This window comes from Salmo trutta, chromosome 14 (genome assembly GCF_901001165.1).
Source record: "Salmo trutta chromosome 14, fSalTru1.1, whole genome shotgun sequence".
Classification (NCBI taxonomy): domain Eukaryota; kingdom Metazoa; phylum Chordata; class Actinopteri; order Salmoniformes; family Salmonidae; genus Salmo; species Salmo trutta.
In genome coordinates, this window is record NC_042970.1 from 68,185,065 (window position 1) to 68,304,634 (window position 119,570).

The 119,570-nt window shown below is 43.8% G+C and overlaps 1 protein-coding gene across 11 annotated transcripts; it reads left to right on the top strand.

Annotated features, from left to right (window-relative positions):
• Window positions 1-12,554: 12,554 nt before the first annotated feature.
• LOC115147207 (myosin-10) lies at window positions 12,555-118,739 on the top strand. 11 transcript variants are annotated; one of them, XM_029689293.1, is made up of 43 exons: window positions 12,555-12,728; window positions 14,559-14,935; window positions 32,600-32,756; window positions 70,315-70,342; window positions 72,409-72,517; window positions 75,466-75,495; window positions 75,736-75,753; window positions 76,885-76,902; window positions 80,897-80,989; window positions 82,872-82,935; window positions 83,110-83,208; window positions 83,487-83,630; window positions 83,914-84,009; window positions 85,327-85,445; window positions 85,759-85,911; window positions 86,901-87,089; window positions 87,276-87,449; window positions 88,334-88,448; window positions 94,341-94,534; window positions 94,782-94,903; window positions 95,044-95,113; window positions 95,295-95,455; window positions 95,809-95,917; window positions 96,077-96,208; window positions 96,730-96,936; window positions 97,149-97,286; window positions 97,664-97,787; window positions 98,280-98,451; window positions 101,184-101,396; window positions 101,659-101,803; window positions 103,664-103,870; window positions 104,007-104,111; window positions 104,380-104,532; window positions 105,699-105,947; window positions 106,189-106,401; window positions 108,267-108,479; window positions 108,762-108,923; window positions 109,649-109,866; window positions 110,368-110,491; window positions 110,957-111,165; window positions 113,674-113,782; window positions 114,379-114,551; window positions 116,412-118,739. In XM_029689293.1, the coding sequence occupies exons 2-43, from the start codon at window positions 14,591-14,593 to the stop codon at window positions 116,560-116,562; spliced, it is 6,024 nt and encodes a 2,007-aa protein (XP_029545153.1). In that variant the 5' UTR covers window positions 12,555-12,728; window positions 14,559-14,590; the 3' UTR covers window positions 116,563-118,739. The 11 variants fall into 11 exon arrangements, with proteins under 11 accessions (XP_029545153.1, XP_029545154.1, XP_029545155.1 ...); XM_029689294.1 differs by having other exon boundaries at window positions 72,409-72,511; XM_029689295.1 differs by having other exon boundaries at window positions 86,901-87,074; window positions 116,412-116,562.
• Window positions 118,740-119,570: the final 831 nt, after the last annotated feature.

Below are 119,570 nucleotides of genomic sequence, written 5' to 3' on the forward strand. Positions count from 1 at the left end.
GCCATGCATCCATCTGAAACATGACCCCCGAAACCACCCGCTCGCTTAACCCGGAAGCCAGCTGCACCAATATGTCGGAGGAAACACTGCGCGCAATGAGCCAAGTAAAGCCCCCCAGCCAAACCCTCCCCTAACCCGGATGATGCTTGGTCAATTGTGACACAGCCTGGGATTGAATCCAGGTCTGTAGTGACGTCTCAAGCACTGCAATGCAGTGCCTTAGACCGCTGCGCCACTCTGGAGGCCGAAATGATCGTTTTTTATGTTATGGTTAATGCCTTTTGCTTTTTCAATTTGTTTCAAAGGTCACACATACTTGTGGAAACTAAAAGGCACTCATACTTGAACCTTTCCACACTAAGGTTGAGATTATCATCAAGATCCTAAAAATATATTCTCTCAGAGGGGTTGGGTTAAATGAACAAGACACATTTCAGTTGAATGCATTCAGTTGTACAACTGACTATGTATCCCCCTTTCCCTTTCCTTTCATCTATTTTACAGGGGAATTTTTTAAAGTTTTTTAAAGTCCTAATGCACAAAAGAGGATTTGGATGCAAGGTGGCGTTGTTCTGTCGTGGCTCCTGTCGTGCCTCGTTGTGGTTTAGTAATTCGACTGATTCAGTTTCATGAATTCTGGTGGCAAAAAAGGAAACTAAGTTGTAGCTGTGGCTCAGGGGAAATTGAACATGAACTGATACTAATCTGATGGAGAAATCTGAAATTGTGTTGCTCTTCCAGGATAGGGTCAGACTGTTGAATGTGATTATCTGCATTTTCTCTGCCTTGGTCTATCGTTTAAAATTTCGGAGGAGATCAACGTTTATGAATGATACATGTACTTGATAAAACCAGGAGTATAAAAAATGGTAATACATTTAGCTTCTCGCAAACTTGATCTCTTTATAGGCTCCCTGCGTTTTTAGTACAGTACTACAATACACATCAAAACAGCAATGTTCTAGTAGTATAATTCCATCTCACAGTGATAGCACAATAGTAAAGGGTAGAAGCCATATTTACGAGCTGGCAGTTACAGCTCACAATTCATAGACACAAATAAAGAACATCCCATTTTCTCTCCCATCACAGTGAGTGTGATGACGCAGGTAATGCAGGGACTTTGACATTCACACTGACTGGCTTCTTCATGTTTATCCCACATCTCACCTATGTCGTTGTCACATGCTTTGTTTTGCACTGAATGTGGAGGAAGACATGTGGAGAGAGACACAGTAAAACAAAAATCGTATACACTTCATCAGAACGTTCATTAACAAGGCCTATATGGTTTTGAGTCTATAGCAGCCCAGCCAGGGACAAACTATCTTCAAGTGGGGTCTGGTGGAGTCAAGTCAGAGGAGTTTTTGACTGAACAGGAACGCGCATCAGAGAGTTCTTGCAAAATGGCGTGCTATTAGGAAATCCCTTGAACACTAGTTCTGGCACACCACTTGTTTGGTTTCTCTAGCCAGAGAACGCTTCTTTTGGCCGAAGATGAGAGAAGAAATGGAACACCGTGTGACAAGAGTCCGCCGCTGTCTGAAGCAAACCAAACAGAACGACGAGAACACCATTGCAAAGCATCGAAACCTCTGCTCCATTTGAGATCGTCTCAATCGACTACCTTCATCTTAAATAAGAATTTGTTCTTAACTGACTTGCCTAGTTAAATAAAGGTTAAATAAAATATAAAAACATCTGGAGAAAAGCAATTGTAGTATTGAATAAATTCTGGTTTTGGTAGACCACTTCACAAAGTTTGCCCAGACTTACACTACACCGAACAAGTCCAGGAGGACTGCAGCACGTAAGATCTTCAACGACATCATTTTGTGATTCGGCTACCCATCAGGGGAGGGAGTTCGAGAATGAACTGTTCAGAAAGTTGCAAAGCTACAGTGGGATACAACGCTCAGTAACGACCCAATACCGTCCACAATCAAATCCAGCAGAATGCTTCAACAGAACCTTGTTAGGTATGCTGAGTAAACTGGAAGAAATTACCTCAACAAAGTTGTTCATGCCTCTAACTCAACTGAACATGAGTCAACCCTTTATCTATCTCTTTGGACTAGAACCAATACTGCTAATCGACCTGATATTCCTGAGAAGAAGAAGAAGGAAGAACACAGTCTCGTTCAGGATGTGCAGAGAAAAGGAAGACTTCGATGCGGGAAGTTTACTACAATCAAAGTGCATGGAGTTCAGTACTGGAACCTGTAGATTATGTCCTGATAAGAAACCTGTCACAGAGAGGAGGACCTGGTCAAATCTGTGCTTACTGGGAAAACAATATCCATGTGGTTAAAGAAAGAAGAGGAGTGAACTGTCTAGTCTCTGTGGTTCAACCATTGGATGGAATCAGACAACAAAGAATCTTATACAGAAATCTTCTGTTACCCTGTCCTTACCTCATCGATGGACGAAACACACAGCAAAACACAGCAAACCAGAAAGAGAAAAACACAAAACATTGTTCTTAGCACAGTAGGGAGGTAGTACTTCAGTTGGTACTTTAGTCTTTAGTTCAGTACTTTTCAGTTGGACCATGTTTCAGACTTGGAGAACTGAACACTAATGGCAAAGGAATGGTAATGGTTCCTTGGGTTATTGAGCGATAGGAGCGAGAGAGAGTGAGAGAGGAGGACAGGGATTTGGTGACCTTAACGGATGGCATTTGTCAATGAGTGCTGGGGCTTGAGCGTAATGACTGCACATCATGTGAGACCAGTGACGGAGGGAGGAGGATGGCAGAACAAACGGAGAGAAAATATCTGGTCCTGGGAGACCATGGTGAGTCATCCACCCATCTGCGTCATCTGAATGGTAGAGAGAGAGAGAGAGAGAGAGAGAGAGAGAGAGAGGGGGGGGGGGGACGGGACAGAGAGACAGAGGGACAGAGAGACAGAGAGACAGAGACTTAAACAACAGTAGGCAGGTAAGTACACAGTTGATAGCCTACAATGTATGAAATGACCTATGAACAAAGGGACGCCTGCGTTTAATACATGTGTTGCTTGCCGGCTCCTGTGAACTAGTACAACAGGATCTGTCCTGAACACCTGCCAATTAGTATTCATTAAACAGTTGAAAATGGAGACGATGCAGACACCCGTGCTTAGGGAGGTGTGTAAGTAACTGAGCAACTGTGACACCTGCTCGTGCAACAGCTTCAGGTATCATTCAGGTTTCGGCCAAACTCCGGTAAATCTGAATATGTTGCCAAACAGTAATGACACTGTAGACCTGTGTATCACTTATTATAGGAAGTAATAGTAGCCTACCTAGTCTAGCAACCATCCCATACCTTACATGCAAACGTCATCCCAGAACTTCATCTCGCTGTATCAGATTCGCTGTCTCAAGCTGTTTCTCTCTCCATGTCTAAAGTTCCTCTGACCTCTACTGACAGTAAAGTGCAAAGTCATGTCAGTTCTCAGTTCATTTCCAACATTTACAGAACGCTGTATGTTTCAGCTTTTTTCCACTAGAGGGTGGCAAACATTCATTCATTCACTGCATGCCTTGAGCTGGTAATATATACTCAATATAAATATAAACACAACATGTAGTGTTGGCCCCATGTTTTATGAGCTGAAATAAAAGATCCCAGAAATGTTCCTTACTCACAAAAAGCTTATTTCTCTCAAATTCTGTGCATAAATCTGTTTACATCCCTGTTAGTGAGTATTTCTCCTTTGACAAGATAATCCATCCACCTGACAGGTGTGGCATATCAAGAAGCTGATTAAACAGCATGATCATCACACAGGTGCACCTTGTGCTGGGGACAATAAAAGGCCACGCTAAAATATGCAGTTTTGTCACACAACACAATGCCACAGACGTCTCATGTTTTGAGGGAGTGTTCAATTGGCATGCTGACTGCAGTAATGTCCACCAGAGCTGTTGCCAGGGAATTGAAATTGAATTGTTCTACCATAAACTGCCTCCAACGTCATTTTAGAGAATTTGGCCATACGTCCAACTGGCCTTACAACCGCAGATTACGAGTAACCACGCCAGTCAAGGACCTTCACATCTGGCTTCTTCACCTGCGGGATCATTTGAGGAGTATTTCTGATTTCTGTAATCTGATTACATTCAGTTACTTTTAGATTACTTTCCCCTTAAGAGGCATTAGAAGAAGACACAAATGTATGTTACCAATTGAACAACGTCTATTGCAGGAAAAATCTATGTTAAGGTTTATATAGCTTACCATAAATGGATGTTAAATTTTACTTTATAGGTTGGTTATGTAGGCTTCTTCTATCCCATCGCTTTCGACTACATATAATAATATGATTAAATGATATCTTTACATTAAAAACCAAAGTCAATCAGAATTCCAGTGATTCCAATAAATGTTATGCTCCTTGATCTTCAAGAATAGGACTTGGAAATATGGAAGTATAGATTAGCCAAATTGTTTTACCTGAGCATGATCCTATAACTAAGGATTTATTAGCCAGCCCTACTCTGTTGTTTATGATTTTGTTGTCATGGAGGACTGATTGGGCTCATTGATTCCAGTTGAAAAATAAATGCTGCGCTCATCGAATGGCATGCTTTGAGCACTACTGAAAAGTGCTATTTACATGTAAAAAATGAATGCCAAATGCTGCATTTGCTATAGGCCTATTGTTTACCTTTTTGTTGGTGACACTTTGATATCTTGATAATGTGCCTCACCCTCCGATCCAACAGGTCCCAGACGTGCTCAATGGGATTGAGATCCAGGCTCTTCGCTGGCCATGGCAGAACACTGACATTCCTGTCATGCAGGAAATCACGCACAGAACGAGCAATATGGCTGGTGGCATTGTCATGCTGGAGGGTCATGTCAGGATGAGCCTGCAGGAAGGGTACCACATGAGGGAGGAGGATGTCTTCCCTGTAACGCACAGCATTGAGATTGCCTGCAATGACAACCAGCTCAGTCTGATGATGCTGTGACCCTCCACGTCCAAATCGATCCCGCTCCAGAGTACAGGCCTCGGTATAACGCTCATTCCTTCGACGATAAACGTGAATCCGACCATCACCCCTGGTGTGACAAAACCTCGACTCGTCAGTGAAGAGCACTTTTTGTCAGTCCTGTCTGGTCTAGCAACGGTGGGTTTGTGCCCATAGGCGGCGTTGTTGCCGGTGACGTCTGGTGAGGACCTGCCTTACAACAGGCCTACAAGCCCTCAGTCCAGCCTCTCTCAGCCTATTGCGGACAGTCTGAGCACTGATGGAAGGATTGTGCGTTCCTGGTGTAACTCAGGCAGTTGTTGTTTCCATCCTGTACCTGTGCCGCAGGTGTGATGTTCGGATGTACCGATCCTGTGCAGGTGTTGTTACACGTGGTCTGCCACTGCGAGGACAATCAGCTGTCCGTCCTGTCTCCCTGTAGCTCTGTCTTAGGCGTCTCACAGTACGGATATTGCAATTTATTGCCCTGGTCATCTGCAGTCCTCATGCCTCCTTGCAGCATGCCTAAGGCACGTTCACGCAGATGAGCAGGGACCCTGGGCATCTTTCTTTTGGTGTTTTTGGATAAACCTACAGTGGCAAGAAAAACCCTTTGGAAATACCTTGATTTCGGTATAAATTGGTCATAACATTTGGTCTGATCTGGTCACAACAATAGACAAACACAGTCTGCTTAAACTAATAACACAAAAACAATTCTACATTTTCATGTCTTTATTGAACACACCGTGTAAATATTTGCAGTGCAGGGTGGAAAAGGTATGTGAACCCTTGGATTTAATAACTGGTTGACCCTCCTTTGGCAGCAATAACCTCAACCAAATGCCAGGAGGAATTTTGGACCATTCCTCTTTATAAAACTGTTTCAGTTCAACAATATTCTTGGGATGTCTGGTGTGAACTGCTCTCTTTTTTATTTTGTAATTTTTTTAGCCCGTTTTCTCCCCAATTTCATGGTATTCAATTGGTAGTTACAGTCTTGTCTCACTGCTGCAACTCCTGTATGGACTCGGGAGAGTTGAAGGTCGAGAGCCGTGCGTCCTCCGAAACACAACCCAACCAAGCCGTACTGCTTCTTGACACAATGCCCACTTAACCTGGAAGCCAGCTGCACCAATGTGTCGGAGAAAACACTGTGCACCTGGCGACTGTGTCAGCGTGCACTGCGCCCGGCACGCCACAGGAGTCGCTAGTGCACGATGGGACAAGGACATCCCTGCCAGCCAAACCCTCCCCTAACCCGGACGACGCTGGGCCAATTGTGCGCCGCCCCATGGGTTTCCCGGTCGAGGCCGACTGCGACAGAGCCTGGACTCGAACCCAGAATCTCTAGTAGCACAGCTAGCACTATGATGCAGTCCGTTAGACCACTGCGCAACTCGGGAGAACATGTGAACTGCTCTCTTGAGGTCATGCCACAGCATCTCAATCGGGTTGAGGTCAGGACTCTGACTGGGCCACTCTAGAAGGTGTATTATCTTCTGTTGAAGCAATTCAGTTGTTGATTTACATTGCCTTGGAAAAGTATTCACCCCCTTGGCGTTTTTCCTATTTTGTTGCGTTACAACTGATCATTTAAATTGATTTTTATTTATTCATGTAATGGACATACACAAAATAGTCCAAATTGGTGAAGTGAAATGAAAAAAATGACTTGTTTAAAATAATTCAACAAAAAAAAAAAATTGAAAAGTGGTGCGTGCATATGTCTTCACCCCCTTTGCTATGAAGCACCTAAATAAGATCTGGTGCAACCAGTTACCTTCAGAAGTCACATAATTAATTAATTAATTAAAGTCCACCTGTGTGCAATCTAAGTGTCACATGATCTGTCACATGATCTCAGTATATATACACATGTTCTGAATTGCCCCAGAGTCTGCAACACCACTAAGCAAGGGGCACCACCAAACAAGCGGCACCATGAAGACCAAGGAGCTCTCCAAACAGGTCAGGGACAAAGTTGTAGAGAAGTACAGATCAGGGTTGGGTTATAAAAAAAATATCAGAAACTTTGAGCATCCCATGGAGCACCATTAAATCCATTGTTAAAAAATGTAAAGAATATGGCACCCACCAAAACTCACAGACCAGGCAAGGAGGGCATTAATCAGAAAGGCAACAAAGAGACCAAAGATGACCCTGAAGGAGCTGCAAAGCTCTACAGCGGAGATTGGAGTATCTGTCCATAGGATCACTTTAAGCCGTACACTCCACAGAGCTGGGCTTTACTAAAGAGTGGCCAGAAAAAAGCCATTGCTTAAAGAAAAAAATAAGCAAACACATTTGGTGTTCACCAAAAGGCATGTGGGAGACTCCCCAAACATATGGAAGAAGGTACTCTGGTCAGATGAGACACAAATGTTGCTTTTTGACCATCAAGGAAAACACTGTCTGGCACAAACCCAACACCGCTCATCACCCCGAGAACACCATCCCCACATTGAAGCATGGTGGTGGCAGCATCATGCTGTGGGGATGTTTCTCATTGGCAGGGACTGGGAAACTGGTCAGAATTGAAAGAATGATAGATGGAGCTAAATACAGGGAAATTCTTGAGGGAAACCTGTTTCAGTCTTCCAGAGATTTGAGACTGGGACAGAGGTTCACCTTCCAGCAGGACAATGACCCTAAGCATACTGCTAAAGCAACCCTTGAGTGGTTTAAGGGAAAACATTTAAATGTCTTGGAATGGCCTAGTCAAAGCCCAGACCTCAATCCAATTGAGAATCTGTGGTATGACTTAAAGATTGCTGTACACCAGCAGGAACCCATCAAACTTGAAGGAGCTGGAGCAGTTTTGCCTTAAAGAAAGAGCAAAATTCCCAGTGGCTAGATGTGCCGAGCTTATAGAGACATATCCCAAGAGACTTGCAGCGGTAATTGCTGCAAAAGGTGGCTCTACAAAGTATTGACTTTGGGGGGTGAATAGTTATGCACGCTCAAGTTTTCAGTTTTTTTGTCTTATTTCTTGTTTGTTTCACCCAAAAATATTTTGCATCTTCAAGTGGTAGGCATGTTGTGTAAATCGAATGATACAAACCCCCCCAAAAATCTATTTTAATTCCAGGTTGTAAGGCAATCAAATAGGAAAAATGCCAAGGAGAGTGAATACTTTCGCAAGGCAATGTACTTCTGTGTTTTGGGTCGTTGTCCTGTTGCATCACCCAACTGCTGTTGAGCTTCAGTTGGAGGACAGATAGCTTAACATTCTCCTGCAAAATGTCTTGATAAACTTGGGAATTAATTTTTCCGTTGATGATAGCAGCAAAGCAGCCCCAAACCATGATGCTCCCTCCACCATACTTTACAGTTTGGATGAGGTTTTGATGTTGGTGTCCTGTGCCTTTTTTTCTCCACACACAGTGTTGTGTGTTCCTTCCAAACAACTCAACTTTAGTTTAATCTGTCCACAGACTATTTTGTCAGTATTGCTGTGGAACATCCAGGTGCACTTTTGCAAACTTCAGACTTGCAGCAATGTTTTTTTTGGACAGCAGTGGCTTCTTCCGCGGTGTCCTCCCGTGAACACTATTCTTGTTTAGTGTTTTACGTATCGTAGACTCGTCAACAGAGATGTTAGCATGTTCCGGAGATTTCTGTAAGTCTTTAGTTGACACTCTAGGATTCTTCTTAACCTCATTGAGCATTCTGCGCTGTGCTCTTGCAGTCATCTTTGCAGGACAGCCACTCCTAGGGAGAGTAGCAACAGTGCTGAACTTTCTCCATTTATAGACAATTTGTCTTACCGTGGACTGATGAACATCAAGGCTTTTAGAGATACTTTTGTAACCCTTTCCAGCTTTATCCAAGTCAAGAAGTCTTCTGAGATCTCTTTTGTTCGAGGCATGGTTCACATCAGGCAATGCTTCTTGTGAATAGCAAACTCTAATTTTGTGAGTGTTTTTATAGGGCCAGGCAGCTCTAACCAATGTCTCCAATCTCTTCTCATTGATTGGACTCCAGGTTAGCTGACTCCTGACCCCAATTCGCTTTTGGAGAAGTCATTAGCCTAGGGGTTCACATACTTTTTCCAACCTACACTGTGAATGTTTAAATTATGTATTCAATATAGACAAGAAAAATACAATAATTTGTGTGTTATTAGTTCAAGCACACTATGTTTGTCTATTGATGAATATCAGATCAAATTTGATGACCAATTTATACAGAAATCCAATTAACTCCAAAGGGTTCACATACTTTTTCTTGCCACAGTACTAATTCAAGGGTTTTTCTTTATTTTTAGAATTTTCTACAGTGTAGAATAATAGTGAAGACATCAGAACTATGAAATAACACATATGGAATCACGTAGTAACCAAAAACGGGTTAAACAAATCAAAATATATTTTATATTTGAGATTCTTCAAAGTAGCCACCCTTTGCCTTGATGACAGCTTTACACACTCTGGCATTCTCTCAACCAGCGTCATGAGACATGCATTTCCAACAGTCTTGATGGAGTTCCCACGTATGCTAAACACTTGTTGGCTGCTTTTCCTTCACTCTGCAGTCCAACTGATCTCAAATCATCTCAATTGGGTTGAGGTCGGGTGATTGTGGAGGGCAGGTCATCTAATGCAGCACTCCATCACTCCTTCTTGGTCAAATAGCCCTTACACAGCCTGGAGGTGTGTTGGGTAATTGTCCTGTTGAAAAACAAATGATAGTCCCACTAAGTGCAAACCAGATGGGATGGCATTTCACTGCAGAATGCTGTGGTAGCCATGCTGGTTAAGTGTGACTTGAATTCTAAATAAATCACAGACAGTGTCACCAGCAAAGCACCCCCACACCTTCACACCTCCTCCTCCATAATTCACGGTGGGACCCACACATCCGTTCACCTACATCCGTTCACCTTATCCTGTCACGTCCTGACCAGTAATAGGGGTTATTTGTTATTGTAGTTTGGTCAGGACGTGGCAGAGGGTATTTGTTTTATGTGGTTCGGGGTGGTTGTGTGTTTAGTGGTGTGTTTGATGTATTATTCCGGGTTTTGGGCACTGGTCTATGTTAATGTATTTCTATGTTTAGTCTAGTTCTTTGTATTTCTATGTTTAGTTAATTGGGGATTGGACTCTCAATTGGAGACAGGTGTTTTCTAGTTGCCTCTGATTGAGGGTCCTATATATAGGTATGTGTTTGTTTTAGTGTTTTGTGGGAGATTGTGCTATGTATAGCTCTGTGCCTTACCGGCCTGTTATTTGTCGTTGTGTTTTTTTGTGTACGTATTTATTTTGGTTTACCTTCTTTGTCCGTTTAAATAAAAGAAGATGAGTGCACATTTCCCCGCTGCGTCTTGGTCCACTTTACCCTACAACAACCGTGACATATCCGTTCATCTCAAATTTGGACTCATCAGACCAAAGGACAGATTTCCACCGGTCTAATGTCCATTGCTTGTGTTTCTTGGCCCAATTGCTTGTGTTTCTTCTTATTGGTGTCCTTTAGTAGTGGTTTATTTTCAACAATTCGACCATGAAGGCCTGATTCACGTAGTCTCCTCTGAACTGTTGATGTTGAGATGTGTCTGTAACTTGATCTCTGTGAAGCATTTATTTGGGATAAAATTTGGGCTGGTAACTCTAATGAACTTATCCTCATCAGCAGAGGTAACTCTGGGTCTTCCTTTCCTGTGGCGGTCCTCATGAGAGCCAGTTTCATCATAGCGCTTGATGGTTTTTGCGACTGCACTTGAAGAAACTTTCAATGTTCTTTAAATGTTCTGTATTGACTGACCTTCATGTCTTAAAATAATGATGGACTGTCGTTTCTCTTTGCTTATTTGAGCTGTTCTTGCCATAATATGGACTTGTTCTTTTACCAAAAAGGACTATCTTCTGTATACCACCCCTACCTTGTCACAACACAACTGATGGGCTCAAACGCATTAACAAGGTTCACCTGTTAATTTAAATGCATTCCAGGTGACTACCTCATGAAGCTGGTTGAGAGAATGCCAAGAGTGTGCAAAGCTGTCATCAAGGCAAAGGGTGGCTACTTTGAAGAATCTCAAATATAAAATATATTTTTTTAAACACTTTTTTGGTTACTACATGATCCATGTGTTATTTCCTATTTTTGATGTCTTCACTATTATTCTAAAATGTAGAAAATAGAAAAAAATAAAGGAAAACCCTTGAATGAGTAGGTGTGTCCAAACTTTTACTGGTATCTTATATATTTTTGTATAATTTACAAGTCCAAAAATGGATGTAGCAACTACAGATTGGCCATTTAAGTCTATCAAAATTGTGTAAGTTTGAGCATGTGTCCATTAGGACTATGGATTTAAAAAGAATCCCAGCATGAATTAGATTGAGTAATAAAAGCCCCACTTTGATTCCATAGGGTTGGATCCGCACTATGCAGCTGTTGCAAGAGCGTATTTTTCACTGGCTGTCCACTGGTTTCAAAAAGTTTAGTGAACAGCCATCCACAACAACCACAAATTGGATAATCTTTGGATGCCGACAGCAGTCGCACAATTGGAAGACATAGTTTGTAGCCTACGAAATCCTATTCCTGCTCGTTTCCCGCGATCCATCAAACACATTTGGTGTGTCATCATAGTGGTCTCTGGTTTGTGGCCAGACTCACTCAGGTGGAACAAACTTAAACTTGCGCCTTTTTTCAAAACTGATTTGAATGTCATTGAGAAAACAGAGAAGTGTCAAATATTTTTTTCCGCAAACATACTTTCTGAATTTAAAAGTAATCCTCGAAGTAATCATCAAGTTAGTTTTTTTAAAGAAATTTGTAATCTGATTACAGTATTGTTGCTGGTAACATAACGGTTTACTGTTACCGTTTTCTGTAATCATTTACATGTAATCTGTTACTCCCCAACCCTGCTGATTTCATAATATGAATTGTAACCTTAAAATTGAAACATTTGTTACATGTTTCGTTAATATTTTTGTTCAGTATAGTAGTCAAGGAGTGGACAAAAGACTTCTGATTTGTGATGATGGGATGTTGTTTTCTCATCGTTTTATACAAATGTATAGTCTAATAACCCAATAGTCTAATATAGTGGGTTATAAAGTATACATAATAAATGGGGACATAGTTATGAGTCCATATCACATTAGTTGATAGGCTACAAATCAAACAAATACATGTACCTTGCTGTTCAAGGAAGAATATCGTAATTTGCGTGTAATAATCAATTGAAAGGCATTTTGTTGTGGGAGATGCTTTACCACTTCATCACAATAATTTGAGCGGAAAGGTGCAAACAAAATTATGGGATGGAGAATTCATATTCAGAGGATGTGGTGTGTGATGGACATGTCAAAGACCAGTGAATGGGCCTTTTTCGTTTGATATTATCCAATTATTATCAAATGTATTCACTGCATGTTTCTCATGGCAGCATCCACCCGTCTGCAGGTGAAACGTCATGGCTCGGGCGGATAATCATGTATATCAAGGTTTTCAAATGGGAAGAATTTCAACCAATCGCCTGTAGACTTCAGGCGGTGGAATCCAATCATATTTGATCTTTGAATAGTGGGTGTGCCACACGGCTGGTCCTAGAGGCGGGAATAGAAAAGTGCTGCATGGCGAGTTTGGTTGAGAAGAAGTTGGATGGTTGGGGTGTACCACTGATGAGAAGCGGCCGAAAAAAGGGAATATTTGCAGAAATTTCAAAGAATACTGAGGAAAATTACTTTGTTCTGCTTACAATCAGTATATTCATAAAAGTGTCTGACTTTCATTATCATCTGCACCAGGTGAGTTTATTAGAGTCGTTTTCCTGAGGGATGCCGGGGTGGCTAGCTGGCTAACGGATTATTTTGCCATGACTTTTCAACGATGGAGGACCTCAACCTTGCTGGCTAGTTGACACTAAACTAGCTAGCTAGCTAACATGCTCAATTGTTTCAATGACATTTTCTAGATAAAAAAAATAAAATCAATTGGATTAAGTTATCGTTTTCATAATAGCAAACTAATTGATATGCTCATTATAGGAACATTCTAAAATGTCTTTCCAGCTATACATTTCAGTGATGGTGCATGCAGCGCGAGGACCCTAAACTGTATCAGAACTCCTGAGTCCTTTTGATGTTCATTGCTTTAGCTTGTGCTAAACATATGGTATTTTAACACATTCATGTACTGCTCGGTTATGATAATAGAAGTTTAACTTTTATTTAGAAATGCAATATTGTATAAACTATGCTCATCAATGCAGCTAAATACAGAGCTTGCCCGACAATGTTAGCTAACGTTACCTAGCTAACATTACAGCAAGAATCAGTTTGACGTGGGCAATGCATATTATTCTAACCACGTTTACTCGGCAAGTTTATCAGCGAAGGGCTTGGTAATTTCAACAAGGGCTGGCAATGCCTTGGCTGGATGACTTGTTTTGGCGTGCGGTCAGATATCATAGCGGTTTTCTGAGACGTAGAGAGGGGATGCAGTGGCACGACAGTACGCTTAGCAGCACCCTGATCCCTCTATCCAGTGATCTGGCCCAGTTTCGGGTTGAAGCAACACGGTGTAAACACCTTGCTAGCCGTCATCAGCTGAAGCTGGCTTGCCCAGTTGTGTGACCGGCGTCAACATATCTCTTGATTTTCTGTCAATATTCTCAAGTATAGCCTAATCTACTCGAGCCATATGCTTTATCAAAAGTTCATATAGTTTTCAGAAAATGGTCCCACTATCGGTCTAGAAATGCTGAATAGCTCATGTCAGCGGTAATATACTATTACAATAAGATAGTGTTATCGGAGTTGATGACATCATATCCCAATCATTCTTATCACAGTAAGAAATTACATGGCACACTTGGCTACTACCTGGATCAGGAAGTGTGCTTGGTTGCTTCTTCCTATTTTGTCTGGTCTAGTCAGCTTAATCAGACTCTGTAAACACTAGATACTGATACAAAATCTGGCGGTGGTGGTCTGTGAAGCCTTTCAGCAGGGCTGGGCTACATGGAAGACTGCAATTCCTCCACTCCTCCCTGGATGCTTCAGGCGAGGATATATTATGTTGTTTTTCTGCAGTCATGGTGCGAAGGAGGCTGAAGTGTTCTCCAAACACTGATCTAGGGTCAGCTTTCCCTCTTGGCTCCCTTCCAATCCCTAGCCTAGCTGAACTGGAAGAAGTCATGCATATGCAGTGTATGACAGACAGACCGTGAATCTATCTCTGTAGAGGGAGAGCCTCTAGTCTACCCACACATAGCTTGGCTCAGACATCAGGGTGATAATTGTCATGTGTGCTGTCTGAGGAAAGTCTCTTTTTGAGGGAGTTGGTGAGAGGGACACACGGAGGGTACTGTACTTGGACTGGGAGTGTGTTACTGTAGGAGAGAGTCTGATTTACAAGGAGACTAACCTCAGAACTCAGCTCAGCTGTCTGTTGTTCTGGTATTTATGCTCCAGATTTTGAGGATTACTGATACTCTGTATCCCAAACTACCCCTGGGCATCACATTCATCATTAGATCTACAGGAGAGGTTTGGTAGGGGCTAGGGGTCGACCTGAGTTTTTAAATAATGGGTATAACTCAACCAATGTGTTAATTGTTTGTGTCTCCCGTCCAGGTGTCCTAGTGTGTTCTGGTTGTACCCCAGAGATGGCACAGCGGAGCGGGCAGGAGGACCCGGAGCGGTACCTGTTCGTGGACCGCGCCGTGGTCTGCAACCCGGCCACGCAGGCTGACTGGACGGCCAAGAAGCTCGTATGGATCCCCTCGGAGCGCCACGGCTTCGAGGCGGCCAGCATCCGCGAGGAGCGTGGCGACGAGGTGGTGGTGGAGCTGGCTGAGAACAGCAAGAAGGCCATGGTGAACAAGGACGATATCCAGAAGATGAACCCTCCCAAGTTCAGTAAGGTGGAGGACATGGCTGAGCTCACGTGTTTGAACGAGGCTTCAGTGCTGCACAACCTCAAGGACCGCTACTACTCTGGCCTCATCTATGTAAGTAGGATAGAAGTCCTGCTTTTGACTTCTGACTTGAGAAAGCCAGGTGTAGGCTTCTTTACCTTACATTGATATCTTATTGAAGTGGACCAGTAGCCTTTCCCTTCCCTTTTTGGTATATTGTACCCAACTACCCATCACATCAATCAGCATTGTCCAATACCAAACCCACAGAGACCCCCAAAACCATTTGTCCTTAGATACACCACCATATCCCAGGGTTCTAATAAGTTGGCAATGACATTAGCAATGTCCCAGATATCCAGCGTTTCCCTTGTGATTACGGTCCACTTAGTGACATGACATGCATTCCTGGAATAGATGGAATGTCAGTTAGCCGTCTGAGACCCAGAGAGAAGGGAGGACAACTGTGATTGCCTCCACAGTTCCACAGCACCAGCTATTCCTGTGGTACTCTCCCCAGGTGGCTGTGATAAGAGGCAGAGGGACAGCTCGGGGGATGAGGTCATTTTGGGATGTTATTGAAGCAGAGGTTTTATGAGGGAATCTGTGAGGGATTTCATGTTTTTTTTTAAAGGTTTTTATGGCTTATGGAGTGGTCCTAGTTAATAGCTTGTTGGCTGATGTGGGAATATGTAATTAGTTCCCATGGGTTGCATTTTCAGCTCTCTAACCCTGACCCCTCTCAATAACATGCTGACCAGACCGGACACGTCGCGTGAGCGAGCGTCGCAAAATAAATGTTGAAATCCATGTTATTCAATTATTGCACCCACACTGCTCGCGCACGCCAACGAGCGTCTGCGATGCCAATTGCTAAAATAGAACTCCTTTCAGATCGCGCTGAAAGTCCTGCCTCTCCCATCTCCTCATTGGTTTATAGAAGCAGGTACCCACGTGCCATCTCCTCATTGGTTATACCCACGTGGGTGATTGAAAGATGAAATGTTTTGCCGGTTGTCGTGGTAAAAGTGTAGATGTCAATCACCATATAAGTTCAAAGATGAAAAAGCCTGGAAGGAGGAGAGATGACTAGAAATGATTCGGTTGGCCGTTTTATGTGTGGATTAATTGTCGGAGTAGAGGACCTTGTGCATTTCAGGTAAAATAACAACTCAATGTTTATATCCCAGGACATATTAGCTAGCAACAGCAAGCTAGCTAAATAGGACAAATTAGCTGGCAAGTGCAAGTTAACTAGCTAAATTGCCATACATGTTTAATGCTTTTCGACCTGTCCCCAAATGAATGTAATTGGTTCAGAGTTTGTTTTGATATTTTAACCTGCGTGTCGTGATCGTGTTTGGTGTAGGGGGACAAAATACATTTATGCACCATAGCGGATGATGGTGCAAGCGCGCAGCCGGTTTGGGTTCCGTGTTACAAACATTAACACGCTCCAATGCTTTAGGGCAGGGTTCACCAACTGGTGGCCCACGACCCGATTAAATGTTTTTGGGGGTTATTTTATTTGTTATCTTGTTTTATTGTTGGACATAGCTAAAATACTGTTAAAACACCAGGAAATCAACTCCAAGTGATTTTAATTTTGGAAATATGTTCAAGTATTCCCACACATAATAGAGAGAAACATGGGATCGTGTAGAAATGGTTTGAAATTATTTAGTTTTAGTCAAATATTATATCTGTTTGAGCTTCTTGCTACAAATGATTTGTAATTATGTACCAGCCCCCCGACCATCTGGTCAATCATCTTTTGGGGATGATCCCTACTAGTAACAAAGTGGGCCATTTTGTCATAGTAACTGACCTGTTAGAAATGACAAGAAGACCTCTCGACCCAAACCCTGTGCCCCGTCCAACACAATCCCCGGCAGGGGCTGGATTGCTAGGTGAGCACCAGGCTTTAGTGAGGCCCTGTCGGTGCTCCATCCATCCATGTGGCTAGTAGTGCTAATGTAATGGCTCCCTGCCAATGGGCCTGATCTGCAGTAATCAGCCAGCCAGGGAGGGAGGCTCGTGCTGAGTCATTCACACAGACTAACTGTACCGCCTTCACAGGGCTCTTTGTCTGCCTGCAGATAAGCAACAGCTGGCCCTGAATAACTGGCATATTTTCAACCTTCAGTAGTACTGTACCTAACCCACTACTTGATTAAAAAATAACTCCCTGTCAAGTAGGGCTGACCACATTTAGTCAACTGGTCGATTGTTTGGTCGTAAATAGATTTAGTTTTTCATGATGCACAAGACACCTGCCTATTTTGCGCCTGTCCACAGAGATGGCACAGTCCATCCCTCTTATGACATGTGCTACTGATATAGTAAATGGTTATATAATGTAAGAATAATGGTGCAACACTAATAAATATATTATTTTATAACAAATGCACTTTCTCCCGTGAGGGATAGCGGTCGCTGTCCGTGGTTCTGAAACATAATCTTCAGGGCGCTGTTGAATTGGCGCCTTTCTCTATATGTTGCTTAGTGCATAATGGCGTAGTTAACCAGCATGTTGGTGTTGAGAACAATGCGGCGGAGGCAGCAGCGGAGTGAGGAAACGAGGAAGCAGCCCTTGCCTTAATTGTCTAAGAAAATTGAGGAGAGAGGAAACCCCAACTTTATTAGGTCTATAATCAGTAGTCTAACTGTTAAACGTGCCTGACTTTATAAATCATCCATATATATCTACATTATATAACCAATAAGACAGATCCTGCTTCTGTTGCCAGAATGAGTGTTTGTTTAGTAGCCTATTGATTCTGTGAGCATCAAGCCTCATGCAACCTTAAAATGTAGAATAAAGCAATTTCACAAATTCGGCTGTTTTTAATCTTTGCTGTGCTGTAATAAAGTCTTTACAATTTTTTTTTCGTTAGAACAGAGTCTGGTATTACATTTAATTTATTTACTGTTTACACTGTTCCAAACGGGCAGAAAAATTATATGGTAATCTAACAGCTCCTGTTTGTCACACATAATGTGCACGCAGCGCTCGCTCCTATAGCCTCCTTTTTCTTGATCATCTTGTTCTTATTTTTATTGTTACAATTATTATTATGATCACCTTTACAATAAGTAATGTCATTATCATCTGAAACCCTACCTCTTCAAACAGTATCTTAAATAATCCTCCTCAACTCAACCCCCCCACCAAAAAAAATATAAACCGAACCCCTCTGACTGCTCTGACTACTGCTACATTATTGAGGAAAAATGTACTTTCTATGCCTGTGAAAAATGATATGGTAATCTAGCAGTTCCTGTTTGTCACACATAATCTGCACGCAGCTCTCGCTCCTAAACAATGATAATATTGTGATCTAAAAGCATCTGTTTGGGACACAATACTCACACAGCGCTTGTTCCTATATCCCCTTCTTTTTCTTCTTTTCCAATAGTTTCCACAACTAAGTCAAATGTCTTCCACACATCTGACTTCCCCTTTCCCTCCTGAGCAATTCCCCTGTTTTCTTTTTCCTGTCCTCCGCATCCATTTTGCTGTCACATGTGTTATGATGTTCTGAGTTTGTTATAACAAATGTATTGAAGTGATTATGATAGGCTATAGGTCAGGACCTATTGGTCACGTGCATGCAATGTATACATGTTTCACGTGCGGACAGCGCGATAAACACTTGCAGTGGTGCCTGTTCACAGAGGCACTCGCTGTAATTTCTTTTTAATCTATGCCAGGAACAGTTGTTTTTTTGGTAGTTACCTGACTTGCTCAAGGGAAGAACGGCAGATTTTTTCACCTTGCCGGCTCATGCATTCGAACCAGCGACCTTTCAGTTACTGGACCAATGCTCTTAACCACTAGGCTGCCCCTAGGCTACGCAACTGAGCCTCTTTAATCCGCAGGTTAGCAATGCTAACAGGTACATGTAAAATCCCATAGAGAATACTAACTAAATGCTAACGAGAGCATTTACGAACATTTTATACATTTTATCCTAAACTATTGGCAGGACAGCCATCCCAGCTATTAAAGTTATACAAGTAACAAAAGAATGCTACTCACAGTTTGCTGCATGAACAAAACAAAATATTAGACAGCAAGGCTCTTGATCAGGGTCTCCGTTAGCACTTAATAGCTGCCTTTTGGCCAATAAAAATGTTTTAACGCAGAGAAATAAAATCGGCACCAGCCTGTCCTTGGCATTGAGAAGAAAAAAATTCCCATAGAAAAATAATGCTTTTTAGCCTATTCATTGATGGAAATACTAGTCGATGTAAATACATTTGACTAGTCATGCTTATTGGTCTATAGGTTTATTTGCATAATTTAGTGCAATGAAATTGGCGCTTGTGTATATTTGTTATGTATCTTATTTAGCACACACGCATAGCATACAGATACAGAGCTTTTAAACGGTAAATCTGTCAGACAGCGCTTTTATAAGCCCAATCATTGCACATTAATTCTAAATGCAATGGCGTGTTAAAAATAGTTTTGATGGCCACAATTTAAAAAGAGCTACTCTTTTTATTTCTCAACGGAAGGCAGGCTTCATCATCGCCAGTATGCATTTGGAAAACATATACTTAATTGTTTGAAACCTGAACATTTTACTACATATTATGAGGAATGTTTTGCCTTGCTTCAAAGTCGCCGAGGCAAATTTGACCATATTCGTGGAGGCAATTACTTTCATAAAGACTTCCATATGCCATTGAAACCAGTAGCCTATTGTTTCATAAAGACTTCCATATGCCATTGAAACCAGTAGCCTATTGTTTTATAAAGACTTCCATATGCCATTGAAACCAGTAGCCTATTGTTTCATAAAGACTTCCTTCCATATGCCATTGAAACCAGTAGCCTATTGTTTTATAAAGACTTCCTTCCATATGCCATTGAAACCAGTAGCCTATAGTTTCATAAAGACTTCCATATGCCATTGAAACCAGTAGCCTATAGTTTCATAAAGACTTCCTTCCATATGCCATTGAAACCAGTAGGCTATTGTTTTATAAAGACTTCCATATGCCATTGAAACCAGTAGCCTATAGTTTCATAAAGACTTCCATATGCCATTGAAACCAGTAGCCTATAGTTTCATAAAGACTTCCATATGCCATTGAAACCAGTAGCCTATTGTTTCATAAAGACTTCCTTCCATATGACATTGAAACCAGTAGCCTATTGTTTTATAAAGACTTCCATATGCCATTGAAACCAGTAGCCTATAGTTTCATAAAGACTTCCATATGCCATTGAAACCAGTAGCCTATTGTTTTATAAAGACTTCCATATGCCATTGAAACCAGTAGCCTATTGTTTTATAAAGACTTCCATATGCCATTGAAACCAGTAGCCTATTGTTTTATAAAGACTTCCATATGCCATTGAAACCAGTAGCCTATAGTTTCATAAAGACTTCCATATGCCATTGAAACCAGTAGCCTATTGTTTCATAAAGACTTCCTTCCATATGACATTGAAACCAGTAGCCTATTGTTTTATAAAGACTTCCATATGACATTGAAACCAGTAGGCTATTGTTTTATAAAGACTTCCATATGCCATTGAAACCAGTAGCCTATTGTTTTATAAAGACTTCCATATGCCATTGAAACCAGTAGCCTATTGTTTTATAAAGACTTCCATATGCCATTGAAACCAGTAGCCTATTGTTTTATAAAGACTTCCATATGCCATTGAAACCAGTAGCCTATTTCTCTCATGTTCTATTGGTTTTCAACGTTCTTTCATTGTCCAGTAGCCAAAGGGACGATCCTAGTCATTTTAGCAACCCATGCTAGTTGTTGCATATTAGAATTCCCCAATTTCTAAATTTCATTATGAAACAAATTTTCACACGTAGCCTACTGCCTTGTGCGCATTGCTGTGGTTATAATGTGAAGAAATAATTGTTTATCAACATTTTAAGCTAAATGTTCTGATCTGTTGCATCAGACTCATTGCTTTCAAATTTTTTCTAGGCCTAGGCCTCCTGCTGGTTGTATGGATTTGGGATCTATTGTCTCACAACTGTCATAGTCTGTTTGGGCTATTTCTTTCTCGACAAGCTGACCAATAGAATAGGTCAACTTTTCTAGTATGAGGAGTACCGTAATTTCCGGACTATTAAGCGCACCTGAATATAAGCCGCACCCACTGAATTTAAAAAATATATATTATTTTGAACATAAATAAGCCGCACATGTCTATAAGCCGCAGGTGCCTACCGGTACATTGAAACCAATTAACTTTACACAGGCTTTAACGAAACACGGCTTGTAACAAAAATAAATAGGCTTTAACGAAACACGGCTTGTAACAAAAAATAAACAATTAGCAGTAAGCTTTAGTTGTCTTTTTGCACTGAGTCAATTCCTCACGCTGCTGTTTCCAACGTCTTATCATCGACTCATTAAGACCAAGCTCCCGTGCAGCAGCTCTATTTCCTTTTCCAACAGCCAGATCAATCGCCTTCAACTTGAAAGCTGCATCATATGCATTTCTCCGTGTCTTTGCCATGATGAGGGTGACAAAATGACTACCGTAATCAGAATGATGGGAAGTTTGAGAGTGCTCGATTTATTCTAAACAGTAAACAAAAAAGTTGTTTGACCTTAACCCGTTCGGCAATTTCATTGGTCTAATGAAAGCTTCATGCCGCCAAAAAACTGAGCACGTCACAGAATGTGTTTTAAAAAAAATAAATAAATTGAAAGCGGGAAAAATCCATATATTAGCCACGTCACTGTTTAAGCCGCGAGGTTCAAAGCCTGGGAAAAAATATAGTCCGGAATTTACGGTAGTAGATTGACGGGCTTTTGATTTTGCTGTTCGTTACGCATCTTGTTAGCTGAGGAAAAGTAAATGTAACATCTTCAAAGTGTGCAGTGGAATTCAGTAAGAAGGATGCACGTCGTTGCATCCTCAACTTGCATGTTCTGTTAAGATAAATTACCATCATCTAAATGGGATTTCTGTCATTCTGAGCAACGTGGGTGGACGCCCTAATCAGGTTACGCACCCAATTGATATGGGTCCGGGTAAATTAAAATGGTGCCAGTCAAATGATCAGGGTCACATTTTCCTAATGGAAACCCTGCTCTTGATCCAGGATTCTCTGCTGTTACCAAACGAAGAAGCTAACCACTAAATTAGCAAACAAAATTCACAACTGCAGAGCATTTAGCAACTTTTAGACAGTTAACTTAGTTATAAGTAATCTAGCTGGCAAACATTTAGTTGTGAATGTAACTACATTACCTGGCGCGTGCTGCACAACAGCGTGTGACTCACAAGGCTCCGGTCTGTCGTTGTTGTGTGCTTGTAAACAAACACCACGTGACTGGGGACTACCGGTAAGCTTCATTATGAAAAATGTGACAAGTGAAATGAAGAACGCAATCTTCTTGATCTCCTAACTTATTGCACAAGTTGAGTGCAGGTATTTACTTAAAGTAGCTACAAATATTAAAACGTGTTAAACTTCAAAGAAATAGTTTCAATGGTAATGACGGTATTGAAAAAACATCCTGTGAACTATTTCCATATACCCCAGTATACGTATATACGGTATACTGCCCAAACCTAATCTGGATGCCTTTGTCGCTCTTCCATTTCCCTGTCTCTTGCTCTCTCCCTCCTTGTCTCTCCCTCCATCTCTTTCTCTCTCTCCATCTCTTTTAAAACATTTAATCTAACCTCCTTAGGCGTCATAGTTTGTTATGTTTTCACATTTCCTCAGATCAAGTAAAGCAATGCATGAGTTACCAGGGGAGAAGTAGACTACTGCAATTAGTAGTTAGCATGTCATGACAGCCTAGAAGCAGGATATGCTGCCTGCAGAGAAGTTTATTTCTATTCTAGACAATTACACCCTGACACAGTTTGGAGGGGGAGAACTTAATTTTATTCCGAGAGCTTTATATTATATATAGTGCATTTGGAAAGTATTCAGACCCCTTGACTTTTTCCACATTTTGTTACGTTACAGCCTGATTCAAAAATTGATAAAATAGTTTTTTCCCCTCATCTATCTACACACAATACTCCATAATGACTAAACAAAAAACGTGTTTGTAGAAATTTGTGCGAATGTATTAAAAATAAAAATGGCATATTTACATAATTATTCAGACCCTTTACGCAGTACTTTGTTGAAACACCGTTGACAGTGATTACAGCCTCGATTCTTCTTGGGTATGATGCTACAAGCTTGGCACCTGTATTTGCGGAGTTTCTCCCATTTTTCTGTGCAGATCTTCTCAAGCTCTGTCAAGTTGGATGGGGAGCGTCGCTGCACAGCTATTTTCAGGTCTCTAGAGATGTTAGATTGGGTTCAAGTCTGGGCTCTGGCTGGGCCACTCAAGGACATTCAGAGACTTGTCCTGAAGCCACTCCTGCGTTGTTTTGGCTGTATGCTTAGGGTCGTTGTCCCGTTGGAAGGTGAACCTTCGCCCCCCCAGTCTAAGGTCCTGAGCACTCTGGAGCTGGTTTTCATCAAGGATCTCTCTGTACTTTGCTCCGTTCATTTTTCCCTCAATCCAGAGGGAAAAATGTCTCCCAGTCCCTGCCGCTGAAAAACATCCCCAAAGCATGATGCTGCCACCACCATGCTTCACCGTAGGGATGGTGCCAGGTTTTCTCCAGACGTGATGCTTGGTATTCAGGCCAAATAGTTCAATCTTGGTTTCATCAGACCAGAGAATCTTGTTTCTCATGGTCTGAGAGTCCTTTAGGTACCTTTTGGCAAACTCCAAGCGGGCTGATGTGTGCCTTTTACTGAGGAGTTACTTCTGTCTGGCCACTCTACTATAAAGGCCTGATTGGAGTGCTGTAGAGATCGTTGTCCTTCTGGAAGGTTCTCCCTTCTCCATACAGGAAATCTAGAGCTCTGTCAGAGTGACCATCGGGTTCTTGGTCACCTACCTGACCAAGGCCCTTCTCCCTTGTTTGCTCAGTTTGGCTGGGCGGCCAGCTCTAGGAAGAGTCTTAGGTGGTTCCAAACTTCTTCTATTTAAGAATGATGTAAGCCACTGTGCTCTTGGGGACCTTCAACGCTGCAGACATTTTGTGGTACCGTTCCCCAGATCTGTGCCTCGACACAATCCTGTTTCGGAGCTCTACAGACAATTCCTTCGACCTCATGGCTTGGTTTTTGCTCTGACATGCACTGTCAAAACCTGTTCTGTCAAAACCTGTTCTCTTGTTCATTGTGGGGTATTGTGGGTAGATTGATGAGGGGGAAAAAGATTTCATATATTTTAGAATAAGGCTGTAATGTAACAAAATGTGGAAAAAGGGAAGGGGTCTGAATAATTTCTGAATGCGCTGTATATCTAGATATTATATAGAGGATATTATGTAGAGGACATGATATACAGCTCTGGAAAAAATTAAGAGACAGCTGCAAAATTATCAGATTCTCAGGTTTTACTATTTATAGGTATGTGTTTGGGTAAAATGAACATTTTTGTTTTATTATATAAACTACTGACAACATTTCTCCCAAAATACAAACATTGTCATTTATTTGCAGAACATGGTCAAAATAACAAAAACGTTGCAGTGTTGTCAGACCTCGAATAAATAAAATAAGTTCATAATCATTTTTAAACAACACAATACGAATGTTTTAACTTTGGAATAGTTCAGAAATCAGTATTTGGTGGAATAACCCTGATTTTCAATCACAGCTTTCATGCATCTTGGCATGCCCTCCACCAGTCTTTCACGTTGATGTTGGGTGACTTTATGCCATTTCTGGCGCAAAACTTCAAGCAGCTCAGCTTTGTTTGATGGCTTGTGACCATCCATCTTCTTGATCACATTTCAAGGGTTTTCAATGGGGTTCAGGTCTGGAGATTGGGTTGGCCATGACAGGGTCTTGATCTGGTGGTCCTCCATCCACATCTTGATTGACCTGGCTGCGTGTCATGGAGTATTGTCCTGCTGGAAAAAAAACAATCCTCAGAGTTGGGGAACATTGTCAGAGCAGATGGAAGCAAGTTTTCTTCCAGGTCAACCTTGTACGTGGTTTGATTCATGCGTCCTTCACAAAGACAAATCTGTCCGATTCCAGCGTTGCTGAAGCACCTCCAGATCATCACTGATCCTCCACCAAATTTCACAATGAGTGCGAGACCTGGAGAGGCCTACAAGCCAGTGTCTCAGCAAGGTCTTTCCCAGGCCGAAATTTCAAGGCAAACAGGGGTTTCCAGATGTGCTGTCAAAGCTCTTTTGAAGAAGCACAAAGAAGCACAAACGGGCAACGTTGAGGACTGTAGACGCAGTGGTTGGCCAAGGAAACTTACTGCAGCAGATGAAAGACACATCATGCTTACTTCTCTTCACAATCAGAAGATGTCCAGCAGTGCCATCAGCTCAGAATTGGCAGAAAACAGTGGGACCCTGGTACACCCATCTAGTGTCCAGAGAAGTCTGGTCAGAAGTGGCCTTCATGGAAGACTTGTGGCCAAAAAGCCATACCTCCAACGTGGAAACAAGGCCAAGCAACTCAACTATGCACGAAAACACAGGAACTGGATGCATAAAAATGGCAGCAGGTGCTCTGGACTGATGAGTCAAAATTTGAAATATTTGTTTAGCAGAAGGCAGTTTGTTCGCCGAAGGGCTGGAGAGCGGTACATGAATGAGTGTCTGCAGGCAACAGTGAAGCATGGTGGAGGTTCCTTGCAAGTTTAGGGCTGCATTTCTGCAAATGGAGTTGGGGGTTTGGTCAGAATGAATGGTCTCCTCAATGCTGAAAAGTACAGGCAACTTATCCATCATGCAATACCATCAGGGAGGCATCAGATTGGCTAAAATTTATTCTGCAGCAAGACAACGACCCCAAACATACAGCAAAAGTCATTAAGAACTATCTTCAGCGTAAAGAATAACAAGGAGTCCTGGAAGTGATGGTATGGCCCCCACAGAGCCCTGATCTCAACATCATCAAGTCTGTCTGGGTTTACATGAAGAGAGAGTACTTGAGGCTGCCTAAATCCACAGAAGAACTGTGGTTAGTTTTCCAAGATGTTTGGGCCAACCTACCTGCTGAGTTTCTTCAAAAACTGTGTGCAAGTGTACCTAGAAGAATTGATGCGGTTTTGAAGGCAAAGCTTGGTCACACCAAATATTGATTTGATGAAGATTTTTCTTCTGTTCATTCACTTTGCATTTTGTTAATTGATAAATATAAACTATTAACATGTCTATTTTTGAAAGCATTCTTACGTTAGTTTTTTCCACACCTGCCTAAAACTTTTGCCCAGTACTGTATGTTTTGGTTGATGTTTGATCCTGTGACTGTTAATGACTCTCAGGTCACAGTGTAAAAGAAAATGTCTCCTCTGTCTCTCTGGTGGTGCTGAAGGATATTGGTTTGTTTTTGCGAGGCTGTGCATTGCAGTTTCTTTCTTGTAAAATAGGTTTTATATGCACTCCGTTCATAAAAGAACAACACCGAGGTTTACAGGGAGCTCTGCCTATCCTTAACTCTCTTGGTGGCACATGTTCTTGACCCCTGGCTACCCTATGCTAATGAGATAGAATGTTATAGGCTGAGAACTGTAGGACTCTCAGAGCCAAAGATGGTTAATAAGCATGATGTGTGCCGACCAGGTCAAGATCCCCTCCTTGCAATCCAATACAGTAGAGGCCAGGGACATTTCATAGGGAACAGTCCCACTTTGAAACTGCCACTGACTCAATCCTCAACAACGCTGATGTGCCTCAGGTGCGTATTGAACAGAGGCTGTTGAGGGGTAAGGAAGGACACTTGCCTCCAGATGTCTGTTTTTGGTAGTACTGACATTTTTTTCCTGTGAGATCAATGCGCACGTTGCACAGTTTTTCTAGAAATTAATCAGATACAGCCTGAACTGTGCAATGTAGTAAGGAGTTGTAGTTTCCAACAGGGCTAATATTCCACATAGTTTAGCGCATAAGATGCAGTAATTAACTACAATGGCCATAATCCATTGCGCATCTACTTATCCGGTCTGTGTTTGTTTTACGCCTGCTGCAGAAGAGATAAAATAATGCGTGATTGTGAGTGGATATAGAGAGCAGCTGTTGCTCCTCAAGGTATCTCGAACTGAAAGTGCATGATCTAAATGATTGATAGTTGGTATTCAGCAGTCATGCCTTATTTACTTTGAAGAACTACTAAAATAGTGATTTTGTCAGACAGTATAGACAGCAGCTCTATAGAGATGAGATAATGACTTGGAATGAAATTATAGTCATCAAATAAAACACATTTAATATACACAACAAGTGAGATATTTCTGATGTAATGTGAATGAAGGTTAATAGTTAATAGGTGATAAGCAGTAATGGACACTCACTACCATCATGGGACTTTTATTTAGTGTTTTATTGTGTGTTACTGCATTTAACCCACATAATGCATAGTGCATTTAATGTTTTAATAATTGAAACCGAAATCGAAACAGTGAAATATTTTTTGTAATCGAACCGAAACCGAACCGACCTCAGAAAGCACTAATTGCTCAGCACTCGTTTTTGGTCAGCTGCATAGCATTCTCGTTTCCCCTTGTGGTCTGTGGCCAACCTCAATGCCCCCAGGAAAGGGCTAGCTTTTGGGTTGAATGTGTGATGTGTTATTAAATGCATGTGTTTCTGTAACCTTTTAAGGAACAGTATCGGCTGTATCCTTTGTAGTGCAACAGTGCAGACTGGGAAGACGGCCCAAGGCCTGGAGCTTTGAGTTGATGTTTGGTTACCTTCATCTGCAGACATCCCCTCTTCAGTCTCCCCTAAGCCTGGCTTTCACTGGAGCATGGGTCTCTGTTCTCAATTGAAACTAGTGCGTCAGTTATGTTTTTCCCATAAAAAATATCAAGAGAGTATTTTCTTTAAGTCCCCATAAGCAGACAGACGGGACCCAAACCACTCCTTTCCTGCCTGATGCCTCAGACTCGCAGCCTGGTCACAGGCCCGCTGGGATGAGTATGAGGCAGAGATCAGTATGCAAACGCAGCACACAAACACACACACTGTGTAGATGGAGCAAAACTGCTTGCTCTGCACTAGTGTGCCGTTGGTCTCCTCCCACACTCAGACCCCAATGCTATTGGAGCACTGGAAATGAAGCACTGCTCATAGTGAACAATATTAGACCATTCTCTCTCTAAACCCTTTGAAAATTCTATTCTCCATAATCATCGCCTCTTTTCAATATGCTATGACAATTAAAACGGAGTGGCACTGAGCTAAGCTTCGCAGACGGAAACAATGTTGAGAATGAGAATGAAAACATCCACTCTCCATGGAGAGGCCCTCAACTCTTGCCGTTGCTCAGCTACGCTCAGCTTGGGCTTGGCACGGGGGACCACTTGGACATTTCCGGAGAACTGGGAACCTAGTCAACTGTGTCAGAGTTCTCCGTTGTTAACCACAGCCTGGCTATCTGGGTACACTACTTTGTTGTACTGAGAGACAGGATCTTGGCTCACGCCTCCCTCCATCTAAGGCACAGTGCTGTGTGAGACGTATATGCTCTTGGCCGGCGTCTCACCCCGGTCTCTACTGTATTGAGAGAGAGAGGGACAGGTTCTTCGCCAAGGCCTCCTTCCCTTCATATACCTCCTACAGGTCTCACCCCCGCCTGCAGACCCAGAGCCCCACTAATCCCCCAAGTACTCCCCAGGGGCTGCCATCCAGGCTGGGCAACTGAGTCATATCTCTCCCCGACCCCACTGCTGCCTCTGGGTCTGGGCTACGCCAGCCGGAGCGCTGATCCGTCTGCCTGGCGCTGCGCCCACTGTGGGGGGCAAGGGGAAGCGGTGACAGGTGGTGTGGTGTGTCCGCTGGCCCTACTCTGCTGCCAGCTAAAGGTGAGGCTTGCGACTATGTGGGGATCTGTGGATTCCGCAGGAATCTCTTCCATAACTCCATACATACTCATCGACCAGTGCACCAAGATGAATCGCACTAGAATGTTAGTTACCCCTGTGTAGCCACATACCCCTTGCTAGTGAACCCTGCATCCATCATTTTTCTCCCCAAAAAGCGACCTAGTCCCCCAATGTCTCATGAACATTCGTCCCGCCGTTCTTGATTTCTTCCTTTTGTGGTGTATTTTTCTTGACATTTTAATTTGGACATTTTACTGCATTGTTAGGAAATAGTAACATAAGCGTTTCGCTGCACCGCTATAACACCTGCTAAACTGTGTACGCAACCAATAAACTTTGATTTGATTTTGATTTGAACAACAAATCTCTGCTTCCTCCCAAGCTTGTTGTTGCTGTGGCTGGCCCATGACCAGGCTAGAGCATATCTCTGCCCTTCCGAGGGATCTGTCTGTGTACATATGAAAGACTGGCCGTCTGGTGACCCACTCACCCCTCCCCTAATGCACACCATGATATCCCCCAAAATCACTGCACCACGTGTCGTCTCAAAGTGACCATTCATCACATTCTGCATGGTGATAGTGATTGGCTCATTTCCTATTCATTATGACCTTCAATATATTGGCATTATTTTTATACCACATAACACAATGCCACAAACCCCAGTCATGCTGCAGCCAAATAGAGTACAGTAAAAGTCCCCTGTTGCCCAAAGACTGAGATAAGAGGTGTAGCAGCTAGCTTGTGTGTGAGCGGACACGTTTGTTTTGTCTCCCAGAGGAGAAGGAGTGTGTGTGACTCACAATCGCATTTCCCGCTGCAGCCAGGCGACAGCTGTGGCGGTGAGCTTTGCTCCGCAAGTCTTTAGATTAGGACCCTGCCGCTACCCCCACCCCCCACCAGCATGCCGCGGCCACAACGCCATTGTTCCAGCTCAGCAACTTGGTTAGCCGACCTTGGGCCCCTCTGCAGCCCCCTGTCTTTTGCCTCCCCTGCCCCAACACACTAGACAACATAGTTACAGGAATGTGTCTCTGCCGCCCAGCCAAGCTTGGAATGACCAAGAGAGAGGGACTGAGAGATGGAGAGAAAGGGTGCATGGACACAGAGAGAGGCAGAATGGGAAATGGACCCTTCTGCATAATCACCCGCCCCCCCCTCTCTTACTTGGTTAATGGAATATCCCGGCCGGCAGACTGTAGACAGGGATTAACCCTCTCCTGGCCGACCCCCCCACGTCTGACACTGCAGGGATGATATGGCAGTTTTGTACGCAACTGCAACGACCCCCATTTAGAGATCTGCATTAGTGTTAAAGAGATCAGATTTGTTGCTCTCCGTTTCGGGTTATTACAATGCATCACACACAGCGGAACTCATTCCCTGGCTTGAGTGCGTTGGACTGCACTGAATAAAGAGCCGTCCTCTCAGACGGATGCAATGAGTTGGCGGCGGAGGAGGAGAAAGCTGTGAGTGCCATGTGGGAGGAATCTCAAATGGTGCAGCACTTTGGCAGCCATTCACCTAGCAGCATCTATATCACAGGGACTGTTTCTGTATGATCAGTTTTTGGAGGTCGGGGAGAGTGAGAGATAAGGGAAAATAAATCTCGGCCAGTGAGCGCGGTGGCTCTGAACCAGAGGCAACCGGTCTTTTTATGATGCCTAATCATTATGATGGTAATGTTTTAATCTCAGTGCCTGTAGCAGCAAACTGATGGTCAACCTTATCATTAGGCTACTTTGATACGGACCTGCAACGATCTTCGTTCTCTCATTCCCTCTACGCCACCTGTATGTATCCTTTCACATCTTCACTGTCCTTCCACCACCATACAAGCCAAGGTCAGGATATTACTCTGTGCTTAGTCACTGTCCACTAAGCAGTTCACACTCCTTTTCGTCCCCACAGTGACTGTACGTACATACCCCAACCAGAAGCCATGGATTACAGGCAACATTCACACTGAGTTAAAGGGTAGAGCTGCCGCTTTCAAGGTGCGGGACTCTAACCCGGAAGCTTACAAGAAATCCAGCTATGCCTTGCGACGAACCATCAAACAGGCAAAGCGTCAATACAGGGCTAAGATTGAATCATACTACACTGGCTCCGACACTCGTCTTATGTGGCAGGGCTTGCAAACTATTACAGACTACAAAGGGAAGCACAGCCGCGAGCTGCCCAGTGACACGAGCCTACCTAAATCACTTCTATGCTCGCTTCGAGGCAAGCAACACTGAGGCATCCATGAGAGCATCAGCTGTTCCGGACGACTGTGTGATCACGCTCTCCGTAGCCGACGTGAGTAAGACCTTTAAACAGGTCAACATACACAAGGTTTCGGGGCCTGACGGATTACCAGGACGTGTGCTCCGAGCATGTGCTGACCAACTGGCAGGTGTCTGACTACAGACCTGTAGCACTCACGTCCGTAGCCATGAAGTGCTTTGAAAGGTTGGTAATGGCTCACATCAACACCATTATCCCAGAATCCCTAGACCCACTCCAATTTGCATTCCGCCCAAACAGATCCACAGATGATGCAATCTCTTGCACTCCACACTGCCCTTTCCCACCTGGACAAAAGGAACACTTATGTGAGAATGCTATTCAGTGACTACGGCTCAGCGTTCAACACCATAGTACCCCCAAAGCTCATCACTAAGCTAAGGATCCTGGACTGAACACCTCCCATTGCAACTGGATCCTGGACTTCCTGATGGGCCGCCCCCAGGTGGTGAGGGTAGGTAGCAACACATCTGCCACGCTGTTTCTCAACACTGGAGCTCCCCAGGGGTGCGTGCTCAGTCCCCTCCGGTACTCCCTGTTCACCCACGGCTGCATGGCCAGGCACGACTCCAACACCATCATTAAGTTTGCAAACGACACGAGTGGTAGGCCTGATCACCGACAACGACAGACAGCCTATAGGGAGGAGGTCAGAGACCTGGCCGGGTGGTGCCAGAATAACAACCTATCCCTCAATGTAACCAAGACTAAGGAGATGATTGTGGACTACAGGAAAAGGAGGACCAAGCACGCCCCCATTCTCATCGAAGGGGCTGTAGTGGAACAGGTTGAGAGCTTCAAGTTCCCTGGTGTCCACATCAACAACAAACTAGAATGGTCCAAAGACAGTCGTGAAGAGGGCACGACAAAGCCTATTCCTCCTCAGGAAACTAAAACGATTTGGCATGGGTCCTGAGATCCTCAAAAGGTTCTGCAGCTGCAACATCGAGAGCATAGTCACATACGAGAGCATAGTCACATACATTCTGGGTCGACGAACCAGTGCTCCTGCACATTGGCTAACCAGGCTATCTGCATTGTGTCCCGCCACCCACCACCCGCAAACCCCTCTTTTACGCTACTGCTACTCTCTGTTCATCATATATGCATAGTCACTTTAACCATATCTACATGTACATACTACCACAATCAACCTGACTAACCGGTGTGTCTGTAGCCTCGTTACTTTTATAGCCTCGCTACTGTATATAGCCTGTCTTTTTACTGTTGTTTTATTTCTTTACCTACCTATTGTTCACCTAATACCTTTTTTGCACTATTGGTTAGAGCCTGTAAGTAAGCATTTCACTCTAAGGTCTACACCTGTTGTATTCAGCGCACGTGACAAATAAACTTTGATTTGATTTGCTTCATCATCATTAGTGAATGGTGATAGTAGTGATTCCCTGTGGGGCACTGAAAGGATTTGTTAGCTCTTTCTCATTACATGACGGCTGACTGTTCCACAATTGTTTCAGATGGTTTCTCTTTACCTGGCAAACCTGTATTATTAAATGTTTAAAAAAAGTGATATCAAATCATGGTGTCTTCAGATTCACGTTTTTCACACTGAATGACATTATCTTCTTTCTCCTGCAGACGTACTCTGGCCTCTTCTGTGTGGTGATAAACCCCTACAAGTACCTGCCCATCTACTCCGAGAACATCATAGAGATGTACAGGGGGAAGAAGAGACACGAGATGCCCCCTCACATCTACGCCATCTCAGAGTCCGCGTACAGATGCATGCTCCAAGGTAAGTCTCAATTGGTTAAGGTTATCCCTCCCTTTACCACAACCATTAATGTCATTGCACAAAATATGCGCATATGTTTGCTACACAGGGAAATTGTATGAATGATCTGATTCAGTCTACTGGAACCAGAAAGTCAAAGCCAACTTAACCGGTTGTTTTGGGATTAAGGCTGTTGTTAAGAGGCAGTCAACCAGTAGGAATGGTACATACTGATATTAGGACAGCCTTGTCTCCACTGTGGCAGGTGCACTTATCTCCCAGGTCTGTGATGTTAAGTGGAGCCTGATTGGATCATTTGTCATGTTAATTGTACATGGTCAGTTCCCCAAGGCCAGATGTTGTTGTTGTGTTTCAATTTAAACTGTTGAATGCACCAAATTGTAAGTCGCTCTGGATAAGAGCGTCTGCTAAATGACGTAAATGTAAATGTAAATGTTGCAAGGGGATGAACAGGCCATTATGTCATCATTTTAGTTTTGTCGATTCTTTTTATGGGGGGGGGCTTCTGTAAATTGTCGAAAGGTTACTTCTCCTGTTGCATTTGGCAGGGCATCTCCTTTAGCTCTACTGTTACAATACTCAAGGCTTTCATTCTCAAGTTACTGAACCAAAACAAGCCACGTGTCGCCATTGCCAACACTCATAAAAGTTGTTTAACAGTTGCCCTGTGATTTACGGGATTACTACTCAATTTCAACAGCTTTAGGGCCATTCATTTCACTAGAAGGCTTAATTGAAACCATCAGCTGAACCATGGTTTGTTGCATACTAAAGTCGCCCCCAATTATTTTGATTTAGTGCACTGGCCAACTCTGTATTATGTAGTAGTTGCCCTAAATTCATGCAAGCTTCTCAAGCATTATGGTATCAAATGGCACGCATTGAGGAAAAAGGGCTCTGTGGAAACAGTCCAAAGGAGCTGATCTTATTTCTCTGTTCATATTTCCACCTCCAGAGAGAAATTAATTTTGCCAGCAATCGCTGGAATGTGGGGAGCACAGTGGAAAGGGGAAGTGAAGGATGACTGTTTTTTTTCCATGAAGTGCTGATACCTCAGAACTATGCACTTCTCAGCACCACTATGGGCTATAAGTACCAATGGGTCTAAATCTCAGTTTGAGAACCCAAAGCCTTTAGTCACTGCAGAGAGAATCCACTTCAGACCTCTTCAGATTGCCAGAGGCTTTGACTTTGTCTCTGGCATGGTCAAAATATGTTGACGCACTGCAAGTGTTGGGTGAAGAAAAACATACACCAAAAGCTTTATTAGAATTGCATCTGATTCCATAACACAAGAAGGGTGAATCTATGTGACTCAAGTAGATTCACAATCCTATATGTGATGTTAAATCCAGCTAATAGACTTCATCCCATTTGAGTTGGTTTTTATCAACCGTAAATCTTCCAGGGGTTCGTGATGAGCGAGAACTTATCTCCTGCAGCGTCTACTAGCCTATAGGTTCTGCCCAGCAGGAGAAGCCTGCATAACCTCCTATTTGGTTTATTTCATATCTTATACTCCAAGTAGAAATAGCCACATTATCTGTCACAGAAACCCATTATTTTTAACCTTTATTTAACTAGGCAAGTCAGTCAAGAACAAATTCTTATTTTCAGGAACAGTGGGTTAACTGCCTTGTTCAGGGGCAGAACAACAGATTTGTACCTTGTCAGCTCAGGGATTCGATCTTGTAACTTATCGGTTACTAGTCCAACACTCTAACCACTAGTCTACCTGCCGATCTGTCCTGTCCCAGACACCTGACTAAACCAACATATCATTCCAGGCAGCAATCAGTCAATCCTTCCCAGTCCCCCTTTCTCTCCCACTCTAATTTATCCAGAGTTTTTACACCAGCGTGTGTTTGTTTTTGCACAGCTCCTCTTGACCTCTTAACTCTTTTTCTGGATCTTGGGGCGAGGGGCAGCTCCCCAGCAATACTATCTAGGCACAGACTCTGGATGTCCATAGGGCTGTGCTATTGGTGTGGATGCACATCACGGAGCACCATCCCATGACTGTCACAACAGACATCATAGAGAGATGTCTGAGAGATGTCTCTCTTTCCCTCTGCCTGATATAGCTGGGAGGCACCCCAGGCTGGGAGCTGTGACTGGGACCAGACCAGTGAGAGCAGAGAGGATGACCTGCATTTGGCAGCACAATGGGACCTTTTGTCTCTGTGGTGAGGGCTTGTCCGTCCAGTGGGGGTTGGTTGTGACGGGTTGGGCAGTCCCGTCATCCAGGCCCTGCCTGGTGTCAGTTTAGACAAGGAGGAAGTTCTCTCTGTGTGGAGAATGTGTGCATTGACACTTCAAGTAGTGTCCTCTGTGAAGAATCTTCCCAAAGACACTGGTTGGATGTACTGGTAATGTAGTGGTAAAGCCACTATTGGACATTGCATGTGCAGGTAAATACATAGTGCTTCCCCAATCATACTTTTGTTATGAGCCCTACTTGTCCCATGACCCAGTGAGTTTTTCCCATTACCCCCTTCACATCCTCCAGCTTTCTCACACCCTGAGCATCTGCATGGATGTAGGGGTGGGGTGCAGGGACTGGAGACTTGGACTCGGAATAAGTGCCATTCCAAATCCAAATCACTTCTTTGTTTTCGCTGAATTTCACCCATTTAAATGATTCATCAGTTTCTACCAATAACCAATTTAGAAATGAAAGGATACCTCTCAGGACCTGCAGTTCCTATGGACTTTTATGCAGGCTTGTCACAGTGGTAGTCATCGCCAGTATAGTCATCATGGCTAACCAGCCAACCAGCGGTTTGGCTCAAAAGGACGTTTGTAGGTTGGAGATTAGCAGATGCCAGCTGCTGCTCTGCTCCTGAGCAGGTCTATAACCTGATTCAGTTCAGTGATTAGGCGCTGGTACCCTGTACTGGTTGTATGAAAATGTTGCTGGATCACTGCATTGTGTCATGGATATCATCACGGCATTATCTCAGTGCCATGATTTCATCCCTAAATGCTGTGATCATGATGACAGTATCACATCCCTTTGGACATTGAAGTTCAAATTTAGCCACAAGGAACAGGCATTTGCTTCATGTCATTTATTAGGCTAAGTTTACTTAATATGAACATTGCACATTGGTCAACATTTCTGCAACTGTGCCAGATTTAGCCAGCCGGATAATTTTCATCTGTAGTCCGTTAAGGGTGTCTAAACCTTTCCAGGGGCCAGTCATTATCCCAGCATTTCTGAGATGCCAGCCAATTGCCAGATGGAGGGTTAAATGAGGTGTAACGTTACAAAGCCCTGGTTGTTTAACTAGGCCTCCCCCCACCACAACTAGACCCACACATCTGCCATTAATTACTTCTCCAGATACTTTCCATAATCTCCCTCGTTGCTTTGGACTGATGGCGTCCAGCTAGTTACAAGGGGCTAATTTGAACATTTCTGGAACGTGTCGTTAAGAAATGCAAAGCGCTGATGTTCTCTTGAATGAAATCATGTGTTGGTTGAGAGAAGAAACGCCCATGTCAGCATGGGGATTTCAAGAGTGGACTGAACTCGCATCAACGGCAACACTGTCCCTCAGCAACATAGTTGTTCAACAGCAAGGCTTTGTGAGATTGAAGGGAAGAATGGCCTCTGTAAGGACTCTCCCTTGTGTTTGGATAGGCCATTAGGTCCACTCAAGGCAGATCTATATTGGCCTGATAATCTTTGAGCAATAAGCCTACATTTGTCTCATGGGAACCCTCTCCGTCACTAAATGAATCAATCAAATAAAATGTGTGCAAAGGACAGTAACTTATGTCTTTTGATAATAGTCTCAAAGATAACGAAATGTTAAGTAAATGGTGTGAAGGAAAATTTCCGTGGATGGAGACCTCATATACAATGTACAATGTCATAGACTCAAAGCGATTGTGGGTGTGTTATTACGATGTAGGCCTAGTGTGTACACTGGGACCCGCTCTGCATCCCTTGACCCACCTGGTACCAATAAGACCTGTAATGGTTTTCATGGCCAAAGTTCTTTTGAAAAGAATCCAAGGCTTTGTGCCTAGCCCGCCTCGTTCATCCTGTGAGTACTAGAACACACTGAGTACACACAGAGATTATTGAAAAAGAGACCCGCTACATTTTTAAGGAATTCCAAGTGGAGCCAAGAAAATCCAGGCTTGATCTAATTTTCTGAATCAAATCAAATCAAATTTTATTTGTCACATGCGCCGAATACAACAAGTGTAGACCTTACCGTGAAATGCTTACTTACAAGCCCTTAACCAACAATGCAGTTCAAGAAATAGAGTTAAGAAAATATTTACTAAATAAACTAAAGTAAAAAAATATATATCAAAATGTAATACAAGAAAATTACATAACAATCTGTTGTTTTGGTGAGTGTTCTCTTGCTGGTTCTGGTTCAGAAGAACATTGACCAGATGCAGTTATGGATGCTGAAAGTACTTGATGAATTACGGTACTGATTAATGTATTTAATCAAATTCAATCCCTCATTTCCTTTACATTCCTAGAAAAAAGGTTTCCAAAAGGGTTCTTCGGCTGTCCCCATAGGAGAAACCTTTTTGGTTCCAGGTAGAACCATTTATGGTTCCATGTAGAATCGTCTGTGGAACCCAAAGCTGTTCTAGTTGGAACCAAAAGGGTTCTACCTGGAACCAACAAGGGTTATTCAAAGGGTTCTCCTATGGGGACAGCTAAGGAACCCTTTTAGGTTCTAGATAGTGTACCATGGTACCATGGGATTTTTATTAGCCTAATAGTTTGAACAGCTTGTGTGTACCATGTGATTTTTATTAGCCTAATTGGAGCAGCTTTGATTGAGTTAGCCTGCTCTGTTGCTTTTGTCATATGTTATGGAATTGAGATAACATTTGTCCCATTCCCCCCCAATTTCCATGTCTTTCTGGCCCTGAACTCATTCAACCTGCAGGGAATTTTTACCCTGAATATCAGCTGATTCAGCACTCCTCTAATGTTTCCAGCTGCCAAACATGGGAAGGATGTCCCTGGAGACACTCTGCAGTCTGAGCACCTAAACGACCGTGCACTCCTGACAGAGCAGAGGTCTAGCTGTTTCTTTAGCCTCCCCTGAGATCCACGGCAGGCCCGGCAATACTGCAGCACATAGCCATTTTCCCTAGAGATATAATACGAGTGTGGTTGACGTCATAAACCTATAAAGTTCTGGAATATGCTGACAATGATCCATTTCTATGGCCTTTTCCCTCTAGGGTTTTTAAAACAGCTGGCATTAAGCCAGTGGAGCCAAATGCTCCACCATCACTATGCCAACGCTCCACCATCATTATACCAACGCTACTTTGTACCACATTGAGGAAGCTAGAGAATATCCATTACCCTTGAACATTTGAGTGTTTCTTGCAGTGACCAAACCTCTCTGCTGGCCCTGACAGTTCAATGGCAAGTAATGCAGGGGTGGCCATTGGGCTGCTGTATATCCTCTGGGTGAATAAAGAATAAATCATTGTCTACAGAGGCGGGAGGAGGCTAAGAGGACTCCTAATGACCCTGGGCGTGGGAGGAACGAAGCCACACAGAACACTGAGAGGGCAAGGCCTGCTGATTACCCATGTCCTTTTCTGTCCGGGGTTAGGGTGAGACTGACTGCAGCTATAGCCAAGTCATCCCTTTTCTGTTGCGTAAGGATTTTGGTTCTGTAGTGACAGTTTGAGGATAGAGAGAGAGGAATGACGTTAGAACATTGAAGAATGCGTTTGATCTCACCCGTGGAATTCCGCCTCGGTCAGGCCTGGATTGAACGATACAAGGAATGGGAAATGTCATCTCTGTCTTAGTGACATCCACAAGAACCCTCTCAACATTCCATGGTGTCCAAAGTGTTCAGTATGCTACATGTGCTTCTCCCTTTGAAACACCTTTCATGTTTCGTCTTGAATTTAATTTATTAGAACATCTTGGCTCAGGAATACAATGGCTTCAGATCAGGAACCCCAGGTCTACGTTCTCCCCTTTGTTTTGGCCTTGGTTTGGACTGAGCCCTGGTCGTTAGAGGAATGCGGTCTCCCGTGCTCTAAGGGGGCCTTTCTGACGGTCCGGCAGGTGGTCTTGTGGCTGGCCTCTCTCGCTGGCCTCTCTCCGGGAAGCTGTAGATGAGGTCACAATCAGTCCCTCCAGTTTGTGTGACTAATGAAAAATTACTTCAAACCACTACCCGCCAAATTCCTGCGCCCGTCGGTCGCCTGTCTTGGGACAGCTGGTTCTGTTTCTCAGCCAGGCCTGAGCCACATTGGCTGTCCACTCATCCGTGCTCACAGTGAGAATTCCTCTCTGTTGTCACCCAGCGTGGATTGGCTTTTGGCAGAGCTAGCATACAGTAAATGAGCCCTGTTCAATGTTCTCAGGGCCTTGGTAAGCTCTTAATAATGGGCTACTTTTTTGTCATCAGACTTTCAACTTCTGGGTTTTTCCCTCAGGTCAGTCTCACGATATGGGGAAAAGATATTGAACATCTCTGTTACTTTACCAGAATGGTAGGTGTGTGTTACCTTGCATTATACCCCATGGTCTAAGTATTCTAAATATTGAAGTAGGACAAGGCCTCAGGCTCTGGTTTAAAACCTGTTACGGCTAGACGTTCCACTAGCGGAACCCCTCGACAACATCCGGTGAAATGGCAGAGCGCCAAATTCAAATTAAATGACTCTAAATATTAAACTTTCATGAAATCACAAGTGCAATACATCAAATTAAAGCTTAACTTGTTGTTAATCCAGCCGCCGTGTCGGATTTCAAAAAGGCTTTACGGCAAAAGCAAACCATGCGATTATCTGAGGACAGCACCCCGTCATACAAATGCATAACTAATCATTTTCAACCAGGGAGGTGCGACACGAAAGTCAGAAATAGCGATATAAAAAATGCCTTACCTTTGATGATCTTCTTCTGTTGGCACTCCAAAATGCCCACAAATGATCCTCACAAATGATCCTTTTGTTCGATAATGTCCGTCTTTATATCCATAAAAACTCAGTTTAGCTTGCGCGCTTCAGTCAAAAATCCACTCAGTTTCCCTCCGTCAAGATGCATACAAACGTTACTAATTAACTTTTCCAAACAAGTCAAACAACGTTTATAATCAAACCTTAGGTATCCTATTACGCAAATAAACGATACAATTTAAGACGGAGAATCATTATTGTCTTTACCGGAGATAAACAAAAAGAACGCACACTCGTCCATGAGCAAGGAAACACTACAAGCCAAAATGGGAGCCACCTAGAAAAACTACAATTTCTGGGGCATTTTTCCAAAAACCAGCATGAAACTCTTTCTAAAGACTGTTGACATATAGTGGAAGCCCTAGGAACTGCAACTATAATTATAGTACTAGCCATTGAAAATAGAGGTAAGCTGAATTTCTTTGGGGGGGGGGAGGGTTTCCTCTGGGTTTAGCCTGCCATATCAGTTCTGTTATACTCACAAAACTTTAGAGTGTTTTCTATCCAAATCTACCAATTATATGCATATCCTAGCTTCTGGGCCTGAGTAACAGGCAGTTTACTTTGGGCACGCTTTTCATCCGAACGTGAAAATAGTGCCACCTAGCCAGAAGAGGTTAATTGAGATTCCCTTCCCTTACTTTCTGTCACTCCCCGTCACTCCCTCTGTCCTTGCTGTGGCAGCTGTAGTCCAGCAGTACACAACCTGTCTCCTGTAATTTATCTCACTCCTGAGGTAAATATTAAACACAGATTTCCTAAACGTGTACTGTACCAGGTGCCTTGGTCTGGGTCACGTAAACAACGCACACTGAATAAATGTTCAGATGTCCGGGGCTGTCTAACTTCTCAAAATGATGAATTCGCCAGCTAGCCTAGCCTATCACGTTTCTCTTCTAAGGACCCATTTATCAGGAAAGATCCACATTGGAAATGGAAACTAGATTTGCTGGGTCTGTCTATTTTTTTATTTGTCATCTGTAAGTCGATGTTGGTGTCTGAGGACGATCTCCTGGTTCTGCCCGTATCAGAAGCCCTGCCACTGCTGTTTAATGGCCACATAGCAGAAGCCCTGCCACTGCTGTTTAATGGCCCCATAGCAGAAGCCCTGCCACTGCTGTTTAATGGCCCCATAGCAGAAGCTTCAAACCACTGCTGTTGCCACTGCCACTGCTGTTGAATGGCCTCATATCAGAAGCCCTGCCACTGCTGTTTAATGGCCCCATAGCAGAAGCCCTGCCACTGCTGTTGAATGGCCCCATAGCAGAAGCCCTGCCACTGCTGTTGAATGGCCCCATAGCAGAAGCCCTGCCACTGCTGTTGAATGGCCCCATAGCAGAAGCCCTGCCACTGCGGTTTAATGGCCGTTTCAGGGGCCAGGGGTTTTGCCTCTTAGACCCCATTCACAAGCAGGCACTCCAGTGTTTGTTTTTGTGAGTGTTATATTGATTGCTTTAACCTCTCTGGGCTATGTGGGACGCAAGCGTCCCACCCCTGGTACACCCTATCAACAACAGGTGAAATATCAAGAGCGCCAAATTTGAAAACAATTAAATGTCATAATTCAAATTTCTCAAACATACAACTATCTTACACCCTTTGAAAGATAAACATCTCCTTAATCTAACCATGTTGTCCGATTTCAAAAAGGCTTTACGGCGAAAGCATAAAGTTAGATTATGTTAGGACAGTACATTGAAAATAGCTGTGTGTAATGTTTTGTCAATGCAAAGACACGCGTCACCAAAAGCAGAAAACCAGCTAAAATTATGCACTAACCTTTGACAATCTCCATCAGATGACACTCCTAGGACATTATGTTAGACAATACATGCATTTTTAGTTCTATCAAGTTCATATTTATATCCAAAAACAGCGTTTTAGTATGGCGTTGATGTTGAGGAAATCTTTTCCCTCCAATACCGCCAGTCAAATCAGCACAACAAATTAAATAATTACTATTCGAAAACATTGGTAAAATATTATATTGTCATTCAAAGAATTATAGATTTACATCTCTTGAACGCAACCGGATTGCCAGATTTAAAAATAACCTTACTGGGAAATCACACTTTGCAATAATCTGAGCACTGCGCCCAGAAAAATACACTTTGCGATACAGACTAACCGCCATGTTGGAGAGATCTAAAATCGAAAATACTATGTAAATAATCCATTACCTTTGATTCTCTTCATCAGATGTCACTTCCAGGAATCCCAGGTCCATAACGAATGTAGTTTTGTTCGAAAAAGCTCATAATTTATGTCCAAAAAGCTCCGTGTTGTTAGCACATGATCTAAGCCCGCCGGACTTCTCTTCATGAAAGAGGGGAGAAAAAATATTTACGTTCGTTCAAACATGTCAAACGTTGTATAGCATAAATCATTAGTGCCTTTTTCAACCAGAACATGAATAATATTCAAAGCGGACGATTGCATTCTCTTTTAAAACGTATTGGAACGAGAGTACCCAACATGAACTCACGCGCCAGAGTCTTGTCGGCCACCACCGTTCCAAGGCTCTTGTTCGTTCAGTTCTCACAGTAGAAGACTCAAACAACTTTGTAAAGACTGGTGACATCTAGTGGAAGCCATAGGAAGTGCTCAACGATTAATAAGCCCCTGTGTGTTTCAATGGCATAGGCTTAAAGGTAATTCAACACATCAGGTATCCACTTCCTGTCAGAATTTGTCTCAGGGTTTTGACTGCCATATGAGTTCTGTTATACTTACAGACACCATTCAAACAGTTTTAGAAAATTCAGAGTGTTTTCTATCCAAACCTGAACAATAATATGCATATTCTAGCTTCTGAGTTGGTGTAGGAGGCAGTTAAAAATGGGCACATATTTTTTTCAAAATTCTCAATACTGCCCCCTATCCCCAACAGGTTTTAAGCACAGATGACGGCTAACAGGGACCAGGCACAGAGGAACAGTCCAAAACCCCCTATTGACCTCCTGCCAGCTGTTTGCCGTCAAAGACAGCTTTGCAGGCTGTGAATGCCTCTCGACCAATCATAATGCCTTGCTGGAATTAACTGTTTTATAATGAGACGGTAACAGAAAGGGGGAGAGGATTGGTTCATTTTGAGACATTTCCTCTCTCTTTTTTCTTAAACTGATGAAAACTAGACTATCCTCAATTAAAGCTACAGACCACCAGTTTGTCTTCATTATCCACCACGGCCCAGTGGATGTGTTGTACCTCTATTTATATCAAACTGGTTTCTGAGGTCTTCCTCCTTCAAAGCCACTTTGTTAACAGCAAAAGTGACCTCTGGAGCTGGGTTTTCAGAGCCGAGTGTTTCCACTCCCTTGCCTTTCCTTAATGCATTAGCCTTCAATAGCGGAGGCTGGACTAGGCCCAGCGGGCCACAGGCTCACAATGAGCTCACTGTCTATGGGCTGAGACCAGCTCCCTCTGCCCCCTCTGCTCTTCTCTCCCTCGTCCTATCTTCCCTTATCTCCTCTCCGTCACAAACGCCACACGCAGAGCCACTGTGCCCAAGATGTCCTCCAAGTTTTCACTTTGTCACAGGTTTGAAAGATGGTGACGTGTTTGGTTTTTGTTGTGCATGGTCTGTGGAGGAGCTCAAGTGGAGCCATCCATCCAAGCCTGGTGGTTAACTTGTTAATTAGGCTATAAATTATTAAGTTATTATTCTATTATTTTGAGCATTAATAACAGAACTTTGGTACTGCCTTTTTCCCTCCCATGAGGCAGTCCATTACTAAAGAATTGGCCAAACACCGTACAACTGAATAGGTTTTTAAATCATTTGTATTCTTTCTTCAGATATTTTAACAACCAATCCTATCCTATTCCGTGGAGCAGCCTCTTGAGGCCATCCAAAAATAATCAAGTCATGTGAAGCTGGAAAGAACACTACCAATCATGTGAATCCCACATAACGGTTCTCATGACTAGGCTATAAAACACTGTTAGAGAAATAACAGCTCTGCTTGGTTCCCCATCTATGCCCACCATGGCTTCTACCCCTCAAATAGTTATCAGAGTTTTACGATCTTGGAGAGGTTGTTGAAGTTGATACATTGGCATGAATGAATGGAATTCAAGAACGTCCTCTTGACTCGATTATATCCTTCCCGCATCTGCAGCTGGCCAGATAAAGTGAGAGATGTTTCCACAGCAGCCTTGCTGTCTGGGCTGTGTTTGCGTCTGAAAGAGATTTTGGATGTAAAGGGAGACACAGGAAGGATGAGACAATGGTGTGTGTGCGTGCTTCTCAGTACGGCCATGCGTAGAGCAGCGGATGATGACATCATACCATGAAATGCCTGTAAATCCTTGTGCATCAGTGAGAATGTGTCAAGCCAGCCCCCACCGCCCGTCATCAAAGCCAGGAAGAACCTGCTCAAATCAAGGAAGCTGCACTGTCCCTGATGAGCCATCCAGCTGTGCCTGAGTCCCCCACCCCACCCTGTTTTCCTCAGGCATCCCTATCTACAGAACAACCCATCCAGCTCTGGCCTCTCTCCTCTCTCCAGTTCACTCTTTCACACCAGCTCTCTCCCTCCATCAGAAGACCGGGCCAGGACTGCCTCTCTCTCTGTGACAATACTGTGCCAAATTAGAATAGTTACGGCTACTGTAGCGAAGGACATTAGCATTTCATAAGAGTTTGTGCGTGCAGCGTCTCATGGTTGAATGATCGCCCTCCTTCCACCACAAGTGTTATTTTATTGATGTATATCGTGTTAGCTGTGCTGGGCTGGAATCGCAAATGAGCTCATCCAGGACAGAAATTGAATCCGAACATTCCCTCCAGGAGGCCAGGTCAAGACAAAGCCTCACCTTCAGGGAAATTGAGCAACTATTCAGGTACCATCCCTTCCTCTGATGCCTTTTAAAAGTTCTTAGTCTATTGCACAGGCTTGTGTCTTTACCGTGTCCAGGGGTGTGAAAGACCTTAATATCCGAGAGAGAGAGTGTCACTTCCAGTGGCTCAGGAAGAGGTCATGGAAATGTCAGTGGCCAGCCGCCATCTGTAGAATCTGTAGCGGAAACGGTGAAGACTGTTGGCCTCAGCTCAGACAGAAGAGGGGGAAAACCCATCTGTAGAATCTGTAGCGGAGACGGTGAAAGACTGTTGGCCTCAGCTCAGATAGAAGAGGGGGAAAACCCATCTGTAGAATCTATAGCGGAAACGGTGAAGACTGTTGGCCTCAGCTCAGACAGAAGAGGGGGAAAACCCATCTGTAGAATCTGTAGCGGAGACGGTGAAAGACTTTTGGCCTCAGCTCAGACAGAAGAGGGGGGAAAACCCATCTGTAGAATCTGTAGCGGAGACGGTGAAAGACTGTTGGCCTCAGCTCAGACAGAAGAGGGGGGAAAACCCATCTGTAGAATCTGTAGCGGAGACGGTGAAAGACTGTTGGTCTCAGCTCAGACAGAAGAGGGGGGAAAACCCATCTGTAGAATCTGTAGCGGAGACGGTGAAAGACTGTTGGCCTCAGCTCAGACAGAAGAGGGGGAAAACCCATCTGTAGAATCTGTAGCGGAGACGGTGAAAGACTGTTGGCCTCAGCTCAGACAGAAGAGGGGGGAAAACCCATCTGTAGAATCTGTAGCGGAGACGGTGAAAGACTGTTGGCCTCAGCTCAGACAGAAGAGGGGGGAAAACCCATCTGTAGAATCTGTAGCGGAGACGGTGAAAGACTGTTGGCCTCAGCTCAGACAGAAGAGGGGGGAAACCCATCTGTAGAATCTGTAGCGGAGACGGTGAAAGACTGTTGGCCTCAGCTCAGACAGAAGAGGGGGGAAAACCCATCTGTAGAATCTGTAGCGGAGACGGTGAAAGACTGTTGGCCTCAGCTCAGACAGAAGAGGGGGAAAACCCATCTGTAGAATCTGTAGCGGAGACGGTGAAAGACTGTTGGCCTCAGCTCAGACAGAAGAGGGGGGAAAACCCATCTGTAGAATCTGTAGCGGAGACGGTGAAAGACTGTTGGTCTCAGCTCAGACAGAAGAGGGGGAAAACCCATCTGTAGAATCTGTAGCGGAGACGGTCAAAGACTGTTGGCCTCAGCTCAGACAGAAGAGGGTGGAAAACCCGTCTGTAGAATCTGTAGCGGAGACGGTGAAAGACTGTTGGCCTCAGCTCAGACAGAAGAGGGGGGAAACCCATCTGTAGAATCTGTAGCGGAGACGGTGAAAGACTGTTGGCCTCAGCTCAGACAGAAGAGGGGGGAAAACCCATCTGTAGAATCTGTAGCGGAGACGGTGAAAGACTGTTGGCCTCAGCTCAGACAGAAGAGGGTGGAAAACCCATCTGTAGAATCTGTAGCCGAGACGGTGAAAGACTGTTGGCCTCAGCTCAGACAGAAGAGGGGGAAAACCCATCTGTAGAATCTGTAGCGGAGACGGTGAAAGACTGTTGGCCTCAGCTCAGACAGAAGAGGGGGGAAAACCCATCTGTAGAATCTGTAGCGGAGACGGTGAAAGACTGTTGGCCTCAGCTCAGACAGAAGAGGGGGAAAACCCATCTGTAGAATCTGTAGCGGAGACGGTGAAAGACTGTTGGCCTCAGCTCAGACAGAAGAGGGGGGAAAACCCATCTGTAGAATCTGTAGCGGAGACGGTGAAAGACTGTTGGCCTCAGCTCAGACAGAAGAGGGTGGAAAACCCATTTGGAGACGGGAGAAGCAAATGAAACATGTCCCGCTTCTGAGTCTGGTTTAATATCAAATGGTTTCCAATGTAGTTCTTCAGATGTAGTCAAAAACATGATTATTACGTCAAATAATTCATATTTGTGACGCAAAGCAAACATTAATATGACCGACTGCCCACAACAAATGGCAACATCATGCTAACAGATTCCTGTTTTGTTACATTGGTTGTAGGACTACTTTTATTACACATCTAGACTTTTCTCCACAACCCTTTTTTTATTTTATTTTATTTATTTCACCTTTATTTAACCAGGTAGGCAAGTTGAGAACAAGTTCTCTTACAATTGCGACCTGGCCAAGATAAAGCAAAGCAGTTTGACACATACAACAACACAGAGTTACACATGGAGTAAAACAAACATACAGTCAATAATACAGTAGAAAAATAAGTCTATATACAATGTGAGCAAATGAGGTGAGATAAGGGAGGTAAAGGCAAAAAAAGGCCATGGTGGCGAAGTACATACAATATAGCAAGTAAAACACTGGAATGGTAGATTTGCAGTGGAAGAAAGTGCAAAGTAGAAATAGAAATAATGGGGTGCAAAGGAGCAAAATAAATAAATACAGTAGGGGAAGGGGTAGTTGTTTGGGCTAAATTATAGATGGGCTATGTACAGGTGCAGTAATCTGTGAGCTGCTCTGACAGCTGGTGCTTAAAGCTAGTGAGGGAGATAAGTGTTTCCAGTTTCAGAGATTTTTGTAGTTCGTTCCAGTCATTGGCAGCAGAGAACTGGAAGGAGAGGTGGCCGAAGGAGGAATTGGCTTTGGGGGTGACCAGTGAGTTATACCTGCTGGAGCGCGTGCTACAGGTGGGTGCTGCTATGGTGACCAGCGAGCTGAGATAAGGGGGGACTTTACCTAGCAGGGTCTTGTAGATGACCTGAAGCCAGTGGGCTTGGCGACGAGTATGAAGCGAGGGCCAGCCAACGAGAGCGTACAGGTCGCAGTGGTGGGTAGTATATGGGGCTTTGGTGACAAAACGGATGGCACTGTGATAGACTGCATCCAATTTATTGAGTAGGGTATTGGAGGCTATTTTGTAAATGACAATGTCGAAGTCGAGGATCGGTAGGATGGTCAGTTTTACGAGGGTATGTTTGGCAGCATGATTGAAGGATGCTTTGTTGCGAAATAGGAAGCCAATTCTAGATTTAAATTTGGATTGGAGATGCTTAATGTGAGTCTGGAAGGAGAGGATACAGTCTAACCAGATGCCTAGGTATTTATAGTTGTCGACATATTCTAAGTCAGAACCGTCCAGAGTAGTGATGCTGGACGGGCGGGCAGATGCAGGCAGCGATCGGTTGAAGAGCATGCATTTAGTGTTACTTGTATTTAAGAGCAGTTGGAGGCCACGGAAGGAGAGTTGTATGGCATTGAAGCTCGTCTGGAGGTTAGTTAACACAGTGTCCAAAGAAGGGCCAGAAGTATACAGAATGGTGTCGTCTGCGTAGAGGTGGATCAGAGACTCACCAGCAGCAAGAGCGACATCATTGATGTGTACAGAGAAGAGAGTCGGCCCAAGAATTGAACCCTGTGGTACCCCCATAGAGACTGCCAGAGGTCCGGACAACAGGCCCTCCGATTTGACACACTGAACTCTATCCGAGACGTAGTTGGTGAACCAGGCGAGGCAATCATTTGAGAAACCAAGACTATTGAGTCTGCCGATGAGAATGTGGTGATTGACAGAGTCGAAAGCCTTGGCCAGGTCAATGAATACGGCTGCACAGTATTGTTTCTTATCGATGGCAGTTAAGATATCGTTTAGGACCTTGAGCGTGGCTGAGGTGCACCCATGACCAGCTCTGAAACCACATTGCATAGCGGAGAAGGTGCGGTGGGATTCGAAATGGTCGGTGATCTGTTTGTTGACTTGGCTTCCGAAGACCTTAGAAAGGCAGGGTAGGATAGATATAGATCTGTAGCAGTTTGGGTCAAGAGTGTGTCCCCCTTTGAAGAGGGGGATGACCGCAGCTGCTTTCCAATCTTTGGGAATCTCAGACGACACGAAAGAGAGGTCGAACAGGCTAGTAATAGGGGTTGCAACAATTTCGGCAGATAATTTTAGAAAGAAAGGGTCCAGATTGTCTAGCACGGCTGATTTGTAGGGGTCCAGATTTTGCAGCTCTTTCAGAACATCAGCTGACTGGATTTTGGAGAAGGAGAAATGGGGAAGGCTTGGGCGAGTTGCTGTGGGGGGTGCAGTGCTGTTGACCGGGGTAGGGGTAGCCAGGTGGAAAGCATGGCCAGCCGTAGGAAAATGCGTATTGAAATTCTCAATTATAGTGGATTTATCGGTGGTGACAGAGTTTCCTATCATCAGTGCAGTGGGCAGCTGGGAGGAGGTGCTCTTATTCTCCATGGACTTTACAGTGTCCCAGAACTTTTTTGAGTTTGTGTTGCAGGAAGCAAATTTCTGCTTGAAAAAGCTAGCCTTGGCTTTTCTAACTGCCTGTGTATATTGGTTTCTAACTTCCCTGAAAAGTTGCATATCACTGGGGCTGTTCGATGCTAATGCAGAATGCCACAGGATGTTTTTGTGTTGGTTAAAGGCAGTCAGGTCTAGAGAGAACCAAGGGCTATATCTGTTCCTGGTTCTAAATTTCTTGAATGGGGCATGCTTATTTAAGATGGTGAGGAAAGCATTTAAAAAAAATAACCAGGCACCATCTACTGACGGGATGAGGTCAATATCCTTCCAGGATACCCGGTCCAGGTCGATTAGAAAGGCCTGCTCGCTGAAGTGTTTCAGGGAGCGTTTGACCGCTGACCCATTACGGATGCAGGCAATGAGGCAGTGATCGCTGAGATCTTTGTTGAAAACAGCAGAGGTGTATTTAGAGGGCAAGTTGGTTAGGATGATATCTATGAGGGTGCCCATGTTTACGGCTTTGGGGTGGTACCTGGTAGGTTCATTGATAATTTGTGTGAGATTGAGGGCATCAAGCTTAGATTGTAGGATTGCTGGGGTGTTAAGCATGTCCCAGTTTAGGTCACCTAGCAGCACGAGCTCTGAAGATAGATGGGGGGGCAATCAGTTCACATATGGTGTCCAGAGCACAGCTGGGGGCAGAGGGTGGTCTATAGCAGGCGCCAACGATGAAAGACTTGTTTTTAGAGAGGTGGATTTTTAAAAGTAGAAGTTCAAATTGTTTGGGTACAGACCTGGATAGTAGGACAGAACTCTACAGGCTATCTCTGCAGTAGATTGCAACACCGCCCCCTTTGGCAGTTGCTCTGGTCTGAGTCGTGTTGTACAAGAACTGGCGATAGCTTTTCGAGCTAAAGGATAGCTGGTGACCGCCAACCGTGGTTAGCTGAATACTAACGTTAGCCAGTGAACTGGCTAACTTCTGGCTAGCTTCTGTTGTGGATTTCAGATTTGAGGTGAATAATACTTTTTTTTAAAACAATTGGTGAGGCGGGTTTTTAGAAAAAAAAATATATAAAAAGATATGCGAAGAAAATATGTAAATATATATATATATATATATATATATATATATATATATATATATATATATATATATATACAAGACAAGACGAGGACAAAGGACATCTGACTGCTATGCCATCTTGGATTTTTAATCCACCAAGTGAGGATGAATGGAGAGGAGATTTATAGTACCTACTTGAATGCCCAGCATCAACCTAAACGCAGTGTCAGACAAAGATGGAAACCAGTAGCACCTCTCTCTGTTCCTAAGAGATGGTGAAGACCTGCTAGATTTGAACACGACACGTTAAATTCATCACTTGTTATGTCACAGCGACAATTGCAAATTTCACATGAATTCATCGGAATGCTTTGTAGTGCACCCTTCTAGTCGTCTCGTAGGTCGGGGTGAAATTCCTGAGATAATTAGGAAATCTAATCAAATCGATGTTTATTGGTCCTGTACAGTTGATGTTATAGCAGGTGCAGCTAAATACTTTGTTTACTAGCTCAAATCAAATGTTATTGGTCACATACACATGTTTAGCAGATGTTAATGTGAGTGTAGCGAAATGCTTGTGCTTCTAGTTCTGACAGTAATATTTAACAAGTAAACTAACAATTCCCCACCAATACCTAATACACACAAATCTAAAGGGATGGAATAAGAATATGAACATATAAATATATGGATGAGCGATGGCCGAGCGTCATAGGCAAGGTGCAATAGATGGTATAAGGTACAGTATATACATATGAGATGAGTAATGTAAGATATGTTAACATTGTTAAAGTGGCATTGTTTAAAGTGATTAGTAATCCATTTAGTGGCCAGTGATTTGAGTCTCTATGTAGGCAGTAGCTTCTCTGAGTTAGTGATGGCTGTTTAGCAGTCTTATGGCCTTGAGATAGCTGTTTTTCAGTCTCTCGGTCCCAGCTTTGATGCACCTGTACAGACCTCGCTTTCTGGATGGTAGTGGGGTGAACAGGCAGTGGCTCGGGTGATTGTTGTCCTTGATGATCTTTTTGGCCTTCCTGTGACATCGGGTGCTGTAGGTGTCTTGGAGGGCAGGTAGTGTGCCCCTGGTGATGCGTTGTGCAGACTGCACCACCATCTGGAGAGCCTTGCAGTTGAGGGTGGTGCAGTTGCCGTACCAGGCGGTGATACAGCCTGACAGGATGCGCTCGATTGTGCGCCTGTAAAAGTTTGTGAGTGTTTTAGGTGACATGCCAAATTTCTTCAGCCTCCTGAGGTTGAAGATCCACTGTTGTGCCTTCTTCACCACACTGTCTGTGTGGGTGGACCATTTCAGTTTGTCTGTGATGTGTACTTGTCTGTGATGTGTACTTGTCTGTGATGTGTACTTTCCACCTTCTCCACTACTGTCCCTTCGATGTGGATAGGGGGGTGCTCCCTCTGCTGTTTTTTGAAGTCCACGATCATCTCCTTTGTTTTGTTGACGTTGAGCAGCTCCTAACAATGCAGTAAACAAATACACAAATGATGAACAAAACATTACATTGCACAATGTATGTGAATAATCATCAAATCAAAAATGTGGAAATTAAATAATTTGGGTCATTGACATCCATGAAAAGCTGAAAACGTTTAGCCTAGAGACAAGTGTTACTCCTTTGGTGAATACAGGAAAATACACACCCCCTATGAAGGAAAAGATGCACCCCTGTCTTGAATGATTGACTACGGTACCTCACAGGAGACAATCTAATAATGCATCACAATCCTTTCCATCCACCTTTCCACTGCTCATCATGACTCTCCCAGATTGGATGGAAACTCTTTAAACCTAATAAGGCATGTATTCCCAGACATAATCAGGTTATTGATGTCTTCAGGGGTAAAGCCTATCTAACATAGAAGTGCTCCTTCGTGGTAGAGATACAGATTGGACAGAAGGCTGTCTTCAGGGCTACGATGCTGTTCTGCTCCTGATGAGTCATTGCTGGTGTGAGCAGCTCTCTCTCTCTTATGCTATATTGGTCATGGTCTTTTATAGTCCAATCTGAGAACTCGGCACATGGCACTTAGGCTATGAAACTTGATATGGGATATCTGGTCAGTTATGTTCCCACCTTTCCCTCTATAAACTCACTGCTAGTAGATACGATGGGTTATGTACAGTCCCAAACTGTGCTTCTGGGCCCTTACTTTGGGCCAGCCCCATGCTCTGCCTCTTACTGTGGGTCAGCCCCATGCTCTGCCTCTTACTGTGGGTCAGCCCCATGCTCTGCCTCTTACTGTGGATCAGCCCCTTGCTCTGCCTCGGTGACAAGAGCCCAGCCCTCGTCAGACTCACGGCCAGAACTGACCACAAAGGTCTATCTGGCGTCAGTGGTCTACCTCCGGAGCCCGGAGGAAGGGACTCACAGCAGAAAGGAAGGGAGCTGATGGCCTTTGTCTTATCTGTGGTACTCCAGCTCTGCCAGGCATGTGACACAGCTGAGAGGCCTGAGGAGGCGCTGATGCTGGCAGCCGAACCACAGTTAGTTCCCATGACCTCACACCTCACCACCCCCCTTACACTCCTCTCTACTGCCACTCTCTGGTGCTAACCTGGCCGGCAGCCACAAACTTGGGTTCATTTGGAGCCCACTGCTTCCGTGGACTGATCGGATGCCTCCCATTGTGTCAGTTTGGTCTGGTGGCAGACAGTTTGGTCTGGTGGCAGACAGTTTGGTCTGGTGGCAGACAGTTTGGTCTGGTGGCAGACAGTTTGGTCTGGTGGCAGACAGTTTGGTCTGGTGGCAGACAGTTTGGTCTGGTGGCAGACAGTGCTTTATGTGGTGTTTACGAGTGCGAGGAATGAAGTCTTAGAAACATTATCTGGTGGCAATTACTTGGACTACTAGCAATCATTCTTTACACGCTAAATGTATTATAACTTTGTAACTCTGTAATATGATCATAACGATCAATACTTTGTATTTATGTACCATTTTTCTAAATGTTTTTTTATTTTCTTTTTTGAGTGGCAGCCCACAGGTAAATACGATATGAACTGAAATTATACGAATTTGTATATTGTACTTGTACCCCCCCATGAAAAACGTACAAAATAAATAAAAATGTGGTTACAAAAAATCACAAATATTTCCATCCCAGTGCCTATTAACTGGAGTACAAGGCAACGTTGACAGATGTTAAGTTATGTACAGTAGCATCAACCACCACTGTGTTGTGTCTTTGGCTATGCCGGATTAAGTGATATGACATGCTAACTTATAAAATTATTTCTCTGTAATTAATATTACCTGATTAAGCTAATCATGTAAAGGTAATTAACTAGAAAGTCGGGGCACCACAGAAGAACGTTTATAGAGCTGTTATCCTCTGAATAAACTCTTAAAATACTTAGTAATATTTTACATCGATAGCAGTCAATCTTAACCCGTATGTTGTTTCAGTCTCATCATGAAAGTTGTAATTCTTGGTTATCTGCACGAACCCAGTCTTTACTAAAATCATCCATACATCAATTGTCTTAAAATCATTTATTTACTACACTAAGTAATTAACAGAAAACATACAAACAGTAATTATCGTCACCAAGGATTGGCATAGTAATGTGCCCTACTGGCTAACAAGCATGGCTGGTCTGTTAGACAATGGGTCATAAAACGGTAAGCTGAGAAGTTACACAGAGTTCATTAATATTAACAATTGACAATTGAAGGCTCACTCATTCGGGAACAATTGCAATATCAATATATATTTACGCTCATGTGTCGTCGGGATTCGTGTTGGAGAGTTTTGTTCTGATGGAGAGTTTGTCAGCGTTCTCTCTCTCTCTCTCGGTTAGAATGGATCGTTCAGAGCGACATTCATGAATGTTGTCATAGAATGGATGTGGTTGGTCTTCGCGTTCGATGATATAATTTACTTAGCTGCAGACTAATAATTAATATCAAAGACTTGTTCTTATTCTGTCGATATCGATAGTAAAAGTTAACCACGTGGTATAGTTCACTTTCAGTAGAGTACTTGGATGGTCAAACCTATGAGCCAACTCGCAATGGAGTGTAGGCCTGGTCTGTAGAAATGTAAATCAGGGGGTCTTTTATAGTACCCAGAGAACAGGCTTGTCAAATGACGCCTGGTCCTGTATGTGTCCCTGGGGGCGTGCCTATGACTGAGCTAGACTTGGTTACAGAAATATAATTCTATCACATTAACATCAGTACATAGCATCTCAATGTATTACAAATAGCTTTATCCTTAATAATACATTGTATACACCCATGTGGATTCAGTCTCATCGCTGAGGCTATCATGTAGACTGTTTTAGGGTAATATGGCTATGTTGTCTCTTCTGAGTATCACAAAATTGTACCAAGCGGATCAGTTCGTAGCTGGAGTCTTCATCAATCTTCCATATCTTCTCCAGAACACACATGTCGCTAGGTTCTCCAATTCTATGAGTTGGAAGAATTTCCTTTGTCTCTCTATGAAACATGTTGTAGTAGATTCTCCTCTTGGAATTTTTACAACCCTGGGTTGGGGGGGAAGGTAGGTTGGGTGATGGTACAAAGGGGAGGGGGTCAACTGTCCTTCCTGTACCCAAAGAGGCCAACGTCATGACATACCCCCCCTGGTGGTTTGGATCTTGTTTATCCTGCAAGTTACAAATCAACATAAAATCATGACCACGTGATGTCCCATTGGTAGATCATCGTTGCAGTCCTCTCTGGTGGTTGAACTTGGTAGGCTCTCTGAAAGCGGAGCCGTCCACCACAAGGATGGGCAGTTGAGGTCCGGTTGGTGATCGCCGATGCGGTCTCCTCTAGTGGCGTACCTTGGTAGGTTCCCTGGAAGCTGTAAAGTACCCCAGGGAGGGCCAGGGGATGTCCTGGTTGTTGATCGCCGTTGCGGTCCCCCCCTCTGGTGGTTTACCTTGGTAGTCTCTCTGACAGCGGGCATGCCGCCACAAGGATAGGTTGTGGGTGTCCGGATTTGGGGTCGCCGTTCCGGACCCGTCGTCCAGACTGGAAGATCTGGGCAGTAACTTAGGCAGATGTTAACAACGCACACACACTCATGAAATATATATGATTACATTCATTCCCCAATGAGCGGCGTTGTGGCACTAAGTGATGGTTGTATGGGGACTTTGTTTATGGCTCTATCACTTCCTATGCGTCAAAGGAACTGAACCGAAAAGGAATGAAAGCATAAACAAAACAAAAAATAAATAAAATATAGTTCTCACACAAAAACAAATCATCTAATTGGACTGTATTCTATATACGTCCAATGTTCTGGCAAAATGATTATCATGGCATTGTCTCTAATGCCATATCTAGGGTTTTTCCTACTTGGTGTGTTGCTTAGGCGCTATCCTAAGTTGATAGCTATATGATAAGTCTACAGCTGTAATGCACTAGTTTTGGGCAGTCTACAGGGATGACCTATGGACTTCTGGGAAGAAAACTGGTGAGTGCTGTAGAGTCAAAGGCCTAGAAGTAAATGTTCAACTTTACTAAGGCTGGTATATTGCTTGGGCCCTTAAGTGGTCCTAGCATAAATCCTAATTGGATGTTCCGTTGTGCATGTGCGCTTATGCTTACACAAGCGCGCATGTCAAGGGAAGAAAACCAAGTATCCGGGCAGATTACAACTTGTTCAGAATGAGTCTGACGTAGTCAGGTAATTTTCAGGTCAATGCCTGGAGGTCAGTCAGAATTGGTGTCAAGGGAGTCTGTAGTAGTTTTCTACAAGTCACGGTGTCTTCCACTATTGTAGTGGCGTTAGGTATGAAGTCTATTTCATAGCTATGTTATCCACGGAGGAGCTAACCTCACGACGGAAGTACTCTTTAAGTATTGGACCAGTCATACGTGGTGTGATCATGGTTCATGACTTCTAATAATTTTCCTCCTGAATGGAGGGTCCTATTTATTAGTGACATGTGTGTTAACCATTGGAAGAGTGCACTGGAGATTCCCCTCCACGTGTTGCACTCTGAGTGACTCCTATGTCGCTGTTGTCAATGGTAATTTGATTGGTTAAATCTCTAACCTTCTTACTGATTGTAGCTGGACTGACTGTTGCTAGTATTGGTACTGGTACTCAAGGGGACCAGTTATCCTACCGATTTATTCTGAAATATTATCTACCGGAACACATGATTGGAGCATTTTACTAGTTGTATTGTAGTTGAACCTACACATGGCAAAGAATGATTATTGATGCCATTTGTTTTGGAGGTGGACAAGTCCACTGGACTTCCTTTACGACCAGTGTGGTACACCTCATTACTATCTTAGATGTGTTCTAAGATAATCCCCGTCTAGGGGCCTGTCTGCTCCTCACTGTTCTCATAGGAGAGTTTACAACTAGATTTGATTTATGCTCTGGCGGCCTCGTACGGTGTTGTCCGTAGTCTTGACCCCCCCACCGGCCTCGATGAGGCTCATCATGGGTCTGGGCTACTATTCCCCCCCTTTGTGCCTCGGGACCCCCCCACCAGCGGGTGGTGTTGGTGCCCGATGCGCAAACAAGAAGATCGGACCCTACGTACGAGCTTTCAGCGGCCGCGTTGTTATGAGAATGGCTGTAACCTTTCAACCAGATCTCCTGGTGTTTGTGCTTCAAAACGCTCAGTGGCTGTCGAGGCATGTCAGTCCCCACTGCGTCCGCGTGTGGCAACCTCTTCATTACCTGCGAACTGAGACGAGGATATCGGTCTGTGATATTGCAAAGTGTTTCACCAGTGGGAGTCATCGGGTCAGTTGCTGGACTGACGCCATTAGTGTCATTGTAAGGGGTGACAGTCCCCAACAAAGCGGAAGGTGTATCATCGGAAGCAGAGTATACTCTGCGCATCGATGTTTTTCTTGCTGGGACGGCCGCAGTGCTTGCGGAAGTGTCCAAAGGGCAAGAGAAGTTCATCTCAACTACCGTATTGCACGACTGCAAGGAGGAGGGAAGTTGCTCATTCACAGAGACAGCTGGCTCGAAATCATGAAAAGAATGGTCAATCAGGTTGGCTGATGGAATGTGTCGAGATATCGTAATATCTCCATGGATCGGATTTTGTACCAAGAGGTTTCTAAACGTCTTTTTCCCAAGGGGTGCTTTCGACAGATACCCCTCGTGAAGGACTGCGTTGCAGCTAGCGTTAGGGGAAGACAGTGTGGTCAGTGGAGAAGGCACTGTGGCCTGTGACCATACCTGGTTGGTTTTCCAATCCATCAATGGGAGTAACCGATCCATCAAGTCTGCTCCAAGTAGGAGGGTTACAGTTTAGAGGCTGGTAACATACACAGGGTGAACGAGCGATACGTCCTGGAAGTGTAGTTTCAGCATGACTCTCAATGTGAGAGGCGAGGTAGTCTGAGTGACCCCTCGAAGTTTAGTGTCGCATCGTTCCACTTTTAACCAACCTTTAGTTGGCTTCAAAGCCCTTTTTAGATCATCAAACAATGTTTGAGAGATGAGTGATATTGTCGCACCCGAATCAATTAGTGCATGATAAGCTAAGCAGTCCTCCAGGACTGTTTCCAGGTATGGCCGTTTAGATTCGTGGTTAGTGGACATATTCCCCACAAAGTGGAGTGGTCGTTCGCAACGACGTGATGTGCCATGTCTGTTCAAGGTGGAAGCAGATTGACTTTTCCGATTTTGAGTGGGCTTGGCTTTAACGAAGCGTTTGACCTTTTTCTTCGCAACTTTTGTATCAGAGTCTATAGACAAAGCCCGGGGGCTTGTTTCTTGATCAAGCGGGCCCTGGATAGGGTCTTGAATGAGAGCGGGAGAAATTTGAACTTTAACGTCCTTGCTATGGGTGTTAATTCCTGCGGACCTAGTGTCCGGTAATTCCCCGTCTAGTCCTTGTGACTTATCTTTTACCCTTTTCTCAAATTGTTCTCGCTTAAGTTCTTCCCGTAGTGGGACTTCTGGAGAACATTGGTCTACGTTTTGATCGTCCTTCAACCCTTTGTTACTCTTGTGCTCTGACACTTTTTGTGGGTTGGGTGCAGGAACGCAGCGAACGGGTCGATTGTAGCGGTAGTCATGTTGATGGCTACGTACTTTACAGTTATTTCGACCGCGGAGGTTATTGGAATCATGGTTTCGTGGTAGAAACTGTTGTTGTGCGTCATCTCTCGACGCTCCAATACCTGATAATGCACCCTCTAACTGGAGTGAGTGCTCCTGGTTAAACTTCAAAACCGAGTGGTCAGGGCTCTTAGCGTTGTGAACTTTTGATGCCTCAAAAGCTGTGCTTGCAAGCTCTCTGAGTTGTAAGATAGGCAAGCCAACGTGGGCGGCAGGGCCCAAGTAGGTAATGAAGGTGGGATACATGTTCGACAGAAACATTTGTTTGAATGGTAAAAGCTCTTCCATTCCTGTTTCTGTGAGTAGGCCAAAGTAAGCTGAACGAAGCCTATGATAGTAAGCTTGTGGGTGTTCGTTCCGAGCTTGTTTGACGGTGTTAGCCAGTGAGCTATCGTGTTTGCGAGTCGCAGAACCACTGAATTCTAATTTCAAAGCTGTGGCAAGTTTAGTGTAGTCATTTAGCACGTGTTGCTGTTGTAGACGAATGAACCTTGTCACGTGTCTATTTGACATTCGCTTCAACAGGTAAACCCTGTCAGAACCCGTAGCGTTTGGGTAGCCATCCAACGCGTCCTCTATGTCAGCTAGGAACGTCTCAGTATCGTTTGGCTGACCTGGAACGGGGTCAAAGGTGGGGAATTTCTTGACGAGTTTGTCAAGGTATTCCGCGCCAAGCGGGCGGAGAGGGTTGGCTTCATCCTGTGGAGAGATTGGGGCCGAAAGGCCAAGAGAGGAAGCCAAGCCTTGTTGTTGGCCAAGAGGCGCCATATAACTCAGTGCCGAAGGGCAAAGAGGAGAAGACTGAGGGACACATGAGGGAGGCAATGTCTGAAACCTATTGTCTTCACTCCTGTGAGTACAGGGCTCCGGTTGCTTGGATGGGAAGTCGCGCTGTAGAGCGTGACCATTCTGGATTTCCTCCAGATGGTACCTAAGGGTGGAATTCTGCTGCATTGCAGAGTCCACTTGAGCGCTTAGAGTACTGATTTTGGACACGTGAGTGTCACACCTGCTCCTTTCGGTCTCAAACTTATCTGTCATGGTTTGCAGATAGAGGTCTTGAGTACGGAGCGAGAGATTCAGTGATGAGATTTCCTCTGCTTGCTTAGAAATCAATATTTCCAACCTCATCACCTGAGTTCTCTCATCATTCATTTGGTCAGCGACTTCAATAAGTTCTGCTGATTTATCATCCAACTTTGTCATTGTGTTCATTAACTGATCGTCTTTGGTCTGCAGCGCTTTGAGGAGCACCGTGTTATTTTGAGTAACATTCAACAAAACAGCATGCATGTTGTCAAGTTGAGCGCTCCTGTTTGCAGATAACTCTTCAGATTTATCTAGTTTGTCGTGGACATCATCGTATTTAGTTTTGGCTAAATCGAGTTGTTCCTGTAGCCTATGATTTTGTTCCTGTAGAAAACGATTTTGTTGAAGAGCTTGTGCTTGTTCATCGTCATACGTTTTTGCAATTACATTTAATTGTTCAGTTTTCGAACGCAGTTCCATAGCTAGCAGAATTTTTCCCTTGTCTGCCTTGGTCATTGGTTTCCCGGTTCTCTCCACCTGTCCCTTTATGTCTACCATTACCTGCTCGTGCTTCAGCTGTGCACTGCGGTATTGGACAGATGGCAATCTCGGATGGCAAGACATCAGAGCTAGACTGGAGAGAACCTTTACGAGGCCTGCACCCGATGGTTGATTTTGGAAAACATTGTTGTCTGCTTTTCCACTAATGGCATAATTAGGGTTGTTATCGCTGCTGAGGTCAGAGATCAATCCATTTACGGGTGGAGGTTCACTAATTAGCGGGCGAGTGGGGACCACCCCCTCTGATAGCTTGCACATTAGAACATTTGAAAGGAAAAATGCTTTTCCTAATTTTCCAAAATTTGGTTTTGGAACGTGGGGAGCTGCAAAGACGATTTTAATCTATTTATAGACGTTAATGAACCATCAGTACTGTACAGTACTGTGGAAGTTGGGCGTGAATGAATTTGCAAAAGCAAATTGAATTAATCAATGCCAATGATTAGTCCTACCTGGGTAGGCTGTCTGGGTATTAAACTTGAATTACCTGAGAGTTTGCTTCATCCAGGTTAATATGCAAAGTTTAAGTTGTCTCATTTAATTGGAAGAACCTAGAAAGGTATGTTCGACAATTTAACTTATTAAATTGAATGAGACGATTGGTTCCTACAATCTCCATTGATTGGATATCATAAGTGTAAACCGTAGGTCAAATGTTGGGACCCTTCACCACTAGGGTACGCTCCTACCTGGGCTGAGCGTCAGTAAAGGGGTTTTACTGACTGTGCCTTGCTAAAGCAGATTTTACTGATTAATCTATTTAGGATATATCAAACCTGTATAGGCTATCTGGGAATTAACTTTGAATTACCTGAGAGGTTGCTTCATCAAGGTTAATATGCAAAGTTTAAGTTGTCTCATTTAGTTGGAAGAACCTAGAAAGGTATGTTCGACAATTTAACTAAATAAATTGAATGAGGCAATGATACCCAAGCAATTCAGATTGCGGAGTTATCCTAACAGTAATGTAGTTTAAATGTTTAGGGTACATTCACCACTATACTTTCCCTTAAGGCCGAAGCCACATGGGATTCACTCCCGTTAGTAATGGGTTTTACTGAAGGTGCCTTGCTAAAGCAGATTTTACTGATTAATCTATTTATGATATATCAAACCTGTATAGGCTATCTGGGAATTAACTTTGAATTACCTGAGAGGTTGCTTCATCAAGGTTAATATGCAAAGTTTAAGTTGTCTCATTCAGTTGGAAGAACCTAGAAAGGTATGTTCGACAATTTAACTAAATAAATTGAATGAGGCAATGATACCCAAGCAATTCAGATTGCGGAGTTATCCTAACAGTAATGTAGTTTAAATGTTTAGGGTACATTCACCACTATACTTTCCCTTAAGGCCGAAGCCACATGGGATTCACTCCCGTCAGTAATGGGTTTTACTGAAGGTGCCTTGCTAAAGCAGATTTTACTGATTAATCTATTTATGATATATCAAACCTGTATAGGCTATCTGGGAATTAACTTTCAATTAACCTGAGAGCCTTGCTTCATCTAAGTTAAGTTTGGAAAAAGTTAATCATGTCTCATTATGGACACCCAATCAATTTTGGATATTTTTTAAAAAGATCCACTTGAAAAGGTAAATCTGGCAATTTCACTTGTTAGTTAAATTGAATGAGACGTCATATCCCGTGCTCCACGTTTGAATTTCCCCTAGAGATGTGCTGGCAATTCTTCACCACCAGGGTGCAGAATGATGAAATTTAAATGGAAGTACAAAGGTCGGACTTCCGTCGCGCTACGGAGGAATTTTAAACGTGGTACGGAGAGAGGAAATGTTCCCTCTCTGTTAGCTTGCCCGTAATGCTAAGCTATTGCTACTTGGTTCAGAAGTATCCTTCCAAGCACCAAAATAGGATCCTTTCACTTATGGAAAGGGTGGGTTTTCTAGTGACGTCTCACCTTAACCCCATTCAGCATATTCTGCTAGCGTTTCTGCTGACCGGAGCGACACGGTACTAAAATACAGATACGCATACGGTCTGCCCACACTGTCCTAGTGCGGTAGGCAAATTATTCGGCTCGGTTACCGGACAGTTAACTTCTAAATTCTAACCTTACTCTAGAAGTTAATATTTACCGACAGAAATAGTACCGTTTGGCCTAACGGACTAAAACTGGAATTTATTCCTCACTGCTATCGATATAAGACCGGGGCTATTTTAAATAGCTTCTCTCAATGGAAAATGCACAATCACTTTGTTTAGATAGCAGGCTGTTTGTACAATTCTGTTTGCACAATTGATATATAGAATTTCACAGCAAAGTCCAATTCTATCTTAGATTCCTCGCACGGGGGCACCATATATGTATTATCAAAATGAGCCAACGTGCATTTTAGTTTGAGGCCTCACACGGGGCACCATATATGTTGTGTCTTTGGCTATGCCGGATTAAGTGATATGACATGCTAACTTATAAAATTATTTCTCTGTAATTAATATTACCTGATTAAGCTAATCATGTAAAGGTAATTAACTAGAAAGTCGGGGCACCACAGAAGAACGTTTATAGAGCTGTTATCCTCTGAATAAACTCTTAAAATACTTAGTAATATTTTACATCGATAGCAGTCAATCTTAACCCGTATGTTGTTTCAGTCTCATCATGAAAGTTGTAATTCTTGGTTATCTGCACGAACCCAGTCTTTACTAAAATCATCCATACATCAATTGTCTTAAAATCATTTATTTACTACACTAAGTAATTAACAGAAAACATACAAACAGTAATTATCGTCACCAAGGATTGGCATAGTAATGTGCCCTACTGGCTAACAAGCATGGCTGGTCTGTTAGACAATGGGTCATAAAACGGTAAGCTGAGAAGTTACACAGAGTTCATTAATATTAACAATTGACAATTGAAGGCTCACTCATTCGGGAACAATTGCAATATCAATATATATTTACGCTCATGTGTCGTCGGGATTCGTGTTGGAGAGTTTTGTTCTGATGGAGAGTTTGTCAGCGTTCTCTCTCTCTCTCTCGGTTAGAATGGATCGTTCAGAGCGACATTCATGAATGTTGTCATAGAATGGATGTGGTTGGTCTTCGCGTTCGATGATATAATTTACTTAGCTGCAGACTAATAATTAATATCAAAGACTTGTTCTTATTCTGTCGATATCGATAGTAAAAGTTAACCACGTGGTATAGTTCACTTTCAGTAGAGTACTTGGATGGTCAAACCTATGAGCCAACTCGCAATGGAGTGTAGGCCTGGTATGTAGAAATGTAAATCAGGGGGTCTTTTATAGTACCCAGAGAACAGGCTTGTCAAATGACGCCTGGTCCTGTATGTGTCCCTGGGAGCGTGCCTATGACTGAGCTAGACTTGGTTACAGAAATATAATTCTATCACATTAACATCAGTACATAGCATCTCAATGTATTACAAATAGCTTTATCCTTAACCTCTCTCGGGTATGTGGGACGATTTCGTCCCACCTACGTAACAGCTACTGAAATTCCAGTGGCGCGATTTTTGAATCGTTAGAAATACTATTACTTCAATTTCTCAAACATATGACTATTTTACAGCTATTTAAAGACAAGAATCTTGTTAATCTAACCCCACTGTCCGATTTCAAAAAGGCTTTACAACGAAAGCAAAACATTAGATTATGTCAGCAGAGTACCCAGCCAGAAATAATCAGACACCCATTTTTCAAGCTAGCATATCATGTCACATAAACCCAAACCACAGCTAAATGCAGCACTAACCTTTGATGATCTTCATCAGATGACACACCTAGGACATTGTGTTATACAATACATGCATGTCTGTTCAATCAAGTTCATATTTATATCAAAAAACAGCTTTTTGCATTAGCATGTGACGTTCAGAAAAAGCATAACCCCCGCAAACTTCCGGGGAATTTACTAACAGTTTGCTAAATTACTCACGATAAACGTTCACAAAAAGCATAACAATTATTTTAAGAATTATAGATACATTACTCCTCTATGCACTCGATATGTCCGATTTTAAAATAGCTTTTCGGATGAAGCACATTTTGCAATAATCTAAGTACATAGCCCGGCATTACAGGGCTAGCTATTTAGATACCCACCCAGGTCAGCCTCCACCAAAATCACATTTCCTATAAGAAAAATGTTCTTACCTTGCTTGTTCTTCATCAGAATACACTGCCAGGACTTCTACTTCAATAACAAATGTTGGTTTGGTCCCAAATAATCCATCGTTATATCCAAACAGCGACGTTTTGTTCGTGAGTTCTAGACACTATCAGAATGCTTCTTCACGGTCCCGCGCATGGCGCATTGGCGTGTCAAAAATGTCTAAATATTCCATTACCGTACTTCGAAGCATGTCAACCGCTGTTTAAAACCAATTTTTATGCCAGTTATCTCGTAGATAAGTGATAATATTCCGACCGGGAGTATGCATTGAGCCTAAACAGCCGAATAAAATTTCTCCTCAGGAGCGACTCATGCACGCGCCTCATTCAAAGGTCCTCGGAGCAGCCACTTACAAAAGGTGATAATGTGTTTCAGCCTGAGACTCCCTCGTAAACCTTCAGTTATTTCCCGGGCTCTGAGAGCCTATCGGAGCCCTGGGAATTGTCACGTTACAGCTAAGATCCTTACTTTTCAATAAAAAGATGTAAGACGCACGACTCCTTGTCAGACAGGGTACTTCCTGCTTGAAACCTTGTCAGGTTTTTGCCTGCCATAGGAGTTCTGTTATACTCACAGACACCATTCAAACAGTTTTAGAAAATTCAGAGTGTTTTCTATCCAAACCTGAACAATAATATGCATATTCTAGCTTCTGAGTTGGTGTAGGAGGCAGTTAAAAATGGGAACATATTTTTTCCAAAATTCTCAATACTGCCCCCTAGCCCAGACAGGTTAATAATACATTGTATACACCCATGTGGATTCAGTCTCATCGCTGAGGCTATCATGTAGACTGTTTTAGGGTAATATGGCTATGTTGTCTCTTCTGAGTATCACAAAATTGTACCAAGCGGATCAGTTCGTAGCTGGAGTCTTCATCAATCTTCCATATCTTCTCCAGAACACACGTCGCTAGGTTCTCCAATTCTATGAGTTGGAAGAATTTCCTTTGTCTCTCTATGAAACATGTTGTAGTAGATTCTCCTCTTGGAATTTTTACAACCCTGGGTTGGGGGGGAAGGTAGGTTGGGTGATGGTACAAAGGGGAGGGGGTCAACTGTCCTTCCTGTACCCAAAGAGGCCAACGTCATGACAACTGTGTAGAGCTGTTCTGACTCTCCAGTAACTCTAATCTGAAGAGGTTATGCAACCCGATGTCAAATTTGGTTACTATTAATCAAATCCACTCGAGTTAAGAAAATTAAATCACTGGAACACTTGTTTGACAAAAAGCAACTTGTCTGTTAACCCAGCTGTGCCCTTAAACCAGCTGTGCCCTGGACACCATATGTGAATTGATTGCCCCCCATCTATCTTCAGAGCTCCTACTGTTAGGTGACCTAAACTGGGACATGCTTAACACCCCGGCCATCCTACAATCTAAGCTTGATGCCCTCAATCTCACACAAATTATCAATGAACCTACCAGGTACAACCCCAAATCTGTAAACACAGGCACCCTCATAGATATCATCCTAACCAACCTGCCCTCTAAATACACCTCTGCTGTCTTCAAACAGGATCTCAGCGATCACTGCCTCATTGCTTGCGTCCGTAGTGGGTCTGTGGTCAAATGACCACCCCTCATCACTGTCAAACCCTCCCTAAAACACTTCAGTAAGCAGGCCTTCCTAAACGCCCTGGCCTGGGTATCCTGGAAGGATATTGACCTCATTCCGTCAGTAGAAGATGCCTGGTTATTCTTTAAAAGTGCTTTCCTCACCATCTTAAATAAGCATGCCCCGTTCAAAAAATGTAGAACCAGGAATAGATGTAGCCCGTGGTTCACTCCAGACCTGACTGCCCTTGACCAGCACAAAACATCCTCTGGTGTATGGCATTAGCATCAAATAGCCCCCACGATATGGAACTTTTCAGGGAAGTTAGGAACCAATATACACAGGCAGTTAGGAAAGCAAAGGCTAGCTTTTTCAAACAGAAATTTGCATCCTGCAGCACAAACTCCAAAAGTTCTGGGACACTAAAGTCCATGGAGAATAAGAGCACTGCACTGAGGCTAGGAAACACTGTCACCACCGATAAATCCACAATAATTGAGAATTTCAATAAGCATTTTTCTACAGCTGGCCATGCTTTCCACCTGGCCACCCCTACCCCGGTCAACACCCCTGCATCCCCCACAGCAACTTGCCCAAGCCTCCCCCATTTCTCCTTCACCCAAATCCAGACAGCTGATATTCTGAAAGAGCTGCAATATCTGGACCCCTACAAATCAGCCGGGCTAGACAATCTGGACCCTCTCTTTCTAAAACTATCAGACGAAATTGTTGCAACCCCTATTACTAGCCTGTTCAACCTCTCTTTCGTGTCGTCTGAGATCCCCAAAGATTGGAAAGCTGCCGCAGTCATCCCCCTCTTCAAGGGCAGAGACCCAAACTGCTACAGACCTATATCTATCCTACCCTGCCTTTTTAAGGTCTTCGAAAGCCAAGTTAACAAACAGATCACCGACCATTTCGAATCCCACCGTACCTTCTCCGCCATGCAATCTGGTTTCCGAGCTGGTCATGGGTGCACCTCAGCCACGCTCAAGGTTCTAAACGATATCATAACCGCCATCGATAAGAGACAATACTGTGCAGCTGTATTCATCGACCTGGCCAAGGCTTTCGACATTCTTATCGGCAGACTCAACAGCCTTGGTTTCTCAAATGACTGCCTCGCCTGGTTCACCAACTACTTCTCAGACAGAGTTCAGTGTGGCAAATCGGAGGGCCTGTTGTCCGGACCTCTGGCTGTCTCTATGGGGGTACCACAGGGTTCAATTCTTGGGCCGACTCTCTTCTCTGTATACATCAATGATGTCGCTCTTGCTGCTGGTGATTCTCTGATCCACCTCTACGCAGACGACACCATTCTGTATACTTCTGGCCCTTCTTTGGACACTGTGTTAACTAACCTCCAGACGAGCTTCAATGCCGTACAACTCTCCTTTCGTGGCTTCCAACTGCTCTTAAATGCAAGTAAAACTAAATGCATGCTCTTCAACAGATCGCTGCCTGCACCTGCCACCCATCCAGCATCACTACTCTGGACGATTCTGACTTAGAAAATGTGGACAACTACAAATACCTGGGTGTCTGGTTAGACTGTAAACTCTCCTTCCAGACTCACATTAAGCATCTCCAATCTAAAATCGGCTTCCTATTTCGCAACAAAGCATCATTCACTCATGCTGCCAAACATACCCTCGTAAAACTGACTATCCTGCCGATCCTTGACTTCGGCGATGTCATTTACAAAATAGCTTCCAACACTCTACTCAGTAAAATGGATGCAGTCTATCACAGTGCCATCCGTTTTGTCACCAAAGCCCCATATACTACCCACCACTGCGACCTGTATGCTCTTGTTTGCTGACCCTCGCTTCATATTCATCGCCAAACCCACTGGCTCCAGGTCATCTACAAGTCTTTGCTATGTAAAGCCCCCCTTATCTCAGCTCACTGGTCATCATAGCAACACCCATCCGTAGCATGCGCTCCAGCAGGTATATTTCACTGGTCACCCCCAAAGCCAATTCCTCATTGGCCGCCTTTCCTTCCAGTTCTCTGCTGCCAATGACTGGAACGAATTGCAAAAATCACTGAAGCTGGAGACTCATATCTCCCTCACTAACTTTAACCTCTCTGGGATATGTGGGACGCCAACAGCCAGTGAAATTGTAGGGCGCCAAATTCAAACAACAGAAATCTCATAATTAAATATCCTCAAACATACAAGTATTATACACCATTTTAAAGATAAACTTCTTTTCAAAAAGGCTTTAAGGCAAAAGCACACCATGCGATTATGTTAGGTCAGCGCCTAGCCACAGAAAACCATACAGCCATTTTCCAACCAAGGAGAGGTGTCACAAAAGACAGAAATAGCGTTAAAATGAATCACTAACCGGATGGCACTCCCAGGACTCCATGTTACATAATAAATGTGTGTTTTGTTCGATAAAGTTCATCTTTATGTCCAAAAACCTCATTTGAAATTGCCGCGTTATGTTCAGAAATGCATTGTCTCAAACAAACATCCGGTGAAAGTGCAGAGAGCCTCATCAAATTACAGAAATACTCATCATAAACATTGATGAAAGATACAAGTGTTTAACATACAATTAAAGATAAACTTCTCCTTAATGCAACCGCTGTGTCAGATTTCAAAAAGGCTTTATGGCAAAAGCACACCATGCGATTATGTTAGGTCAACGCCTAGCCACAGAAAACCATATAGCCATTTTCCAACCAAGGAGAGGTATCACAAAAGTCAGAAATGGCATTAAAATGAATCACTTACCTTTGATGATCTTCATCTGATGGCACTCCCAGGTCTCCATGTTAGACAATAACTGTTCATTTTGTTCGATAAAGTTCATCTTTATGTCCAAATACCTCCTTGTTGTTCGCGCGTTTAGTCCAGTAATCCAAATGCACAAGGCGCGCTCACAAAGTCCAGACGAAAAGTCAAAAAAGTTCCATTATAGTTCGTAGAAACATGTCAAACGATGTATATAATCAATCTTTAGGATGATTTTAATCATAAATCTGCAATAATATTCCAACCGCACAATTCCTTTGTCTTTAGAAAGGAAAGGGAACGGAGCTCGCGCTCACGGCCGTGCGCGATAAACAACTCAAGGCTTTCAGCCAGACCCCTGGTTCAAACAGCTCTTATTCGCTCCCCTTTCACAGTAGAAGCCTGAAACAACGTTCTAAAGACTGTTGACATCTAGTGGAAGCCATAGGAAGTGCAATCTGACCCCATAGACACAGTGTATTGGATAGGCAATCACTTAAAAAAACTACAAACCTCAGATTTCCCACTTCCTGGTTGGATTTTTCTCAGGTTTTTAACTGCCATATGAGTTCTGTTATACTCACAGACATTATTTTAACAGTTTTGGAAACTTTAGAGTGTTTTCTAATTCACAATGTCCCCCTATTATATGCATATTCTAGCTTCTGGGCCTGAGTTGCAGGCAGTTTACTCTGGGCACCTTATTCATCCAAGCTACTCAATACGGCCCCCAATTCCGAAAAAAGAAAAGCTCTAGCAGTCAGAGCAGCTCACAGATCACTGCACCTGTACATAGCCCATCTGTAAATAGGCCATCCAACTTCCTCATCCCCATACTGTTATTTATTTTTTATTTTTTTACTCCTTTGCACTCCAGTATCTCTATTTGCACGTTCATCTTTTGCACATCTATCACTCCAGTGTTCAATTGCTAAATTGTAATTATTTTGCCACTATGGCCTATTTATTGCCTACCTCGCTTATCTTACCTCATTTGCACACTGTATATAGACATTTTCTCTATTGTGTTATTGACTGTATGTTTGTTTATTCCATGTGTAACTCTGTGTTGTTGTTTGTGTCGCACTGCTTTGCTTTATCTTGGCCAGGTCACAGTTGTAACCTGGTTAAATAAAGGTGAAATAAAAAAAAATATAATAAAAAACCCATTGTGGTGCCCCCGTTCACCTCAGCCTATTAGATGAGAAGGAGCTCAGTGATTGACAAACTGTCCCAACCTCACTGTCACTTCAAATGGCTCCCTCCTGCTTCTTCCTGATCCTCTAGCCGTTAAACCAAAGCATCTCTCTCTCTTTCTCTCTCTTTCTCCTCTCTCTCCTCTTTCTTGCTGACTGTAAATCACATTGATGCTCTGCCTTCTTCCTAGAGAGCTGTGTTTCTGTCGTCAGCCAACCAGTTCAGTGATACAGGGCTCTAAAATAACAAGACTGTAAATACAGAGAAAGATGGGCTTTGGTTGCAGTATTACGCCTACCGTGGTCTAACTGAGTTCAATGAGTTCATATGTAAACTGTTTTCACATAGGCTACATGCACATGATGGACATAGCCGACATACAGTCTTAGGAAAAAAGGTGCTATTTAGAACCCTTTTGGTTTCCATGTATAACCCTTTTCGCAGAAGGTTCTACCTGGAACCAAAAAGAGTTCTCCTATGGGGACAGCCGAAGAACCCTTTTGGAACTCTTTTTTCTAAGAGTGTAGCTTTCAGCAGTTTTACGTTCAGCTTCCCTCAATTCCCCAGCCTAATAGTGACAAGGTACACTATCAGCCCTTATCTCTGTATTGCAGAGGTTTGGCACTACAAAGCTTTCCTTTGAAAGAGTCCTCTATTCCTCCTCCATTTTGTGTGCCTCAGAACACCTGTGAAATGTCTGGATCCTGAGGTTTTTGAAATGTTTAGTGAAATTACATTTCGTTCCTGGTGCAGACAATGACCTTCAACCTGTTTGAAGGGAGTATCTCATTTGATGGCAAACTCACCAAGCTCAGTAAAGTTGGCTATGTTCTGTAAAATGACTTTGGTGTACATCTGTCAGCCAGTGATACATTTGGTACAAGAACTAATTTCAGTTTGAAAGAGGGATTTGGGGGAATGGGCCATTGCCGATGAGTATGCTAAATGCTGACACTGTGTATAATTTCTATCTCCCCATTTCTCTTTCTCTCTCTCCCCATTTCTCTCTCTCTGTCCCTTTTCTCTTTCTCTCTCTCTCTCTCTCCCCATTTCTCTCTCTCTCCCCATTTCTCTCTCTCTCCCTCTTTCTCTTTCCCTTCCAGATCGAGAGGACCAATCAATTCTTTGCACGTGAGTAACCTCTGAGCCATGTCTGCTCAGCCCTTTTCTTCTCTCTTTCTGTGTTCTGTGTTGCATGGGTTGCTGGATTTACAGGAAAGTGTCTTCTCAGTTTGACTCCTTGCATCCAGCCTGCATAGTATAATACCACACGTCACTGGTTTGGACCAGATGGTTTAGAAAAGCGCCAGCTTAATTGCATAACATTCACGATTCAATTATCTTTGTTATGCGCATCTCTTCCTCACTTAGTAGTCCCGAAAATGAAATGGGAAATTACCTGCTGCATTGCATTCCTGCAGAAGCTCTATTCAACTAAGAATGAAGCGTAGCCTATTGAAGCCGACATGAATGTACTTAACACTGATTATAGGTCGAAAGAGGAATCAATTGAATTGAGCTAGAACAGAGCCAGGGGCCTCTAGTTATTTTAAAAGGAGCAACTTAGTGACACAGAACAGTGAGACAGACACTTACGGAAAAGAGACTTAGGCTTGGGGCAGGGAAGCTGGGAAATGTTTGGTATTTCTGGCACACACACACACACACACAAAACCCTTACCCGTTGGCTGTATTCCAGTCTAGCGCCCAATATCTACAGATGACAGGAATGCTGCCAAGAAAAATGTCAGCGTGGCATCTCATTGTAAGCCCCTGTGACAGGCCTACACCGATGATGTGTGAAAGAGTATACAGGGTAAAGTTTCTCCAATTGTGTGTTCTCTCCCTGCGCTGGTCTGAACCCGATCCACCATCACCCAAAATGTCCCTGGAGCCCCCAAGGCTACCAGCCACACGCAACACATATTTTCCTAGCCTCTCACCATACATGACTAAGTCTGGGGGAGCATGGAAGAATTTGGATGGATGTCGGACGTGTGGCTTGAACACTATCATAAAATCTCACATCTGCTATGATGGATTTGTATGGTGACTGACACACACACACACACACACACACACACACACACACACACACACACACACACACACACACACACTGTAGGAGACGGTGGTCATAGCAATGTAAATGCTGCACAGAGATGCCATGTGATTATAAGTCAGTCCCTGAGAATACGAGTCGTCTCCTCTGCAGCAAGGCGAACCAACCTGAGGAATCTAACACGTCCAGTTCAATGCCAACCTCATGGACATTGATGCAATCACTCACTCACGGGTTGTGTCCTAATTAGCACCCTAATGCCTACATAGTGCACTACTTTTGACCAGAGCCCGTCATTTCAGACGCGGCCAGAAACACCCTCTTCTCCCGGTGGTTATTGAGCTCAACACTAAACACACAACTCATCAGCCATACAGCATATTCATAATACTAGACTAGACTACTATAGGACTTCACCACATCGCCAGGTAAGGGGAATCTGAAAGAAAGAAACTACACATGACTTTGTTATGGTAATTGGTTTCACACTTAGTGAGTATTCCGGGGCCTTGTCATTTATTTGAAGATCATCATGTCATTTAGTTTTATTTTGCAGATCATTTTGCTGAAATAGATATAACCTAGCGTTGAGCCAGAGATCTGGGAGAAAGTTCAATGTTAACCACCAGTGATTACGTAGAATGAGTACCTATTTTAAAACCACTGGTATGCATTGTGTGTTGATGTTACTGTACAGTAAGTGTCACTTGGGGATAGGATTCTTTCTGCATGGCTTGAAGAGCTTGCAAAAACATACTTCCTTGCTCTAAAGCTGTCATCGCTGTGGGTCCGTGAGTCCCACCCTCAACCACAGCCGATGAACTAAACTAGCTCAAATAAAATAAACAGCACATATAGATACACAAAAGCCCTGCTACACTGCCTCATCCGATAAACCTTGCAACTGTGGTTTATTTTCACATAATTTGTTGTTTAGCGGAGTTGCAGGGAGCAGAGCTTGGCTAGCTCTCTCACCCCCGGCTCAAGACTGTTTATGGAGTTTCCCAAGTGCCATAATCTCCTCACAAAAACATCTGCCAGTCAGAAAGACAGTTCTGACACACACACACACACACGTCATTCTTCCCCATCTACTAACCCAGGAATCTGTCTTGTATGTTTTCTGTCTTCTCAGAGGTGAATCTGGTGCTGGCAAGACAGAAAACACTAAAAAGGTCATCCAGTACCTTGCACATGTGGCTTCCTCCCATAAAGGAAAAAAAGACCACAACATTCCTGTAAGTGTAAGTTTCTGTCTTTTCTTTCTCTATATTCCCCCTGCCATGTTTATCTCCCTACCACACCTCTAGATCTCCCTCTAAGCCCTGTTCTGAAGGTCACAGTTACAGTATGTCTTTCTATTGAGGGGTAACAGATGAAAGAGGAGAGTTAATAACTTGTACGGCCCACAATGTCCCCCTAATACCAGGCCAGTCTGATCCACAAAGTCCCCTAATACAGGCCAGTCTGATCCACAAAGTCCCCTAGTACAGGGAAGTCTGATCCACAAAGTCCCCTAATACCAGGCCAGTCTGATCCACAAAGTCCCCTAATAAAGGCCAGTCTGATCCACAATGTCCTCCTAATACCAGGCCAGTCCGATCCACAATGTCCCCTAATACAGGCCAGTCTGATCCACAATGTCCCCTAATACCAGGCCAGTCTGATCCACAAAGTCCCCTAATACCAGGCCAGTCTGATCCACAATGTCCCCTAATACCAGGCCAGTCTGATCCACAAAGTCCCCTAATACCAGGCCAGTCTGATCCACAATGTCCCCCTAATACCAGGATAATTTTATCCACAATGTCCCCCTAATACCAGGCCAGTTTGATCTACAATGTCCCCCTAATACCAGGCCAGTCTAATTCACAATGTTCCCCTAATACCAGCACAGTCTAATTCACAATGTCCCTCTAATACCAGGCCAGTCTGATTCACAATGTCTCCCTAATACCAGGCCAGTCTGATCCACAATATCTGCCTAATACCAGGCCTGTCTGATCCACAATGTCCCCCTAATACCAGGCCAGTCTGAGCCACAACGCCCCCCTAATACCAGGACATTTTGATCCACAATGTCCCCCTAATACCAGGCCAGTCTGATTCACAATGTTCCCCTAATACCAGGCCAGTCTGATCCACAATGTCCACCTATAACCAGGCCAGTCTGATCCACAATGTCCCCCTAATACCAGGCCAGTCTGAGCCACAATGTCCCCCTAATACCAGGCCAGTCTGAGCCACAATGTCCCCCTAATACCAGGCCAGTCTGAGCCACAATGTCCCCCTAATACCAGGCCAGTCTGAGCCACAATGTCCCCCTAATACCAGGCCAGTTTGATCCACAATGTCCCTCTAGTACCAGGCCAGTCTGATCCACAATGTCCGCCTATAACCAGGCCAGTCTGATCCACAATGTCCCCTTAATACCAGGCCAGTCTGATCCACAATGTCCCCCTAATATCAGGCCAGTCTGAGCCACAATGTCCCCCTAATACCAGGCCAGTCTGATCCACAAAGTCCCCTAATACTAGGCCAGTCTGATCCACAATGTCCTCCTAATACCAGGCCAGTCTGATCCACAATGTCCCCTAATACCAGGCCAGTCTGATCCACAATGTCCCCTAATACCAGGCCAGTCTGATCCACAAAGTCCCCTAATACCAGGCCAGTCTGATCCACAATGTCCCCCTAATACCAGGCCAGTCTGATCCACAAAGTCCCCTAATACCAGGCCAGTCTGATCCACAATGTCCCCCTAATACCAGGATAATTTTATCCACAATGTCCCCCTAATACCAGGCCAGTTTGATCTACAATGTCCCCCTAATACCAGGCCAGTCTGATTCACAATGTTCCCCTAATACCAGGACAGTCTAATTCACAATGTCCCTCTAATACCAGGCCAGTCTGATCCACAATATCCGCCTAATACCAGGCCTGTCTGATCCACAATGTCCCCCTAATACCAGGCCAGTCTGATCCACAATGTCCCCCTAATACCAGGCCTGTCTGAGCCACAATGCCCCCATAATACCAGGACATTTTGATCCACAATGTCCCCCTAATACCAGGCCAGTCTGATTCACAATGTTCCCCTAATACCAGGCCAGTCTGATCCACAATGTCCGCCTATAACCAGGCCAGTCTGATCCACAATGTCCCCCTAATACCAGGCCAGTCTGAGCCACAATGTCCCCCTAATACCAGGCCAGTCTGAGCCACAATGTCCCCCTAATACCAGGCCAGTCTGATCCACAATGTCCGCCTATAACCAGGCCAGTCTGATCCACAATGTCCGCTTATAACCAGGCCAGTCTGATCCACAATGTCTCCCTAATACCAGGCCTGTCTGATCCACAATGTCTCCCTAATACCAGGCCAGTCTGATCCACAATGTCCGCCTATAACCAGGCCAGTCTGATCCACAATGTCTCCCTAATACCAGGCCTGTCTGATCCACAATGTCTCCCTAATACCAGGCCTGTCTGATTCACAATGTCTCCCTAATACCAGGCCAGTCTGATCCACAATGTCTCCCTAATACCAGGCCAGTCTGATCCACTGGTATTTACAGTACAGTGGATTAACTCCAACCCTAGTTAATCCATATCAGATAGATCCATATGATAATGGGGGCATAATCATTAGAGGACAACAGTGTCTGACAGTGGACATGGGCTGTGTGATGAGGTCACGAAAGGGTCAAGTCCTTCTGTAGTTATATGATACTGGTACATTACCACGGCAGTCAAAAATAGGCTCATTAAGCAATAAGGCACGATTGGGTGGGGTATATGGCCAATATATCACAACTAAGGGCTGTTCTTAGGCACGACACAACGTAGAGCTATTATAAACTGGTTACCAACGTAATTAGAACAGTACAAATACATGTGTTGTCATCCCCGTGATATACCACGGCTTTCAGCCAATCAGCATTCAGGGCTCGAACCACCCAGTTTATAAAAATTAACCCATTGATTAAATGTGCCAATATATAGATGTTTTTTTTGCATAACATGCCTGTAAATGTGTTAAGAATTCATATAGACGAGCTCCAGTCCCATGATGATGTGTGTTGCCAAAGTGAATGCATCCTACAGTAGCACCTATAGTGGGCTCTATAGATTACGCAGGCGTGCACAACCCTCTAATATATTTGCGTTTGTTTATTTGCAACAAACAGCCAGAGTCGCCTAAACCAGTAAAACTACAGGCAAGTCTTTACACTTTCTTCTAAACACCTCGTTCATGTGCATGTTGCATCACCAACTTTCTACTCTTAAACGGACGTACTGTTATGTAAAACTAGTGGCAATTTAATATATTTCTTTGTGACTACAGCCTGTTTTGTGAAATGGTGCCATTGGTTATTTTCTTGCACACTGTGAAGCATGTATGTGTAAAAATTAGACAAACAAAGTTTGGGTATTGACCCAGATTCTCTTTCTATCAGGCGGAAAATAATAATGTCGTAAGTAAACTTTAAATCTGGCATGAATATTTATGTGAATGCAGCTTTTCCATGTATACCTGTGGGCCAATGCACTGTACTGTCCTGTAAAATGTGCTTGCAAATGTTGTTATTCCACACTAGATGAAACAGTCATATACATGCCTTTGTTGTGTTTGGTCGCCACCAGTCAAAGTTTGGCAGACATGCCGCACTATGTGAGATATTTTTGTACAATGCAGAGTAGAAGTTGAGCAGTAAGACGTTGAAAGAGAGTTGAAGGCATATATTCCTGAGTCTAAAGATGGAACTGACACACACACACACACACACACACACACACACACACACACACACACACACACACACACACACACACGTTCTTCTATCCTCGTGGGGACCTAAAATGTATTTCCATTCAAAATCCTATTTTCCCTAACCCCTAAACCTAACCTTAAACCTAACCCTAATTGTAACCCTAAACCTAACCCCTAAGCTTAAAGTAGCCTTTGTCCTCATGTGGATTTGGGAAATGTCTCCACAAGGGAGAATTTTCCTCGTTTTACTATCCTTGTGAGGGACATTTCAGTTCCCCACGATGATTAGAAGAACAAGACCAAACACACACACACGAGGTCAGTTAATGGACATTACTGAAAAGCAGACTGTCTGGCTGTGGTTGTCATTACAGTAGTTAGTTCAGTAGTTTAATATTACTCTCAAGGCATTTCAACCAGCTGCTGTAGGTCTTGTTGATACTGTTAAGATCATGGAAACGGCACATGAGGGCAGATGAGCAGTGTTCTGAATAAAGATGTGATGCGCACTATGGCACGCTGCCTCCAAGGCTAATATGAAAAACATATGGATTTGCAACCGTCAGTGAGATAGCTTCTTGGAATAGGGCCTTTCAGAATAACATATCCATTCCCCTGCTTCCTGTTTTAGTGTACTACTGTAGATTTCACTTAAACCGTTTGTCTTTATGCATTATTTAGTCTAGTCCGAATTATCTTTGAGTACTACCTGTAATTGTCTTACTTGTGTGTATGTACGGTATGTATATCCTTTATGTGTGTTTAGTATCCATGACCATTAACACTTCCTGTTTATTTCCATGGTAACATTTGACAATCTGCCCCTTGACTACAGAGTGGAGCCCTGTTCTATGTGAGTAGCATGTAGTCCGTCCCTCACCTCTCTCTCACCCACCGCACTCCACTCACTAGACTAGCTCAAAACACAATGGGCAGAATATCCTGTAAAGGGGCTGCTATTGTCGCTGTGTACTATTCTGTATATCCCCTTTTATGGGTGTCAATGGGGTGCCCAATAGCAGCTTCTGTTTCTATCACCTTTGGGACTAAACTAGTTTAGTTTTAATCCACTCCATGCGCTGTGTGGTGTTCCTGTCCTTACCTATAGATGGCACTGCTTCTTTCAAATATCTCAGATTCGGGAAAATAAACATTACTTCCTAGTTTAATACATACTAATAAACACGTTTCCCACTTCCTAACTGACATATCGCATTTTAAACAATAATACACCACTAGTCATAAACAGTGCATTTGTAATACACTGTTATACTGGCAGACATTGATCAAGACTCCGTTCAGGACCTCGTCACAAACTTCTCTCCCACGTCCAATTTGGCTCCCAGTGAGCCTGCTGGAGAGCTTTTCACTAGCGAGGTGCTGGTGCTGCCAAATAGCCATAGCAGGCTTTACTAAATAGTCAGTTGGCTTCCAGCTAGCTGGAGCTGGAGTTGGACTCTGGAGGAGAGCAGCTAGGGAGGGAGAGCCAAGGGGACCGCTGCCCAGAGCTCAGCTGAACGGACTCCCCCAGGGAGAGAGGGTCGTGACATGTTCCAAGACCTGCAACACCCTCTCCTCTGCTTGGTCTACTCAGACCCAGCCACAGAACGCCCAGCAGGGACGATAATGGGGATTTTAATCTTCGTACCTTATTGAATTCACCATGGGGTGTTGACTGTGGATTTTGCCGTCTGTGGCAGTGCTACTTAGATCACTAATGAATCCCCTTCGAACTGCTTCTTCCTGTCTTCGCAAGCCTTTCATCTGCTCCCTGCTTTGCCATGAGGGAGGAGTTTACACAGAAAGTTTTGCTGACTTCCCCTGGAGGGGTGGGGGTTTGTTCCTGTTCCCCAAACCACAAACACAAGTCTAGTTGCCTGCTTCATTCGCACTCTCCCAACAGTCACTGAAGTGGTATTCTGCTTGTGGACTTGGAGCAACTCGTGAAACAACTTGTAATGTCTGTCTAGCAGTGATTCTGCTTGTGGACTTGGAGAGATTTGTAATGTCTGTCCAGCAGGGACTCTGCTTGTGGACTTGAATAGATTTGTAACGTCTGTCCATTGACTCTAGTCTGTGGAGCAGATGTGAGCCCACATCCCCACCTGGCCTCTTCCTTGAAGATTTAATGGGACAGTTTTTACTGTTCCTCTGGCCCCCCAGTCTCCACAATCTGGGCCAAAGCACTGCCAAAGGCCCCAACACTGATAACAAGTGAGGCTGAACACGCTACAAAGGATGTTTCCCAAGTTACAGAGGAAAGATTGAGAATAGAGAAGAGTTATTTTACAAAAGATACATTCATTTCATAGTCGTGTCAATGTTAACGGGATATTAAGTGGTAAACACTAGCATTATCCACAGTCACACTAACAACAACTATGTTATCAACAACTATATGTCCCTGAGTTCTTCCAGGCCCCCTACAGTAGTTGTCACTGTAGTGAATAGCCTCTTAACGTGGCTATGATGGTTTCCAGACACTGTTCATCAGAATAAGTGTAATGCATTCCATCAACAGTAATTTTATGGTCTTCTTGCTCACATAAACCGTATTATGTGGTACAATACATGTCCCGGAGGTCTTCCAGGCCTGTCAGTTGTTGGCACGGCTAGTAATTAGCCTCCTTACATGACAATGATCGTTTCTGGAATCTGTCAGAACAAGAGTAACACACTCCGGAAAGCTGGAATGTGGGTCAGCTTGTAATGCTCCTAAAGTGGACCCCTGCTGGTGTTTTGTATTCACCCCTTTGTTCCTACCCTCTCCCCAGTCTGGTCCCAGTCTGCAGACTGCGTTTGGCAGAGATTGGCAGCTTGTAGACATTAAACAGTCTCCATTATGTCCTCTGTTCTAGTTTGTTCTAAAGCGTGTGGTGTTGTCAAGTTGTGCCATATAGCACTGCGTTATAGAGACAGCGCGTGACAATGACTATAGGAAATGGTAAGACTGCACTAACAGATCTGGGACCATGCTATAATTAACCGTCTGTGCAATCTGCCACTGGCAGGACGAGGATGGAACGGGCTTATTCAATTCATTCCTGCCTCATTTTCAGCAGCACGAAAACTCAATGAAAACAGCTCTGGCAGCCAAAGATCACATTACGCGTCTCACGTCTGAACGCAAGGCTGATTTCCTAACCCCTAACTCATCCCACAGACATCCCTGGAAAAACGCCACTGTCTTGAGCGATCAAAATGTGTCTGGGTGAGCTTGACGTAATGGGAAAATCCCATTCCCACCTAGCCGCAGAAAAGAAAAGCTGAAAATACGGGCCATGTTATTTTTTTGGTGGGCCATCTTGGATTCCCTGGTCATGACCAAGCCTAGAAGGAGGTTCTGGATTGGATCGTAATGGGCCACCTGTCTAAACACCTACACGGGGTCATGTCCATTAGGGTATACTGTAGCAACGGAAGATGAAAACCAGTGTTTTTTATTGGACAAGTTTGGATACCACCTTTACATTTTGGAGCGTTTTGTTCCATTTCATACCTATTGAACATTCTATTCCGCCCTGGCAGTCAGCCAGATAGGGTCTACGATAGGTGTGAGAAGTGAACAGAGCACCGTTCCTTCCCTCCCTTAACGGGATCTATAATGATGACAGATTCTTCCTTATAGGATAGAGTGTGTCTCTGGCTTGTGTCAGTGTGTTACAGGTCTGTTTCCCCAGTATCTGTCAGTGTGCTAAACGATTGAGTCCATTTCCTCAGGATCTCTATCTCAATCACTAACTGGAGAGATATGGCCTTCCTCTCTGAGTTGCCTCATTCGGCCCAACTCATCCAGCACCCACCCATCCGCCTGGCTCACAGCAGCTAGCTCTCCACACGCCCTAAACCACCACGCTGAAACACAGCTGTGTAATGTGGAATATATGAGACATCTGTGGATAGATTTATTGGTTTGTCTGTTGCACAAATATACTGGTGCTTTTTACGATTGTACTGTGTCCTTTGACAGTGTAAACAGGGATTGATTGGATTAGGTTGTTTTGCAGGCTTGATGGTTAGACAATGGCTTCTATCATCAAGATGGCGCCGACAGACATGGCAGCTCTTTTTGTTGTTATTTGACAAGCATTTTGCTACACCCGCAGTAACATCTGCTAAATATGTGTATGCGACCAATAACATTTGATTTCATTTGATGCCTTTGATGTTGGTCTCACAATAGAAAGAGGAGATGCAAACCCAGAGTCCAGATGGGTTTGAACATTCGCTTGTGGATGTGTTGAGCTTCAACTGAACCATATGCGGTGTGGAGAGAGTCATTGCAGTTCTGTTCTGTTGTGTTCCACCACTGAGCAACAAGGTTCTATTCCAAACCCGGAGGTTCTACACTGAGTGACCAGACAACAGGAAACACGTGCCATTTACGCACAGAACAGGCCCAGTTTATTCAAAGAAATGAGATTCTCTCCTCTCTCTGCCTATCCCCCCATCTCTTTAGTTTTAGTTGGATGTACTGTTGTAGGATATTGAGCAGAGAGACTGTAAAGTGGTTTCCTGAATATGCTCCATTGATCACATCTGTCTTTAACAGCGTTACAATACCTGTCGTTTCACTCTCTTTTCTACTCGTTTTTATGGTCATAAACATTACTGGGGAAACAGTGTCCGTCCGCCTACATATGTTTCATGAGCAATAGTCTGTGTGACACTATGTGATTGTTAGATTGACATTGACGAACATTAGAAGGGTGATCAGTCATTGTGTGTAATGTTTCTCCTGGGCCAACATTTTTTTGTGCTTGTTATTTGTAAAAAGTTTAGTTGGGGGAAGGGGGCATATGTGCTTGGACCCAGTGCTTTTCTGTAATATCTCTCCTCTTTTTCAGGGTGAATTGGAACGTCAACTCTTACAGGCCAACCCCATCCTTGAGTCCTTCGGCAACGCCAAGACAGTGAAGAATGACAACTCGTCACGATTCGTAAGTAAAGAATGTATATATATTTCCCCAAAAGAATGCCATTCTCAAGACTGTATCGAGCTTCATTTGAAGTCTTCCCTACGTTTGTAATGTATGTTCCTCTGTGGCTCACTAAAAGCCACTCATGCCATCTCACTCACTATCTCTTGCTCAAATAACTGGCACTTGAGACAGATTTAGCTGGCCTGTGTGTTTGTTGGGAGTTTTCCAAAACTTCCTGGAATCTTTTGATGATAAGGAAGAGAAATCAATGCAGAGGAATTTATTTGATTATCTTCCTATTATTACATAGGAACATTCCAGCAGGACAAGAAACTTTTCTGCTAATCATTAATGACTGCTTTGATTCTGGATCCAGTTTAGATGAGAGGTTTGTTCTGTTCAGCACAGTCAGATCACAGCCTCATGCACAGGGGTAGTCTAATCCAGACCCCAGAACAGTAGAGACCAGCAGGAATGTAGTCTACTCCAGACCCCAGGACAGTAGAGACCAACAGGAATGTTGTCTACTCTAGACCCCAGGACAGTAGAGACCAACAGGAATGTAGTCTACTCTAGACCCCAGGACAGTAGAGACCAACAGGAATGTAGTCTACTCTAGACCCCAGGACAGTAGAGACCAACAGGAATGTAGTCTAATCCAGACCCCAGGACAGTAGAGACCAACAGGAATGTAGTCTACTCCAGACCCCAGGAACGTAGAGACCAACAGGAATGTTGTCTACTCTAGACCCCAGGACAGTAGAGACCAACAGGAATGTAGTCTACTCTAGACCCCAGGACAGTAGAGACCAACAGGAATGTAGTCTACTCTAGACCCCAGGACAGTAGAGACCAACAGGAATGTAGTCTAATCCAGACCCCAGGACAGTAGAGACCAACAGGAATGTAGTCTAATCCAGACCCCAGGACAGTAGAGACCAACAGAAATGTAGTCTACTCTAGACCCCAGGACAGTAGAGACCAACAGGAATGTAGTCTACTCTAGACCCCAGGACAGTAGAGACCAACAGGAATGTAGTCTACACTAGACCCCAGGACAGTAAAGGCCAACAGGAATGTAGTCTAATCCAGACCCCAGGACAGTAGAGACCAACAGGAAGGTAGTCTACTCTAGACCCCAGGACAGTAAAGGCCAACAGGAATGTAGTCTAATCCAGACCCCAGGACAGTAGAGACCAACAGGAAGGTAGTCTACTCTAGACCCCAGGACAGTAAAGGCCAACAGGAATGTAGTCTAATCCAGACCCCAGGACAGTAGAGACCAACAGGAATGTAGTCTAATCCAGACCCCAGGACAGTAGAGACCAACAGGAATGTAGTCTAATCAAGACCCCAGGACAGTAGAGACCAACAGAAATGTAGTCTACTCTAGACCCCAGGACAGTAGAGACCAACAGGAATGTAGTCTACTCTAGACCCCAGGACAGTAGAGACCAACAGGAATGTAGTCTAATCCAGACCCCAGGACAGTAGAGACCAACAGGAATGTAGTCTAATCCAGACCCCAGGACAGTAGAGACCAACAGGAATGTAGTCTAATCCAGACCCCAGGACAGTAGAGACCAACAGGAATGTAGTCTACTCTAGACCCCAGGAACGTAGAAACCAACAGGAATGTGGCCAAATGAGGATAAAATACAATGGCCTGGACTGGTCTCAGATCTGTGTATGTGCTTTAGCCAACTCATCTGACTATAGTAGTTGACTAAAGCGCATACAGTTCTGGGACCAGACTAATCAAATGTAGCCTTATTGTGATGTGACTCAGAGGGAGAAAAGGAAGGCCTTGCAGCACAGTGTGAAACCTGGTTGAGGGAGACGTGGATGCAGTGATATGGTTTGTCTGCTTTTCTCACCCTCCGTTTCTCTCTCCCTGCAGGGAAAGTTCATCCGGATCAACTTTGATGTCACCGGATACATCGTCGGGGCCAACATTGAAACTTGTATCCTTCCAAACAGCTAGTTTAAATGTTCCATGCAAGCTATGATATTAATCATTTACATAAACAGACAGATTTTGATGGGGACTGTTGTATTATGCTAATTCGATTCCAGCGGGGCCACATAAATCTTCTTTACTGTATAAAGGCTGCCCTTCCTTGACTGTGATGGGACAGATCTACTGGAGAAATCGAGAGCTGTTCGCCAAGCCAAAGACGAGCGCACCTTCCACATCTTCTACCAGCTGCTGTGTGGGGCGGGAGAACATCTCAGGTGTAAGTAGTCTGATATGTACCATCAGCATAACTTCAACGACCCGGACCCATATGGCCTCTGCAAAGAATAGTCACCCTCTGACATGCAGAACATTGTTTCTCTAGCCGTTGGCCTGAGGTGTCTTGAAACCCACTCAGACTCTGTGTCGCTCACTAGCTAGTATCACAATAACATCACCTGTCAGTGGGCTGACTGTCAAAAATGCATGTTTGCCTTTTGTCCTTTGTGACCTCGAACCAGCTATCTCGACGTCATTTCCCTTTCCTCTGTTGTGTAGCGGACCTGCTCCTGGAGGGCTTCAACAGCTACCGCTTCCTGTCCAACGGCAACATTACCGTCCCTGGTCAGCAGGACAAAGACAACTTCCAGGAGACCATGGAGGCCATGCACATCATGAGCTTCTCCCACGACGAGATCCTGGGTACCACCATCCTCACTCTCATCTGTCTGACTGACTGACTGACTGACTGACTGTCTGTCTGTCTGTCTGTCTGTCTGTCTGTCTGTCTGTCTGTCTGTCTGTCTGTCTGTCTGTCTGTCTGTCTGTCTGTCTGTCAACTTTTTAAAGCCCTTTTTACATCAACACTTTACAGCTTTAAAGTCATTATTATAACTTTACATGCTCATAACAGTTCCATGTATTCCAACAAACACAGAGTGTGCCGTTCATAGGAAGTTTATGATAACGTTCTCTGTGCTTGCAGCCATGCTGAAGGTGGTCTCCTCCGTGCTTCAGTTTGGGAACATCGTCTTCAAGAAGGAGAGGAACTCAGACCAGGCCTCTATGCCTGAGAATACAGGTAGTTGGCAGTTCTCACATGTATTGATGTCAAGGAAGCTCCTCACATTCTCACGTTCAGACCATATCTTTCTCTTCCTCATCTTCCTCCCAGACCTGTACTAACCAGCCTGAGTCAGACGTCAGAACTCTAACGATTTAACCTTCCTGTCTCTCCTGGCCCTGTCACACACCTTCAAACAACATCATTATTCAGATTTACTCCCCTACTTTACTTAGAAGAAAAAACAAACGAAAACGTTGCCTCAACCGCGTGTGTTACTGCTTCATTCCTGGCATTTAAAGAGGAGAGGGTAGCAAGTGCGTGTCAATGCCGTGGCACAGCCAGTTATTACCAAATGTGGAAAACAGATCTAGGACAGAAGCAGATGTTTTTAGCAGGCTCTGCGCTGGCAACTTTACCCCTGGAAATGATACAGATGTATCATTCTTACCTCCCCAGAAGCTCCCGCTGTGACAAATATTTCAAATTCAAACATCTCCCCAGATCCAGAAGACAAATATCATAAAAGCCGCTTTGACACGTCTTAAATCAAGTCTGTGTTTAACCCACAGTGTTCTAAATAGCTGTGTTTAACTACCCCCTACCCTGAGCTCTAGTCCAGACCTGGGTTCAAATACTATTCTAAGTTATTTCAAATACTTAAGCTGTGGTTGGTTGAGCTTGCATTTTGCAATGGAACCAATACAAAAGTCCTAAAAGTGCAAACCCCATTCACCTGACACTCCAGACAGACTAGAGCGAATGCTCAAAGTACTTGAAATATTTCAAATAGTATTTGGATCCAGGTCTGCTCCAGGCATACCTTAGAGGTACTGGACTGGCAGGGGGAGGCAGTCACTCCGTTCAGTTCTTACTTATTATTCTTTACCATTAACGGTCAAATGTGAGAAACTTCTGGCAGAAGGGGGAGAATGTAATTCTTAGCTACCGACCATGTAGAGCTGTGGCCTGCTGCCAGTGGTATGTATTTTCTGGTGGTCTCAAGCGGTGGTGGAAAGTTTATATGGTTTTTACTGTGTGTTTTCCAACTCACTGGTGTTTATGGGAATTGGAGGATTATAGGGTTACCTGGAGGATTATAGGGTTATCTGTCGGGTCTATATATATATAATCATATCCCAATAACATTTAACTCCTCAAATGTTGCTTCTTCTTTCCCTGCTACTGCTTTGAGTCTATGTAAGGGATATTTGAGTATTGTAAAGTTATTTGTGTTGTCTGTAATCACATCTTGAGAACGAACGTTTAATGTTACTACTGTTTTCCCTTTTTTCACCCCTCTATCTCCCTCCTCCTCCTCCTTTCCTCTACCAGCGGCCCAGAAGTTGTGCCACCTGTTGGGGCTGAACGTGATGGAGTTCACCCGGGCCATCCTGTCTCCAAGGATCAAGGTGGGACGAGACTACGTCCAGAAGGCCCAGACCAAAGAACAGGTAAAACACACACTACACCACAGAAGCTCTCCTTGCTTCACTCATCACCCCTCTATGGACTCACTGTACTGCTGACTCTGGATCAGGATAATGTTAGTACTGTGGGGTGTGTTTCCTGCCCACCTCTGTGTTAGATTTATAACAATAGAGAGGTCTAGCCGTGCGACCCCAAGGCTGAGAAGTCATACCACAGAAAGACAATCTAATAAGGAATGCATATTTCTCTCTCTCTCTGTCTCTCTCTGTCGCTCTCTCTCTCTTTCTCCACCTCTCCCCCTCTCCCCCACCCCTCTCTCTCTTTTTCTCTCTCTAGGCTGACTTTGCAGTGGAGGCTCTGGCCAAGGCCACATACGAGCGTCTGTTCCGCTGGCTGGTCCACCGCATCAACAAGGCCCTGGACCGTACCAAACGCCAGGGGGCCTCCTTCATCGGCATCCTGGACATCGCTGGCTTTGAGATCTTCCAGGTACTTAAATGTGTAGGCCTCTACAGGTACTTAAATACATGGCAAATAAGGCCTCCACTAGGTCCCTCCATCTCTTCCAGATACAGAGAAAACAGCTAGAGAAGAGAGAGGGGACTTGGTTTGGCTTCAGTTCATCCTGTCTATGGAACTGGTCATCTGAATGGTCTAAGGAGTTTTTTTTGTGGGAAAATGATCTGATTGACATTTTTGGGAAACAGCTGATCATCTATCCTGTGGACTAATTGCACTTTGAACTCATTCCCTCCTCAGGGTCAATTATGGGAATCTCAGCACTTCTAAAAATGCCTCTTGGGTGTCATCCTCATTTAGTTTTATACCATTCACACCAAGGTCATTAGTTGATCTATGACTTCATAGACGATAGTTATCGTGCGAGGCTCGTTCAACAAGAGGCGAGTTCAGACGGTTCAGACATTGTTGACATGAACCTTGTCGTCAATTGAACACTCAATATCCCAAGATCACTAAATCTTGTGCTGAAATTCCAACATGTCTGTTTCCCTTCTGGTTTGTGGCAGCTGTTTATTCCCCCACTAAGACTTTTGGCTGCAGCGTTGTAATGTGGAGCCAAAAGAACAGGAAAATAAATCACAATCCCTGGGATCAATTTAGTTATAGCAAACAAAAATCAATCAGCTGCAGTTATTGTTTTGGCTTATTGGTTAAAAAGACAAAACCCTCATAGTTCAGAACGAAGACTGTAAAAAGCAGTAGGTTACCGGTGCCTGTTTGAGCTGAAGGCATCTCACCGTCTTGGCTATGGAGAAGTGATATTCATTGGTGTTTCATAAATGAAATAATGTAGTCTTGTTGATTTTACATATCTGAAACTCCTTACAAATCAATTTCCCCCTAGGGATGAATTAAGAAATTATCCATCTTACTGCTTGCTTCACTTTTGAGACAAAGTTTCTTGAGTTTCTGAGTTCTGAAAAGATCAAATCAATTTGTATGCCTTTCTCCTGTAGCTGAACTCGTTTGAGCAGCTGTGCATCAACTACACCAACGAGAAGCTGCAGCAGCTGTTCAACCACACCATGTTCGTCCTGGAGCAGGAGGAGTACCAGAGGGAGGGCATCGAGTGGAGCTTCATCGACTTTGGCCTCGACCTGCAGCCCTGCATCGACCTCATCGAGAGGCCGGTCAGTATCCGTTTAGTGAGTGTGTGTGTGTGTGTGTCCTGTGGTGTTGTGCTGTTGTCAATATTTGGGTCATGTTCAATGAGCAGCTAACGTTTTGAAACAGTGAATCGGTAAGGAACAAAGTTAACTAAAACAATTGGTTTTCCGTTTTTCCCCGGTGTCCTATTGAACACGGGCCTGTTGTGTGCTGTCATCCTGCAGGCGAACCCTCCTGGTGTGCTGGCTCTGTTGGATGAGGAGTGCTGGTTCCCCAAGGCCACAGACAAGACGTTCATAGACAAGTTGGTCCAGGAGCAGGGCACCCACTCCAAGTTCCAGAAGCCCAGACAGCTAAAGGACAAGGCTGACTTCTGCATCATCCACTACGCTGGCAAGGTACGGACCGGTGAGATTACATATAGGTGGTGGAGGATAGTTTAAGGGATAGTTTTTATTTTTTTTGTAACCCAAAGATTGGTGTACAAATCCAGAAAACTATCCCTTTAAACACTTATGGCTCTGCTGTAATCCTCGAGTCAAAGATTAAACATGTACAGTACACTGGGATGGAGTATAGACCGATTTTTCCTCTGAGGCAGTTTTTGGGGCTATTTTTATGTATCCACTTACAAGTTACTTTGGATTACGTCATCTGCACTACTTGTAGACCCCAGAGCCTTTGGCTTGTCGTGTTCATGGAGGAATACCAGGTCCTTTCAAGCTGCAGGACTTACTTCTAGACCTTCCAGATCTTCTGATTTCTCCGAGGTTTTCCCCTGTAGTGGTCTTGGAGGCACACCAAAGCCACTGTTCCATCACTAGCCCCTATTCTGTTCCCATCAACCTCTGGCTGCTGTATCACTCTTGACGCACAACTTCTCCTCTGTGGTATTCAAATCCCGCAGGAGTATCATCCTGGTTTTATGTATTAGATATGTGGGAGGAGGTTTGGCTAGTTTCTCTAGCGTCCAGTCAGTGTTGTGTAATAGAGACCCGGGCCCTTTCCAGTGCAGGCAGTCCTGCGGTACACCGTAACCACATCTGTTCAATATTACGCAGACGTCGTCTTTAAACAACACACTTTCCTGGAATGATTTGGAGTCTTATGTCATCTCTAGTGAAAGGAATTTGGAACCTCAACAGTCATTTTGTTGTATATCACCACTCTCCAACAGTTCAATTCAATAAACTTTATTCATCCCTGAAGGGGAATTATTGCTAATATCTCTCACGGCCTGGATGGTTCTGACCTCCCCCCCCCCCCCCCCCCCCCCCCCCAGGTGGACTACAAGGCAGATGAGTGGCTGATGAAGAACATGGATCCCCTGAATGACAACGTGGCCACGCTGCTCAACCAGTCCACTGACAAGTTTGTGGCCGAGCTCTGGAAAGATGGTAAGTTATGTCCCCGGCCCCTGTCCTGTCTACATGGTTAACAGAGAAGGAATGTGTTAGCACTGGCTTGATGATTAACAGTTATTATTAGTTAGATTGGTTAATTCATCATAATTTAGGCCTATTTGTTTTAGGGATTGTCAATGTACAATGTTTGCTGCTTATTTAGCTAACATGATACTAATAGTAATCAGTCGGACTTCAGCCTACTAACCTCTGTTTATGTTTTCGCCTTTTTCTGTTTTTATTTTCTCTTCTGTCAGGTGTTTTTATCCCCCTGTCTCTCTGTATCGTAGAGATACAGAACAATGTCACTAGTCTTGATGAGCCTCCAGGTGAATGTTATGACTGTAGCTGTAGAAGGTTCCATGGCTTACCAGCGCAGCATGGTGTTGTCCATAGAGATAGATGACGTTTTATGTTATGACATGCTGATGTAAATCCATGGCTTACCAGCGCAGCATGGTGCTGTCCATAGAGATAGATGACGTTTTATGTTATGACATGCTGATGTAGATCCATGGCTTACCAGCGCAGCATGGTGCTGTCCATAGAGATAGATGACGTTTTATGTTATGACATGCTGATGTAGATCCATGGCTTACCAGCGCAGCATGGTGTTGTCCATAGAGATAGATGACGTTTTATGTTATGACATGCTGATGTAGATCCATGGCTTACCAGCGCAGCATGGTGCTGTCCATAGAGATAGATGACGTTTTATGTTATGACATGCTGATGTAGATCCATGGCTTACCAGCGCAGCATGGTGTTGTCCATAGAGATAGATGACGTTTTATGTTATGACATGCTGATGTAGATCCATGGCTTAGCAGTGCAGCATGGTGAAGCCTACCTCCATACAGAGGCTTCCGTCGCTTCTAGGCTGCATGTCATTGTTGGTCGTCGCCTATGTCTCAGTATTAGTATAGTAGTCATTAGGCTAATGAATGGCAATACCTTTCAGCAATGCTCTTCTCCTGCTAGCATAAGATACTGCCTACTTAGACTGAATTGGTCTGAAAAGCCTGTATTATTGTTTTGTTCAATTCAAATTATCTAATGATTACACCATGAAGAAAATACAACAAAACAATAATACGGGCTTTTCAGGCCAATTTAGTCCACTTCCCGGAGAGTAGTTATGGTATAGGTACCTAATCATTTGGTCACAGGACCTATTTTGTATTAGAACCAATACTGAAGTGTCTGCCAATTTACTACTTGAGAATATGGGAGACCTAATGTCTTATACAGACAGGTGTCACGCTTCAAATATCACTGTTGTTGACAACACACACAACCAAAATGATTCACAGATGTATTCCTATTTCCACACAATCTGTCATGGTTCCCTGACCCAATAGGGCATAAACCAAACATTCTCCTTATTGCTACTGCTTATACACACAAGTCATGTTAAAAAAATATTTGATTATCTTTTTGGTTTTCTAACCGTGAATGAGGCTCTCCTCCAGAACTTATAGGCAACCTTCGATCACCATCCACATTACTCCTTTGTCCTTCTCCATGGACTACTTCTCTACAACCTACCGTACTAGTACTCAAGCATGATACTTTATCCATACACACACACACACACACACACACACACACACACACACACACACACACACACACACACACACACACTCTACGGCCTCACGGCCACTGCGGCTGGGACTTTCGTCCCACTTACAGATCTCGCAGAGAAACACCCCCACTAGAGACCTATCCTACACGGAACCTACCTTACACTGTAGTGTCACCCACAGATCTCGCAGAGAAACACCCCCACTAGAGCCCTATCCTACATGGAACCTACCTTACACTGTAGTGTCACCCACAGATCTTGCAGAGAAACACCCCCACTAGGGACCTATCCTACATGGAACCTACCTTACACTGTAGTGTCACCCACAGATCTCACAGAGAAACACCCCCACTAGAGACCTATCCTACATGGAACCTACCTTACACTGTAGTGTCACCCACGGAACTTGCAGAGAACTAGCTCCACTCGGGACCTATTTGTTACGGAACCTACCCTTAACCCTATATTTCTATGGCTCTTGCAGAGGAACACCCCCACTTGGGACCTATCCATACGGAACCTACCCTACACCATATATTTATGACTGGTCGTAACACAATGGGACTACTGAATAAACTTAGGCTTTCTAGGTCTGTATCCTATAATTCGTTCAGCCTACGACTCTCATCTCCCCAAGATGTCAGAATGAGTGGTAACAGGTGTAGGAACTGTGCCTAACTTGTTTTTGTTTTTGGTGCCGGTTCCTGTTTCACTGATTCGGACTCTTTTAGTTTGACTGTAAATCGTGGTGAATCCTGCCGACAACGCCAACTGTTAGGTTCTGAACAAGCAGAGTAAAAACTCACGGACAACTAGAAAAAGCTCAAACCAAGTTTATTCACCCACTGGGTCATACAGCTGCAAAGACAAAGACATGTTTACACAAGCGCATATATTTATTCCCTCCTACTAGTCGGAGTCAACTCCTTGCACATCTAGACAGCCAATACACCTCTGTTGCTAGTCAGTAACTTAATTGGTTCCTCTCACTGGTGTAGTCATGGCCCTGCCTGATGCTGGAACCTTCGTGGGCGTGGAAGTATGTGTGTGTGGGATAGGACTGTTCCTTCTCACTTCATCTGACCTGACCTCGGGCCGAATTCCTCGCTCCTCCCTAACCCACTACTGTCCTACCTTATCAGTGACTGAAACCAGACTGTTGCCCTTTGCCTCCCTCCTTAGGAGCCATGAGATTTAACAATAACATGTTTGACAGAATGTCAACTTTCTGCACTCCCTCAGTCAGTAACTTTCCATAAACTTAGTTCCTATCCACCCTCCATTGACCCCAACATATACATTCCTTGTACATGTACAGTAATCAAGAAGTTCTGGTAACATGAAGTAGTATATTTCAAGCTAGAATCCAACAATAGTGACAGAATCACACATTACTTCCCATTTGTTTTGTCTCCTCGGCTCTAGAAGGTTGTAGCATAGAGACAAACCAAAGATATCCCATATGCATCGGAGTCACATCTTTCCCTGTATTTTACAACTTGTTTCTAGCACAAACATTGCGTTATAGATCACTTTATATAATCAGGTCAAAATATATATATATATATTAAGCTAGCAAGGAGCAAGCCTATGCCGTTTTCTTTAACAAAAGCCACACTACCCTTGCATACCACCTCAATTCGCACCCTGGTTTTAAGTTCACACACCAAGCCCTCCACTGACACTTAAGGAGTGTCTGAAGGACTTGGCTGACAAAGTCTATGGATAGTAGACTGTAATTTAATCTGTCAAACAGGTAGGTCTACCTCTTATTTCTTGAATAGGAAGAAATCGGCTCCAACACAAAGCCCTCTTGTTGTTAGTAGCCTAAAGTCAAATTAAAATGAAGATAGTTTAAATGAATTAGGACTTGAATTAGCCTTTCAGCACCCATGCGCCGTCCTTCTCCGCGGCTGACGCTTCATCGTAATGTAAGCTATGTAAATGGCTTGAATATGGCTTATTGTGAGGTCAGTAACTCTGATAAATAGCTTCATTATGGGCAACGAAACATTGTTTTTTATTAAAATCAATTATAGCAGCAGCAAGCTTACCTCCGGTCCTCCTTCTCATCTTCACGCTCTTCCTCTGAAACTGAACAGGACGTCAGTAGGGCTAGTCCGCGCACACAAATATAGCATTTTTGGGACGAAGCCTTTGACTTGCCTCCTGAAGTGCCACCGTACACAGCACAACCATTGGTTAGGCTGCACAAAATACTTGGCCTACAAGGCCTACATCAACAAGAGCAGGGCAGGCCAGGGCTCATGATTGGGACAGCCTGTCAATTGCAGTGTGTAATTCAACTCTCCCTCGCTCTCTCTCACTCTCTCTACCGCATCTACTGTCTCGACCTCTGAATGCTCGGCTATGAAAAGCCAACTGACATTTACATCTGAGGTGCTGACCTGTTGCACCCTCTATAAACACTATTATTATTATATGACCCTGCTGGTCATCTATGAACATTTGAACATCTTGAAGAACAATCTGGCCTTAATGGCAATGTACTCTTATAATCTCCATATTTTATGGGAAATATAATGTTGCCCTGTGCTTTTCCAAGCATGCTCTTCATATAGCCTAGGCATATAGTATAGTCTCTGGATCATTTTATTGAGACTACAGTAGTGCCACTTGATATTGCGCACCAAGCAGAGAATCAGGGATGAGGGGCAGCATTGGGCACACATCCAGATATAATAAGCAACTAATTCTCAGACACTGAGCAATACACTCTTAGATAAAGGGTTCTTCGGCTGGCCCCATAGAATAAACCTTTTTGGTTCCAGGTAGAACTATTTTGGGTTCCTTGTAGAACCCTCTGTGTAAAGGGTCCACATTGAACTCAAAAGGGTTCTGCCAGGTACCAAAAAGGGTTCTTCAAAGGGTTCTCCTATGGGGTCAGCCAAATAACCCCTTTAGGTTCTAGATAGCAACTTTTTTCTATGAGTGTATGACAGTTAATCGATTCCAAATGACATGACCCTCCCCTGGACTAAATAAAATAATACTAAACCCTCCCTTTGACTGAAATTGAAAAAGCATGACCCTCCCCATTTTCCTCCGGGTAACAATAGTGTAAATTTCGACCGCTTCCTTACAGTATGGTGGAAAGGTTAAGAGCACTGGTTATTCAGTATTCCGAACCAAAGCCTATTCTCCTTTCTGGAATCTGTATTTTTATTAAGGGTTGTATTCCCTTTCCAAGGCATATATTTAAGCGTAAAGGGAATTAAAGAATTGAGGCTTGACTGAGGAAAGATTAATGGCATTCATTTCCCCCTTTTATTTTTTCAAAGTAGCAGAGAATTGGAACCACATGTAGTATTTGGCATTTCTCTTGGCCCGATTCTACAGTATTATAGACGTTGATACACAGCAGGTGTGACAGTGGTACAATATCTACAGAATGAAATGCAAAACGTCTGGAACTTTGTAGGACATTCCTGGAGTTCTGTCTGCCTGAAACCCTAGGAGCCTAATAACACAGTTGGAGGTTTGATTTTGATAAATTACCTGTATGGACTCTTGGATAAACAATTGTTAATTCATCAGCATGCCTCCTAACGGTTTTATGCAACGTGTTGTAAATATGACGCTTGTCAACACAGCCCAGCAATAATGACACAAAACAAGGCATGTTGTGAATCTGAAGTTATGGATAGGATGTGGCCCTGTGTGACTGACTGTCAGATTATGCTAATATGATGAAAAAAGCCAATGTTTACGAAAGGTCCCAGGCTGTGAAATCAATGACTTTTATTTCATACCAAAGAATAGGCCTTTCAGTTGTAGTTATCCTAAAAGGTTGTCACTTTGAATGACTGCTGGAAGGAGTAGTGTGAGAACATAGTGCTCAAGAAGACTAGCAACCATCCCTCCCCTCATCAGCTGTACCGAGCCTGAAGAACGTTTACGAATACAGACCCTGGAACCAAGCATGTACACTGTATAGCAGTAGTTCCCAACTCCAGTCCTCCAATACCCCCACCTGATTCAACTCATCGAGGGCTTGATGATTACTTGACATGTTGAATCAGTTGTGCTTGTCCGGGACTACAGTTTTAGGTGATCCTCTTGCCCTGTCCTTGCCCCATCCCCACAAATCCACAGAGGCTGCCAGTCATACCTAGTGGTCCTTATCTATCTACACCTGCAGCTGACACACATTGCTGCTGGCTGCTGCTACTCCCGGCATCCTGTGTCTGTCTGTCTGTGATTTAGCTCCCAACACCTCTCTCCAAGTCCGACCCCCCCCTTCCCCTTCTAACCCCTTTCCTTCCCTCTCTCGCTAGTGGACCGCATCGTGGGCTTGGACCAGGTGGCGGGCATGGCGGAGACGACGTTCGGAGCCACCTACAAGACCAAGAAGGGAATGTTTCGTACGGTGGGCCAGCTCTACAAGGAGTCCCTCACCAAGCTCATGGCCACCTTGAGGAACACCAACCCCAACTTCGTCCGCTGTATTATCCCCAACCACGAGAAGAAGGTGAGTAGTATATCCTGTCATACTTTACATGTCAATCTAACTATACCAGGCCACCTGTTCTATACTATAGCCAACAGAAGGGGTGAGACTTGAATTGATCGCTTAATTTCAGGGTTTTCTCTGAGTATATATTGCTAGACCTTCTGTAGACACAAGGTTAATAGGTAACAGTCTTTGCTTGTACACCTGTACCAGATTTTTGCATTATTTATTTATAACACTTCACTTCATCTCTCTCCCATGTCAGGCTGGTAAGCTGGAGCCCCATCTGGTTCTGGACCAGCTGAGGTGTAATGGAGTTCTGGAGGGGATCCGTATCTGCAGACAGGGCTTCCCCAACCGCATCGTCTTCCAGGAGTTCAGACAGAGGTAACCACGGAAACAGGACACATAACTATTGTGCTTGTGTTCTTTGTCTTCACTGTGAGCCGACTAGACTGCCCTCACTTTCAGTGATCTCTGGGTATATGCCAGTGTGTTAACTCCTAATACTTCTCTATTTATCCCAGGTATGAGATCCTGACCCCTAATGCCATCCCCAAGGGTTTCATGGACGGGAAACAGGCCTGCGAGAGGATGGTAAAGGGCTTCCAATGTTATCTATTAACTAACACAATAAGCAAAAGTGTTGAAACTCAGGAAAATATGAGTTGTGTCAATGCACCACCCTGTTTAAAATGATACAATTGACAAACAAAAAAGATCTGATTTGCATGCTGACTTTCCTCATTTACTCGTATTCTCCTGTGTATTGTAACAGATCCGAGCGTTGGAACTGGACTCCAACCTGTTCCGTATCGGCCAGAGTAAGATCTTCTTCAGGACCGGAGTCCTGGCCCACCTGGAGGAGGAGAGAGACCTGAAGATCACTGACATCATCATCTACTTCCAGTCTGTCTGCCGCGGCTACCTGGCACGCAAGTGAGTCATTAGGATTAATAATTGATTCATAACTTAATTCATATTTATATAGCCAGACTTTCCAGACTTCAAATCACTTTACATAGTAAATACCATGACTCAGCAGCCCCACTGTCTGTCCCCTATCACTCAATCAAGTAAATGTCCACCTCATTACTCATGTTCATGCCCTTTGATTTCAATGCAACTCACAAAAATGGGGCGTAAGTACAGATAAGTTATGAAGTTGCTAAAACTGTATAAAGTCAAAATGATACTGTGTGTGTTATGGTTTGGGATACAGCTGTGGCCAAGTTAAGTAGTGAAAGTAAAGCTGTATGTGATATCAGTCTCTTAATTATGCATCTCCTCAGGGCGTTTGCTAAGAAGCAGCAGCAGCTGAGTGCTCTGAAGGTCCTCCAGAGGAACTGTGCTGCCTACCTCAAGCTGCGCCACTGGCAGTGGTGGAGACTCTTCACCAAGGTGAGTGGGGGTTTTACTGATGGAGAGTGCTGTGAGTCCACATCTACACCCACTGTTAACAGGATTCTTATGACCATTTCTCTACATCTTATCCTATTCCTGTCTTCCATTCCTCCCTCCCCTGACCTTGATGGGACCCTCCTCCCCTTTCCCTTCCAGGTGAAGCCTCTGCTCCAGGTGACCCGGCAGGAGGAGGAGATGCAGGCCAAAGACGAGGAGCTGGTCAAGGTGAAGGAGAGACAGAGCAAGGTGGAGGGAGAGCTGGTGGATATGGAGAGGAAACACCAACAGGTGAGTTACTACCTGGAGCCCGTACCTGATCCCAATACCATGGTTCCATACCTCAATCTAGCTATTCTTCTGAAATATGCACTGCTGGAGATAAAACAACATATGAACTTACTCCAGCCATTCTGAATGTTGTTGGCTTCCATAGTTCATGCTGTGTAGTAGAAGTCCAGCCACTGGGTTTGAAGGTTGAGTAGTATACTCTTAGAAAAAAGGGTTCCAAAAGGGTTCTGCTGTTGTCCCCATAGGAGAACCATTTTTGGTTCCAAGTAGAACTATTTTGGGTTCCATGTAGAACCCTCTGTGGAAAGGGTTCTACATGGAATTCAAAAGGGTTCTACCTGGAACCAAAAGGAGTTCTTCAAAGGGTTCTCCTATGGGGACAACCAAAGAACCCTTTTTGGTCCTAGATAGCACCTTTTTTACAGGCTTGAGGAGATTTGACCTTTCAACATTCTAATCGAATAACATCTAGAAAAGAAGCGTAGGTAAACTTTGCTCTCTATCCTCTGTGTCCCCCACAGCTCCTAGAGGAGAAGAACATCCTCGCAGAGCAGCTGCAGGCGGAGACGGAGCTGTTTGCCGAGGCGGAGGAGATGAGGGCCCGCCTGGCCGCTAAGAAGCAGGAGCTGGAGGAGATCCTCCATGACCTGGAGTCCAGAGTGGAGGAGGAGGAGGAGAGGAACCAGAGCATGCAGAACGAGAAGAAGAAGATGCAGTCCCACATCCAGGTCAGAGAGCGAGACTCATATATGCACATATGGATGCAGCATGGACACCTGCGCACACACACACCATCAGTTAACGAGTTAATGTTGGCTTAGATGGAATTAATTCTAACTAAAACTATGGATAACTTCAGCATTGCAATACATATCCTTGTGCTGAAGATACTGAGTGTCTCTGTTGGTTGAACGTATGTATGTCCATTGTCAATCCATAGGATCTAGAGGAGCAGTTAGATGAAGAGGAGGCAGCCAGGCAGAAGCTGCAGCTGGAGAAGGTGACGGCCGAGGCCAAGATCAAGAAGATGGAGGAGGACATTCTACTGCTGGAGGACCAGAACTCCAAATTCCTCAAGGTCAGAGAAGATTGCACACTTAAGCCTCATTTACACCTTCTGCTTCCACACCATCCTCTAGGTCCTCTCGAACAAAACCAGAAGACGTAATATCGAATGTTCCCTGCCAACACTGAACCCAGTGCGGATGGTAGCGGGCATTTGATTGAAGCAGAAGGCATAAATTAGGTATTAGACCTGTATAGAACCCTGAAGGGTACAGGAAATAGTTGAGATTTTTAAGATTATCTTAATCTGATACAAATGATTTATTACAAGATGCCATGAAGGAGAAGCTAAAGAACCACATGCGGCTCTGGAGCCACATGTTGCAGACCCCTGTTGTTAAACCTCTCTACAGTTTTCTACATCTCTCCTCTCCTCTCTCCACCCACCAGGAGAAGAAGTTGCTGGACGACCGTGTGGCCGAGATGACCTCCCAGCTGACGGAGGAGGAGGAGAAGGCCAAGAACCTGGGCAAGGTCAAGAACAAGCAGGAGGTGATGATGGTCGACCTGGAAGGTAAAGGCTTCACTGTGGCTCTTCCTCAATTGGTCTCCTCGATTCCTTGCTCTCTTTCTTCCTTGCTCTCTTTCTCAACCTTCATTGGAGGAGAAGGTCCAAGGTCTTTCCCGTCAGGCATTCTTCTCCAAAGCGTTTTGATGATGCAAGGAAACGAGGAAAGTTGTAGAACTTACTGTAACTCCCTCTACATGGCAGACGTTCAACTGCATATAATAACATTAAGATGAGACTACAGACTAGATAAGATTAAGACTTCTCTGCTAATGTGATTCTGTGTATGCATAGGAATTCCATTTCAGTTCGGACACCACAATGACTTAATGGCTTACCAAGCTGAAGAATCTGGTTAATTCTGCTTAAGTGGAATGTTCGAGTGGATACTTTTGAGTGCTGGGCCAACATCTATTTTCATCGTTTGGTTGACCCCGCTGCCCTTCCACCTTGTGTGTGTGTGTGTGTGTGTGTGTGTGTGTGTGTGTGTGTCAACAGAGTGCCTGAAGAAGGAGGAGAAGACTCGCCAGGAGCTGGAGAAGGCCAAGAGGAAGCTAGACGCTGAAACCACGGACCTCCAGGACCAGATAGCTGAGCTGCAGGCCCAGATAGAGGAGCTCAAGATCCAGCTGGCCAAGAAGGAGGAGGAGCTACAGGCCGCTCTGTCCAGGTGAGATACTCGCCTCCAGCCCCAAAATGGATTCTCAATAACATTCATGGGTTGTGTTTAGTTTGCACCATACAAGAGAAAATGTTTTGAAACGGTGAAATCGAATGAAATGGAGGATGCACTATGTGAACGCTACCTGGATCAATAAGGGGAATACATGATGACTAGATAAGCTTTGCCCACCGTGCAGGCCTGTACCGCGCATGTTGCCTGTTCCTATGGCAACCGGCCCAACCTGCCCGGCCACTACTGTGGTCCAGTAAACCATACCGGCTAGATGTGCACCCACACATACTCCCACTTCCATCGCCTGTCCCCATAGCAACAGTCCACTCTACAGGGCCCAAGCAGTTGAGACCCCGCGGGCACACACACGCATTAAAAAATACCACAGTTTACTATAGAATACTACAGTACTTTCTAAGGAATTCTGTAGTATACTGTAGAATACTATACTACACACTGTAGAATCCCTCGATCGTGTGTAGAACTTAGTATAGAATGGTGTAGTATACTGTAGAATACTATACTACACACTGTAGTATACCTCAGTCATGTATAGTACTTACTATAGAATGTTGTAGTATAGTAAATACTACAGTATGCTACAGCCCACAAAAACACTACAGTAATGACTATAGTATATTCACAGATTTGCAGGTGTTATAGCAGGTGCAGCGAAATGCTTATGTTACTAGTTCCAACAGTGCAGTAGATTGTAAATACTACAGTTCACTACAGTAAAGTCCGCAAAAACACTACAGTGAATACAATATTATTTAACCACAGTATACTATAGTATTTTTTCATGTGAGCACATACCCTCATGTTGGCTTTGAACTAAATATGTAAAAGCAGCCACACAGTCCAGCTGCTTAGTTGTTCAGTGGTATCGGTTCACTCTAAACTTAACTAATGCCTTCCTTAGTGCAGTGCGTGCTGGTATGCTGGCTATCACCCTCACTAGAGACATAATATACACGCACACTCCGAGGCAGATTGATAGAGATTGATGATATGCCCAATCCAAGTCTCTCACTGCATTTCCCAACGGAAAGGAAAAGGAATCTCAGCTTGGGCATGGCAGCCACGACGGATCGTCTCACACCTCAGAGGGAGTTGGTCACGGAATCTGTTTGTACTTCACAGACGTTTATTTTTAATAGCTTCTGAACAGGACTGCTGGATTCAAGGAAAGCATTACCAGCTATGGCTTGAAAAAGACCTGTCTCTTGGAAGAAGGAGAAAATGTCAACTTGCATCCAAGTATTACCTCAATTTAGCTTGATTGTTCATTTAACATTCTTTGTAATCCGAAGCCAATTCAGACCTAATTTAGTGGAAAATATTAATGAGCAACACATTTGGTGTCACGTTCAATTAAGTCCCTTTTGATTAGGGAAACTGAGACCACATACTAATGAGCTCCTCCTCTGGCTGCAACAGAGGTCATTGGCATGAAGGTGAAGTCCAATCATTTAGATGTGGCGAATTCAGGTGTAGACTAGCAAATTCAGGTGTAGACTGTAGGCCAATGGAAAACAGTCTCCCCTAAATGACCTTCTGAAATCATCACTTGGTCATAGGCTAGTTGATTAAACCGTTACTTAGGCTACAGTATTCCAGTTGGAATTTTATGACTGTTTATAATTGTAGGGCTATTTAATTACCATAGTCTGGACAGTTGCTATTTGACTAAAATGTCTCATTAGTAGCTATATTGTTATCCATGGCTTCATCAGTGTAATACCTAATTGGACATGGAGTCATTATTTGGTCCTGGCAAAGGGACAGGCCTCTTCAGAAGCTCTTAACGCAGGAATGTCTAAGGAATGCAGGCAGGGCTCAGGAGTCACATCAAACTTTATTGTTTGCTTCCCCATATTAGCAGGTGTTATAGCAGGTGCAGTGAAATGCTTATGTTACTAGCTCCAACACTGTAGTATAATGTCTCTCAAACACAATACACATATACAAATAATGAAAACAAGAAATCAAGAAATGACAGAACGAGTCCAATTAACAATCCAGGGGTAGATATATTAGAGTGAGTATGTGTCAGAATCCATAATAATAATAATAATAGTAGTTTCATCTAGCCTGACTGCCAGCAACAACACATATTCAATCTCATTATGGCCCCGCCCGCAATGGCATTTCTACTGACCGAGAAAGGCACAGACAGACACGGTCAAGAAACTCACTGCTCAGACACACACACACAAACACACACACGGCAGGCTGACGAACACACACTGGTCCTCATGAGCTCACCCACTGTAAGGTCGATCACACTGCCACCCTGTGTTCACTGGGATTTTGTCACCACGCTGCAGTCTCACTTGCTAGGGCCTGTATGATTTTCAAATGATCAGCCATTTTGGGGGATTTAGAGAATGTGCAGTGATTTCATGTAGCAGTTTTGTGTACCATGGTTTTACCAAAAAGTATCCTAACATTTGGACATCTCTTGTACTATAAAAGCACTGCTCAGATGAATGCCCCACAACATGATTTCTCACCTCTTCATTGATATGGAATGTATGCTGGCATTAGCTAGCTAATCTAATGATTTCTATGTTGTTGTTTGGAATTGATTGGTTTGTTTTGTGTGTGTGTGTGTGTGTGTGTGTGTGTGTGTGTGTGTGTGTGTGTGTGTGTGTGTGTGTGTGTGTGTGTGTGTGTGTGTGTGTGTGTGTGTGTGTGTGTGTGTGTGTGTGTGTGCACACCAGGGGTGATGAAGAGGTGGCCCAGAAGAACAACGCTCTGAAAGCTGTGCGGGAGCTGCAGGCCCAGCTGTCAGAGCTGCAGGAGGACCTGGAGTCAGAGAAGGTGTCCAGGAACAAGGCAGAGAAAGTCAAGAGGGACCTCAGTGAGGAGCTGGAGGCTCTGAAGACTGAGCTGGAGGACACTCTGGATACCACCGCTGCCCAGCAGGAGCTCAGGTACTGGGACTCTGCTTGTCAAGCCTCGGATGTATTGCTCTCTGCTGCAGTGAAACGCTTATATGTTTATTCGGTGCTTTTAGAAATGGATAAAGAACCGGTGTAGGGTCGCACTGAAAAAGTGGCACTGTCATAGTTTGTTAAAGTACCTGTGTGTGTATCTGCATGAGGGCTATGGAGAGAGACAGCACCTCAGGGAGATGTCTTTTATGGGTCTACCTTCCTTCCTAACCCCTCTCTCCTCTCCTTTCTCTCCTCTCAGGACCAAGCGAGAGCAGGAGGTGGCTGAGCTGAAGAAGGCCATCGACGAGGAGACCAAGAACCACGAGTCTCAGGTCCAGGAGATGAGACAGAGACACTCCACCGCCCTGGAAGAGTTGTCTGAGAATTTGGAGCAGGCCAAGAGGGTGGGTCTATAATCAGAGACAATACACCTGTCAATCATCTAGTAACATATCTCATTACATGTTTAGCAGGCTAGAGGCTAGGTCCACCATCAGACATGACACCTGCCTACCATAACGTCGTTATACAGTAGTAACACCACACATGTTTAGCAGGTCAAGAGGGTGGATCTTCTCCAACGATGTACAGTGAGGGAAAAAAGTATTTGATCCCCTGCTGATTTTGCCCACTGACAAAGAAATGATCAGTCTATAATTTTAATGGTAGGTTTATTTGAACAGTGAGAGACAGAATAACAACAAAAAAATCCAGAAAACCGCATGTCAAAAATGTTATAAATTGATTTGCATTTTAATGAGGGAAATAAGTATTTGACCCCTCTGCAAAACATGAATTGGTACTTGGTGGCAAAACCCTTGTTGGCAATCAGAGGTCAGACGTTTCTTGTAGTTGGCCACCAGGTTTGCACACATCTCAGGAGGGATTTTGTCCCACTCCTCTTTGCAGATCTTCTCCAAGTCATTAAGGTTTCGAGGCTGACATTTGGCAACTCAAACCTTCAGCTCCCTCCACAGATTTTCTATGGGATTAAGGTCTGGAGACTGGCTAGGCCACTTAATGTGCTTCTTCTTGAACCCCTCCTTTGTTGTCTTGGCCGTGTGTTTTGGGTCATTGTCATGCTGGAATACCCATCCACGACCCATTTTCAATGCCCTGGCTGAGGGAAGGAGGTTCTCACCCAAGATGAAGTTGTCCTGTCCCCTTAGCAGAAAAACACCCCCAAAGCATAATGTTTCCACCTCCATGTTTGACGGTGGGGATGGTGTTCTTGGGGTCATAGGCAGCATTCCTCCTCCTCCAAACACGGCAAGTTGAGTTGATGCCAAAGAGCTCCATTTTGGTCTCATCTGCCCACAACACTTTCACCCAGTTATACAGGTAACAAACTGAGATTAGGAGCACTCCCTTTAAGAGTGTGCTCCTAATCTCAGCTCGTTACCTGTATAAAAGACACCTGGGAGCCAGAAATCTTTCTGATTGAGAGGGGGTCAAATACTTATTTCCCTCATTAAAATGCAAATCAATTTGTAACATTTTTGACATGCGTTTTTCTGGATTTTTTTGTTTTTATTCTGTCTCACTGTTCAAATAAACCTACCATTAAAATTATAGACTGATCATTTCTTTGTCAGTGGGCAAACGTACAAAATCAGCAGGGGATCAAATAGTTTTTTCCCTCACTGTATATAAACCCTGGATTGCTGATGCTATTTATTGGCCATTGAGAGGCTTTGAAGCCACCGGTCGGCCATATTGACACTCCCCAGTAGGAGAAGTCCTCCATAGGAATGAATGGAAGTCTACAGTATTTAAATGAAATGTTTCAATGACAATATGTCATGTATTTAATTTTGTGTTGTCATGGGAACAGTAACTTAAGTAATCTCTAAAAAAGTATACAGTGTTTTTCTATTTTATTTTAATTAAAAAATGTATGTTTAGCTCACAATATAATGTAAAAGTATGCATTAAGGTGTTTCTAATAGAATACACGTGGCAAAAACGAATGTCGACATAAATGCATTTCTATAGCTTCCAAACTATTTTTTTACACTCCCAAAATGGAGGCACGGTGGCTTCAACACAGCACCCCCTATCAGTCATCTAATGTATATATAAATCATTGGTCGCCACCTGAGAAAATAGACCTGTCAACATAACTTCATCTCATACAGTAGTAACACTACGCTTTCACTTCTTTGCTAAGCCGGCCAAGAGGACAGGCCTACCCAACATACCTTATGTAAAATTCTCTCATCTCCCCAATGTATACCACAACCCCTCTCCTCTTTCCGCTGCAGTTCAAGTCCAACCTGGAGAAGATCAAGTGTACCCTGGAGAGTGACAACAAGGAGCTGGTGAGCGAGGTGAAGGGGCTTCAGCAGACCAAGACAGAGTCAGAACACAAGAGGAAGAAGATGGATGCTCAGCTGCAGGAGTTCATGGGCCGAGCCACCGAAGGAGAGAGGGCTAAAGTAGAACTGGCTGACCGCACACACAAACTACAGGTTAGAGGCCAAGTCAACGGACCACGCTGTCTGTCTGTCGTCATCACTATGTGTTGAAGTCAATTGGTTTCTCAAAATGGGAGTGAATATGTTTTCATGTGAATATGAAGAGATATTTATAGACCTTTGTCTGTAGACGGAGCTGGACACTGTCTCCGCCCTGCTGGAGGATGCTGAGAAGAAGGGAATCAAGCTGGCCAAGGATTCAGCCGGCCTGGAGAGTGCGTTACAGGACACACAGGTGAGCAGAGACTCCTTATACGTCACCAAGCCATTACATGCTCTAATAGTTGAAATCCAAGTTGGAGGTATTGTAATATGCTATGGAAGCAAATGTCCTTTGATGACGCTTCATTATTGGAGACGCTAATGCCAGTCTGCTGTAAAAACAACTTCATATCACTGTCTCCATCCAACGAGTCTCATTGTAAGTGATGTTTAACTACTGTTGGGTCTTTGCGTCTTTTGTGTGTGTGTGTGTGTGCGTGTGCGTGCGTGCGTGTGTGTAGGAGCTGCTCCAGGAGGAGACTCGTCAGAAGCTGAACCTGAGCTCTCGTATCCGTCAGCTGGAGGAGGACAAGAGCACCCTGCAGGAGCAGCAGGAGGAGGACGAGGAGGCCCGCAGGAACCTGGAGAAACAACTGGCCACGCTGCAGGCTCAGGTATGGACCTCACTGGTATTCTTAATGTTTCACTGCCAATAGGACAGGGTTTCCAGCTGTGAATACCCACCATTGATATTTACTACAGGTTGTGGTAGCTAGATTCCTTACTCACAAAATAGGTATTGGGTATAAGTTGAATACAGTGTTGGGGAGAAGTAAACGACATGTAGTTCTACTAGTAATTTAACTACATTTTGCAGTAGCTTGGTGGTAGTTGAACTAAATTCAAATCTAGGTAGTGTTGTGAGTAGTTAGGAAATAAATGTTTTTATTTTTCAGCATCAGACCTGCCTAATTCTCTCATGGAACATCGTTTTTGTTTAATAGGCAAAATAACACATTCTGTTAACATATGACCCCAAAGTGAACTATTCTTGCAATTTGTAGTCTACGACATTTCAGATTTACATATAATTTTTCATGAAGTAGTTTTGGATGTAGTTGTCATGGAAATTACCACCAGGGACACCTGAAGTCAATTTTAAATGAATCATTCTTTATTAACAGCAAGCTGGATAGGTCACAGTCAAACTAAAGTACCGGTCTGAAGTGAGCTTTGTCGGGGCAGTCTCGTTAGATCTCTTATATACAGCTTACACAGACATGTTATATTTGCATGATTTAGCTTATTCATTATTCATAATGAATTCATCATTAACGTTTAGTTCATGCATGTGACAGACCAATACCTCATGAGGCTTCTTCTCTCCAAGCTGAGACCTTGAAACTGAGATATTCCTTTCCGTTCTCAAAATAATGTTCTGGGCGTACTGCCAAATTGCAGATACTGATAGTGAGGGTTCCTCCCGGGCACGATCAGTCACTTGCATGAACCCAGTTGAATTGGTTATTAGAAAAGCACAAACATAAAATGTTCCTTCACATACTACTTTTTTAAAGTCACTTTAGTTAAGAAAACTTATATTTTTCTTAAGGGTAGCTTTAGTGTAGTTTAACTTATTTCACTGTGAAGTAATTGGTATCTTGGTAAAATATATTTTCATAGTAGCTTCCCCAACACTAAGATGATGTAATGTGGTTTTTCAAAAAATACCACTGTCATTTTCTGTATATCAAATGCTCACTCACAAAGCTGTGGACATTATTTCCTCATGTAAGAACTACAGAAAAAAAAACTGAAAACCATTGTCTTCTCTACCTAGCTGTTTGACTCTAGGAAGAAGCTGGATGAAGACGTGGGGACCCTGGAGTCTCTGGAGGAGGTGAAGAGGAAGCTGCAGAAGGACATGGAGCTGACCAGCCAGCGGCTGGAGGAGAAAGCCTCCGCCTTCGACAAGATGGAGAAGACCAAGACCCGCCTGCAGCAGGAGCTGGACGACCTCATGGTGGACCTGGACCACCAGAGGACCATTGTCTCCAACCTGGAGAAGAAGCAGAAGAAGTTCGACCAGGTATCGTATCATCTCCATTTGTCTCTATCCTTTCCTCTATCTCGCTTCCTTTTCTCCTTCCTCTCACCTTTGCTTATCTCCTTCTCCCCTCTCTGTAAAATTAAAGTAGACCTGACATTATTGAAGAAATGGCAGAGTTTTTGGGATTTCTTGATTCCAGTGAGTGCCTTCGTTAACATAACTTACCAGTAAGACATTACTTGCCATCCTTCTTCATCACTATCTTCTCCCTCTATGTTAGCTCCTGGCTGAAGAGAAGACCATCTCTGCCCGCTATGCTGAGGAGCGTGACAAGGCCGAGGCTGAGGCCAGGGAGAAGGAGACCAAGGCTCTGTCTATGGCCCGGGCTCTGGACGAGGCCCTGGAGGCCAAGGAGGAGTTTGAGAGGCTAAACAAGCAGCTGAGGACTGAGATGGAGGACCTGATGAGCTCCAAGGACGATGTGGGCAAGAGCGTACGTAGTTTAAACTCCCCGTACAGAAGCTGAAGGTTCTCAAATACCTTATACAACCCAGTCCTAAGCCTTGACTTGGCTAGGCTCATCCAATGAGGATTGATAGAACGAAAATGTACAGGTTTTGGTATGTTTCTTCCAATATGGCCACCAATCCACCCACCACAGAATGAGTGAGAATGCCTATTTTACAGGAGCTGGTGGTGGTTCCTAAACATTGTTGGAGACCTTACATACATGAAGCCTTCTGTAAATTACTTCATTTTGAAAGAACGCTGTCCACCCACCTTAGAATGTTGCTTTGAGTGAAGATTTGTTTGACTAATCCTATGGGATGGCTTCCTTAAATGGCTTCCTTAAAAACTTCTTGAGGCTACCTGGGACGTTAGCGTGCCACCTGTGGCGCACCCTATCAACAGCAGGTGCATTTCAAGAGCGGCAAATTTGAAACCAAATAAATGTACAAATTCAAATTTCTCAAACATACAACTAACTTACAGCCTTTGAAAGATAAACATCTTCTTAATCTAACCACGTTTACCGATTTCAAAAAGGTTTTACGGGGAAAGCATAAAGTTAGGTTATGTTAGGAGAGTACATTGACAATAGCGGTGTGCAATGCATTGTCGATTCAAAGACAGGCTTTACCAAAACCATACAATCAGCTAAAATTATGCACTAACCTTTTACAATCTCCATCAGATGACACTCCTAGGACATTTTGTTAGACAATGCATGCATTTTTAGTTCTATCAAGTTCATATTTATATCTAAAAACAGTGTTTTACTATGGCGTTGATGTTCAGGAAATCGTTTCCCTCCAATACCGGCAGTCAAGTCATGACGACAAAATAATTAATTAGTATTAGAAAACATTGCTAAAATATTATATTGTCATTCAAAGAATTATAGATTTACATCTCTTGAACGCAATGGACTTGTCAGATTTTAAATTAACCTTACTGGGAAATCACACTTTGCAATAATCTGAGCACTGCGCCAGAAAAATACGCATAGCGATACAGACTAACCGCCATGTTGGAGGAATCTAAAATCGAAAATACTATATAAATAATCCATTACCTTTGATTCTCTTCATCAGATGTCACTTCCAAAGAGTCCCAGGTCCATAACGAATGTAGTTTTGTTCAAAAAAGCTCATCATTTATGTCGAAAAACCTCCGTGTTGTAGCGCATGATCTAAGCCAGCCGGACTTCACTTCACTTCAAGAACGGAAAAAATATATTTCCGTTCGTTCAAACATGTCAAACGTTGTATCGCATAAATCATTAGGGCCTTTTTTAACCAGAACATGAATAAAATTCAAGGCGGACCATTGGGTTTTCTTTTAAAACGTTTCGGAATGAGAGTACCCACCATCAAATCGCGCGCCAGGGTGAATGATGGACCATCACGTTCCATGGCTCTTATTCGGTCAGATCTCACTGTAGAACACTCAAAACACTTTGTAAAGGCTGGGGACATCTTGTGGAAGCAATAGGAAGTGCCAGAATTTACCTCACCCCCTTTGTTTTTCAATGGCATAGGCTCAAAGTCAATTCAACACATCAGGTATCCACTTCCTGTCAGAATCTGTCTCAGGGTTTTGCCTGCCAAATGAGTTCTGTTATACTCACAGACACCATTCAAACAGTTTTTGAAACTTTAGGGTGTTTTCTATCCATATATAATAAGTATATGCATATTGTAGTTACTGGGTAGGTGTAGGAGGCATTTAAAAATGGGCACATCTTTTTTCAAAAAGTCTCAATACTGCCCCCTATACCCTAACAGGTTAAAACAGTTTTTGACCCAGAAAAGAGATGTTGCTGCTAACAGTCTCTCTACGTCCCCCTGTGTGTAGGTCCATGAGCTGGAGAAGTCGAAGCGCACCCTGGAGCAGCAGGTGGAGGAGATGAGGACCCAGCTGGAGGAGCTGGAGGACGAGCTGCAGGCCACGGAGGACGGCAAGCTGCGTCTGGAGGTCAACATGCAGGCCATGAAGGCCCAGTTCGACAGGGACCTGCAGGCCAGAGACGAACAGAATGAGGAGAAGAAGAGGACGCTGGTCAAACAGGTACAGAGACGAGCAGAGAGGACCCTTTTTGGGGAGTAACATGCAGACCTCTAATCGAAACTCAGGTGATTTAGCGAGGCCAACAGTTCGGAGAAAAAAATCACCGTATTATTATATTGTCAAAAACTTTAACTTATGGACTCATTGTGTACTTTCCATCCATCTTCACCCTAACCGTTATTGCATCCGAGCAAGCTAGAACCCAAACTTCACTAGGTTTCATCACTTACTTGGTGTTTTCAACCCTCTCTGTAATATCTTGTTGTCTGACCCCTTCCCCAGGTTCGTGAGATGGAGGCAGAGCTGGAGGATGAGAGGAAGCAGAGAGCCCTGGCTGTGGCAGCTAAGAAGAAGCTGGAGATGGACCTCAAGGACCTGGAGGGGCAAATAGAAACATCCAACAAGGCCAGAGATGAAGCCATCAAACAGCTCAGAAAACTACAGGTGAGACTTCATACAGGATTTGTGTTTGCTTGTTCATTCTCAAGTTGTGTTGATCTATTATGTAGATTATAAATATTGAATCTTCCAACCAGGAATTCTGGGAATATTGGGAAAGTTAGCAGAATTTTGCAACCATAAAATGTCTATATTTTTTGCCTGATTAATTAGGAACTCATAGTTGTCTGATCTCAGCAATATTATTTCTTACACCTGTATCCTTTTATCAATAAAATGGACTGGTAGCCTCTGCAGGTATGGTATCTGTGCCTGTCTGTCCACTGTGTAGTCAGCTTTAATGTAGCCTAGATTAGAATATGTCCAGGACTACCAACGTTTGTATTTAGATGACATCCCTGATGCTGTAAACTCTAGTTGTCCAAGTGGGTCTGGTCTCATTTGTAGCTTCCCCGCTGGCCTTACACTATTATATTCAGTATAGCTACAGGGTTTGGGTCGGTTCTATTTCAATTCGGGAAGAAAAACTGAATTTGTAACATTTTCTCGTAGGCTGCATTTACACAGGCAGCCCAATTATGGGCAACAGATTGATCTGATTGGTTAAAAGACCAATTAGTGGCAAACAATATCAGAATTGGCTGCCTGTGTAAATGCTGCCATAGAGGAGTATTAAAGAAAATCTCATTTGAAATGGAGTTGACCCCTAACCCTGTACAGTTGCCCCAGAACGTTGGTCTCACTCTTTGCCTTGCTGCTGCCCCCTGCAGGCCCAGATGAAGGACTACCAGAGGGAGCTGGAGGAGGCCAGAGCATCCCGTGATGAGATCTTTGCACAGTCTAAAGAGAACGAGAAGAAACTAAAGGGCCTGGAAGCTGAGATCCTACAGCTGCAGGAGGACCTGGCGGCTTCAGAGAGGGCACGTAGACACGCTGAGCAGGAGAGAGACGAGCTGGCCGACGAGATCTCAAATAGCGCCTCTGGAAAGTGAGTAGCTACATTTTCCTGATTAGTGATAAAATTCAAGCATGATATTTTCCAGATTTAAGGTGCAATAGGCAGAAATCGCTGGTTGCTAAAATTGTAATAGTTCACCTAATTTTAGGTTCTGTGACAAAACAAGCAATGTATCGTGTGTAGAGAATCATTGTACCATCTAAACCGCTATGAAATATATTTTCAATAACCCCAAATCTTTTATTTCCAGATGTTTGAAGCTGGTGTACAAAACTGAAAGTAAAAGACACAAAAACGAAACTTAAGAACGGCAAGCATATAAATAGTGCGCGTAGAACAGATCTACCGCTTCTTAGACTTGCTTTCAATGAGAATGACAGATCTATAACTCAGATTTCTATCTGAATTTGTTCAGGTCACCCAAAAAGTTACATACTGCAGCTTTAAGTGGACCAGCAGCCTTCCCACCCTGATTTCTATACTGTGTTCTGTACCAACCACATCACCGAATCATTCACTTGTTTGTGTCAGGTCGGCCCTGCTAGATGAGAAGAGGAGGCTGGAGGCCCGCATCTCGCAGCTGGAGGAGGAACTAGAGGAGGAACAGAGCAACATGGAGCTGCTCAACGACCGCTTCCGCAAGACCACAATGCAGGTACAGTACAACTCTCACATTGTCAAACACGTACACACAGCTCATGAAGGTACAGAACATGTAAAACTCTCTTTAAGTCTCTTTTTGGTCCCGTGTGTTTGCAACGCCAGGGTTGTGGGTTCGATTCCCACGGGGGACCAGTACGGAGAAAAAAATGTATGAAATGTATGCATTCACTACTGTAAGTCGCTCTGGATAAGAGCGTCTGCTAAATGACTAAAATGAAAATGTTTAAACCGGCATTGTCTCTTGAGAGATCGAACAAGAGGAAAGTACTTTTGAGATTCACTCATACCTAGAGACGATTCCTGGACCATAGAATGTAGTCTCTTTATGGCCTGGAGAGTAGTCTATAATGAACTGCACTAACAAGTAGCACACCAGACTACTTCCTGGTACCCACAACTAACGGCTTTATATAGAGATGGTCACCCTCTCTCCCTTTATCCCCATTTCTCTCCCAAGGTGGACATCCTGAACACGGAGCTGGCTGGGGAGCGCAGCGCGGCCCAGAAGAGTGAGAACGCCCGTCAAGGAATGGAGAGGCAGAACAAGGAGCTGAAGGCCAAGCTGGTAGAGCTGGAGGGGGCAGTCAAGTCCAAGTTCAAGGCTGCCATCACCGCCCTGGAGGCCAAGATACTGCAGCTGGAGGAGCAACTGGAGCAGGAGGCCAAGTAAGAAGCCTTCTATATACTGTACTAAGTAGACGTCATAATGGGGGTCAGAGTTTAAAGATGGGAGGTTACTTAGAATTAAATGAGGGCTTGAATAGGTGGACTCCAGCTCATACACTCAATGTAATGATTTACCCATACTCAATAGACCGCTAGAGGTAGGAGTTTCCCCTATTGTGATGACACCAGGCAGGCAAAAACTCCATCCCACCAAAACGGGCTGAAACTTTCAGGCTGACTTTATACTAAAAGGACATTATCATAATTTTCACAATTTCACAGTGTTATTCCAACCTCCAGGTGTGGAAATATATATACACAGCATAGGAAAAGATTACAAACTACTCAAAATCTGGATCTTTTAAAGGCCCAGTGCAGTCAAAAATGTGATTTTCCTGTGCTGTGTATATATATTTCCACACCCGGAGGTTGGAATAACACTGTGAAATTGTGAAAATTATGATAATGTCCTTTTAGTATAAAGTCAGCCTGAAAGTTTCAGCCCGTTTTGGTGGGATGGAGTTTTTGCCTGCCTGGTGTCATCACAAGATGGTAAATTAGTTAATAGACCAATAAGAAAGAGTTCCAAACTTTTCTGCCAACAGCAATTTTTTTTCCCCCCCTCCCCACTCCCTGACAGTCCTAGCAAAATTCTTGCTTGAGAAATTGCTCTTTGCTAAGAATCTATTTTTGTTTCTTTTTGACCATTTTAATTGAAAACAATCACAGTAAGGTACTTCATTGCTACCCAGAAATGATTTGATATTGAGATATATATGACTATATGCATTGGACCTTTAACATTAGGGGGCTGAAAATATCCACTACCGTTCAAAAGTTTGTGGTCACTTAGAAATGTCCTTGTTTTCCATGAAAACATACATGAAATGAGTTGCAAAATGAATAGGAAATATAGTCAAGACGTTATAAATAATGATTTTTTAATTGAAACAATAATTGCTTTCGTCAAAGAATCCTCCATTTGCAGCAATTATAGCCTTGCAGACCTTTGGCATTCTAGTTGTCAATTTGTTGAGGTAATCTGAAGAGATTTCACTCCATGCTTCCTGAAGCACCTCCCACAAATTGGATTGGCTTGATGGGCACTTCTTACGTACCATACGGTCAAGCTGCTCCAACAACAGCTCAATAGGGTTGAGATCCGGTGACTGCTCTGCCACTCCATTATTGACAGAATACCAGGTGACTGCTTCTTCCCTAAATAGTTATTGCATAGTTTGGAGCTGTGCTTTGGGTCATTGTCCTGTTGTAGGAGGAAATTGGCTCCAATTAAGCGCCGTCCACAGGGTATGGCATGGCGTTGCAAAATGGAGTGATAGCCTTCCTTCTTCAATATCCGTTTTACCCTGTACAAATCTCCCACTTTACCACCAACAAAGCACCCCCAGATCATCACATTGCCTCCACCATGCTTGACAGATGGCGTCAAGCACTTGTTCAGCATCTTTTCATTTTTTCTGCGGCTCACGAATGTTCTTCTTTGTGATCCGAACACCTCAAACTTAGATTAGTCTGTCCATAACACTTTTTTCCAATCTTCCTCTGCCCAGTGTCTGTGTTATTTTGCCCATCTTAATCTTTTATTTTTATTGGCCAGTCTGAGATATGGCTTTTTCTTTGCTACTCTGCCTAGAAGGCCAGCATCCCGGAGTCGCCTCTTCACTATTGACGTTGAGACTGGTGTTTTGCGGGTACTATTTAATGAAGCTGCCAGTTGAGGACTTGTGAGGCGTCTGTTTCTCAAACTAGACACTCTAATGTACTTGTCATCTTGCTCAGTTGTGCACCGGGCCTCCCATTCCTCTTTCTATTCTGGTTTGAGCCAGTTTGCGCTGTTCTGTGAAGGGAGTAGTACACAATGTTGTACGAGATCTTCAGTTTCTTGGCAATTTCTTGCATGGAATAGCCTTCGTTTCTCAGAACAAGAATAGACTGAAAGTTCTTTGTATATGGCCATTTTGAGCCTGTAATCGAATCCACAAATGCTGATGCTCCAGATACTCAACAAGTCTAAAGAGGGTCAGTTTTATTGCTTCTTTAATCAGAACAACAGTTTTCACCTATGCTAACATAATTGCAAAAGGGTTTTCTAATGATCAATTAGCCTTTTAAAATGATAAACTTGGATTAGCTAACACAACATGCCATTGGAACACAGGAGTGATGGTTGCTGATAATGGGCCTCTGCACGGCTATGTAGATATTACATAAAAAATCTGCCGTTTCCATCTACAATAGTAATTTACAACCTTAACAATGTCTACACTGTATTTCTGATCAATTTGATGTTATTTTAATGGACAAAAAATGTGCTTTTCTTTCAAAAACAAATGACATTATGTGAGACACAACTTTTGAACGGTAGTGTATGAGGTTGACTAAAGTATTTTACTGCATCCTGATGCAAATGTATGTCCCCATCAGATATGAGTCAGTCAGGGTGACACTATGTACACACTTTCCCGTTATCACTCTTTTTCCTCCCAGGGAGAGGGCAGCAGCCAATAAGATCGTCCGACGCACGGAGAAGAAGCTGAAAGAGGTGGTGATTCAGGTGGAGGACGAGCGTCGCCATGCCGACCAGTACAAGGAGCAGGTGAGTGGTCGTCTCGGGTCCATAGTGAGCTTGAAACAGTCTGTTCTGACATTTAGAAAGGGTGAGTAAAAGGCCATGGATGCCATGTTAGCTACTAATTCACTATAATCAGAGTGTCTCTGTATCATCTGTGCTGAAGTTCTCTCTCTCTCTCCTATTCCCACCCACTCTCTTCTGTAGCTTTGGTTCTCTCTCTCTCTCTTCTATTCCCACCCACACTCTTCTGTAGCTTTGGTTCTCTCTCTCTCTCCTATTCCCACCCACGCTCTTCTGTAGCTTTGGTTCTCTCTCTCTCTCTCCTATTCCCACCCACGCTCTTCTGTAGCTTTGGTTCTCTCTCTGAATTCTTCTGTCCCAAACTTTTGTCTCCAAACCTTCGTCTCCATCTTTGTTTTTCCAATTTCTATCCCACCTTTTGTCCATCTCCCCCCTATTCTCCAAATCTCTCTTTCTATTTCTCTCTCTCTCTCTCTCTCTCTCTCACTCCCCCTCTCTCTCTCTTACACTTGCAGTGTTTTAATCTTGAATTGGCCCATGAATGTGCTATGTAAATACGTTGAATTGTGCCAATAAAATTCAAATCCTCCCCCTGTCAGATGGAGAAGGCCAACTCTCGTATGAAGCAGCTGAAGCGTCAGCTGGAGGAGGCTGAGGAGGAGGCGACCAGGGCCAACGCCTCCCGGAGGAAACTACAGAGGGAGCTGGACGACGCCACCGAGGCCAGCGAGGGCCTGACCCGCGAGGTCAACACACTCAAGAACCGCCTCAGGTACAGCCTCTCATAACACTCTGTATATACACTAGTTATTTATGCCTATTGGTGTTCCCTCTGCCAGTTTCTTTAAAACAAAGAAGAATACATTCATTGTTATCACTGCCCATACATGTTCATCAACACACCTATAGATGCAACAGGACACACACTTTCATAGATCTGTGGGTGTGATAAATGTCCATGTATGTACAGTTGAAGTCGGAAGTTTACATACACTTAGGTTGGAGTCATTAAAACTTGTTTTTCAACCACTCCACAAATTTCTTGTTAACAAACTATAGTTTTGGCAAGTCGGTTAGGACATCTACTTTGTGGATGACAGAAGTCATTTTTCCAACAATTGTTTACAAACAGATTATTTCACTTATAATTCACTGTATCACAATTCCAGTGGGTCAGAAGTTTACATACACTAAGTAGACTGTACCTTTAAACAGCTTGGGAAATTTCCAGAAAATGATGTCATGGCTTTAGAAGCTTCTGATAGGCTAATTGACATAATTTGAGTCAATTGGAGGTGTACCTGTGGATGTATTTCAAGGCCTACCTTCAAACTCAGTGACTCTTTGCTTGACATCATGGGAAAATCAAAAAACATCAGCCAAGACCTCAGAAAAACAATGTGTAGACCTCCACAAGTCTGGTTCATCCTTGGGAGCAATTTCCAAATGCCTGAAGGTACCACGTTCATCTGTACAAACAATAGTACACAAGTATAAACACCATGGGACCACGCAGCCTGCATACCGCTCAGGAAGGAGACGTGTTCTGTCTCCTGGAGATTAACATACTTTGGTGCGAAAAGTGTAAATAAAATCCCAGAACAACAGCAAAGGACCTTGTGAAGATGCTGGAGGAAACAGTTACAAAAGTATCTATTTCCACAGTAAAACAAGTCCTATATTGACATAACCTGACAGGCCGCTCAGTTGGAAGAAGCCACTGCTCCAAAACCGCCATAAAAAAGCCAGACTACGGTTGCAGCTGCACATGGGAACAAAGATTTTTGGAGAAATGTCCTCTGGTCTGATGAAACAAAAATAGAACTGTTTGGCCATAATGACCATCGTTATGTTTGGAAGAAAAAGGGGGAGGCTTGCAAGCGGAAGAACACCATTCCAACCGTGAAGCATGGAGGTGGCAGCATCATGTTGTGGGGGTGCTTTGCTGCAGGAGGGACTGGTGCACTTCACAAAATTGATGGCATCATGAGGGAGGAAAATGATGTGGATATATTGAAGCAACATCTCAAGACATCAGTCAGGAAGTTAAAGCTTGGTTGCAAATGGGTTTTCCAAATGGACAATGACCCCAAGCATACTTCCAAAGTTGTGGCAAAATGGCTTAAGGACAACATAGTCAAGGTATTGGAATGGCCATCACAAAGCCCTGACCTCAATCCCATAGAAAATCTGTGGGCAGAACTGACAAAGCGTGTGCGAGCAAGGAGGCCTACAAACCTGACTCAGTTACACCATCTCTGTCAGGAGGAATGGGCCAAAATTCTCCCAACTTATTGTGGGAAGCTTGTGGAAGGCTAACCAAAACGTTTGACCCAAGTTAAACAATTTAAAGGCAATGATACCAAATACTAATTGAGTGTATGTACTTCTGACTAACTGGGAATGTGATGAAAGAAATAAAAGCTGTAATAAATCTCTATTAAATAAATAAATAAATACTATTATTCTGACATTTCACATTCTTAAAATAAAGTGGTGATCCTAACTGTCCGAAGACAGGGAATTTTTACTACGATTAAATGTCAGGAATTGTGAAAAACTGAGTTTAAATGTATTTGGCAAAGGTGTATGTAAACTTCCGACTTCAAATGTATTTGCCTGTCGTCCTCAGGCGTGGAGGCCCCATCAGCTTCTCGTCTAGCCGTTCAGGCCGCAGCCGGCAGCTCCAGATCGACGGAACCTCTGTGGACAATTCTGATGACGACGCCGACAGCCGCGCCAGCGACCACAACGACACGCAAGCCTCCAACCAGACCGAATAGACGCTCCCTGCTAATCCTACCAACCTTATCGATTAGCCAGCCTGGCAGCATGGTGACTACAACACCTCAGCCTCTCCATCTGTCCCTGTCCGAGTCAACAGCAGGGAGAACCAGGGTCCTGTTCATTAGGCACCAAAACCGAAGGAAACAGTCCGAAACAGGGAGGGACTACCTGGATTTGTCCAATAAGTACCACTTGTTTTCATTTTCCGTTGAAAGACTTTTTAAAACGTTTTTCTACGGAGTGTTCTAATGAATACGACCCAGACCACCCCACCCCCCAGAAATGCTCCCTTCCTGGGGATAACAAAACAATTACTCCCACTTGAGCGGCTTACTCTGCCTTACTCTAACAATATTCCTACTCTACTCTGGCTAGCTGCTCGGCCCGGCGAGTGTCCCAACGATCTTAATATAGTCCTCCCTAGGCGTGGAATTATGTGCTCTGCTTAAATGAGTATGTAAACTTATGTACAAGTGCTTTTTACTCATGAACTATGCGTGTGTGCACATGTGAGTATGTAAGGTATGTGTATGCCCCTACACGCCAAACTGCAAGGAAAGGAGCGAAACTAGGAAACGTTCACTTTTGTCATCCTCCTCCCACATGAAACAAAACATTGTCTTGTAATACAAGTGTGTCACCAAATGTAAAGCCATCATCTCTTCCCTAGCTTAAAGCAGACCTAACAAAACTCTGTCCTCTCTGATGATAGTCCTATTCAACAGTAGGTCAGAGGTCAATGGACTGTCTCCGCTTCCCTCATTGCATGAGTCTCTTCCTGATGTACAGACTATTGTTCCGCTTCCAAACATTACAATGAAACAAGATGGTGGATTCACACAGTCTGACCTGTTCTGGGAGAAAAACATGGAATGGAAAGGACGTTTTAACTTTGAAAAGCTTTTCTCCACTTGCTACAGCATCTCGTCACAACTCTTTAAAAACAATTGGTAACTGACTTCTTATAGGAATCGCATAGGTCATGGTTGACGTTTTTGTTGTTGTATTTTGACCAATTGGAATACTATTTTTCCTGTTGTTCAGGAAGAAGGGTTGAAGGCAGTGAAGTGTGGTATGCTTAGATAGATGGTCGCTGGCGTACGGATTACAGAGAATCGCTGGAAATTGCACGTAACTGCACAATGAGTGTTCATATGCCCCTGTAACTGGAGCCAGGAAACCCCAAGCTTCTGTCTGAGTGGTCACATGATGTACAATACAGCCCCTTAATCTAATACTAATGTTGAGAGCTTCGATTGAACGTGTAGTTTGACTAGCTAAAGCCTACCGCTCAGAGCAAGGGGGGCCCGCCATCTCACTGTGTTTGTGCCATGGTTTGGTTGTAAAGTAGGACCCCTAACTCTCTTTTATAATACGCTGACACACCAACTACCAAGCACTTAGTATTCCTAGATATAACAGCCTTCTACTGGGGATAGCATCTCAAACCTCTAAAACTATTAAGCCACTCTTAACATACCAGAATGTCCATATCCATCAGCACTCTCTGTTCTTCCTTTGGTATCTCTGTTCAGTATTAAAAGAGGGTAATGTATGGAAACTGCCACTTTCATTTGACTTTTACTCCAATGTTAGCTCAGCTGTAATGACATGTTTCTTTAAAGTGCCTTAGACACTAGATAAGAGCATTAGTGGGTAATGTACGGTGAGCACCTGTATTAAAAAGAAAGACGTGTAGGTGTGCTGTATGTGTTACATAAAAACCTAACGAGGAAAACCTGGTGAACGGAAAACAAACACTACTTTTTCTTCTTCTAACCCTTTGTCTTGTGTATTTTTGCTGTGCGTCATATCATACCCAGTGCGCACCTCCTCTCCCGTTCATATACCTGTAGCAATGTCTCTATAGGTGGCGTGTGTGTGGGTCAGAAATCAGTGTTACTATTAACTATGTGAGATGTGGAGCCTTCTGCTCCCCCTTCAAGAGCAGAATGTGATTTCATTTGGTTAAAAGCTTTAACATCCATGATGTAGTTTTACTTGTATTATTATTATTATTATTATTCTCAGACTGGCTGTTGACGACCAGGCTTTCATTACAACTTCAAATCCCCCCCCCCCTCCCCATTTTATTTCTTGTATGCCTCCTGTATTTCTAGACTACAGTGATTTTTTTGTAAAAGAAAATAAAGCATATTCATTGTAGAAATAACGTGATTCCACTTTGTCCTGAGCGGAGGACCCACTAGAGACTTTCAATTCAGTCATGCATGTTTCTCTCCTCAAATCGGAGAGCACTGAGGGTTGCTCTGCCTGAAGGGCACGGACAATTCAGTAAGGAGTTGGGAATAGTTAGAAAATAAAAGCTACTCTGTGATTTGAACCAGGGCCCTGCTGCAGATGACAACCCAAATTGTATACTCTCTACCAGCTGGGGGGCATGCAACATCATTGGCGTAGCCAGAAACTTGTCAGGTGGGCCTGCATAAATTTGGGCAGCTAACTTTCTGCAATTTTGCCATTGGGCAGAGGAAAATGTGCAGTTTTATAACTCATCTCATGCTATTCTACACATTTTGCCATGAGGCTGAGAGAAAATGTAGCATTTTTAAGGCTAATTACATGTAAAATATACAGTGGGGAGAACAAGTATTTGATACACTGCCGATTTTGCAGGTTTTCCTACTTACAAAGCATGTAGAGGTCTGTAATTTTTTATCATAGGTACACTTCAACTGTGAGAGACGGAATCTAAAACAAAAATCCAGAAAATCACATTGTATGATTTTTAAGTAATTAATTTGCATTTTATTGCATGACATAAGTATTTGATCACCTACCAACCAGTAAGAATTTCGGCTCTCACAGACCTGTTAGTTTTTCTTTAAGAAGCCCTCCTGTTCTCCACTCATTACCTGTATTAACTGCACCTGTTTGAACTCGTTACCTGTATAAAAGACACCTGTCCACACACTCAATCAAACAGAGTCCAACCTCTCCACAATGGCCAAGACCAGAGAGCTGTGTAAGGACATCAGGGATA

Bases quoted from the DNA above. Each gene is read 5' to 3' on its own strand.
- LOC115147207 (XM_029689293.1), top strand. From the start codon at position 14,591: ATGGCACAGCGGAGCGGGCAGGAGGACCCGGAGCGGTACCTGTTCGTG. The intron at 95,114-95,294 runs GTAAAGGGCTTC...GTATTGTAACAG, and splicing joins AACAGGCCTGCGAGAGGATG to ATCCGAGCGTTGGAACTGGA. The intron at 104,533-105,698 runs GTATGGACCTCA...TTCTCTACCTAG, and splicing joins TGGCCACGCTGCAGGCTCAG to CTGTTTGACTCTAGGAAGAA.